The sequence below is a fragment of the Oncorhynchus tshawytscha genome, unplaced genomic scaffold (assembly GCF_018296145.1).
Source record: "Oncorhynchus tshawytscha isolate Ot180627B unplaced genomic scaffold, Otsh_v2.0 Un_contig_13882_pilon_pilon, whole genome shotgun sequence".
NCBI classification, from domain to species: domain Eukaryota; kingdom Metazoa; phylum Chordata; class Actinopteri; order Salmoniformes; family Salmonidae; genus Oncorhynchus; species Oncorhynchus tshawytscha.
In genome coordinates, this window is record NW_024609678.1 from 41394 (window position 1) to 165000 (window position 123607).

General features: G+C 44.6%; 2 protein-coding genes and 1 pseudogene across 3 annotated transcripts; all 3 read right to left on the reverse strand.

Moving 5' to 3' along the window:
- LOC121838817 overlaps positions 1 to 11027 on the reverse strand; it is a 15447-nt pseudogene extending 4420 nt beyond the window's left edge.
- A 2929-nt stretch (positions 11028 to 13956) lies between these two features.
- Positions 13957 to 23399, reverse strand: LOC112249392 (membrane progestin receptor gamma-B). 2 transcript variants are annotated; one of them, XM_042316889.1, is made up of 8 exons: positions 23247 to 23399; positions 22777 to 22904; positions 20612 to 20817; positions 19223 to 19349; positions 18248 to 18292; positions 16528 to 16624; positions 15694 to 15838; positions 13957 to 15355 (listed from the first exon to the last, which is right to left on the reverse strand). In XM_042316889.1, exons 1-8 carry the CDS (start codon positions 23298 to 23300, stop codon positions 15123 to 15125), a joined length of 1035 nt encoding a protein of 344 aa, XP_042172823.1. In that variant the 5' UTR covers positions 23301 to 23399; the 3' UTR covers positions 13957 to 15122. The 2 variants fall into 2 exon arrangements, with proteins under 2 accessions (XP_042172823.1, XP_042172824.1); XM_042316890.1 differs by lacking the exon at positions 18248 to 18292.
- A 15582-nt stretch (positions 23400 to 38981) lies between these two features.
- On the reverse strand, positions 38982 to 121618 carry LOC112264250 (D-glucuronyl C5-epimerase B-like). Its single transcript, XM_042316888.1, is given in 8 exon segments — positions 38982 to 39176; positions 39178 to 39613; positions 39616 to 39883; positions 42829 to 43121; positions 49568 to 49819; positions 62907 to 63427; positions 78590 to 78683; positions 121433 to 121618. Coding segments are annotated over 6 exon segments (1776 nt in total). The 5' UTR covers positions 63415 to 63427; positions 78590 to 78683; positions 121433 to 121618; the 3' UTR covers positions 38982 to 39157.
- Positions 121619 to 123607: the final 1989 nt, after the last annotated feature.

Below are 123607 nucleotides of genomic sequence, written 5' to 3' on the forward strand. Positions count from 1 at the left end.
AGTTATCAAGACTTGTTGCAGAAGAATGTAAGGCTGTCTGCCTGCCAATTGAAGCTCAACAAAAGTTGGGTGATGCAACAGGACAATGACCCAAAACACAGAAGTAAATCAACAACAGAATGACTTCAACAGAAGAAAATACACCTTCTGGAGTGGCCCAGTCAGTCCTGACCTCAACCTGATTGAGACGCTGTGGCATGACCTCGAGAGCAGTTCACACCAGACATCCCAAGAATATTTCTGAACTGAAACAGTTTTGCAAAGAGGAATAGTCCAAAATTACTCCTGCCCGTTGTGCAAGTCAGGTTCGCAAATACAGAAAACATTTGGTTAAGGTTATTTCTGCCAAAGGAGGGTCAACCAGTTATTAAATCCAAGGGTTCACATACTTTTTCCACCCTGCACTGTGAATGTTTACAGTGTGTTCAAATGAAAAGTATAATTGTTTGTGTTAGTTTAAGCAGACTGTTGTATATATATGATCAATTTATGCAGAAATCCAGGTATTTCACATACTTTCTCTTGCCACTGTATATACACATTAGCTGCCAACATTATGATTGAAACCAGGTTAGATATGAGTTTTACAGCAGCAATCTATAGCATTATGAATGGATTGTTTCATAAGAGTATTATTAGTACTTGGTAGTTGATTAGGATCCCCGTTAGCTTAAGCAGCTACTCTTCCTGGGGTACACAAATAGTCTGAGGAGATGTGTGAATATTGTATATGTGAAAGTGTTGAAAAATGTTACCTACTGTAGATAATGCAGCCTGCACTAGGGGACATGGTAACATAACATGGGAGGATAATGGTGATGATAAATGTGATGAGGACACCCTGGTTATCAGTCCTGTGGTGGCCATTACAGACAACCAAACACACACATCAAGCAGCTATTGATGCAATTCTGCAGGGTGATTGTTTAAGGATCTACAAGCATAGCAGAACTAGCTACAGTAAATCTACACACAGATTAAAGCCTATAGGACTACAAGCATAGCAGAACAGGCTACAGTACATCTACACACACACAAACACACAGATTAAAGCCTACAGGACTACAAGCATAGCAGAACTAGCTACATCTACACACACACAAACACACAGATCTACAACACACACACACACACAAACACACAGATTAAAGCCTACAGGACTACAAGCATAGCAGAACTAGCTACAGTACATCTACACACACACAAACACACAGATTAAAGCCTACAGGACTACAAGCATAGCAGAAATAGCTACAGTACATCTACACACACACAAACACACAGATTAAAGCCTACAGGACTACAAGCATAGCAGAACTAGCTACAGTACATCTACACACACACAAACACACAGATTAAAGCCTACAGGACTACATGCATAGCAGATCTAACTACTGTGATGATACCAGCGTCGCAATTTTTTGTTTCCATGGCAAAAATTAAACCAGGAAACAGACCCAACTCTTCGGCCTTTAAAAACCTGCTACAAGGTAAGATTGTGTTTTGTTTTCTTGCCATGACACTAAGGAGTATCCATACTGGTATCAGCCTGGTCCTAATAGCTAGCACATGTACAGTAGGTAAGTATACAAACCAAGCAGCTACAGTTCTACCCGGGTCTAGGGTGTAGTTCTATCCAGGTTTACAAAGCACGGCAGATCCAGCTACTTAAAGTTTACCTCCTGATTTCCAAGACACCGATTAAGCCAAAAGCAGGACTATTGCTTCATCTTTGTCTGGGAAACCAGTCCCTTAGAGTGAAATTCTAACACACACTAACCCTTGAGCTTGACTCTAGGTCTAGCCCATGTGTGTGGCTGGGGCCCGGAGCCTCTGTCTCAGGGGCCCATCGCTGGCCTCTCCTGCGGCCCACACTGCTGCTTCCGTATGGGGTCGCTGTTCTGTACGCGCCGGGTGTCCCGGGGGTCCCTACCATTGGGGAACCTCTGCTCCCACTCAGAGATGACGGAGGCTACTGAGAGACTACCAGCAGAGGAGGAGGGTGGGAGGGGGTGGCACTGAGCTGTGCTGACCTGGGGGTGGTAGCAGGAGGGAGTCTGGGAGTATTATATGAAGGCTGTAGCATCTCCAACAGTGTAGATAACATTGTAACAAATAGAACCAACACGATGCACTATTCTACATGACAGACAAATCATATCTGTTCTACAGCAAACAAGTTTCTATCTGAACACTGTAATGTCACAAATATCAGCAGTGTGAAACAGAGGACAACACATGCAGGTGGCCAGTAACAGTGAGACAGCAGAGTAATAGTACATGTGGTCTGATGACACAGCACCTGCTTAGTAGACAGACTCATACATCTTCAACCCACCATGCAACACAACAGTCCATCAACATTAGAATAGTTCCACAGTCAATATCCACTACAATAACGTCAAATCAATCATTTATAGATGGAGCGATGGAGAGAGAATGACAGAGCGAGGGGGAGACGGAGAGATGCGAGAGGGAGAAAGAGAGGCAGTGACCGGGTGTAACAACTCACGGGCAATGGCGAGCGAGATCTCTTCTCGGGGACGCGAGGCTGGTCCTTCTCCCGGGAGTTCCTCTGGGGCTTGTCTGGGGGTGGTGGGGGACGCTGCTGCTCTGAGGTGGTGCTGTTGTTGCTCTCTGATACGATGGCCTTCAGCTGCTTCAGCTTCTCATCCTTCACCCACAGCTTGTTCTGCATCTCCAGCTGCTTGGCGTTCACACGACGCTCCTGAGGTCGCAAGAGGAAATGTTAACTACACAACTTCAACTAAATGTAAGTAGAACGACAACCACCACACCTACCGTCAACTATGTTTATGACCCACAGTCTGGGGTTAGTTAGCAGCTGAGTGACCCCCCCACAGTCTGGGGTTAGTTAGCAGCTGAGTGACCCCCCCACAGTCTGGGGTTAGTTAGCAGCTGAGTGACCCCCACAGTCTGGGGTTAGTTAGCAGCTGAGTGACCCCCCACAGTCTGGGGTTAGTTAGCAGCTGAGTGACCCCCCACAGTCTGGGGTTAGTTAGCAGCTGAGTGACCCCCACAGTCTGGGGTTAGTTAGCAGCTAAGGGACCCACCACAGTCTGGGGTTAGTTAGCAGCTAAGGGACCCACCACAGTCTGGGGTTAGTTAGCAGCTAAGGGACCCACCACAGTCTGGGGTTAGTTAGCAGCTGAGGGACCCCCCTCACAGTCTGGGGATAGTTAGTCTGGGGTTAGTTAGCAGCTGAGTGACCCCCTTACAGTCTGGGCTTAGTTAGCAGCTGAGTGACCCCCCACAGTCTGGGGTTAGTTAGCAGCTGAGTGACCCCCCCACAGTCTGGGGGTTAGCAGCTGAGTGACCCCCACAGTCTGGGGTTAGTTAGCAGCTGAGTGACCCCCACCCCCACAGTCTACAGGGGTTAGTTAGCAGCTGAGTAACCCCCTTACAGTCTGTGGTTAGTTAGCAGCTGAGTGACCCCCTCACAGTCTGTGGTTTATTTTATCTTTATTTTACTAGGCAAGTCAGTTAAGAACAAATTCTTATTTTCAATGACGGCGCGTACAGTGGGTTAACTGCCTGTTCAGGGGCAGAACGACAGATTTTGTACCTTGTCAGCTCAGGGATTTGAACTTACAACCTTTTGGTTACTAGTCCAATGCTCTAACCACTAGGCTACCCAAATGCATGGGTTTAGTTAGAAGCTGAGTGACCCCCTTACAGTCTGGGCTTAGTTAGCAGCTGAGTGACCCCCTCACAGTCTGTGGTTAGTTGGCAGCTTAGTGACCAGATCTATTGAAAGAGTGGAGGGAGGGCTGAGTGAGTAGAGGGAGGGCTTAGGGGAGGAGGGTAACACTCCACTTACACACTCCTTCTCCCACTGGTGTTTGGTGTCAGACACCATGCCCTGCATGCGTGCCTCCATGCGCTTCCTCTCCGACAGCTCCCGCTGCAGCCTCTGCTCCCGGCTCTCCAGCTCCTGCTGCAGCGACCGCTTGTCCCCCTCATAGATATTGGTGGTCTTCTGAAGAATGTCAATCTGAGAGGAGTGGACATAAGGCATTAAAAAGGTATGTAAAAAGTTCAGGATCATTTTGAAATGAGTTCAATTAGGATGTACGAATGCATGGGTTTCAGTGATATAAAAATGTAGCTGAGGAGAGAACGAGGCGGGAGGGGGAACGAGGCGGGGGGGAGGAGAGGCGAGGTCCGGGGGGGAGAGAGAACGAGGCGGGGGGGAAGAGAGAACGAGGCGGGGGGAAGAGAGAACGAGGCGGGGGAAGAGAGAGAGGCGAGGCGGGGGGAAGAGAGAACGAGGGGGGGGAAGAAGTCAAGGTTGGGGGAAGAGAGAACGAGGTTGGGGGGAAGAGAGAACGAGGCGGGGGGAAGAGAGAACGAGGTTGGGGGAAGAGAGAACGAGGTTGGGGGAAGAGAGAACGAGGTTGGGGGAAGAGAGAAAGGTTGGGGGAAGAGAGAACGAGGTTGGGGGAAGAGAGAACGAGGTTGGGGGGGAAGAGAGCGAGGTTGGGGGAAGAGAGAACGAGGTTGGGGGAAGAAGAGCGAGGTTGGGGGAAGAGAGAACGAGGGGGGGGAGAGAACGAGGCGGGGGGGAGAGAGAACGAGGCGGGGGAAGAGAGAACGAGGCGGGGGGGGAAGAGAGAACGAGGTTGGGGAGAGAGAGAGGCGGGGGGAGGAGAGAACGAGGCGGGGGGAGGAGAGAACGAGGCGGGGGAAGAGAGAACGAGGTTGGGGGAAGAGAGAACGAGGCGGGGGAAGAGAGAACGAGGCGGGGGAAGAGAGAACGAGGCGGGGGGGGAGAGAACGAGGCGGGGGAAGAGAGAACGAGGTTGGGGGAAGAGAGAACGAGGCGGGGGAAGAGAGAGAGGGAGGACTGCGACTTCACCTTGTATTCCAGCATTTTGGATTTCTTCTCCAGCCGATCCATCTCATTCTTCTGGTTGAACATGATCTTGTCCTTCTCCCTAGTTTACCCCGCTGTTCATGGATAAAGTTCTCCTTGGCCATCAGATGGCCATCAAACTCCTGGAGCATGGATTTCAGTGTGTTGGCTGTTGGTAAAGGGGGGAAAGGAATGGAAATGAATCCATTGGTACAAATGTAACTTTACTCTTGTCCACTAAAGGTAGACAATATGTTTACACTAACTAAACATTTACGTATAGCAAAACATGCCCCAAGAAAAGCCAGATAAACATCAAAAGACAATGATGAATTTAAATAGAGGACGTCTATGACATTTCAAACAATAGGAGACTAAAGGTGCAGCTCTAAAGCCCATAGTATTTTATGAGGGTCCCTTAAGACGTTGCTGAAGCAGCAGCTACTCTTCCTGGAGTCAACACAGAACATGACATAATACAGAACATTAAACAGACAACTACAGTACATACATTTACAATAAATAGAGGTCCTGTACTGACAAAGTACCCTTAATTAGGTCTATAGTGGCCTGGTCCGTACCAGTTCTGGTGTACTGCTCAGTGATCATCTGGCGGATGCGGTGCCTCCTCTCCAGCACCTCTATGAGGCGGGGCAGGATCTGCTCATCGGTGGGGTCCACCAACTCACAGGCAGGCAGGGCCGGCAGGCTGTCCAGGAGCTGGTTCAGCACCGAGCCATCCTCTGGAAGATCAGTGAAGAACAGATTGACTTAACATTAGTGTTGGCTGAGGTGGTCACATTGGACGGTTCTAACATGACCCATGTACAATCAGATGCTTTAAAATGAGATGTGAAAGCCCTCCTGCTTTGTAGCTAGCTAGATATATCTCTCTCTCTCTGTGTGATTATGTGTGTGTACATACCGGTGTTGTTGGATCCCCCAGGGCGCTCCTCCTGGCGTCGTGACAACTCGTCTCTGAAGGCCTGGTTCCGGTGTCTCCGCCCCGCCGCCAGGCTGCAAATAGGCCTGTCCACCGGCCGCGCCACCTCAACCTCCTGGGTCAACTCCGCAAAGCGCATGACCAACTGAAGGAACACACACACGGTTACGTCTGGTTGATATTTTCATTTCTTGGGGCTGTTATTGGGATCTAACTCAGATCAGTTACCATGGTTTCTTGGGGCTGTTATTGGGATCTAACTCAGATCAGTTACCATGGTTTCTTGGGGCTGTTATTGGGATCTAACTCAGATCAGTTACCATGGTTTCTTGGGGCTGTTATTGGGATCTAACTCAGATCAGTTACCATGGTTTCTTGGGGCTGTTATTGGGATCTAACTCAGATCAGTTACCATGGTTTCTTCAGGGGCTGTTATTGGGATCTAACTCAGATCAGTTACCATGGTTTCTTGGGGCTGTTATTGGGATCTAACTCAGATCAGTTACCATGGTTTCTTGGGGCTGTTATTGGGATCTAACTCAGATCAGTTACCATGGTTTCTTCATAGTCGTCAGCTTTAGGGTTGACACACACAACCATGCGGACTTTCCCTTCACCGTCAAAATAGTTCTTGAACAGATGAGTGACTTTAGAGTCTCTGTAAGGAACCATCTGAAACAAAAACACACAGTATCATTGTGTTACTTTATGACATAATATCAGTGCTCGACTCATCTGGTCTACAGTTTTATCAAGTACACAGAGATTCATTCAAAATGACTAACCCGGTTTGTTCCACACATCTGGTTCTCTCGGAGGACTTCTATACAGGTGCGTAAGGTCATCAGGGACTGGTTGATGTTGCCTGGGGAAAGAGTGGAGATGCCAGGTAAAGATGGGTGCATGTTGTGAAGTTGTCAGAAGGTTAGTACTAGTCTGGGTACCAGTCTGTTTAGCCATGATTCCACTCCTGTCATGCTAAACATGTGGCATATGACACAGAGCACAAGGAGTGGAATGTTAGCTAAACAGACTGGTCCCCAGGCTAGGTCAGTGGTGCTGTTAGACAAACAGAATGTTAGCTAAACAGACTGGTCCCCAGGCTAGGTCAGTGGTGCTGTTAGACAAACAGAATGTTAGCTAAACAGAGTGGTCCCCAGGCTAGGTCAGTGATGCTGTTAGACAAACAGAATGTTAGCTAAACAGAGTGGTCCCCAGGCTAGGTCAGTGGTGCTGTTAGACAAACTGAATGTTAGCTAAACAGACTGGTCCCCAGGCTAGGTCAGTGGTGCTGTTAGACAAACAGAATGTTAGCTAAACAGACTGGTCCCCAGGCTAGGTCAGTGGTGCTGTTAGACAAACAGAATGTTAGCTAAACAGAGTGGTCCCCAGGCTAGGTCAGTGATGCTGTTAGGCAAACAGAAAAGTAAAGGATTTTTCTATGGGTCCTACGTTGTCAGCTCACCTGCTTGCCCGGAGGCAGGCTGCCCTCTGCTTTAGTCCTGCTGGTGCGTTCACTTCCTGCCAGGTCCACCAGACACAGCTGGCTAACAGTCACCTGGTTCTTGTCCTGTAACACAGCCAGGCTATCAGAGGCTAGGCTATCAGAGCTAGCACTGGTTGAAGTCCATGTGGTCCAGTGATAGCTGTTAGCCTGCCTGCTCTGCATTGGGTCTTCTAGTGAAACATACATAAGCTAACACAGCGTCTACTAGTGACGGAGCAACAGATATATATTGTGCTAGCTCACATAGTAATTATAGGATGTTTGTGTTGGTTTGTTATCTTAAGGTTAGGTCAAGGCAAGGATGGAGAGTACACCAAAGCCACTGAGCCCAGGCTAGTACTGGTCACACATTCTCCCAACTAGCCTCCCGGCTAGAGACATTTTGTATTTTCAGATATCGCATGGCACAGATATTAAACCCAGGCTACTAAAAAATGTGGTGTACTAGCCTGGCTGGCCAGTGCCCAAAATCCTTGTTCCATCCCTGGGTCAAGGTAGTGGATTTTGTCTTCACTTCTACATGAAGAACTGTATCGGCGAGATATAAAGACGCAAGGTTCAAGTCACCTGCAGAATGTGGTCTCCATCTGCGTCCAGCGGAGCTTGTGCCAGTTTGACAATGAACACACTGTGAGAGCGACTGGACTCGCGGTTCAGCTGAGTATCGGCAATCCTCCTTTTCTTTTGGCCTGGAAAGAAGTAAATACTGTAGACTAATACAGAGGGGAAAAAAATTGTTTTCCTTCAAAAGAAATGACTAAAATCCCACTCACCCCGCCAAAACACTTCGAAGGCTTCCACTGTGGACTTCACCTCGACCTCTGTGCATCCCGACACATACATGTTGTGGTTCTGGTCCTCACGTAAAATCTTTGATTGAGGCGGTCTGCAACCGTGGAGAGCAACAATACGGTTAACCACCACACAGCCTACAACAAATAAACTAGACTATAACCACAAGCAAAAAGTCAACATGACAATGTTAAAACAACGGTTATGACTGTTCAAAACAGTCAAGGGGGAAAAGACATGCATTATGTCAAGCTTCCCAGCCGCAGCACAGATCAGTTTCCCCAAAGCCATTCAGGGACGTGTGAACACCAACCTCATGATAATCAGCAGTTTAAAAACACTACCTCTACAAAGGCAACCAGAGACAGAGGGATAAAAGCAATACGACATGTTTAAATGTATATACTATATAATAACACCACATACCATATGCATGACATGCAGGGTTCTAGATTGGGAGGGGATGATGGTACCATACGCATGACATGCAGGGTTCTGGGAGGGGATGATGGTACCATGGGACATGCAGGGATGATGGTACCATACGCATGACATGCAGGGTTCTAGATTGGGAGGGGATGATGGTACCATACGCATGACATGCAGGGTTCTAGATTGGGAGGGGATGATGGTACCATACGCATGACATGCAGGGTTCTAGATTGGGAGGGGATGATGGATGATGGTCCCTACATTGGGAGGGATGTAGTGGAGGGATGATGGTACCATACGCATTATACACAGGGTCCCTACATTGGGAGGGGATGTAGTGGAGGGATGATGGTACCATACGCATTATACACAGGGTCCCTACATTGGGAGGGGATGTAGTGGAGGGATGATGGTACCATACGCATTATACACAGGGTCCCTACATTGGGAGGGGATGTAGTGGAGGGATGATGGTACCATACGCATTATACACAGGGTCCCTACATTGGGAGGGGGATGTAGTGGAGGGATGATGGCTAGATAATTCTGACATGTTTTTCTACTTTTAAACTGTATACACTTAGCCTGGGACCAGATATATGAAACTGCTTCAAAGGTGAAACAAAGCTAGTTGATCAGTGTGGTCCCAGGCTAGTTTCACACAGACCACGTACATCAACTCAGGGTTCTGTAGAGGTGTGCCTCCACCGGGTCGCCTAACAAACACAAAACATTTCACATCTCCAACCTACAATACATCTTACATTGACTGGTGCATTCTGAACACTAAAATTAACTGTAGAAGATACAAATGACAGGAAAGACGTGGGGTTGGACCACTCTGGCAGAATGATTTACTGGTCTCCCTTTATATATCTTTTTAATTAAATTACATAACTACTGGTAACACAAAGCCTGGACTTACTTGGGTCGTATGGGGTCTATTGGCGTGTCTTCCAGCAGATCGTAGATGTAGTTATTGTATATTTCTATGTAGGATACAAACACACTGTAGCAGCTGTCCTCGTCAACTCCCTCACATTTGCAAGCCTCCTCTGGACTGATCATGTCTGCGAACTCTGGGTCAGGTTTTTGCCTGAAAGACAGAACCAACACAAAACCTGTCTCAAACCAGCTTCAACAATCAAGAAAGTGCCATTTCCAGTATAATTTCAACAGGTTGTCTTTATGTCATCCAAATAGTCTCTGAAACACTAAAATCAATGCATGAAAGATGTCAATAGCCGAGCATCTAGTTACATCTGAGGGTGATCACAAATGTGTGCAGGAAACATGTTTGGCTTATAAAACCCATGCATACTTTGAGGACGGTGTTTTGGGCACGGTGGACTGTTGATTTGATTCTCTCTTCTGTCTCTCCAGGAGAGCGTCCACCTGACCTTGGATCTCCATGCCATTCTTGTCGTCCGTCCTAAACACCTGCAAGATTGAACATTTGAAAGCTAGATGTATAGGAATTAGCGCTCAATTTAACATGTGGAGAACCTGAAATTCAAATAGTCAAATAATATTGGCTTTTTTGCACATATTTGCTGTTGAATAAAAAGGCCAACTCAAAGTTAAGTCTCTCACAAGCACTTGATTGGCTAATGCACCAACACATTCAGTTCAATGTATAAATCTCTGATGAAAAGACAAGGACAAAAGCATACAATGATGCTCTGTAGGAACAGAGTTGTACACCCAGAGATATGACAGAAAATAAGTCCTACAAATCTCTTGGCCTGTAATGGACCGATGCTGTTGAATAGCATGTCCAGAGAGCGGGGGAGGAGACCACCTTCTCCAGGAGAGCCTGTCATGGTAAACGTCTTTCCACTGCCTGTGACGCCATAAGTGAAAAGCAATCCTATGGACAGCAAAGAAAAACAAAAATCACCGCTCAACACCATGTCGAAAACGAATACTTTAAAAACGTATGCATTATTACAAATAAATGAGCAGTTTCACTCACTTACCATTCTTGCAGTGAATAAGGTCATCCACAAGTGGTTTGGCAACATCCTCAAACAACTCTATTTGGGAGGTTTGAATTCCAAACACTTTTTAAAAGTACTGAGTACTGAGTCTGTGAAAGAAAGCACGTTCATTATGAGATGACATCATAGAGAGACGGTCTATGAAAGTAAACACCATTATGAGATGACATCATAGAGAGAGACGGTCTATGAAAGAACACGTTCATTATGAGATGACATCATAGAGAGACGGTCTATGAAAGAACACGTTCATTATGAGATGACATCATAGAGAGACGGTCTATGAAAGTAAACACCATTATGAGATGACATCATAGAGAGACGGTCTATGAAAGTAAACACCATTATGAGATGACATCATAGAGAGACGGTCTATGAAAGAACACGTTCATTATGAGATGACACAGGAAGACGCATCAGAGAGAGAGATGTAATGTAGCTAGCTGTGTTACACCGGTACCTCTTTGTATTCCCCATTGCGGTTGGCTTTGATGCCATCAGGAGCATGCAGCTGAATGGTGGTGCTGCTGATCATTTCAATACAACACTCCTCATCTGTAGCTCCTAAAGGGCGGATACGGCAGTACACCTGCACACAGCAAATCACCATACTGTAAGACGTGTCATTCATTAGCTACGTATACATTATTTAGTCATTATCACCTTGCCTTTAGTAACTATTAATTGAAGTGACAGCTGACAGTGACCAACTTACACCAACTGGGTCTTTTTGTGTGTGGGATGTTTTCTTCAGGGGAGGCCTCCGTGGAGTTTTGCCCTTTCTGTGAAACGAATGAGGGGCATTTAGAGGTTGAGTAGCTACAGTACATTTACACAGTGATGGACTTGGAGAAAGTGGCAGAACAAAACAACACTGCAGCAAGACACGGCTAGCATAACTAAGGCCCTAAAAATGGTCAAAAAGACCCCAGCCATAGACTGTTCTCTAGGACAAAAAGGCTTCTCAACAGTTTTTACCCCCAAGCCATAAGACTCCTGAACAGGTAATCAAATGGCTACCCAGACTATTTGCATTGTTTGCCCCCAACCCCTCTTTTTACGCTGCTGCTACTCTGTTTATCATATATGCATAGTCACGTTAACTATACATTCATGTACATACTACCTCAACTGGCCGACCAACCAGTGCTCCCGCACATTGGCTAACCTGGCTATGTGCATTGTGTCCCGCCACCCACCAACCCCTCTTTTACATACTGCTACTCTCTGTTCATCATATATGCATAGTCACTTTAACCATATCTACATACTACCTCAATTAGCCTGACTAACCGGTGTCTGCATGTAGCCTCGCTACTGTATATAGCCTGTCTATTTACTGTTTTATTTCTTTACTTACCTATTGTTCAATACATTTTTTGCACTATTGGTTAGAGCCTCTAAGTAAGCATTTCACTGTAAGGTCTACACCGGTTGTATTCTGCGCACGTGACAAATAAACGTTGATTTGTCCCCAGTCCACCTGGTCATGCTGCTGCTCCAGTTTCAACTGTTCTGCCTGCGGCTATGGAACCCTGACCTGTCCCAGACCTGCTGTTATCAACTCTCTAGAGACAGCAGGAGCGGTAGAGATTATTGTATATATTTTTTAAGCCTTTATTTAGGTAGGCCGGTTGAGAACAAGTTTACAACTGCGACCTGGCCGCAGTTGTAAAGCAGTGTGACAAAAAACAGAGTTACACATGGAATAAACAAACGTACAGCCAACAACACAATAGAAAAGGTCTATATACAGTGTGTGCAAATGAGAAGATTAGGGAGGTAAGGCAATAAATAGGCCGTAGTGACGAAGTAATTACAATTTAGCAATTAAACACTGGAGTGATAGATACTCTGAATGATCGGCTATGAAAAGCCAACTGACATTTACTCCTGAGGTGCTGACCTGTTGCACCCTCTACAACCACTGTGATTATTATTATTTGACCCGGATGGTCATTTATGAACATTTGAACATCTTGGCCATGTTCTGTTATAATCTCCACCAGGTACAGCCGGTTCCCTCTCTAGGTTTCTTCATTAGGTTTTGGCCTTTCTAGGGAGTTTTTCCTAGCCACTGCTTCTACATCTGCATTGCTTGCTGTTTGGGGTTTTAGGCTGGGTTTCTGTACAGCACTTTGTGACATAATCTGATGGAAAAAGGGGCTTTATAAATACATTTGATTGATTAACCATGGAGTCAGCGCCAGATGTTTCTCAGGAAAACTGTCCATTTCGTTTTCATGCTAGGTAGCAGAAGCCACAGCAGTCATTTTGGACTGGCAGTGTCAGCCAATCAACTCCTTTTCTTGTTCAACTTGACATGCCATTCCAATATGGCCGATGTGGCTACTAGTAGCTAGCATTAGGACAGATGGCAGTTTACTTCAAACTAACCGTTGTTCAATCTTATCGGTGTAACTATTGGGATAATGGGACAATTCGGAGTACAAGGTATTTCTTCAGTCCTGCATTGAGGTACCTTTCAGATATATCTTGCACTGTTTCCTAGTGCATTAAGCTACACAGTTAGCCTGTCAGACCCTGGTGCAGCTGTAAGCAAGCGGGTCGGATTTGCTGGCTACAAAATCAGCCCACCCTTCAGAAAAGTATACATGTTCAAGTCAACCTCGCAAACTGGCGTCTCAATTTATTGTGTTGGCTAACGTCCATGCATTATGGAGTAGCTTGCTAAACTGTCGAACATTACATTCGACATGATACTTAGATATCACGCCATTGTGGCTAGTTAGTTATCAATGTAGGTTATCTGCCGGTTTAGTTAGCTAGAAGGCTAAAATGCTAACTGCTGTCTACCTTGTTCGCTATCGTTATTAAACTCCTTACGAATGAAAACGTTACATAATAGTATTGTACTTACGCAGGTCTTTGCATTTTTAATGTTGCCTTTGTTTATCTTTCCCCTTAAGTTCGATGAGCTTCTTCAGTTTTTGAAAATTCCCTCTCGTGTGACGTCACGTAAGTGTTGGTGGTTTTGCGCCAATAGAAACGCAGACAGCTTAATCATTATGCGAAGGAAGCCCCGCCCCTACATTTGTGTCGCCCAAAAGTACCTTCTTATCTTTCCTGACCGAACATATAGGATCAGCTGAGTGTGTGCTGCACACAAATGCATTATATGTTGGGAATAAAACTAACCATATCTTCAATAATCATTCAATAAAAAACAATATTGTGTACAATGTCTTTTTCAAGAATATTGTGCGCCTATGATAAAATCCAAAGTGATCCTCTAGCCGACATGTGATTAATGAAATAAGAAAAACAAAGTGAGCTCTTCTTCAAATGTACTACAATGAGAAAACAGTGTTTGGAGTTTGCTGTAGGCCTAGTTCATGTGTTGCATTCACAGGATGTTTTTACTCCCTAGTTTATTTCAAGGTAATACACAGACACCTTTTATTTATGAGAATTCACAATAAATAACATTTCAAAATATATGAACTTAAATGAGACAAGATTTACAGGAGCCAAAGAAAACGTTTAATGTGTAACGGAGAACTATGATGTCTTGGTGATGCTTTAAATAATACTGTACTTAACAGGTTTACAGGAAAGATCTGACATGTATAATTTTATCTCTAAAAGGCAGCTTCACTTTAGTAGCTGACCATCATACATACTGTACACTTCATTAATAAGTTACTGTATCCTTCAGTGCTGATTTTAGTTTACAATTTACTACCAAAACCCTCTACTTAACAGCCCTTAGGCTACAGACTGTGGTCCTAAAATTGTTGATGTGTTTGTGGTACATATCCATTGTTTGTGTATAAAAATGATCAAGTGATAAATATATTTAGTATAAAAATAGTGTTTAAAAAGAAAAACTAAATTGAAGGAATATTGAAAATTCATCTTCATGTAACATTCAGTGGATTGATTCTTCATATACAGCTTGACTTCCAACTGCTCCAGTCTCTTCCTGCTCCTCAGTGGATTGATTCTTCATATACAGCTTGACTTCCAACTGCTTCAGTCTCTTCCTGCTCCTCAGTAGCGTTGGTAAATCAGCGAACAAAAGCAAGGCCTACGTGTTTAGTACTGTGTACTTGTCCTATAGTCAATGTAATACTACCAAAGATACCACTAACTCTGTCTGTCCCTCATTGCAGTATATATGGAGCTCTTGTTCAGCTACCAGTTTATTCATCCGTGTTGACAATGTGAAGAACAGTTCATTGCTCCTTCCACATTGTATCTTGTCAGGACTTCACCTCTGTCCAACACCAAGAAGCCATAGTGGTTCACTTCAGTTGTTCACCTCTTCTCCCAAGCCCACCCCACCACAGTGTCCAGTTTAATCATAGTAATAGAATACAAATATATGCCATTTAGCAGACGCTCTTATCCAAAGTGACTTACATTCATGTTTGTATACATTTTTCTTGTGGGTGGCCCTGTGAATCAAATCCACAATCCTGGCATTACAGGCACCATGCTCCACCAACTGAACCATCCAGTTCCTACATCCCATATACATTGTCATTAGCATGTGGCTAGTGCTAGTGGTACTGGCAGCCCTTGGCTATTGGATGTGACTGTGTCTTCTCAGTGTGTTCTCCCCCGGGTGGCTGACCAGAGCAGAGGCAGACTAAAGAGGAAGATGATGCCAAGGCTGAGGGTTACACTCAGCAGTGCCGCCCCCAGTGTGTTGGTGAAGGTGATGGGCAGAGAGTACGTGAGGAGCCACGGGCGTCGCGTCACCATGTCCTGCTCAATGGCCTCCATCTGGAAATGAGTGCCGATTATGCCGAACACATGGAACAGTTGGTGGCTGTGACCTGCAGAGGGTGCAAAAGGACTGTGGTTAAATACCTACAGTAGTATTGGTACAGGAGAGGTACGAAGCGGAACTCAATGAGGAGAACTGTAACTGGCCAGCAACAGAGGAACCGGCCTCCACAGCATAAGGGGGAAACAGGAAGGCATAGTGAGACCCAGAGGCAGTGATATAAAGAATACTATGTTGTTTTAATGCTACATATGTCGTACCACTAATGTCAAGCCAGTGTTGATCAGTATCCACTATTACCACAAGTCTTGCACAATACAGTGACAAATCATTCTGAAATTAATCAAACAAGCAGCCTTTCCAGATAGACCATGCACATGCACTGACCTATGTAGTCGAAGCTGCCGGGGGCCAGGCGCTCTGGTAGGTGTGTGGCGAAGAGGAATGCGGTCAAGAAGGCCAGGGCGATGTGGGTGTGGTGGAGAGCGTTGGTATCGTTGTCAGTGCAGCCCTCACCCACACACAAGTAGAGCTGTCAAAACACAGTAGAATGTATTATCCTCACGTCACGTGACAGGCTTCATCACAGTCATACTCCACATGGCTGTTGAACCAAGATAGCATGGTACAGGTGTAGGATATTAATTTGATCACCCGGTTGTTGCAGGACATTTCCTATACAGCAGGAAACACCAACTTGTAGTGTATTTGAGCTTTAAAAAATATTTTTAATTTACAGTTCAAAATTTCAGACTTGATTTGCCCCAACATAAAACGTATAAACCCATACAAAAATGTCCATGAATTATAATCTATAATTATAATCATCATTTCTGTTGCTGCAGGATTATTTTACTGCTGTGAGAAACTGGTCAAATTAAGATCCAATAGCTGTGCATACAGAATTTCAGAACTGTTCATAAATACTTAAACGTACACCTGCATTCCACTGACTTGACCATAATTATACCATTAACCAGACAACAAAGTGTACAGAGCTTGCTAGGTTTCAAAAGATATAGTCGTACAATAATCAGACAATACTAGCTTCAGCTCATTTTCATCCCTAGTCCCATGATCTGACTAAAAACGATAAAAACATCACATGAATCAAACATTGACACAGTACACTTCAATATGACAAACACTGTTCTATACTTTAACTTTTCCTCAGGCACAGAAGAAGTCTGTCACAGAGGGGTGAGAAATGTAATGACTCACCCTGTAGAAGAGAGGAATGTTGTCGAACAGGTAGGGTAATGCGAAAGCTAGAATGCGGAGAAATTTGCCAAACTTTGGGCTCTTACACTCTGAGAATCTGAAGGAAAAAAAAGTTATGGTTGTTTTATCAGTCATCACAATGAGCCAATTCCATGCACATTCGTTATACACTGCAAATAATTATGGATTTTAATTAATCAACGTATGCCATCTCTTTGTTCCCCATCTCTGTGCATTAAGGATAGATGAATAGAAGATGCTCTTAACAGCATCTAGGGATCAAAATATTGCATTACTGTTGCAAGGTTATTAAAATGATTAGAAACCCATTTCCCGTTATTGAATTTGGGAATAAACTGTAGCCTTTATGAACTTGCTCCCAAATAGACACTTTTTCAGTGCATTTTTGTATCTAGAATGAACTCATCTTGTTTAAATATTACACAGGACATTTTCCTGGTTTTATATTCCCGTCACAAATCACTTACAGTGCATTTGGAGAGTATTGAGACCAGTGGACTTCTTCCGTTTAAGAATGATGGAGGCCAGTGTTCTTGGGGACCTTCAATGCTGGAGAAATGTTTTGGTACCCTTCCCCAGATCTGTGCCTCGACACCATCCTGTCTCGGAGCTCTACGGACAATTCCTTCAACCTCATGGCTTGATTTTTGCTCTGACCTGCACTGTCAACTGTGGGACCTTAATAGACATGTGCTTTTCCACATCTTATCCAATCAATTGAATTTGCCACAGGCGGTCTTCAATCAAGTTGTGGAAACATCTCAAGGAGGATCAATGGAAACAGGATGCACACGAGCTCAATTTCTAGTCTAATAGCAAAAACGTTTTTTTTTTAAGGCTGTAAGGTAACAAATGTGGGAAAAGTCAAGGGGTCTGAATGCTTTCCGAATGCACGGCTTTAATTAAATTCACTCACTTGCTCTCCTTACCTTTCACACAATCATATAACTGCTGAGTCATTGTCAGATCAGATTAGCAAAATTGATTCTGTTTTTGTAGCTTTGAAACACATTCCAGTGTAAATGAAGCCAACTCCCTCTTCACATAAAGAACACGCGATCTGTTGCTAACTACTGTACATGTCTTCCCTCTCCTTACCACCTCTTCCAAATAAAACTGCACTTGATAGTCTATCTATGGAGTGACGAGGCCTACATGTTTTTTTGTTAGCTCACACCCACATAATTGAAAAGGGAGGTGCATAGTGCCACTAATATTTCAAGGGCAACTCCACCACTTTTCAACCTCATATTCATTATCTCCAGCACCAAACCAGTGTCTACATATGTGAAAATGGAAATCATGCATTTGATGTATTTGAAACCATTCCACCCATTCTGCTCCAGCCACTACCATGAGCCCATCCTCCCCAATTAAGGTGCCACCAACCTCCTGTGATAGACAGTGAGTTAGGTTAGCAGTAGCACACTGAGTTAGGTTAGCAGTAGCACACTGAGTTAGGTTAGCAGTAGCACACTGAGTTAGGTTAGCAGTAGCACACTGAGTTAGGTTAGCAGTAGGTTAGCAGTAGCACACTGAGTTAGGTTAGCAGTAGCACACTGAGTTAGGTTAGCAGTAGCACACTGAGTTAGGTTAGCAGTAGCACACTGAGTTAGGTTAGCAGTAGCACACTGAGTTAGGTTAGCAGTAGCACAGCAGTTGACAGATAGCAAAAGAAAACGCATGACATGATGTTTACCTTTTTATGATGTGATGGTTATATTGGATATATGGTAAACCAAGCCTTAGCAGAAAAGAGGAGGGAGAAGCATTGTGAGAATGCCATCAAGCAGAGAATACTCAGTAATAATTATGAAGAAAGGTAGCCAAACCAGTCAGTGTGCGTTTTAACAACAATGTGTAGGCTTAGTGTGCGATGACAAGCGAAGTCACAATAGCTGCTACACAGTGAAGCTAAACTGAGGTAAAAGACAGGTCCAATTTGCCACCTATCATGCGTGTTTCTACACCTGCATTGCTTGCTGTTTGGGGTTTTAGGCTGGGTTTCTGTACAGCACTTTGAGATATCAGCTGATGTAAGAAGGGATATATAAATACATTTGATTTGATGATATTTTGACAGAAAGGAACTGAAAGGAGCAGTTTCATTCCCCCAAATTAATTCATAACAGCAGTGTGTGTATCAAATCTACATGAAATGTACATTAAAATGTTTCATGTCAAATATGAGTCCACACAGTAGGATTTAGACTAAATGTGATTGTTTCTGGTTGGAGGAACATTGTTATTTTGTAATCTTATTAATTCACAACTCCCAAAGCTAGGAGTCAAGTTGTACAATCACATTCCTTTAAAACCCAGAGCTAATTATACAATATCCTCATTAGCACTATGAGATGCCTGCGATTGAGTGGTTGCTAAACAACAGGCAGGTTGACATTTATTGTCACCAGTCTTGTCCTGGAGGCAGAACTGAGCATTTTCCCCTTAGATAGGCCATATTGTAAACATTCATGAAAACAAACATTTGCTCTTTGGTTTTCATTTAAGGTTAGGTTTAGCAGTGTGGTTAAGGTTGGGGTTAAGGTTTAAAATCAGATTTGATGACTTTGTGGCTGTGCCAGCTAGTGACCACTCTGCAGAGCTGCCTCCAGAACGAGAAAAAACACTAACCTGCAAACAACAGTGGCCTTCCAGTAGAAAGCTCTCTTACCTGGAGTAGCAGGCTAAGGCGGTACAGATGACAGTGTTTACCACAGCGATGGGGATATAGTACTGGTGGAACAAATTGTTCACCCACTTATCAGGAATCACGTAGGCAGAATATGTTATGGCAGAGCCTGGAGGGGAATCAAATATGCATAACCATACATGCAGGAATAGACACAAATACATAAACATGTGTGTGCATACACAGGTACTGCAAACTATGTGTATATACCATAGACTATATCGATGTGTATAATATACACACATACAGATGGAGGATCTTAATTTGATCACCCTGTTCCAGGGGATCTTTCCTACTGTTGCAAACTGGCTCAAATTAAGATCCTCCATGTGGGAACTCATGTGGGAAAGGCATTCATACGTGTGTATACAAAACACACACTGTCACCCTTCAGCATGCAGATGCTGGAAGAAGTGTAGGTTCCAATCTGAGGACTGGCTGGTCCAGGTCTCAGTATCCATGGTACATGTGCTTAAGCACATTCCTGGATGCATTTCCATAACTAATAACGCCCTTTGTATGGCAGGTTGGTGCTACACATGAGTTAGTTTGAGGGTATAGTTACCCTGACTGTACATGATGTCCTGTTCAAGACCTGCTACACACAAAGGGATTTTTAAAACTGGGTGCAGAGCTATATAAATGCAAACCATTATGCGTTGTTCCAGATCATCCCCTACTGCCACCCCTAGACACCTTTTGTAAGCCACTCCTAAATCCAAAAGGATTGAATGGATGGGCCAAATATGGTCATAGAGCCTGTGGTAGGCCAGGCAGTTGGTGCCATTTATCTTACACACATGCACTTCCATCAGATCTGTAAGGAGGCATTTTAACAAGCGACTAGGGGTTGATTTGGGATTGGGGGAAACCACAGAATTAGATTAAATGAAACAGGCATAGATGTTTAATGTGATCAATCCAACACTCCAAATTGTACATTAAAAGTATGACTGGCCAGTGTACCCACCACAGAACATCCATTTGAATGAGACTACATTCCCTTCCTACCAGTGGAGGCTGCTGAGGGGAGGACAGCTCATAATAATGGCTGGAATGGAGCAAATGGAATGGCATCAAACGATGTTTACCATTCCACAGATTCCTCTCCAGCCATTACCACGAGCCCATCCTCCCCTATAAAGGTGCCACCAACCTCCTGTGCTTCCTACCCATTCTAACTCCATCAGGGTATCATACAAGGACTCTCAGTTAAAAGACCTGCAGGTTCAAAACTTTATACATTGACTAGATAGAATCCATACAATGCCGTTCCCTCTAGGAATACACCTGCATAACATAGTAGTCATGTCGCTAGGGGCAACAATGTTCTTTTGAAGCGAATTCCATTTCTATGACATGTCTACTCACCCAGGCTGTAGAGACTCAGAGCTCCGTAGTCGAAGAAGAAGCAGATGTGTCGTGCGCGTGTTGACATGGTGCTGAAGGTGTGGGCACAGCTAGAGGCCAGCGGGTACACACAGCACGACATCAGGAACACCAGGAGGGGCCATGTGAACGAGTCGCTCCACACGTCTCGCATCAGGACCACCGTCAGCAGCTTCCATAAGAAGTACCTGTCAGGACACACAGAGGGTTAGTTTGGCCCTGGAGGACGCGTTCCATCAGGACCACCGTCAGCAGCTTCCATAAGAAGTACCTGTCAGGACACACAGAGGGTTAGTTTGGCCCTGGAGGACGCGTTCCATCAGGACCACCGTCAGCAGCTTCCATAAGAAGTACCTGTCAGGACACACAGAGGGTTAGTTTGGCCCTGGAGGACGCGTTCCTTCAGGACCACCGTCAGCAGCTTCCATAAGAAGTACCTGTCAGGACACACAGAGGGTTAGTTTGGCCCTGGATGACACATTCCTTCAGGACCACCGTCAGCAGCTTCCATAAGAAGTACCTGTCAGGACACACAGAGGGTTAGTTTGGCCCTGGAGGACGCGTTCCTTCAGGACCACCGTCAGCAGCTTCCATAAGAAGTACCTGTCAGGACACACAGAGGGTTAGTTTGGCCCTGGATGACACGTTCCTTCAGGACCAATTGTTTATCGGGGGAGCAATCCTTTAACAATTTTGTGGTACTTGTTTCAGCATTCAATCAGAATGCAAGTTAATTATGATTCTTCAAAATGAAATCATTATTTTGGATTGTTTGCCTAAACAGCACAGTGATAGCTTTAAAAAAAAAAATACAAAAAAATCCCCTTTAACCAGCTTGGTCTTTTGTAAGATGACTGTATTCTCCAGTTCAGTCAACCACAGTGAGTTACTGTATCTACCACAAGGTTTTCCCTGGCCTGTACACAGTAGTTACAGAGGCAGCAGGCTGTGTTTCCATGTCTCTGCACACCTCATTAACAAATAAACCTTATTTGTGGTTTTCCCCATCGCTACACTGAGCTGTTCACTAATTGTGGCAACTCATTTGAGAGCTGTGAGAGGAGAGTGAGGGAGAGAGAAATAGAAAGGGGAGTCCTTGATCCTTGCAGTGCAGAGGCAAGTGTCTTAATGACTGTCATCAGGTAGGCAGTCACATACACCATGCTACACTGCTAATCAACTACCACTTCCTGTGGAAGGCCTCAAGCCTGTGGAATATGGTTCAGCTGCTATTCAATAAAACCTGTTAATCACGTTTTCTGGTTTAGTCCAAATCCAAAGCAACATTGTTCCAGGGAATTGCGAGTGAGAGAGCATGTTTCAATATGCAGTTGCTTCTTTTCTGTCATTGAAAGACATTATGTTCATTGTTCGTACCCAAATGATAAAGATAACACTAAACATGAGAGAAAAGTTCAATTGTTTACTCTCGTCTCGGTCTGCATTGAATACTACAATGATCCTCAAAGAGATGTTATATAGGTTATTAAATAGTTTGAGAAGTCCCCCCATCTCCTATTAACTCAAATTCACAGGATTACCTGACACACATTTAACTATACGGATCATTGTTTTTTGGGGATGAAGACTTTTTGAATAAAGAATCTAAGGAAAAGAGCTCAATTTGTTTTAATCAATGAAGGATGTTAAAGTTTTGAATTTAGTACAACTCTGTCTTAAGGACACATGCCACTGCTGTGACAGGACATTTTAGTTCTTACCCAGCACGTAAACATCTGATTCCACTAATGAACTAATAACCATTCAACCCTGAATTAGGTGTGTTAGTGCTGGGTAACACTTTATTTAGATAGTCCCAAGTAGATGGTTTGTAGATGTTCAATAACTGTAAACAAATGTCAATGTTTCTGTACAGCACTTTGTGACATCAGCTGATGTAAGAAGGGCTTTATAAATACGTTTGATTGAAATAACTATCCACTAACCCTAACCCTAACCATGATAATAAACCTAACCCTAAGCCAAATTTAGCAAGCAATTGCTAAACAGATAGTTTGTTGATAGTATGACCATCTACAGAGCATCTTGTGTGGGACGATCCAAATAAAAAGTGTGACCAAAACATGTGCCCCTATGTGGCGTTCACAAGGAACCCCGTAAGTGTAACAGGCGTCGCTCGGCTATACCATGTGGGCAGGAAGTGTGTCCAGATATTGAGCGTTTCATTGGTCAGCTGGAAGAGGCTGAGGATGCAGTCAGTGGCTGAGCTGCGAGGGTGTCGGTAGCCTGAGATGATGCTGTCCTCATGGAACACCTAAACAAAACAAAACCCAGGGTTACTGCACAGTTGGCCAACACTCATTCACCACACAGTAGTAGGCTATATCTAGATACATATGGAGAGGAACCTGTTTACTATAAACCCAATGGTTATGATGTTGACATATTTCCCAGTGAAAGTAGGGGATTCTTGAGGGGAGTCACAATGATACATTCTTGACATGCTAAGTGTCAAGAATAAACACAAGACTCAAATTCCATGTCCACATGTTCAACTTCTGAATTAACTGGACTTAAATATAAAATATAACCTCGACTCTGAAAATAATATTGTAGGATTTGTCATTCTAAAACGTAGTGAAGTAAAGTAACTTACTTTTGGGACTTGGTGGATGGTGAAGACTCTGGGCAGTTTAATGAGGCTGAGCATGTTGTCTGAGAGGACTGTGGTGTTGACTTCACTTGCTGTATGAACTGAAGCCAGAGAGAGGGAGCATCTTTTCCTTTATAAGGTTGTTGCTATGTTGTTCTGTCGGTTCCTCCCTCCCACTCCCCACCCATCCAGAACATTCAGTACACCTGTTCCACTCCTCCTCTCTCTCCCTCCCTCTCGTCAGGCTCTGCACACCCCATCTAGTTTCACCCTAAGACAAAAAGGTGTTGAGCAGCTGAGTTCATGTTCACACACAGACATACAAAAATATTCACATTCTTCGAAAAAGCTGCCAAGGAAGAACACTTTTGAAAAGGGCAACAGAAGTCTTACCAAAAGTGTTCATACTTTGAAAGATAATGGTTTATGAGTTACAGAGTTTGTCTTTGAGAGCAGTTGGCCTATTGTTCTCTGAAGTAAAAACAATTAGTTAATGACTGATTACGGTAGCCTAACAATCACAAAGGGGAAAGAGCACAGCAGTACAGCGAGTTTAGCAGCTTTCACAGTGATGTTTAGAGATTTCAACCCCTGCCTCGCCTCGCTTGTGTCTGCTTGGTACTCGTGAACTAGATCCATGGAATAAGTATCAGAAAAATATATATTGATCTGTCTATGTATGCAGCAAAGAAATGCATAACATTATTCTGTAAATCTACAATCCTCCTACTTGAACACAGTGGCTAAATGAAATATCTAGCTACATCATTGAGGACAAGATTTAGGTCCTACTGTAACATCAAAGGCAGACCAAATGATTTCCACAATATCTGGCAGTCCCACATCAGATTCATGTCAATAAGAAATAAGACACAAGACAACTCGTTTTTGTTTGTCTGATTGTATACATGGTTGTACCTGTTCTGATACTGTACAAGAGTGTATGCAAGTCATGGGGAAGAAATACAAAATAAAAACAGGTATTATTTAAGCCATTCATTGTATCTTTTTTTACCTGGACAAGACATTTATAAAAAAGGTTTCGCAGGGAGGAATCTTGGTTCAACGACAAGGTAACAGTGACAAAAACAAGCACTACCTCAGTCTCCAAGGAACCAGCTGTTACTGACATTCATTGTCTTAAGAATCACTTTAGAATGGGTGGCCATTGGGTGGCCATTTTCCATTAAGAGACACCTAAGTGAAGATGTCTGGAGATTAGCAGTGAATTTAGCCTGGTCCCAGATCTGTTTGTGCTGTCTTTCCAACTCCTACAGATGTAGGATCTTAATTTGAGTCAGTTTGCTACAGGAGGAAAATAGTCCTGTAGCAACAGGAAATGTGAATTATTATGTGGATTATAATTAATGGACATTTTTGTCGGGGTTGATACATTTTTCATTAGAGCAAATCAAGTGACATTTTAAAGTGGAAATGATAAACTTTAGAATACTTTTAAAACCTTAAATACACTTCAAGTTTGCATTTCCTGCTCGGCAGGAAAATTCTCAGCAACAAAAAGATCAAATTAAGATCTGTATGGTCATTGGGTAACAGCACAAACAAATCTGGGACCAGGCTATATTGAACTCTGCCAAATATGCAAACTGAGTTTCAGTCACACCAGATAAAGGCTGCCAATGAATGAAGGGTGTAAGTGGCAGAAAGAAACATCTCTTTCACTCATTCCTTCCATGTTAGAAAGAGGCATGTACGCATGTGATCTGCCCACAGAACAGTGTCACACCCAGAGATGACTGAAAGCTTAAATCAACATTCTTCCATGTTAGAAAGAGTCATGTGATCTGCCCACAGAACAGTGTCACACCCAGAGATGACTGAAAGCTTAAATCAACATTCTTCCATGTTAGAAAGAGTCATGTGATCTGCCCACAGAACAGTGTCACACCCAGAGATGACTGAAAGCTTAAATCAACATTCTTCCATGTTAGAAAGAGTCATGTGATCTGCCCACAGAACAGTGTCACACCCAGAGATGACTGAAAGCTTAAATCAACATTCTTCCATGTTAGAAAGAGTCATGTGATCTGCCCACAGAACAGTGTCACACCCAGAGATGACTGAAAGCTTAAATCAACATTCTTCCATGTTAGAAAGAGTCATGTGATCTGCCCACAGAACAGTGTCACACCCAGAGATGACTGAAAGCTTAAATCAACATTCTTCCATGTTAGAAAGAGTCATGTGATCTGCCCACAGAACAGTGTCACACCCAGAGATGACTGAAAGCTTAAATCAACATTCTTCCATGTTAGAAAGAGTCATGTGATCTGCCCACAGAACAGTGTCACACCCAGAGATGACTGAAAGCTTAAATCAACATTCTTCCATGTTAGAAAGAGTCATGTGATCTGCCCACAGAACAGTGTCACACCCAGAGATGACTGAAAGCTTAAATCAACATTCTTCCATTGTTAGAGTTGTTCAAAATCTGTCAACACAAAGAATGAAAACATAATTCATCTGTTACAGACCAGTAAGTGGAAACAGTGTCTGAACATTAAGTGTGGCCTTTTCTTAGTCATTTTCTGTCATGTGTAAATAAATGTTGTCTTTATTTTTCTTTTGTTTGTTGGAATAGAGTTACAAATGATGTTGTATTGCTTTGACTGGACATTGCTAACTACTGTAGATCTAAGGTTTGGTTCACTTGAGGACAGTTAATCTCAAATCTCAGCAACTAGAACGTGTAAAAATTAACCAAGCGTGTAAACTGAGGAACAACTACATGGCTAGGCCTATATCAGCACAGACATGATGGTCCTACAGATCACAGAAGAGCCTGATCTTTTACCTGCAGTACCATTACAAATCAATGTCACATTTTATCTGAAGATACTCAACAATTTGATAGGGTTATGAGTAGGGTCAGGTTAAGTGAGGGTTGGGGTTAAGGGTCAGTGCAGTGGAGGCTGTGGATGGGAGGAAGGCTCATAATAATAGATCACAGCCTCAAGCCTTCTTGGGTATGATGCTCAAGCTTGGCACAGCTGTATTTGGGGAGTTTATCCCATTCTTCTCTGCAGATTCTCTCAAGCTCTATCAGGTTAGATGGGGAGAGTTGCTGCAAAGCTATTTTCAGGTCTATCCAGATATCTCCCCAGACCCGGGAGGTTAACCAACCAGTGACATGTCCCCAGACCCGGCAGGTTCAATATGCTAACCAGTGACATGTCCCCAGACCCGGCAGGTTAACCAACCAGTGACATGTCCCCTAGGCCTGTCAGGTTAACATTCAATATGCTAGTGACATGTCCCCAGACCCGGCAGGTTCACAATACCAGAGTGACATGTCCCCAGACCCGGCAGGTTCATTCAATACCAGTGACATGTCCCCAGACCCGGTGAGGTTCATGCCCAGAGTGACATGTCCCCAGTTGTGCAGGTTGAACCTACCAGTGACATGTCCCCAGACCCGGCAGGTTAACCCCAGAGTGACATGTCCCCAGACCCGATGCAGGTTGATTCAATATGCCAGTGACATGTCCCCAGACCCAGCAGGTTAACCAACCAGTGACATGTCCCCAGACCCGGCAGGTTCACCAACCAGAGTGACATGTCCCCAGACCCGGCAGGTTAACCATACCAGTGACATGTCCCCAGACCCGATGCAGGTTTCACCTGATTGATTCAATAGTGACATGTCCCCAGACCCGGCAGGTTCACCAACCAGAGTGACATGTCCCCAGATTCAATATGCAGGTTGGTGATTGATTCAATATGCCAATAGTGACATGTCCCCAGACCCGGCAGGTTCATACCTAGTTGTGAGTGACATGTCCCCAGACCCGGCAGGTTCAATACCTAGTTGAGTGACATGTCCCCAGACCCGGCAGGTTCAATAACCAGTGACTTGGTGATGTCCCCAGACTAGTTGTGATGACAGTGATTGATTCAACCAGTTGTGATGACATGATTCCCCAGACCCGATTGCAGGTTGATGACTTGGTGATTGATTCCAGTGACTTGGTGATTGATTCAGATTGATTCAATATGCTAGTTGTGATGACTTGGTGATTGATTCAATATGCTAGTTGTGATGAGTGACATGATTGATTCTAGTTGTGATGACTTGGTGATTGATTCAATATGCTAGTTGTGAGACCCGGCAGGTTCAATATGCTAGTTGTGATGACATGATTCCCCAGACCCGTGCAGGTTCATGCTAGTTGTGTGACATGTCCCCAGATTCCTAGTTGTGATGACTTGGTGGTTCAATACCTAGTTGTGACATGTCCCCAGACCCGGCAGGTTCAATACCTAAGTGACATGTCCCCAGACTTGGTGAGATTCATGCTATTTGTGATGACATGTCCCCAGACCCGATGACAGGTTCATTCAATATGCTAGTTGTGATGACTTGGTGATTGATTCAATATGCTAGTTGTGATGACTTGGTGATTGATTCCTATTTGTGATGACAGTGTTCACCTCAAGATGACATGTGATTCCTATTTGTGATGACTTGGTGATTGATTCAATATGCTATTTGTGATGACATGATTCCTTGGTGATTGATTCAATATGAGTTGGAAATTGAACAAAAGTAAAGGACCAATAATGTATTCTTGATTGATTCACACCATGAAACATGATTCAATATGCTATTTGTGACATCTTTCAAATAAATGTCAATTCAAATGCTATTTGTGATGACTTGGTGATTGATTCAATATGCTATTTGTGATGACTTGGTGATTGCATTCAATATGCTATTTGTGATGACTTGGTGATTGATTCAATATGCTATTTGTGATGACTTGGTGATGCATTCAATATGCTATTTGTGATGACAATATGCTATTTGTGATGGTGATTGATTCAATATGCTATCAATTGTGATGACTTGGTGATTGATTCAATATGCTATTTGTGATGACTTGGTGATTGATTCAATATGCTGTGATGACTTGGTGATTCATTCAATATGACTTGGTGATTGATTCAATATGCTCAATATGCTTTGTGATGACTTGGTGATTGATTCAATATGATTCAATAGTTGTGATGACTTGTGATTGATTGATTCAATATGATTCTAGTTGTGATGACTTGGTGATTGATTCAATATGCTAGTTGTGATGACTTGGTGATTGATTCAATATGCTATGACTTGGTGATTGATTCAATATGCTAGTTGTGATGACTTGGTGATTGATTCAATATGCTAGTTGTGATGACTTGGTGATTGATTCAATATGCTAGTTGTGATGACTTGGTGATTGATTCAATATGCATGATATTGATTCAATATGTTGTGATGACTTGGTGATTGATTCAATATGCTAGTTGTGATGACTTGGTGATTGATTCAATATGCTAGTTGTGATGACTTGGTGATTGATTCAATATGCTAGTTGTGATGACTTGGTGATTGATTCAATATGCTAGTTGTGATGACTTGGTGATTGATTCAATATGCTAGTTGTGATGACTTGGTGATTGATTCAATATGCTATTTGTGTGATTGATTCAATATGGTGATGACTTGGTGATTGATTCAATATGCTATTTGTGATGACTTGGTGATTGATTCAATACTTGGTGATTGATTCAATATGCTATGTTGTGATGACTTGGTGATTGATTCAATTGCTATTCAATATTGATTCAATATGTTGTGATGACTTGGTGATTGATTCAATATGCTAGTTGTGATGACTTGGTGATTGATTCAATATGCTAGTTGTGATGACTTGGTGATTGATTCAATATGCTTGTGATGACTTGTGATTGACTTGGATGATTGATTCAATATGCTAGTTGTGATGACTTGGTGATTGATTCAATATGCTAGTTGTGATGACTTGGTGATTGATTCAATTCATGATATTGATTCAATATGTTGTGATGACTTGGTGATTGATTCAATATGCTGACTTGGTGATTGATTCAATATGCTAGTTGTGATGACTTGGTGATTGATTCAATATGCTAGTTGTGATGACTTGGTGATTGATTCAATATGCTAGTTGTGATGACTTGGTGATTGATTCAATATGCTAGTTGTGATGACTTGGTGATTGATTCAATATGCTATGTGTGATGACTTGGTGATTGATTCAATGATTGATTGATTGATATGCTAGTTGTGATGACTTGGTGATTGATTCAATATGCTAGTTGTGATGACTTGGTGATTGATTCAATATGCTAGTTGTGATGACTTGGTGATTGATTCAATATGCTAGTTGTGATGACTTGGTGATTGATTCAATATTGATTCAATATGCTTGTGATGACTTGGTGATTGATTCAATATGCTATTTGTGATGACTTGGTGATTGATTCAATATGCTAGTTGTGATGACTTGGTGATTGATTCAATATGCTAGTTGTGATGACTTGGTGATTGATTCAATATGCTAGTTGTGATGACTTGGTGATTGATTCAATATGCTAGTTGTGATGACTTGGTGATTGATTTGCAATATTGATTCAATATAGTTGTGATGTGATTGATTCAATATGCTAGTTGTGATGACTTGGTGATTGATTCAATATGATTGTGATGATATTGATTCAATATGCTTGTGATGACTTGGTGATTGATTCAATATGCTAGTTGTGATGACTTGGTGATTGATTGTGATTGATTCAATATGCTGATGACTTGGTGATTGATTCAATATGCTAGTTGTGATGACTTGTGATTGATTCAATATGCTAGTTGTGATGACTTGGTGATTGATTCAATATGCTAGTTGTGATGACTTGGTGATTGATTCAATATGCTAGTTGTGATGACTTGGTGATTGATTCAATATGCTAGTTGTGATGACTTGGTGATTGATTCAATATGCTAGTTGTGATGACTTGGTGATTGATTCAATATGCTAGTTGTGATGACTTGGTGATTGATTCAATATGCTAGTTGTGATGACTTGGTGATTGATTCAATATGCTAGTTGTGATGACTTGGTGATTGATTCAATATGCTAGTTGTGATGACTTGGTGATTGATTCAATATGCTATGTGATGACTTGGTGATTGATTCAATATGCTAGTTGTGATGACTTGGTGATTGATTCAATATGCTAGATTGTGATGACTTGGTGATTGATTCAATATGCTAGTTGTGATGACTTGGTGATTGATTCAATATGCTAGTTGTGTGACTTGGTGATTGATTCAATATTGATGTGATTGATTCAATATGCTAGTTGTGATGACTTGGTGATTGATTCAATATGCTAGTTGTGATGACTTGGTGATTGATTCAATATGCTATGTGTGATGACTTGGTGATTGATTCAATATGCTAGTTGTGATGACTTGGTGATTGATTCAATATGCTAGTTGTGATGACTTGGTGATTGATTCAATATGCTAGTTGTGATGACTTGGTGATTGATTCAATATGCTAGTTGTGATGACTTGGTGATTGATTCAATATGCTATTTGTGATGACTTGGTGATTGATTCAATATGCTATTTGTGATGACTTGGTGATTGATTCAATATGCTAGTTGTGATGACTTGGTGATTGATTCAATATGCTATGTGTGATGACTTGGTGATTCATTCCTTTGAATGACTTTTAAAACAAAACTGGAAGCCCATTAGGCCTGAACACAAAGACAAACGAGGTGCAAACAGAAGAATCTCTTGTGAGCTATACAGATTTAGCCCCTGAGGTATTCTTTATCATTGTATTTCCTCCCAAGACACCAGTGTGTTGTTGTTACCTGGTAGTGTGGAGTATCTGTGTTGTTGTTACCTGGTAGTGTGGAGTATCTGCCGTCTGGGATTGTAGAAAACATCTTCACTGGGACTTGTAACCAGGTGATGACTTGGTGATTGATTCAATATGCTAGTTGTGATGACTTGGTGATTGATTCAATATGCTATGTGTGATGACTTGGTGATTGATTCAATAGGCAGTAAAGTTAAAACATGTGGAACCATTAGGCAGTTCAATGTAGCCTAGCCTTCAATGTAGCCTAGTTCAATGTAGCCTAGTTCAATGTAGCCTAGTTCAATGTAGCCTAGTTCAATGTAGCCTAGTTCAATGTAGCCTAGTTCAATGTAGCCTAGTTCAATGTTAGCCTAGTTCAATGTAGCCTAGTTCAATGTAGCCTAGTTCAATGTAGCCTAGTTAATGTAGCCTAGTTTAATGTAGCCTAGTTCAATGTAGCCTAGTTCAATGTAGCCTAGTTCAATGTAGCCTAGTTCAATGTAGCCTAGTTCAATGTAGCCTAGTTCAATGTAGCCTAGTTCAATGTAGCCTAGTTCAATGTAGTCTAGTTCAATGTAGTCTAGTTCAATGTAGTCTAGTTCAATGTAGTGATGTAATGACAGTGATATCAAAATCATGCGTACACCAATAAATTTGATTTGACCAATAGACCAATAAATTTGATTTGATCTGATCTCTGGATGTTTTAGAAACATCACTGTTATGAGATTATTTGACCTCATAATGGAAATGTCATATTCTTGATGCAAATAATTAGTAATCAAACATAAAAAAAAAAAAATGAATGGTAGTTTGTTGAATTCCAGACAGTCTTTCAGGAGAGTTCAACCCTCTTCCCTACTATAATACATGTGACAGGTGACTAAAACGCGAGATCACTGCCACGTCTGCAATATCTCACTTTACCACAAGATGTCAGTCTTTTCATATGGAAACATTACAGGGTAGAGTTCTGAAAGGTCCTCAAGGTGAACAGCTCAGAGGCCTACCTTACCACACAGGTTGGGGAATCCTAATGCCTAATAATCGGTATTAGCATCATGGTTTTGAGTAAGTCTGGATTGTTTTGGTCAAATGTGTTCATTCAACTACAGTGACGGCTTATAATGACCAATAAAAAACATCAACGTTGTTGATCACCTGAACACCCCCAGAAGCCATATAAAAATACATATTGCTGTGGTAACATGGCGTTAGTATTTTTCAACCTACATCGCCAGGCTACTAAGAAATCAGTTGCTACTAGCGTCTTTAACTTGCACCATGATCCAGTCTTTGAGTTCGTTGTGTCCTCTGACAAGCAGTAATCTTTCTGCATATCTTCTGTACCAACGATGCATAGCAACAGTAGCTCCACTGTAGTGAAATAGAGAGGGAATCCTCAGTGATTGATATTTCCTACAGTTTCTGATACGACTTCTAATAGCAACAGATGGGACTTAATAGACCAAATCTACCAGAGGCCCTGACCCACCTATAGCTTTTACAATGAAGAATCCCCCTGTGACCAACCCAAACAAAGACCAATGGTTCTGGCCACAACCCAGTAGGTTGCAACCTGAACCCAGCATTTGGTTTCCACCACATGCAGTGGACAGAAGCCCTTGGTGCGTAACAACCACTATTGACTGTTGAGGGAAATCTACTTGAGGCTAAACACCTTCCTCTTCTGGAGACAAAACAGAGCCCCCAGTGATGGCCTAATTTGGCCCTAATTTCAAAGCGCCAATGGAAACAGGGCTTTAGTGTAACATCAGCATAAACTAGGTGGCATCTTGCAGCACATTCATTACAATACAGTAGGTCCTAGTGTGTGTGCTGCCAGTGTGGCTGGAGGTCGGTAGCAGGTAGGTTGGATTGGGTCGTCTGCTTGGTTGTGGTGTTCTGGAGTCTGTTGGCGAGGTCGGGTCTCTGGCAGACAGACACTCCCTGGCCCAGTCTGCCCGACCGGATTCATAATTAATGGTGGGTAAGCAGCTCAGGTCGCTCCCTCTCTCTGGTTGGGGCACGGTTATGGCAGCCTCGCCACCGAGGTCACCTCCGGCTCTGACACAGCTGCCAGTTAGTGGCATAATGCACTATATTATTCAGTACAATGCCTATAAGAGGAGAGCCGCGAGACAAAGCACCAAGCAAAACACTGTAATTAGCTGGTTTGGTAAATCAACGGCAGCAATCAGGGAATGATCACATGGTCTTAGGTTAATGATTATCTCTGCTGTTCCATCGTCTGAAATAGATATTGCTGAAACTATCTGCAGTCGATAATGTTTATTCTGCTTCTGAATTAGATGAGCATCGGTGTTCAAAATAGGTCAGAGGGGGATTATAAACCAAGCAAAGATTAGAAAAAGAAAATCAAATAATGTAATGAGAGAGTTCCAGCTACCTCTAAGACTTGTAACTTCATAAGCTCTGTCTTACACAATGAAGTGATGCCTCGAGGCTTCCTCTACCTTCCCTTCTCTCCCTCTACCTCCCTCTTTCACTCACTCAACTCTTACCTTCCCTGCTTTAATCTGCTCTACTGAAACGCCCCCCCCCCCTCCTCTCCCTCTCCCATCTACAAAAAGCCTCACACGGACCCAAACCCAATGAGCGTAGGGTCACCCTGGAGCTAATCTGATCAGACAGACAGTGAAATGAACCCAGCTGCAGTGCTCCTCTCCTGGGTCTCTGGACTCTCAAAGCACCATGAACTCCTCTAATGCTATCAGAGCCATCTGAATGGCACTAGAGTAGGTGAAGGATGGTCCTGTGGAGGGAGGGCCAATGGGGCCAATAAAGAGACAAAGCCTGGAGTCTGGGAAAGGCCTAATTAAAGGGCTGGGAGACAAACTGGCTGTCAGGAGGAAAGGTAATATCATTAGGGTTTGTGGAGAGAGAGAGAGAGAGAAGGGCTGAAGTCTATAAATGTCAGGAGAGGGGAGCTCTGCTGAGCTCAGGTCGAGCGTTCCTCAATGAGTTTTCAATTCAATGTGCTTAAACTCACCCGGGCTCCATCCATTAGGTCCCTGCTCAGGTTTGTGTAGAGGACTGATCAGTTAATGAAAGTAGACTATCGGATTGAAACTCAATCGTCTCGTCCGAAACGACGATGCATTTTGATACACCTTGATTGATTAATCTTCTAAGCAATTAAAGAGTATTAAACAGGAACAGGGTTGCATATTTGAAGAAAGATCATTGGACGTCAACATTAAGAAAAATGTATTTATTTTACAACTTTAAAAAGCAACTTTTTAAGCACAAAGATTCACTCTTATATATAAACACTTTTTCTCTGCATAAAAAAATGGTAGCATGTGCACATTGTGCTTGTCTGTACAACCGCTCTCTGGGCGCCCCTCGGCAGCTGGGACCCAGTCTACATTTTATTGCATAAGTCACATGTGATCCGCACATGTCAATTTACAGGATAGTGGAAAGAATCGAGTTGAAAAGGAGAGAAAATAACGACTAGAAAGATTCCTTTACACAGTGAAAAACAATAGCAGCTTTCAAAAGGAAGGCGTTGCACATTGTCCAGAAGAAACTAAATCCAACAGAAAAATAGACCAACTAATGGAACCTGTGATTGTGCTTTACTCAACAACAAAAAACAGAACAGCTGATCCTAAAGCAAATCCTTCCACCATGTAAACCAACGCTAAACAAAACAAGCTGGTAAACTACAACCCTCCAGGAGAATCTGCAGTTAGGAACCCATTTTTCCCTTTGAAATGTGACCGAGCACTAACACTAGATGTACGGATGCACACATCCCATTAGACAGGCCAGTTTTACACATCTTCTGTTAACTACAACTTCCGACACTACTCTATTAGAATCTACATTTCAAAAACTACATTTTCCCAAAAGGCAGTCGATTTCCCCCCCGTTGTCTCTGAGGAGGGAAGGCAGAAACTCTTGTTTAAGCATTATCGTTTGTCATCTTGTGATATCTCAGACTTGATACTGACAAACAAAATGCTTCATGGAAAATCTGCAGAAGCAAAAAAATTAAAACACCTCAAACAACCTGGACTTTTAAAGACTTTGGTATGAACAAAATGAAGCGCTCAATAAACACAGGCCCTATTGGTACGCCTGACTGTCCCAATATCCCTTTAAAGAATGGACTTCATTCTTAGTCCCGTCAAAGTATGAAATATGCATAGTGGTATTCATGTGAAGAAATGAGATTGAATAGACATGATCAACCAATGACTAAGAGAATCAAACAATATCCATTGAATATCCAAATCAGGGGATCTCAAGTTATGACAGGTTCAGAGTGCAATTTCTCAGCAAACGATGACTTGGCCTCCAGAATGAAATCAGAGCAGGGCACAAGAGGGCAAGGGTCACAGAGGGTGAAGAGGTGACCATCTGAACCCTGTGACTGACATGGAACCTGGGAGATCAGATGGAGCAGGTAGACACACACACACACACACACACACACACACACACACACACTACCTGGTCTCAGATGCGTTTGTGCTGTCTTGTGAAACCCTATGGTCATTGTCGTGCTAAAACAGATCTGGGACCAGGCTAGGAAACACAAGATTGGGGCTTTGAGTTTGAGAACTACTGCACCTGGACTGACAGTGAATTTCACTGAGAGTAAATGAAGGTTAACCCCCATTGACTAAACCATTTCCTCTGCATGTTCTAATGAAAACATGGAGCTCACACTCTTCTTACGGTCTCCTCTCTGACAGCAGCACCCGACTCACACCAGCAGTAGCTTTTCCTTTCATTATTTTATACACGTCATTGGCGTCACCTCAAAGAGCGAGGGCTGAAGGCGTCAGATTCTGTCCTTTATCAAGTTCAAAAGTGATTTAGGAAAATGGGAGAAATGGTCCTTTGAACAAAAAAAACATTTCAATCCTCTTACGCACTTTACAATTCCTTTAGCCGGTCGGAGACGGTGAAACCCGATCCGTCTGAACCACAGCCGCAGAACATCCTTCTCATAAACAATCTTTGATCTGACACCATATCAGTCAGAAGTGAAACCGTCTCCTTCGTCTTGGCCAGCCATTGTTTACCAGTCAGTTAAAAGCTGAATCATTCCCTGCTGCCGCGGCTGCACCACCGACAGGCTCTCAAGACTCAAGCCTATTAACCGTCTGAATTAGAGGTGGCTCTGCAGCCCTCTTCACTCACATCCACCTGTCAATAGGCCAGGCAGGGAGATTGAACAGGCCTGAGCCCACGCATGCTAACGGATGGGAGAAAGACCGACTGTCATTAGCTTGCTTTCCGCTCGTCTCCGTGTGCCAAGAATTAGGGCAGCGTTCAAAACAATGTCAGCCGCCGGCGATGTTCTTGTTGAGAAACTACAGATGTTGACAGTGTTCCTCCAACAACATGACACCTCAATCTGCCCACTCTCTCACACACGACACACACACACAGACACACACACGCGCAGACACACAGAGACACACACACGCGCAGACACACACACACACACACGCGCAGACACACACACGCGCAGACACACACACACACGCGCAGACACACACGCGCAGACACACACACGCGCAGACACACACGCGCAGACACACACGACACACACGCGCAGACACACACGCGCGCAGACACACACGCGCGCAGACACACACACACGCGCGCAGACACACACACGCGCAGACACACACGCGCACACACACACACGCGCAGACACACACACGCGCAGACACACACACACACACGCGCAGACACACACGCGCGCAGACACACACGCGCAGACACACACGCGCGACACACACGCGCAGACACACACGCGCAGACACACACGCGCAGACACACACACGCGCAGACACACACGCGCAGACACACACGCGCAGACACACACGCGCAGACACACACGCGCGCAGACACACACGCGCACGCGCAGACACACACGCGCAGACACACACGCGCAGACACACACACGCGCAGACACACACACGCGCAGACACACACACGCGCGACACACACACGCGCAGACACACACGCGCAGACACACACACGCGCAGACACACACGCGCAGACACACACACGCGCAGACACACACGCGCAGACACACACACGCGCAGACACACACACGCAGACACACACACGCAGACACACACACGCAGACACACACACGCAGACACACACACGCAGACACACACACGCAGACACACACACGCAGACACACACACGCAGACACACACACGCAGACACACACACGCAGACACACACACGCAGACACACACACGCAGACACACACACGCGTTTCCAGAATTGTAGTGTATTGATTAGCAAATGATTGATATAATTTCCAGATGATTGATAGAGTAATTCAAATGTAGTGTAGTAGCCAGTATTTCTGACAATGAATGTGAAATAGGATATGATGTTAGTGTTACTGAAACAATAACAATATTCAATGAGAAATTACATTCATCTACATTTCATTTGCTGATCAGACACTCACAACTGGAGAGGGTTCACGAAAATCAACCCATGGTGAAATTAAAATGAGTGAAATCACTAAGGAAGAATTCAAGATGGATTTATAATGGACATGAACAGAGCTCCAGTCTCAGACTGAGGGGAGGGCGGCCATTTCCTGGCAATGGGAAAAGATAGGATGTAATGTAACGACTATAGCGAATGCCTCTGGCTCCAGTATGTGAAGGATGATGGGCCGACCCCAGGGAGCTGTAATGGGAGCTAGTTGTGGCCGGGGATCAGGGATGCTGCCTCCCATTGCTGGGCTGAAATACAACCCGTGTCCCAGAGCAATCAAACTGACCTGAGAGCAGCTACACGGACACCGCCCCTGAACAGATTAGGACTACGGGGCTCCGCAGGGTTCAATCTTCGCCCCCCAAAATGAGATTGCGGTGAGGTGGTTATGAGGCCTATGGGAATGTGATGTTTTCTGGAGGGGGTGAGATGTTGCTGCCCCTAAAAGCTGATCGCAAGTCAGATCTATTTATTGGGCACTGATGTTTTAGGTTGGGATTGGGTTAGAATAAACGGATTCTAAATCTGGGGTTACTCATGATAATCCATGGGAGCTATTGTTAGTGAATGACAATAGTAGCTCCTTATCTTTCTACTCTGAACACCAATCGGTGGACTCTTTACTTTCATAGAACAACAAATAACATTTGGTACGTTCAAAACAACTATTATCAATGTTGTTGGGAAACTGGTCGGTCGGGGGAAAACCTGATCCAACATTCAGAATTTATAAAGACTCTCCTCCAAAAAGAGTCTTTATAAATTAGACTCATATCATACTCCATCGAGTATTTACAGTATGGTTTCAGTCAGCTAGTTCTTCAGCCATCCCAAAACACAGGTGAGCATTAGAGGGAGACTAGTGAAGGAATGAAGTGTTGGAACAAAGCTATTCAATCAACCCACTCAAGACGTTCTTCTTCTGTAGCATCCTGATGAGTGAAGAGACAAATGGGGGGGGCACCCTTTTTCTCCCATACACACAGACACACTCCCTGAAGCTACGTTTGCACATAATTACAACAGCTAGCTCGGAATAGACCACAGCTGCAATTACAGTGGCAAAAATAAGACCCGGGACGAACGGCACCGCAAACATTTAGCGCTTTTAGACTGAACACACCTTTCACCTTCTCTGTAACCAGATCACACACACGTAGCTACGTAGGCTACACACACACACACACGTAGCTACGTAGGCTACACACACACACACGTAGCTACGTAGGCTACACACACACGTAGCTACGTAGGCTACACACACACACACGTAGCTACGTAGGCTACACACGTAGCTACGTAGGCTACACACACACGTAGCTACGTAGGCTACACACACAGCTACGTAGGCTACACACACGTAGCTTCGTAGGCTACACACACGTAGCTTCGTAGGCTACACACACAGAGATGTGTACACACAGAGATGTGTACACACACGTAGCTACGTAGGCTACACACACAGAGTGAGATGTGCACACACACGTAGCTATGTAGGCTACACACACACAGATGTGCACACGTAGCTACGTAGGCTACACACACACAGATGTGCACACGTAGCTACGTAGGCTACACACACACAGAGATGTGCACACACACATTCCACCCGCTTTCCTCCCACACCTCCCCATAGAGTTCCTGGTCCAGGACCGGCTCCTAGTTGTGCTTGGCCCGCCCCCCCTCCAGGACCGGCTCCTAGTTGTGTTTGGCCCGCCCCCTTCAGGTAGCTCTTCCAGCGCTTCACCACATCCCGGAAGATGGGCGCGTTATCGATGGACGCCAGCAGCTGCAGCTGGTTGATGTGCGTGGTGTGGTAGTCCCAGCGTGCCAGGTTGGGGGCTGTGCCCAGCATGTAGTGCCGCAGGTCGTAGATGCTGCCCGAGCCCGTGTCATACAGTGGCAGCATGGCCTTGAGGGACTCCATGCCCCTGGAGAACAACAGGCCAGACTCCCGGCCTAGTTTCTCGCCCGCCGTCTCGGCCAGATCGTGGAGACCGAGCAGCGAGTATATGAAGCCGTTGAGCACGAAGGAGCCTGGTGTAGTGGGGTACTCGTACCAGTCGTACTTGTTCATGAAGACAGCCTTGACGCCGTGCTGTTCAGAGTGCAGCTTGTAGGGGCCGGTGGCACGCAGCGCAGCGTTCAGGACGTCTGGTCCTTGGTGAGCAGGTAGGCGCGGACCAGAGTCGACATGGCCTGGCCCTGCGCCATGGCGGAGTACCAGCCAGGCTCCAGCGGGCGGAAGCCCTCGCCCAGCTTGCGTGTGACCATGATGGGCCATCCGCCACGCTCGTCCTGGTTGCGCAGCAGCCAGTCACTGGCGGCGAAGAAAGCAGCCGTGTGCGCCGTGGTGGAGATGGTGACGTTGTCGATGGCACCGCGCCCACGGACTATCAGTCGCACAACCCGCCGCGGCATCACCTGGAAACAGGGGGAGGGTTGGTTTCACTGAAGCCATGTTTAACATGATAGGAACATTAACTCTTCCTACCAAGATTCACACAACTTCTACATTTCTGGTACTTTAGAATCTTATGGGTTATATGCTGATTTGGTAACTAACATTTAAAAATGTTCCTGGAGATCTACCCTCCTGTAGGTTTTATCTCCAACCCTGTTCCTGGAGATCTACCCTCCTGTAGGTTTTAACTCCAACCCTGTTCCTGGAGATCTACCCTGCTGTAGGTTAACTCCAACCCTGTTCCTGGAGATCTACCCTGCTGTAGGTTTTAACTCCAACCCTGTTCCTGGAGACCTACCCTGCTGTAGGTTTTAACTCCAACCCTGTTCCTGGAGACCTACCCTGCTGTAGGTTAAATCCAACCCTGTTCCTGGAGATCTACCCTGCTGTAGGTTAACTCCAACCCTGTTCCTGGAGATCTACCCTGCTGTAGGTTAACTCCAACCCTGTTCCTGGAGATCTACCCTCCTGTAGGTTTTAACTCCAACCCTGTTCCTGGAGATCTACCCTCCTGTAGGTTAACTCCAACCCTGTTCCTGGAGATCTACCCTGCTGTAGGTTTTAACTCCAACCCTGTTCCTGGAGAGTTACCCTGCTGTAGGTTTTAACTCCAACCCTCTTCCTGGAGATCTACCCTGCTGTAGGTTTTAACTCCAACCCTGTTCCTGGAGACCTACCCTGCTGTAGGTTAAATCCAACCCTGTTCCTGGAGATCTACCCTGCTGTAGGTTAACTCCAACCCTGTTCCCTTAGAGTTACCCTCCTGTAGGTTAACTCCAACCCTGTTCCTGGAGAGTTACCCTCCTGTAGGTTAACTCCAACCCTGTTCCTGGAGATCTACCCTGCTGTAGGTTAACTCCAACCCTGTTCCTGGAGATCCACCCTCCTGTAGGTTAACTCCAACCCTGTTCCTGGAGATCTACACTCCTGTAGGTTAACTCCAACCCTGTTCCTGGAGATCTACCCTCCTGTAGGTTAACTCCAACCCTGTTCCTGGAGATCTACCCTCCTGTAGGTTAACGCCAACCCTGTTCCTGGAGATCTACCCTCCTGTAGGTTTTAACTCCAACCCTGTTCCTGGAGATCTACCCTCCTGTAGGTTTTAACTCCAACCCTGTTCCTGGAGATCTACCCTCCTGTAGGTTTTAACTCCAACCCTGTTCCTGGAGATCTACCCTCCTGTAGGTTTTAACTCCAACCCTGTTCCTGGAGATCTACCCTCCTGTAGGTTTTAACTCCAACCCTGTTCCTGGAGATCTACCCTCCTGTAGGTTTTAACTCCAACCCTGTTCCTGGAGATCTACCCTGCTGTAGGTTAACTCCAACCCTGTTCCTGGAGATCTATCCTGCTGTAGGTTTTAACTCCAACCCTGTTCCTGGAGATCTACCCTGCTGTAGGTTTTAACTCCAACCCTGTTCCCTTAGAGTTACCCTCCTGTAGGTTAACTCCAACCCTGTTCCTGGAGAGTTACCCTCCTGTAGGTTAACTCCAACCCTGTTCCTGGAGAGTTACCCTCCTGTAGGTTAACTCCAACCCTGTTCCTGGAGATCTACCCTCCTGTAGGTTAACGCCAACCCTGTTCCTGGAGATCTACCCTCCTGTAGGTTTTAACTCCAACCCTGTTCCTGGAAATCTACCCTCCTGTAGGTTAACGCCAACCCTGTTCCTGGAGATCTACCCTCCTGTAGGTTTTAACTCCAACCCTGTTCCTGGAGAGTTACCCTCCTGTAGGTTTTAACTCCAACCCTGTTCCTGGAGATCTACCCTCCTGTAGGTTAACTCCAACCCTGTTCCTGGAGATCTACCCTCCTGTAGGTTAACTCCAACCCTGTTCCTGGAGATCTACCCTCCTGTAGGTTTTAACTCCAACCCTGTTCCTGGAGAGTTACCCTGCTGTAGGTTTTAACTCCAACCCTGTTCCTGTTCCCTTAGAGTTACCCTCCTGTAGGTTAACTCCAACCCTGTTCCTGGAGAGTTACCCTCCTGTAGGTTAACTCCAACCCTGTTCCTGGAGATCTACCCTCCTGTAGGTTTTAACGCCAACCCTGTTCCTGGAGATCTACCCTCCTGTAGGTTTTAACTCCAACCCTGTTCCTGTACCCTCCTAGGTTAACGCCAACCCTGTTCCTGGAGATCTACCCTCCTGTAGGTTTTAACTCCAACCCTGTTCCTGGAGAGTTACCCTCCTGTAGGTTAACTCCAACCCTGTTCCTGGAGATCTACCCTCCTGTAGGTTAACGCCAACCCTGTTCCTGGAGATCTACCCTCCTGTAGGTTTTAACTCCAACCCTGTTCCTGGAAATCTACCCTCCTGTAGGTTTTAACGCCAACCCTGTTCCTGGAGATCTACCCTCCTGTAGGTTTTAACTCCAACCCTGTTCCTGGAGAGTTACCCTGCTGTAGGTTTTAACTCCAACCCTGTTCCTGGAGATCTACCCTCCTGTAGGTTAACTCCAACCCTGTTCCTGGAGATCTACCTCCTGTAGGTTTTAACGCCAACCCTGTTCCTGGAGATCTACCCTCCTGTAGGTTTTAACTCCAACCCTGTTCCTGGAGAGTTACCCTGCTGTAGGTTTTAACTCCAACCCTGTTCCTGGAGATCTACCCTCCTGTAGGTTAACTCCAACCCTGTTCCTGGAGATCTACCCTCCTGTAGGTTAACGCCAACCCTGTTCCTGGAGAGTTACCCTGCTGTAGGTTTTAACTCCAACCCTGTTCCTATAGAGCCACCCTCCTGTAGGTTTTTCACGACAACCCTGTTCCTGGAGAACCACCCTCCTGTAGGATTTTTCACTACACCCCTAATCTACTGCAGCCGATTCTAATAATTAGCTGGTTGACAAACTGAATCAACTGGGGATTGGAGAGCCCTGCTCTAACACAATTAAAACTGAAGGTGCTAACCTTGGTGGCCTTGACGGCCTTGGTGTTGGACAGGCCCACGCCCTTCCTCAGGTCTGTCAGCAGGTCCCGGGTGACCGTGGACCAGGCGGCACGGGGCCCGATGCCGTAGGTGATGTCGCGGCCGCTGAAGGCGATGAGCTGAGCGGAGGTGACATAGTGGATGATGAAGGGCGCGCCCTTCTCCGTGGTCTCCAGCACCACAGACACGCTTCCGTTGGAGGTGAACTTGAGGTCGAAGGAGATGATAAAGTCCTTGGAGTTGCCCAGGGGGAGGGAGACACCTTCAGAGTTCTCTGTAGTGACAGGAGGGAGAAACAACATGGTGGGTTTAATGGTTTCACAGTTCTTCACAGTGCTGGTAGTCACTAGGGTCCATCGTTCTCTGAACTAATGAGAATGTGTGTATTTGGGTTTGTTCTCAAGGTTAAGAACAGGGTGAGGGAGATTGTTACGTTGGATTTATTTTGTAACAAAGCGCTGCATTTAGAAAAAGGCCCATCACACCCAAGACAGTTTGTCTTAAACATGCGGCATCATAAAGAGCTAGCGTGTCATTCTAAGGACAGCTTTCTGTAGGCTTGCATTGTAATAGAACGTTGAGAAGCCCCCCCCCCTCCAACAGATGTATGGGTTCTGAGAGAAAGTCGTCCCCCCCCTCCAACAGATGTATGGGTTCTGAGAGAAAGTCCCCCCTATGGGATCCTGGTTAGTATGTATGTGAGAAAGTGACTTGGGGGGAAGAGAGTGAGGGGGAAGAGAAGGAAGAGAACAGGAGAAGAGAGATAGTAGGGAGAGAAAGAGAGACATAGTGGGGAGAGAATGAAAATAGACCAAGGTGCTGCTTGGCCCATATCCTAATTACACCCCTAAAAGAAATATGTAAAAAAAAAAAAAAAAAAATCTAAATTCAGTAATTGGTTCTGTTTTTCACTTAATTGTTTTTCAGGTTTTTCGCTCTCAAAAATCACACTTATTAAAACAATCTAAAAATGGGATATTCTAAGTCAACAACCATACTAAACCACATCAGAAGACCACTTTTGAGGTCTGGGAAAATGTTTTAAATGTGAGTGTGTAGTCACCCTTTAATTCCAGTGTGCACCTAGCAAGAGGCTGTTTAGCTAGGTTTTTGTAGCACACATTTGCATTGTCACACGTGGGTAGTTTACAATACTAATACCCACTGGATTGATGTAAATAAAAATGATTCTGTCAGGTAAACAGAGGCTACTTTGTAGTTAACATTTAATTCAGAATGTTTTTGAGACGGCCTTTCCATCTATCGGGAGATTTTTTATTAGCATCATAGCTAACGGCTACACAGTGATAGCGGCGCACACCGTCCATACAGCATTGAGACGGAGGAATTCTCCTTGCCTCATCAGAAAGTTGCAGGAAATAAGAATCACTCTGTTCATTTCATGATAAACTTGGGCAAATGAATGCATACTTTTATACATTTAGTTGGTTCCCTACTGATAAGTTCAATACATTTTTTGAATATTGTTGAACTCCGTTTTATTGTCTGGATTCAGTCCACATCTCGCACTGCAACACTTCCTTAGGCAGCAGCCCAGCATGGAACACACAGTTTGACAATACTACTAGGAAATGTTGAATCCCTCACACACACACACACGTACAGTACCAGTCAAAAGTTTGGACACACCTACTCATTTAAGGGTTTTGCACACAAGAGTGTGCAAAGCTGTCATCACAGCAAAGGGTGGCTGCTTTGAAGAATCTCAAATATAAAATAGATTTAGATTTGTTTTAACACTTTTTTTGGTTACTACATGACTCCATATGTGTTATTTCATAGTTCTGATGTCTTCACAATTACTCTACAATGTAGAAAATAGTAAAAAATAAAAACCCTGGAATAAGTAGGTGTCCAAACTTTTGACTGGTACTGTATATGTAGAGACACACCCACTTCCTTCCAAACAGAGATCATCTTCTGAACTTATCCCAAACTGTTCAGGCCCCTTGTCAGCGGCTAAGCCTGGCTCCCTCCCTCCTACTAAGTCTGCACCCCACAGCACTCTGAAAACACTCAGAGGAGGAGGCACTGTTAAACTTTCAGAAAGAGAGAGTGTGCACACACAAGAAAGAGATAAAAGGAGAGGCAGAGTGATGGCTCCCTCAGTCAGAGAAAACAAGAGTAAGACAGAGACAGGCACAGACCAACAGAGAGGCACAGACCAAGAGACAGTCAGGCAGGCACAGACCGAGAGACAGTCAGGCTGGCAGGCAGGGCCCCAGGTTTCTACAGCTCTTTAATGCACTCATAAATCCATTACTTAAGGCAACCCAGAGAGTAAGTGGATTTGTACTGTGGCCCTGTGATTACTCTGCCATCAATAAATGATGGGCTGGGAATACAGACGAGATCCCATCTCCTCTCTGATGCTGCTGCTCATCACCGTGGTTGAGAGAGACACTATGCTAGGTTGTCTGATGCTGCTGATCACCGGGGGTGAGAGAGACACTATGCTAGGTTGTCTGATGCTTGTCTGATAGGTTGCTGATCTGATCACGGGGGTGAGAGAGACACTATGCTAGGTTGTCTGATGCTGCTGATCACCGGGGTGAGAGAGACACTATGCTATAGGTTGTCTGATGCTGCTGATCACCGGGGGTGAGAGAGATACTATGCTAGGTTGTCTGCAGCACAGGTGCACTAATCCATACATTGCCTTCATTCACACACCTGGACTTTTTCCACATTATGTTGAGTTAGACTGATTTTAAAATGGATTCAATTGAGAATGTGTGTCACGGATCTACACACAGCACCCCATAATGTCAGTGGAATTATGTTTTTAGAAATATTTACAAATTAATAAAAATCAAAAGTTGTAATTTCGTCAATAAGTATTCTGCACAGAGAGAGAGATCTATATATATATATATATATATATTACATTGGATAAAAGTAGAGACTCAGAGCTACAAAATGGTATTATCATACACTACAGAACAATGGGAAAGTAATTCTGTTTTGAAAATTGATAAACGTGTAACCTCACTTTTGACAAAATGTCTTGAATGTTTTGGTACACCTCCTGGAGAGCTCTTTTTGTCTACACCCATTCAGCATCGTTCACACTTTAAGCTTTAGTCCCACCAGCTCCTTAAGGATTCACATGCGAGGCCATGTACTAAACAAGCAAAGACATCAAGAATAAAGGCTGTTTTATACTATGGGTGTGTTAATAATTTAATTTGAAGAGCAGAAGATCATGTTAGCTCCACATACTCACTGTTAGCCTGCACTGGGAGTCTGGGGTGCATCATGTTAGCTCCACATACTCACTGTTAGCCTGCACTGGGAGTCTGGGCTGCATCATGTTAGCTGCACATACTCACTGTTAGCCTGCACTGGGAGTCTGGCATCATGAGTCTGGGAGTCTGGGGTGCATCATGTTAGCTCCACATACTCACTGTTAGCCTGCACTGGGAGTCTGGGCTGCATCATGTTAGCTCCACATACTCACTGTTAGCCTGCACTGGGAGTCTGGGCTGCATCATGTTAGCTGCACATACTCACTGTTAGCCTGCACTGGGAGTCTGGGCTGCATCATGTTAGCTGCACATACTCACTGTTAGCCTGCACTGGGAGTCTGGGCTGCATCATGTTAGCTCCACATACTCACTGTTAGCCTGCACTGGGAGTCTGGGCTGCATCATGTTAGCTCCACATACTCACTGTTAGCCTGCACTGGGAGTCTGGGCTGCATCATGTTAGCTCCACATACTCACTGTTAGCCTGCACTGGGAGTCCTGCACTGTTAGGGACTGTTAGCCTGCACTGGGAGTGCATCATGTTAGCTCCACATACTCACTGTTAGCCTGCACTGGGAGTCTGGGCTGCATCATGTTAGCTGCACATACTCACTGTTAGCCTGCACTGGGAGTCTGGGCTGCATCATGTTAGCCTGCACTGGGAGTCATCATGTTAGCTCCACATACTCACTGTTAGCCTGCACTGGGAGTCTGGGGTGCATCATGTTAGCTCCACATACTCACTGTTAGCCTGCACTGGGAGTCTGGGGTGCATCATGTTAGCTCCACATACTCACTGTTAGCCTGCACTGGGAGTCTGGGCTGCATCATGTTAGCTCCACATACTCACTGTTAGCCTGCACTGGGAGTCTGGGGTGCATCATGTTAGCTCCACATACTCACTGTTAGCCTTCACTGAGAGTCTGGGGTGCATCATGTTAGCTGCACATACTCACTGTTAGCCTGCACTGGGAGTCTGGGGTGCATCATGTTAGCTCCACATACTCACTGTTAGCCTTCACTGGGAGTCTGTTAGCTCCACATACTCACTGTTAGCCTGCACTGGGTGCATCATGTTAGCTGGGTGCATCCCTGCTCCACATACTCACTGTTAGCCTTCACTGGGAGTCTGGGGTGCATCATGTTAGCTCCACATACTCACTGTTAGCCTTCACTGAGAGTCTGGGGTGCATCATGTTAGCTCCACATACTCACTGTTAGCCTTCACTGGGAGTCTGGGCTGCATTATTTTAGCTCCTCACTCATGCTGCACAGAAGTTAACATTTGAATAATGTGACACGGCATGTAGAAAAGTTGAAACTGTTAATTACTGTTCGCAAAACAATGTCCATACAGGCTAAAATACTTTACAATGCAAGAAGATACCGGTAGCTCCCAGCTTTGTAGGCCAACTTTCCACCAAAAACATAATTAATTCACTTTATCGGTTTCCCTCATGTCTCTCTCTCTGTCAAAGATTTATTGCCTCAGAGAATTGAGGGCTCCGACAGGCCGGACCCCTCTTGGTTCGTGAACGACTTCATTACTAGTTAAAGAGACAGTGGCAATGTTATAAAAGAAGCTACTTCTATGCAAATGTTGTTCATCAGTACAGTAACATACGTGTCACATGGAAGGGAAACAGATTGTCATCTGTACCCCATGAAATCAGCCAAAACAAGCTGAATAACTCAACGCATGCACACACTCCTATTGAATATGCATTCACCTGTATTGTGCATAGGCCTAGGCTATATCTTGATTTACCCAGTTTTTCAATAGAGATTTAGCATTCAAAAAAGGTATTACCATGATGTTGTTATGTAGTTAGATTGTTTAACTGGTTCATACTTGGCTGTATCTGAAGAAGTCTGACGTAAAACATTTCAAATGTATTTAACTCAAAAGATGCCCGGCAATTGAACAGAGCAATACCTGAGTTCATCTGTCTGGATCAAGTGCAATTCTGTGGCTTTGGCTAATATGCCTTCTGTTTTTGCTGTGGTATCGTTTTGGTATCGAGCATTGTGATACTAAATCTGGTATCCAAATTAAAATGCAGGTATTGTGACACACTGACGACCCTCCCACTCGGTCTGCCGATTTATTTCACTTTGCTCTTTTATTCCTTAATAGGATGTCGGTGGGCGGAGCCGGGAGGGTCGTCAGTGAAATAGGATAAATGCACCTCTTCCCCATTCATTGGGGAGACTCTCTCCATGCAGACACAGATTTTGTAATCAGTAGTGTGGCAGTTTTTGATTGTTTGCGTTGGCACCTTTCAACACCCCTCATTATCACATTTATGCACGGAACCACTCACACTACTGATTACTGACTACACACACCATTGTTAATTATATTTAGTTTACTTTAGTTAAATAAATATATTTTGTTATTCCTTATCTCGACGTTGTCTCCTTTTTTGTTACGCACTTTGAGTCGGTTCATGACAACACACACACAAATACAAACCCAAGTTCTCAATTGTGCTCTCACACAGACTTGTTTAGTCTCTCAAAAACACACACACACTTATTTAGGCCTATCGAAACACACAAGCACTCACACATTCATAGACCACAGCTCTAGCCATATGGAGCTTAGCTAGTGACAACAATTACCCCACTGTCTCCTTATAGAATGGCCCTGCTAATGTTAATGGGGTTCGATCTGCTGCAGGGGGAAAACTGCATTACAGGATGATCAACAAAAGAACGGGCATCAGCGCCCAGAATCCAGGCGCCTCTCTGCCATTGACGACTGAGACATACAGTAGTGACCACAATCTGCTCTGTATGGGATATGTAGGCCACAAGCTTCCAATCAAATGAAACTCATTGATCCGCTTGTCAGATACCCAAGGGGGGGGAAGAGAGAGAGCGAGAGAGAGAGGGAGAGAGAGAGCAAGCGAGCGAGAGGGATTGTGGGAGTTCATTCTAGTAGGTTGACGTCACGAGTCTTGTCCTGGAGGCAGAACTGAGCAACTTCCCTTTAGATTGGCCAGCTGAAAAGTCAAAATTGGGTTAGCAGTGGGTTAAGGTTCAAATAATGACTTTGTGGCTGTGCAGAGCTGCCTCAATAGCAAGATTCATGAGGAAAAAAACATTAACCTGCGCAATTCTATGGGGACTAAGAAAGATGAGTAGAGAGAGGAATAGCCTTCAAAAAAGATGGAGCAGAGAAGAAAAATGGCCAGACAAAGGTGAGAGCGAGAAAGAGAAAGACAAAAGAGCGATCAAGGAGAGGTTGATGATGTTATAATGATCAAGGTCTAAGAAAGCTCTACAGAGATTGAGGTGAGGACAGAACTGAATAGAGCAGAACATTCCAGCCTCATTTTCAACCACTGCATTCTGTCCACCACAAAGATAGAATAATATTCTTGTGTGTTTCTATTTCCATCTACCTCCCCGTACGGCAGAAATACATGTGCTGCTGCCCTCCTACCTGGGGCACTGAACTGGCGCACAGCGGTGGCACGGCCCTTGTCGTGGAGCCGTGTGAGGCTGCAGCCCTTGGGGACCGTCCAGGGCCCGCTGGGTGAGGCCGCGCGGTTGTCCTTTTCCTCAGCCGCGTCGTACAGCTCCACATGGGGTGGCCGCTCCGTCAGGTTCTTGCTGTAGTGGCTCAGGCCGTACTGGGCGATCTGGATGGCATAGAAGTAACCCTGGGGACCCCACTGGGTGGAGAGGGGCACGCCTGGGGGACAGGGAGAGAGGTTACATAATGAAACAGTGATTACACATGAAAACATGGTCAGTTGAGGCACTAGCATCACAAAGCAGTGACATCACCTGTTTTTAAAGTTCATGCCTGAGCATGAGTACCCAGGACGCCACTGAATAATTACTGTCTTGTTTTCAGAGACACTTCATTCTTGATACACTGTGTGATATCATTTCGATATCAGTTGCAATTAGTTGCTGTTGTGCTATTTTGTTAGTTTTTTTGCGTTGTTTGTAACTTATTTTGTACATAATGTTGCTGCTACCGTCTCTTATGACCAAAAATTACTTCTGGACATCAGAACTGGGATTACACACCACGAACTGGAATAATCTTTTTCTTTAAAAGAGTAAGACGAGAAAGATATACTGCTCTCCCGGGAACAGGCCCAGATCCCAGTCATTTGGGTGAAGAAAAGACAGAGGGAAAGGACGCAGATCAGGCTGCCTTCTGAGAATCCGTAGGCGAGAGAGTAAACGCCCACTGCCATCAATTCTACTAGCTAACATGCAATCATTGGAAAATAAAACCTACGATTATGATTATCCTACCAATGGTACATGAACTTCTTTCGGATCAGTGGGACGCTAGCGCAAAATTCTAATTACTATAATTATTTAACTTTCATAAAATCACAAGTGTAATACATCAAAATAAAGCTTAACTTGTTGTTAATCCAGCCACCATGTCAGATTTCAAAAAGGCTTTACGGCGAAAGCAAACCATGCGATTATCTGACGACAGCGCCCGCATACAACAAATGAAAAACATATTTCAACCAGGCAGGTGCGACACAAAAGTCAGAAATAGCGATATAGAAAATGCCTTACCTTTGAAGATCTTCTTCTGTTGGCACTCCAAAGGGTCCCAGAAACATCACAAATGGTACTTATTTATATCCCCTCCTTTTTATGTCCATTTATTTGGTGCGTTTGATTCAGAAATACACCGGTTCCAACTCGCCCAACATGACTACAAAGTATCTAATAAGTTACCTGTAAACTTGGTCCAAACAATGTTCCTAATCCAACCTTAGATATCCTAAAACGTAAATAGTCGATAAAATAGACGGAATATACTGTGTTCAATAGCGGATAAAAACGTGGAACGAACTCCTGGTCACGTGCACTAAACAGAAGAGTCCACTTGGCTTGACACTCAAATAACAGCCCTACTTCTTCATTTCTCAAAAGAAAAACATCAACCAATTTCTAAAGACTGTTGACATCTAGTGGAAGCCATAGGAACTGCAACCAGGTTCCTCATAAATATAGTTCCCCATAGAAAACTAATTGAAAACAGTGACCCCAATTTTCTTTTCTGGATGGTTTGTCCTCAGGGTTTCACCTGCCAAATAAGTTCTGTTATACTCACAGACATCATTTTAACGTTTTAGAAACTTTAGAATGTTTATCTAAATCTACCAATTATATACATATCCTAGCTTCTGGGCCTGAGAAACAGGCGGTTTACTTTGGGCCCGCTTTTCATCCGGACGTGAAAATACTTCCCCTTGTCCCAATGAAGTTAAGAACTGTAATATCTTATGTTTCACCGAGTTGTGGCGGCAGACGGGGCGCGGCGGCAGACGGGGCGCGGCGGCAGACGGCGCGGCGGCAGACGGCGGCGGCGGCAGCGCGGCGGCAGACAGAGCTGAGCTACATAGCTGGAAGGACAAAGATAGAAAAGGAGAGAGTCCTATAAAGAGAAGGGAGAGCAATGCAGAGAGGGAGGGGGGACAAAGTGAAGCAAGACGCGGCCTATTTTAGAAACAAAGATGGAGAAATCGGCAAGCACACAGAGAGAAAGAAAAATGGCCACATTAAGTGATCAGAGAGACAGACAAGATTCAAGCTAATCTATTTCCAACGTCAGGTACCCAGGGGCTAGCCTCCTCGTCCCACTAGAAATAGCCTGGGCTGCCTGGCGGGTGGCACCCTGATGAATAGATAGTTTACCTAAAGAGCTCATGACAGAGACAGCATGACAATCACATTTGCGGCTAGCGTTAGGCTAGCCCATAGTGTTTTGGTGGTGGTGGGGGTGATTATTCTGCATTAAGCAATGGGGGGGTGTGAATCAGTTTGCATTGTTTTTTCCTGTGCAACAAACACTGGACCAATGGGTGTCAAAAGTTTAAAGAAGCTTCCTCATATCTCCTTTCCTTCATCTGCACCCAATGTAAAAAAAAAAAGAGGGATCCACCATATTGCCTTCCGCTGTCCTCAGAGCAGATTAAGGACAAGAGATGAGGAGAGAAAGACCGTTAAGTATCAAGTATAAACCGGCAAGACCAGACAAAAGGACGGCAGAGTTCAGGATTATTAATAATGGAATAGTTGAGGTTGTGACGTTTCATGAATTTGGGAGCATAGTGTTCAGTATTCATTAGTCTGCCTTCAGTTCTCCATACAAAACCTAGTCAGTTGCCAGGTCGCCCTCCACCTATCTCACACAAACACTCAGCGTGCACATCCATTATTTCTCAGGGGCTGCTGAGTAAAGAAGAGACATGTCTGATGTTGAAAGGATACCTGGCGCATGAAGACTCTCCAAAGAAAATAGATCATTTTTGGTGTGAAAATGGCTTATAATGGTTTGACTATTGCTTAGATCTTCCTGAGCTATGTTGACTTTAAAGATGACGCAAGCCATTCTCACTTAAAACTTCATTTACACTTGGGCCGCGTGGCAGCAGCAGCTCTAAGCACCATGGCATGGGATTTCTACACACTGCAGGAGTTAAATTAAGTCTTAGGTTTGGCGACAGTGTCTGGCCTAGATTCTATTCAGAGAGTCCTGAGCCCCCTCCACACACACTCACTCCTCTCCTCTGGATGAAGAGATTCATAGACATCATTAGAGAGTGAGTGAGTGAGTGAGTGAGTGAGTGAGTGAGTGAGTGAGTGAGTGAGTGAGTGAGTGAGTGAGTGAGTGAGTGAGTGAGTGAGTGAGTGAGTGAGTGAGTGAGTGAGTGAGTGAGTGAGTGAGTGAGTGAGTGAGTGAGTGAGTGAGTGAGTGAGTGAGACACTGGGGGAAGAGAAAGACCGTGAGAACACAAGAGACTAGAAAGTGAAAGAAAAGCTCTATGGGTTGAGGAGAGAAGCTTCTCTCTCCAGTAATGACATGCACCCTGCTAGAACTTCATTCCTAAAGACTCAACTTCAGCAGCAACTCCGTCACCTGATAAGAGTTTTCCATAAGCTCCGACCATCGGAGAAATAGCCGATAAACTGCTTTGTCAGCCGGCTACTTTTTCCACTTCATTAATTAACTAGGCTTCTTTTCATTTAAAGAGTTTAAATTCGCTAGTCAGAAAAGTCAGTAGAGCCTTCTCTCACTCGAATGAACGACATGAATCTTCTAGTGATCTATTTATAGGACAGGCGCCTGTCAGTCACAAAGCCAGAGATGACAGGGACACTGCTGGAATGTCAGTCTGCTGTCTGTCCCACCACTCGGTACCCGTGTGATCTTTGTGCACTCTGGTTGGCTACAGTCACATTTATTTTCATGGAGGTAGCGAGGTACTCTTCAACGTCTCCTGTGAGTGAATTTACACTTCCAATGTACATTAATGGAAGTGGTAACGATGAGTTCAAATCCACTTAATTATTGTTTTGTGGCATATTCATTTATTTTCTTTTGCGTGTTCCATAGGCCTACTATAGCCAGCCATAGAGTCCCGGCCCATAGACTACTTACTGTGCTTGGATTGACGACCAAACAGCAAGTATTGAACAGTTTATAAAAGGTGTCGAACTGATTGAATAAAGTCAATCTTCTAGATCCCTTTGCCATTTATAAACCATACTTTGATATTTATAATTCCATGGTATCGAATCGGGACAAGTAAACCAGCTCTCTAATTTGAATACTGGTAGGCTACTACTGCAGATAAATGATGAAAACATTCGGTGAAGATGTTGAATCCTCACTGCAGGAACAATAAATATATATGATAAATATGATCTAATAAAACAGATTGAAGGTTATAAAAGCTAATGTCATGGTACTTGGTATGGTGTTATTCAAAATATTGATATAGGCCTACTGATTTGATTAGTGTCCACAATCGAGTCGTCAACTGCGGCTTTCTGTGTATCAAAGCACATGTTAAACACCTGCTTCACATTCTTCAAATCACACTTGTAGGTCTTTTCATAAGCACCTGACTTTGTATAAAAGTGGGGGTGCACAAACTGGCGGGGAGTCTGGGTGTCCTCCCCTTAACATGTTATTTTAAACCCATTTTCCTGCAATTCTATATTGTTTCTCAACAGGGAATCCATGTTCACATGACATCATTTTTTCTCTTGTTTTTTCCACAATAAAACTAAATTAAAAGAGTAGACTACACTCGTTTCTGACAAGATGACTAATCTACCGCTTTCCCTCAAAGTCCTACCCACCGAGATTGATTGACAGGTCTGAAACCCTATGAACTGACTCAAACATCCTGCCCCCTCCCTTGACAATCCCACCCACAGTGATTGATTGACAGGCCAAACTGTTAAAGCAGGGGTGTCAAACTCATTCCATGGAGGGCCTTGTGTCTGCAGGTTGTTGCTTTTTGCTTTCAATTAAGCCCTAGACAACCAGCTGTGAGGAGTTCCTTACTAAATTAGTGACCTTAATTCATCAATCAAGCTCAAGGGAGGAGCAAAAACCGGCAGACACCCGACTCTCCGTGGAACGAGTTTGACATACCTGTTAAAGGGATAGTTCACCCAAAATACAAAATTACATTGGTTTCCTTACCCTAAAAGTGTCCAAAGCAGCAGAGCCAATCAAATACATTACTTGAAGAACAAACATCATTGTGACAATTCATGTTGCAGTAAAACTAAATATGACTAACCTCAAGACCTACTTAATGTTAAAAACATTCCCGCGGGCCACCCCCCTTTTCTAGACCCACGGACCAATTTCACACAAGAAACATTGAAAAATAGGCGCAATATCGAAATGCTGGCCGCTAGACTAACTAGCATGGTCGAATTACTGCCCGGGGTGTGGCCCATTGATCATCAGTTATCATATAAAACTGCAAACATTTGCAGACACCCTATGGCAAAATCCACCCTATGGCAAAATCCACCCTATGGCAAAATCCACCCTATGGCAAAATCCAAAACTACTAGCACGCTGAATTCATCCATTTTAAGAAATGTTCATTGTTAAGTCATGCGTCTCTGCTTAATACAACAACTAATTTGACCAATCTGGGAGGTAAAGTCATTACCGTATTCAATCATTTAGCTGTGTATTTCAGATGGAATATAGACAGAATGTACCAGGGGCCACCAAAATAGAGCTTGTTCTGCAAAACAAAAATACCTGGGGGGTATGCCCCCCCCAGACTGGAACTCTCTGGCTGGCTACTTTTTCCATGTACTGACAGAAAACACTGCTGATATACATTCTAATAAGTAAAAAACTGTATGCCTACGCCTCCCTTCTAATATAGAAACGCAACGCATAAAGAGGACATGACATCACGTCAAAATAAACCACTTATTGTTCCGTGAATTGCATTTATACGTCAAAGAGTTGCCTTTTGAACACGAAATGTAAACAAATGAGTCCACTTGACATCTCCACTCTGACCAAGTCTGTTGTGGAGGAGTCTCTCAGTGGATGGGGAAAGCTTTGAGTTGGTCCCAGAGTGATTAGGCAGGGTTAAAGTAGGGACAGAGATGAAAGGAGACCCATGTTTAATGCATTATGCTCCAAGGGGCCTTCGCTAAATAACTTCTCCATGGATACCAGGGCGCATCGGGTAGAAACGCTCCCAAAACCTTACGGCTGAGCCCTCGGGTCCCTCTAGCTGTGACGACCTAATTAATGGAGTGATATATTCACCCCTTTATAAGATGCAAAGTTGCAGTTGAGGTGTGAGAGAGTGCCCGTCTCTCCTCGTCTACAGGAAATGGGTGAGAGAGAATAAGTTAGCTCCCTCCAGCTTCATACAGTACCACAAATGGATTCTGCTCAGCTCCTGACTGACCCATTTTCCGCCCCAGTGAAATGCAGCCCTCCACACCTGTGGTGCAGAACACTGTTGGGTGAAGGTAGCAGCATTTACTACCCAGCTGGACCCAACAACAGGGTGCAGTTCAGCCACGCAACAAATCTAGAGTGACGCAGCAACGAATAAATCTGCAGGGGATTGACTTTTTTCATTTACAAACTGCTACAGTAAATTCCTATGACTGTTCCTGAGATGATTGTTTCCGGTCAGTGGCTTATTTTTATCATTCAAAAGAAGTTACAAGGTTTCACATTTTAATGTTGGTCATTTGAATAATTACACAATGGTCAGCAGGTAGTGAGAGCACACCACAAATGTTTATCACTTCAGGCACATGTACCCCCCGCTGCTCTGTCTGGCTCCAACAGTCCCCCCCGCTCTGTCTGGCTCCAACAGTCCCCCTCTGTCTGGCTCCAACAGTCGTCGTCCCCCCCCTCTGTCTGGCTCCAACAGCCCCCCCCGCTGCTCTGTCTGGCTCCAACAGTCCCCCCCCTGTCTGGCTCTGTCTGGCTCTAACACAATCAGTCTTGTTACTGTAGTGTTAACTTTTTGTCGACCAAATTGACAGAGAGTTCTAGATCTGTCATTCTCATTGAAAGTTTAACAAGCTTAAGTTCAAGTTTCTCCACCTTTTACTTTGGGTTTTGTACACCAGCTTCAAACAGCTGAAAATACTATATTTTTGGTTATTGAAAATATATTTCAAAGTGGATTAGATGGTACAATGATTCCCTACACATTGCTTGTTTAGTCACAGTGATGTGTGCATCACCTTTAAAGCAGGCCTTGTTGCTGTGTTCCAGGCTCCATCACATCCGGACGTGATTGGGACTCCCATAGGGCGGCGCACAATTGGCCCAGCGTCGTCCGGGTTTGATGGGTAGGCCGTCATTGTAAATAAGAATTTGTTCTTAACTGACTTGCCTGGTTAAATAAGAGGTTCAATTAAATAACTAAGAAAGTACAGAAAGGCTACATCTCGGCTGCATTAGGATGCCAGTAAGACCCTACATGTTGACGATGGGCTGTCAAAAGATAATGAATATCTATTAGACAACTCCCCTCAAGTATACAAGGCCACTTTACCAACTAGCATTGGGAAGGGTCCAGCATGATGATAATGTGGTTTGGAGCCAGAGCTTTCTGAAATGGGCTATTGATTTCTGGGGGCTTTCCTTTTAACAAGAGGTGCCTATCAGTAATGACTTTAGTTAAGGCCGGACTCTCATTATAGCAGGATAGCTGGCCCAGTTCTCATTATAGAAGACTAGCTGGCCCAGTTCTCATTATAGAAGACTAGCTGGCCCAGTTCTCATTATAGAAGACTAGCTGGCCCAGTTCTCATTATAGCAGGTTAGCTGGCCCAGTTCTCATTATAGAAGACTAGCTGGCCCAGTTCTCATTATAGAAGACTAGCTGGCCCAGTTCTCATTATAGAAGACTAGCTGGCCCAGCTCTCATTCTCTTAAAGCTAGCATCATTCGTTGTTGATTGCAATGCTAACAAGGCCTCCAAGCTAGAGTTCCAAAACAAGTATGATAATCAAGTATGATTATGTTTGCAGTAAAAAAAAAAAAATGCATTTAGGTGGAGGAGCAGGTGATGCACGTCTTACATGCCGTTGGTAAATGGGATCTGTCTTGTTAATCAAGCCTGAAATCACATCAGCACAGAACAAGTCAACATTTTTATTTAGCCATCACACACACACACACACACACACACACTTCACTGGATTCTCCTGATTTCCCTAAGAAAAGCCAGTTGTTATCAAGCCTTGTCTGAGTTAAAACAATGTGGAAGGGCAGAAAACTGTCTGTGTTTATACCTGATTCATCTCAATGGCTCTTCATCATGATTTTCTGTTCTAGTCAAATCCACCTTCTGTTTCATTCATGTTACAGGGTACTAAAATGGTACAACATCCATAGAGCACTAAATAGTACTTGTTAGGCAACAACACATGGCAGCTACCATGCAATGACCATAAATACCATGTAGAATAATATGACTCATAGCATGACGCCTGCCTGTAATATGCATTTACGGTCAGAATTTGACTAAGCCAAGAAAGTAGAAGTGGCATATGATGAAATGAACACCTAGAGAGCAAGAGAGCGAGAGAGAGAGAGCGAGAGAGGAGAGTGAGAGGCATCAGAAAGGAGAGTAATAACAAGGAGAGAAATGGAAGGAACATGAGAGATGTTCTCTCCTTCCACACTTAGCAGTATTCGCTGTGACTTCCAGTAAGGAGAGAGTGAGAACAAGAGACAGCACAAGAACGAGAGAGAGAACGAGAGAGTGAGAGATGCAGAGGAGACGTACTGCTAGATGAGGGGGGACTGCTCACGCCATTGTGCTGTAGTCACGGCAGAACAAAAACCCAAGGCCATCCTTGGGGAGAATTTCTTGTTTAAACAGAGAAGATAAATGAAAGTGGACTGGCAGAGCAGTAAGGACAGGGACCAACACACAGAGGTAGAAAGACGCTTGGTTACACTCCGGCTCAGTAAGTGGAGCACTCGAGGACAAAGGCAGACAATGTGTGTGAGCTTCTGAGAGACTGCTCTTTTTAAGTCGTGTGTTATAGCCGACATATTCACACCCACACACCAACACGAAGCATACTTCACAACCCACAAGATAGACAAATAAAACACACAAATCAAAATGTTATTGGTCACATACACATATTTACCAGATGTTATTGCGGGTGTAGTGAAAGGTTTGTGTTCCTAGGTACAGCAGTGCATTAATATCTAACAATTCACAAAAATATACACAGCTCTAAAAGTAAAAGAATGGAATTAAGAAATATATAAACATTAGGACGAGCAATGTCAGAGTGCGTGTGAGAGACACACACACAAACTCAGCAAAAAAAGAAACATCCCATTTTCAGAACCCTGCCTTTCAAAGATAATTCGTAAAAATAACTTCCCAGATCTTCATGTGTCCAGATTCACCTAGGGGTCATGATTTGGGACTTTACAAATGTTTGATGTATTAGAATAATTGATTATGCTCATGTTATATTAATAGAAGAGGGGTTATAAGACCCCTCCCTTCTTACCTTTATAGGGTCCTAGACTACAGATTAACAAAATATATATTCTTTATAGATTTAAAATTGTTCCACAGTTGTGTGCGCTTTCTCTCTCTTATAATGTGTGACTGAGACAGAACTCTACAGGGGAGTGTGGAAGATAAGAGACTACTCAGACATTCCACAATAAATCAGCTTTGGGGAGGGGGGCTTTTAGATAAACACTGAAACTCTGTGTTTGTATAGCTATGGAAGCAGGGTTTTGGTCTCAGGAGTAAAAAGGTAATGACGTAGTCAGTGACATCACTAAGGCGGGGCTTCGGTTTAATAAAATAAATTGTGATCTTGTGTTTGACGCAGAATTTACTCAGCAACATTCGTGCTATGGTGCTGTTTGTCAACTTCTGTCTGCAATTGCATTACTAAAGATTTTTTAATTATTTAAAGATAGTCAAAATGCTAATTTCACCAATGAGCCAATGATGATTGGAAAGCAACAAATCTAACAATTGTAAAGGGTATAAACACTTACCCATGCTTGTTCAAATCAACCATAAACAATTAATGAACATGCACCTGTAGAACGGTCGTTAAGACACTAACAGCTTACTGACGGTAGGCAATTAATGTCACAGTTATGAAAACTTAGGACACTAAAGAGGCCTTTCTACTGACTCTGGAAAAACACAAAGAAAGATGCCCAGGGCCTTAGGCATGCTGCAAGGAGGCATGAGGACTTCATATGTGGCCAGGGAAATAAATTGCAATGTCCGTACTGTGAGACGCCTAAGACAGCGCAACAGAGAGACAGGACTGACAGCTGATCGTCCTCGCAGTGGCAGACCACATGTAACATGGGACAGGTACATGATGGCAACAACTGCCCGAGTTACACCAGGAACGCACAATCCCTCCATCAGTGCTCAGACTGTCCGCAATAGGCTGAGAGAGGCTGGACTGAGGGCCTGTAGGCCTGTTGTAAGGAAGGTCCTCACCAGACATTACCGGCAACAACGTCGCATATGGGTACAAACCCACCGTCGCTGGACCAGACAGGACTGGCAAAAAGTGCTCTTCACTGACAAGTCGCTGTTTTGTCTCACCAGGAGCGATGGTCGGATTTGCGTTTATCAACAAAGGAATGAGTGTTACACCGAGGAGCGGGATCGATTTGGAGGTGGAGGGTCCGTCATGGTCTGCAGCGGTGTGTCACAGCATCATCGGACTGAGCTTGCTGTCATTGCAGGAAATCAACGCTGTGCGTTACAAGGAAGACATCCTTCTTCCTCATGTGGTACCCTTCCTGCAGGCTCATCCTGACATTAACCTCAAGCACGACAATACTGCTCGTTATGTGTGTGATTTCCTGCAAGACAGGAATGTCAGTGTCCAGCCATGGCCAGTTTAGAGCCCGGATCTCAATCCCATTGAGCACGTCTGGGACCTGTTGGATCTGCAGGTGAGGTCTATGGCCATTCCCCCCCAGAAATGTCCGGGAACTTGCAAGTGCCTTGGTGCAAGAGTGGGGTAACATCTCACAACAAGAACTGGCAAATCTGGTTCAGTCCATGAGGAGGAGATGCACTGCAGTACTTAATGCAGCTGGTGGCCACACCAGATACCGAATGTTGATTTTGAACTTAGAAATGTCCTTGTTTTTGAAAGAAAAGTACATTTTTTTGTCCATTAAAATACCATCAAATTGATCAGAAATACAGTGTAGACATTGTGGCATGTTGTGTTAGCTAATCCAACTTGATAATTTAAAAAAAGGCTAATTGATAATTAGAAAACCCTTTTGCAATTATGTTAGCACCACTGAAAACTGTTTTGTTGATTAAAGAAGCAATAAAACTGGCCTTCTTCAGACTAGCTGAGAATCTGGAGAATCAGCATTTGTGGGTTCGATTACAGGCTCAAAATGGCCAGAAAAAGATCATTCTTCTGAAACTCGTCAGTCTATTCTTGTTCTGAGAAATGAAGGCTATTCCATGCGAGAAATTGCCAAGAAACTGAAGATCCCATACAACGCTGTGTACTACTCCCTTCACAGAACAGCGCAAACTCTAACCAGAATAGAAAGAGGAGTGGGAGGCCCCGGTGTACAACTGAGCAAGAGTACATTAGTGTCTAGTTTGAGAAACCGAAGCCTCACAAGTCCTCAACAAAACACCAGTCTCGACGTCAACAGTGAAGAGGCGACTCCAGGATGTTATATATACAGCAACAGTAGAATAGATGGTATTGACTAGAATACAGTATAAACTTATGAAATGGGTAAAACAGTATGTAAACATTATTAAAGTGACCAGTGATTCCATGTCTATGTACATAGGGCAGCAGTCTCTAAGGTGTAGGTTTGAGTAACCGGGTGGTAGCCGGCTAGTGAGTTAGTTCAGGGCAGGGTACTGGGTGGAGGCCGGCTTGTGATGGCTATTTAACAGTCTGATGGCCTTGAGATAGAAGCTGTTTTTCCAGTCTCTCGGTCCAAGCTTTGAGGCACCTGTACTGACATCTCTTTCTGGATGATAGTAGGGTGAATAGGCCGTGGCTCGGGTGGTTGATGTCGATGATCTTTTTGGCCTTCTTGTGACATCGGGTGCTGTAGGTGTCAAACACTCACACAGAAAATAAGCAACATCCTCACCACACAGATATCTGATCAGAGATTAAAACCACGGGTACCCACACATGGAGACCCTCACACTCCAATGTCTACCAATAGTCCATCTCCACGTTGTGAAACAGGAGACCCCGGCGTATCGGTACAAGCACAAAATAGTGCTCCATTAAGTTGCCACAATCAGGTTTCGTGATCTGGCCGATCAAATCCCAGTTTCATTTGCTTAATGCAACTCAATTGATGGTGCATTATTCACAAGGGGCCAGAGGTGGATTACTCAAGCCTGGTTTCCTGGAAATTCTCCTACGGACGGTGCAGCTAAATGGCTCTTAAACTCGTACGGACACTGTCCTTTAAGACGGGTCCGTTCAGACTGCTTTGCACACAACCACTAAGTGCTGGTCCTGACATGCCATGTATAAACTAGTGTGTGATAGAGCTTAGTGGTTCCTTTCCTGGTCCCTGTTTATGGAGTTGAGGACAAAGGCAATGAATGTTGGGCTACTTTGCTTTTTTTTAAACATTTGACTATTAACAGAAATTTTCCAATCCTGGTCTTGTGGGACCATTCACAGGGCCCGATAAAATCCACATTGCGGAGAATGAGTACGGAATCACGGAATCCAGATATTAAAACGGAATTCAACAATATTCAAAAATGTATTGAACTTAGTAGAAAACAAATTAATTTGCCAAAGACAAGACTAGAACAGAATGCATCAGTGATTCGTATTTTCCTGCAACTTTATGAAGCGGTGAGGAATGCCCGTGTCTGCGTGGCGAGGAATGCCCGTGTCTGCACATTGTGTAGCCGTTAGCGATGATGCAAATTATAACCATCTTCTGTTAGATGGAAAGGCTTTCCCAAAAACCTTCCCCTTTAAAATGTCTACCAAAGTAGCCTATGGCTACCTGGCAGAATGAGATCATGACCATTTGCATCAATCCAGTGGCCATTTGCTTTGCAAACTCTCCAACTACAAGAGCGCTACACAAACATCGCTAAGCAAACAGTCTCTTGTTGGTTCATACTACAACCCAAAATAAAAAAAAGATCCAATTTTGTTATTCTTCAATTTTTTAAAAGTTTGGGAATTATAGAAACCTTGAAAAACCAAACAAAGAAAACTACATTTGGGGAAAAACAAATAAGATTTTATAAGGCCATACATTCGTGATGGTATGTATTGATCAATAAGTAGTAATTAATGCGATTAAAGGATTGATAGACTAGCTCTGATTTCTTGTGCGTCAGGTGAATCAAAATAACGGTTGTAATGTGGTTCGTGCAATAAAATGCCTTTTCTCGTGGACAGTGTCACAGATCAATGTTGGCGCCTCAAGGGACTCGACTCACCTTCCACTCCACTGATGCACTTGACGCGGTCGCGCACCTCCACGTTGTATGCCTCGAAGGACATGAAGACGCCGTCCGGGTGGTAGGGCTCGCGCTGCGCGTACACCTTGGAGTAGCTGTGCTGGAACTCAAATCGCTCGTAACCGTCGTACTGCACCACCTTGCCGTACACCTCAAAGTACTTCTCCAGCCAGCTGAAAGGAAAGTACACTTCAGCACCGTCCCGCCGACCCTTTATCGTGACGTCGTCGTTAATCAGGCAGTCCATCTCTTCGTACTTGATGCCGGCAGCTCCGCCTACTATGGGCGGCGGCTCCGGGGGCTGCTGCTGGCTGCTAATGCTGGCGTCGCCCACCTTGGCGCTGGGGGGTGGCGGCGGGGCCCGCGGGAGGAAGCGCAGGGCGGTGTCGCTGGAGCAGCGGTTCCACAGAAGCATGGTGAGGAGGGTGAAGAGTGCGCAGATGACGATCAGGGTCTTGTAGTTGACCCGGGCCGCCAGGCAACGCATGGTCACAGCACACCTGCACAGGGGAAACAGAGACTTATTAATAGTATCCTTGGACAACATTAAGTATATAAGACACATACAGTGCCTTCGGAAATAACTTTTTCCACATTGTTATGTTACTGCCTTATTCTAAAATGAAATAAATCGTCATTGCCTCCTCCCCTCAATCTACACCCCATAATGACAAAGCAAAAACAGGGTTTTATACATTTTTGCAAATGTATTACAAATAAAAAAAACTGCAATATCAGATTTACATAAGTATTGTGGATGGGTCTGAAAACGTTCCGAAGGCACTGTAGATACAGGCAGCCTTCCTACTTCATTTCCCGCAGTGGAAGGAGTTTAATGGCTGTGATAGGAGAATACAGAGGATGGATCAACATAAAAGGAGGAAGTTGGTACAGAATACAAATACTCCAAAATATGCATCCTGTTTGCAACAAGGCACTAAAGTAATACTGCCCCCAAAAAATGTGGCAAAGCCATTAACTTTGTCTGAAATACAAAGTTTTATGTTTGTGGAAAATACAACACATTACTGAGCGCCACTCTCCGTATTTTCATCATGTTATGGGTATGCTGTAATTGTTAAGGACAAGGGAGATTCAGGATAAAAAAAATCTAATGAATGGAGCTAAGCACAGGCAAAATCCTAGAGGAAAACCTTGTTCAGTCTGCTTTCCACCAGACACTGGGAAATGAATGAACATTTCAGCAGGACAATAACCTAAAACAAAGCCACATTTACACTGGAGTTACTCACCAAGAAGACAGTGAATGTTCCTGAGTTATAGTTGAGACTTAAATTTACTTGGAAAATCCATCGCAAGACCTGAAAAATGGTGGACTAGCAATGATCAACAACCAAATTTGACAGAGCTTGAAGATTATATATTTTTTTAATAATGGGCAAATCTTGCACAATCCAGGTGTGGAATGTTCTTAAGAGACTTACCAAGAAAGTCTCATCTCTGCCAAGACGTTGGCCTGTAGGTGAGGTTTATAACCCCACCTTTACCCCTTTCCTCTCTCTCTACTCTAGAGTGACTCCTGGATCAAGAGCCTCGCTGGCTAATATTTGTTTTGTGCAGCAAACTGTGTAGCATTGAGTTACTTAGTTCAGTAAGAAACTGTACAAAAATATTCACAACGCGATCATTAGCATTCTCTATGGGATTTTACATGTACTTGTTAGCATTGCTAATCCTCAGATTGCAGTATAAATGGGGTTTGAAATCCACGGCCCTTGGGATCAGTGCCGATATTACTGAATATCCCCGTATGACGCAAGGTTGGAATGACTATCTGGATACCACACAAGCCAAGAAAGCATTGGCGTCAATATGGTCCAGCATCCCTGTGGAACGCTTTCAACACCTTGTAGAGTCCATGCCCTGACAAATTGAAGATGTTCTGAGGGAAGGGGGGCTCAATATTATGAAGGTGTTCTTAATATTTTGTATACTCCGTGTACTTCTGCTGTACCACTACTACTGTCACCATATGTGTGGCCCTCAACATCTTCAACAAAAACACATGCAACGTGTTATCTGGGAGCTTCATTGATACAAACAAGAGAGGTGTTGGGATGTGGGGAAAAACAGCACAGATAGTCACTCCAACACTAGCCTACTGCTCTACACCGACAGGTCTGGGCTCCACAGCTCCCGGTTCTAGACGGAGCCGACAGGCTTGGGCTCCACAGCTCCCGGTTCTAGACAGAGCCGACAGGCTTGGGTTCCACAGCTCCCGGTTCTAGACAGAGCCGACAGGCTTGGGCTCCACAGCTCCCGGTTCTAGACAGAGCCGACAGGCTTGGGTTCCACAGCTCCCGGTTCTAGACAGAGCCGACAGGCTTGGGCTCCACAGCTCCCGGTTCTAGACAGAGGCGACAGGCTTGGGCTCCACAGCTCCCGGTTCTAGACAGAGCCGACAGGCTTGGGTTCCACAGCTCCCGGTTCTAGACAGAGCCGACAGGCCTGGGCTCCACAGCTCCCGGTTCGAGACAGAGCCGAGCTGACAGGTCTGGGCTCCACAATTAAGGAATACACAAAGTAGACTAAACCGCTTAAGAAGATGCAAGGTGATTGAGGAGCGTCTGCAGATGAGTTGATGAGAATCGAATGCAGATTAACTTGAGGAAAGGAACCAGCATTATGGTAAATGTGATGACGAGCAGCATTTGCAATTAGTTGTTTGTGTACGCCTTTTGCAGCTGCTTCCGCTTGAGGGTTGGGAATGGAAAACATTCAACTACCACTTCAGAGGCTTGCATAGACCAATTCACATAACTTGCCAATGCTGACATGCGTTTTAAATGAGCACAGGGGTGGAGAGTGAACAAGGAGTAAATAGCTAGAATAGTGTTTTCCAAATAGTGGATCACAGACAGTCCCTCTTTGGTTGTGGGTAAACACTTGTGTCTACGAGAACGGTATTAAGAACATGAACCGCTTTGAGGTGAGGGTCAAAACTAGATAAAGGCTGGAGTCGGCGTCTACCAGGCCAACGAGACGCGTCAATTCATTCACCCGATTAACAGTGCCAATCAGCGCGGGTCCGAGACTCACGTCGTCTGCCATGTTGTTTCTGGCATTTTCATCGTCCTGAGAGAAATCAATAGGCAAACCCCCTCACTAATTACAGCTTACGGCGCTAGGAGTTGCAGATGCAGCAACGACAAAGACTCGGCCTTCCCACAATACAGGAGAGAGAGAGAGGGTAGAAAATCATTACTTCCAACAGCATCTCAATGCTTCAGCTTAATCCAGCCACAGCTAAAGGTCAACACAATGAATGCGCATTAATTCCACAATGGGAGCAATCTATCTGCCCTAGCAACGCCGAGTCAAATTACAACGATAATGGTCTCTGGTTTCCAACAAAGTTATACACCAAGGACAAGCATGTAGCCAGACAAGGACAACAGGAGTTAGGAGGTTCCAGTTCTCTCTAATAAGCGTGTAGAGTAAAGGCATGATATGATACAGGATATGAGGCAGGATAGGCTACTCTCTTAAGAACAGCCTTGAGTGCTGGGTGACTTAAAATGTCAGTCAAATGATCAATAATATAATAATGCTCTTAGCAAAAAATGTTTATTTTATTTACAATCTGTAGACACTATGAGAATAGAAAGGCTCACAACTTTTATAAAACATCACAGCTGAAAAATATATACCAAATAGAAACCAAAACTGGATGGTGTTCAGAACTAGATGGGAGGGGTGGAGGGGAGCTGAAAGATGTATAAGCTGGAAGTATAAGCCTAAGTGTTGTTGTCGAGTCGTTTACTCCAATTAGGGGAGGGGTGGTAGGGTTACTCGGAAATAAAGGAAAACATACAGAACCAGTCAAAAGTTTGGACACAGGGTTTTTATTTTTTTGTTCTTTCCCCCCCCTACATTGTAGAATAATAGTGAAGATATCAAAACTATGAAATAACACATGTAGTAGCCCCCCCCCCAAAAAATGTGTTATATTTGAGATTCTTCAAAGTAGCCACCCTTTGCCTTGACAGCTTTGCACACTTGGCATTCTCTCAACCAGCTTCATGAGGTAGTCACCTGGAATGCATTTCAATTAACAGGTGTGCCTTGTTCAAAGTTAATTTGTGGGATTTCTTTCCTTCTTAATGCGTTTGAGCCAATCAGTTGTGTTGTGACAAGGGAGAGGTGGTTTACAGAACAGAGCTCTGTGTCGCGATAAGGTAGGTGTGGTATACAGAAGATAGCCCTATTTGGTAAAAGACCAAGTCTATACTATGCTTATTTGAAATGTTCTTGGCAAAGGGAAACTACAGTCCATCACTTTAAGACATGAAGGTCAGTCAATACGGAACATTAAGAACTTTGAAAGTTTCTTCAAGTGCAGTCGCAAAAACCATCTGGCCACAGGAAAGAAAGACCCAGAGTTACCTCTGCTGCAGAGGATAAATTCATTAGTTACCAGCTTCAGAAATTGCAGCCCAAATAAATGCTTCAGAGTTCAAGTAACAGACATCTCAACATGACTGCGTGAATCAGGCCTTCATGGTAAAAATGCTGCAAAAGAAACCACTACTAAAAGGACACCAATAAGAAGAGACTTTCTTGGGCCAAGAAAACAATATTTTTCCTTCCAAATCGCCATGTCTTCGTGAGATGTAGAGTAGGTAAACGGATGATCTCCGTGGTGGTGGTGTGATGGTTTGGGGTGCTTTGCTGTGACACTGTCAATGATTTATTTACAATTCAAGGCACACTTAACCAGCATGGCTACCACAGCATTCTGCAGCGATACGCCACCCCATTTGGTTTGCGCTTAGTGGGACTATCGTTTGTTTTTCAACAGGACCATGAACCAAAATACACCTCCAGATTGTGTAAGGGCTATTTGACCAAGAAGAAGATTGATGGAGTGCTGCACCAGATAACCTGGCCTGCAGCCAACAAGTGCTCAGCATGTGGGAACTCCTTCAAGACTGTTGGAAAAGCATTCCAGGTGAAGCTGGTTGAGAGAATGCCAAGAGTGTGCAAAACTGTCATCAAGGTAAAGAGTGGCTATCTCAAATATATTTTGATCTGTTGAACACTCTTTTGGTTACTCCATGATTCCGTATGTGTTATTTCATAGTTTTGAGGTCTTCACTATTATTTCTACAACGTAGAAAATAGTAAAAAAATAAAGCAAAACCCTTGAGTAGGTGTGCCCAAACATTTGACTGGTACTGTATACATTCAGCCTGGTGTTAGTAACCCAGCTCACAATATAAACCCTGAAGATCATGTGTTAATGATCGTGTTCTAACAATAGCTGCTGCAAATACATGAGCTGTATGGGGTGGGTTAGAAACACACTTTCCAATAATAGCGAGCACTTCCATTTGGAAATAGGTCTACACATGGTTCTCTCCAAGTATCAACTGCTGGAGGGTGAAAGTGAACTCTGCACTTGCAGTTACCAACTTTAAGTGTCATGTCATGTGAAACATCTGCTTTGGCAGACCTCTGCATATGTAAAATATTGCTGTGTGAATAAAAGTATCATTGATATTTGGAGAAAAGTCAGCATAGTGGAGAGATGAATGATTGGGCTGCTGGGAGCTCTGACAATGATGAGAACTCTGGGAGGAAGCCTGGGGACTGCACAGTGAAAGATAAGCAGACTGTCTCCATCTTGTCAGGGCCTGACTATAAATAATTGGATCTTATTAGGTGGTGTGCTGCCGGCAGAGCTCAGTCAGTGGCATGGCTACTGGCTATACCACTAGGCTTCACTGAGACCAGCCAATCACAGCCTGCCTAAACCAGGACAAGACCATAGTGACTAGACAAGTGGGCAAGGATAAATCTAGAACTTATATCGCATTGCTTGTTATTCATTCACATTCTCTCTCACCACCTTTCATGAATCCACATCTCTTGTGATTCATATGATCAGACTGTTAAAACGGATCTCCTCAAGGTTCTGGAAAAAGAGCCATATCAATAAAAACCTGTAGCATCTTTCAATTCACTTGTGAATGTAACCTATTTATTATGTACGACTTAACTACAGTTCAGACAACACCACTAGGCTCTATCTAGTGGACTGGACAGTAGCAGTGTTTTCATGGATCAATTCGGCCCAAATCCACTTAAGTGCATGAGATATGGATGGGCCTCTGTGTAATCCAAGGGAAATCAGCTTGACTACGGATGTGTTGCACAGATGTAATCCCTCTGGTAATATCCACGATTTGAACTACAGACTTAGAGGGGAAGTACTTCAAAACAACAGACAACAACCCGGATAGGGAGTACAAGGCTGTTGAGGATAAAAACCCTCCATGCCTGACAGATTGTGGGGGGAGTGGAGCTTTTCAGCTTAAATGAGCCAACGTCCTGCTTCGGAGAATTGAAAGATACTTAAAAATTTGACACAGCGGCATGGGACCTGCGTTTAAAATGAGCGCATCAATCTGTGGCCAGCACACATGACCAAATGCCCTCTCAGTATGCTTCGAGTTCATCTATCGCCATGGCGCTCTGGCCAGAGTTCACACCCACTACCCGTCCTCATCCTGGTGATGCATGGCCTTCCCAGGGGGCCAAGGGGGAGGGATGAGACACAGGAGGAAATTAAGGACTCCATTGAAATGCTGCTAAGCATACTGCTGAGCTTAAAACAGCCTAGCCTTTAGCCTTGATAAATGTGCATATGGGGGGGTTATCCACTGAGCTTAAAACAGCCCAGCCTTTAGCCTTGATAAGGGGTGGTGGGGGTTCTCAGTAATGTGAGAACATCGACTGCCCTTGGCCTCCACCCCAGCCTTGGCAACCTGGCCCCTGGGAGCATAGGGGCTACATTGTCTTTAGATGCTGTCCCGATAATGGCCATCAGGGGTGGGAGGAGGAAGGCTGGCCCTGGCACTAGGGACTGTGGAGTCTGAAAGGACTGCTTTCAGGTTTAGTGGCCTCTGCTCTGATTGGATGGTTTGGCTCCGGTCACCTTATGGTTGTCAGAACTCTTCCACTCAGAGTTTTTATAACACTGACTGGGCATCAATGATGAGACTAAATGAAGAGGGCAGCTGCTGCTGCTAGCATGCTGATGATGTAGGACTACATGTGGTGTTGTGTTGGCTTCCAAGGGGTTGGGACGACATGCCATATTGGTCCCAACCTGCCCAGCCAGGTGGGGTTAGACGACTACGGCGAGCTTGACAGAACGGTCATCAGATATACCGTCCAACTCTTCAGGCCATTTAAGTCCCAGGAATAGAGCAGTGGCAGGTGTATGCCAGGCTTGCCAAGACTTGAAAATCATCTCAGTCAAAAAGCTGGTTGAAATACAACGCATTTCTTCTAGGCAACATGAGCTTTGTCAAAACTTACAAACAGTCCTTGAAGACCAACAGAGACATAATAGTATGTCTAACCTTGGACGGTTGGAGCAGAGGTCAATCGAGATGTTGAAGGGGTCCATGTCTAACCTTGAAAAAGGGGCAGCAGCGTAGCCATGTCTAACCGAAAGGTTGCAAGTTCAAATCCCCAAGGTACAAATCTGTCATTCTGCCCCTGAACAAGGAGGCAGTTAACCCGCTGTTCATAGGCCATCATTGAAAATAAGAATTTGTTCTTAACTGACTTGCCTAGTTAAATAAAAGGTAAAATAAATATTGATTGACTTCTGCTCCAACCATCCAAGGTTAGACCCCTTTAACATGTCAATTGACCTCTGCTCCAACCGTCCATGTTGAACCTTGGCTGGTTGGAGCAGAGGTCAATCGATGTGTTGAAGGGGTTTACGTGTTGAGAAGTATCTTTGTGATCAGAGGTCTCGGGACTGTAAACACAGAAGCCATGAGGAGGGAGGTCTCCGAGTTCCAATTGCTCCGCAGCTTCTCCGGTCATCTCTGACATCTCTCATAGGCCAGCTCCGATGACAGGCTGAATGCTGGCAGCAGCTGCGCTGCATTGTTAACGTGTCAGAAATCTCTGGATGCAATAACAGCTGCTTCACAACTACCCAGGATACACCGTGCTCAAGAGTATCTCATTCTGCCTTGGAACGTCAACAGACTGCCAACATACCAGCTGGCAAGTTAGTTTAATGTGCATGTATAATAAGGGGGGGATACTTTAACCCTTCACTCAACAGCAAGAAGACAGAAAAGGGGGTGGTTGGATTGGCTACTTAGTTACAGTACGCCTGCTAAGGCCAATCTACTACAAGTTCTGTTTATAATGACGAGACTGCGGAAAGAGCAAAACAAGTGGGCCTAACATTGATCTTCAAATGTGAGCAGAGGGTTTGTGTTGTTTTACTGATAACATAGGGAGGGATGAGGAAGCACATCCTGCAGTATTTAAGTTCATTTTCCTGTCATTATCTTTTTCCCCGTTTAGGCAAAAGCATTCATGTCCTACGACCTTTGCCTCCATACCAAAACCCCATCTGCAGTACACAAAGGGTGCTAGTGATGATTATTCAGCACCAAGATTATTGGAAGCCCATCTCACAAGCACCTGAAAGTATGTTTTCATTGGTATGCTTAGGCTATATCAAGTGATGTGTGAATACCAAGAGGGTGGAAAAACAATACTCATGCCAGCAGACCTTGTTAATGGCAGTCCTCTGGAAGTTCTGGACTTTCTCTAGCTACCGGCTTATCTCCCGGCTGGTTCCGGAGCAGAATAAACCCTTCATGACAGCCCACTGTTGCAGCAGAGCCCTGGGTTGAGCAGACCACTGTAGCAGCAGAGCAGACCACTGTAGCACCAGAGCCCTGGGTTGGGCAGACCACTGTAGCTGCAGAGCCCTGGGTTGGGCAGACCACTGTAGCAGCAGAGCTGGGCAGAGCAGACCACTGTAGCAGCAGAGCAGACCACTGTAGCAGCAGAGCAGACCACTGTAGCAGCAGAGCAGACCACTGTAGCAGCAGAGCAGACCACTGTAGCAGCAGAGCCCTGGGATGGGCAGACCACTATAGCAGCAGAGCCCTGGGTTGAGCAGACCACTGTAGCAGCAGAGCCCTGGGTTGGGCAGACCACTGTAGCAGCAGAGCAGACCACTGTAGCAGCAGAGCAGACCACTGTAGCAGCAGAGCCCTGGGTTGGGCAGACCACTGTAGCAGCAGAGCAGACCACTGTAGGAGCAGAGCAGACCACTGTAGCAGCAGAGCCCTGGGTTGGGCAGGCTGTTGTTTTTATCCCTCTGCTGTTTTCTGGTGGGGAAAAAAATGTAACAGCCATCATTGCGATAACGCCCCAGCGCTGGTGAGCTGCCCTTGGGGAGGTATCGGAGCAGAAGTCCCCGTGTTTGTGCAACCAGGTGTTCCTGCCCCAACTACACACTCATGACATTTTCAGTGGTCTCTGGGTGAATTCAGGCAGGGGCTCAGACTGCTGTAAATAAGCTCTGGCTGACTGGAGCTCAGGGGCCTGTTAACTCCTACTGTGTCGGAGACGAGAAGGGTGTCCGTGTGTGTGTGTGTGTGTGTGTGGCAGCTCGTTAGAAAAGACAAACACGCCTCCCATAAAATGTGCTCCACTGTAGGTCATCTCACTCCTCTTCATCAGTTAATGCATGGCTCACTCAGTAACATTTAGGCGTTGACAGCATCACTACCAAGGTTGAGGCCAAATTCTCCCTTGGTGGTGCCTCAACACAAGGGAAGCGACCGCAGCTCAGCTTGAATAAGTCACACTGATGACAGAGTATTAATATGCAGCACAGTGCATGTACCATCCACAACATATTCAAATGTCTGTTCTGTAATCGTGGTAACACCCCTACACATTGCCCTTTCAAGTCTTCAGATGCCTGCTGCTGCCTGGGCGTAAGAACACACCGTCACAGCGAGTTGTATCTCAGAGGAGAGGAGTAGAGAAGGAGAGGGGGACAGGGGGAGAGAGCTAGCCCTTCATCACATATTAAAACACTTCTTCTGTTAGCAATGAGTTCACATTCTGCCCAAAACACCTGCTCCGTCACCTGCCAGTCACAGAGGCAGGTGTCTCCCAATCAGACGTTGGCACACGAAAGCAAATCTGGAGCGATCTTCACTAAAGGATGCCAGTCCTCTGGGTGGAAAGGTTGTGTCTCTGACACTGACTGGATATAGATCATCTTGCAACTACACCTTGTGAAATAATGATATTAATGAATCAGAGTGCAAAGGGATTCACCAACAGAGTCAGTGGTGAGCTACGTTCACCATTCTAACATGTTAGTCATCATATTTTAACAAATATTTCAAGAAGTTCAGAAAAGAGATTTCTCAAAGCAGAAGCTCCATTTAAAAAAATAAAATGTTTTTAAGGGTCCAACCTCAAGGCCAACCCGTTTTTCCAGAGTAGTGCGTGTCTCCAGTTACCATCTCACCAGGCCTCTCAGGGGAGTAGCAGGACATCCAGCAGCTCGATACCCTGCTGGACTCCAGCCTTGTTAATCATGCATGGGTGTGGATGCCCTCGCCACTCCAATAGTGCCCAGCAGACCTCACATTGGACTACAGTAAGAGTCTTCTTCAAATCAATCAAAACTCCTATCCAGATGTTTGCAGTGGAAAACAGAATAGCTTATAGGCTAGTCTAGTCTAACCCTGTGAGAATGTGTATTTGGATTACTACAGGGTTTAAAAGGAGTTTACTGTGTGAGAACTCCAAGACGATATTCTTCAGACCTCTAACGGCCCAGAGTGTCATATGGGCGTTTACAAATGTAGAAAATTAAAAAGGTCCTTTTTTAATTATTGAAAAAATGATGCCCGTTTCAAGGCCAGGTAAGGCTGAGAAATATACATGTAGGATTTATCCTCTAAAGCTGGGCCTATATAATTGAGTAAAGACATGTTCTGCTGATTTTAGCTGAGGAAGGTCTGCACCAGCCAGCCGGTGTTCACCGTCTGTGCCCTGATAACACAAGACTTAAGCACCAGGTCTTTCTTACCTGGCATTGGCCCTGCATTCCACTGGGCTTCTTCTCTCTATTACATTCCGTTTGTTGAATCACCATAGCAAACACACTGAGCTAACAAATTGACTTCGATGTGGCCAACAAAGAAGTAATTTCACATTAGTGCTGCACAATGAAACATTGTTTATATCTCTCAGAGCAGGCAGAGAATGGAGGAAATTGCTTTGAAGTGAATGTCTCGGTCCAACTCGTCGCTAGTCCAGGGATTAGGCAGGTTATTACCAGAATATGAAAAAGCATGGTATCCTTCCACAATATTAGAGACCTACACGGAACAGGGGATTAAACACGCTCCTAATCAACTGGAGAAGAGACAGAAAAATAACCACTCTTCAATACCATTACTGTGACCTTTGCACATCATTTATAAGCAGTGCACAACAACAAGTAGCCTCTGCAGCAGCATAACAGAATATGATTCAGGGACGGAGCAGGACATGGTATCCTTCCACAGTAAGGCTTACATGTAGCCTCTGCAGCAGCATAACAGAATATGATTCAGGGACGGAGCAGGACATGGGATCCTTCCACAGTAAGGCGTACATGTAGCCTCTGCAGCAGCATAACAGAATATGATTCAGGGACGGAGCAGGACATGGGATCCTTCCACAGTAAGGCGTACATGTAGCCTCTGCAGCAGCATAACAGAATATGATTCAGGGACGGAGCAGGACATGGGATCCTTCCACAGTAAGGCGTACATGCCTCTGCAGCAGCCTATGCAGCAGCATAACAGAATATGATTCAGGGACGGAGCAGGACATGGGATCCTTCCACAGTAAGGCGTACATGTAGCCTCTGCAGCAGCATAACAGAATATGATTGCAGCAGCATAACAGAATATGATTCAGGGATTCAGGGACGACATGGATCCTTCCACAGTAAGGCTTACATGTAGCCTCTGCAGCAGCATAACAGAATATGATTCAGGGACGGCAGGACATGGTATCCTTCCACCTTACATGTAGCCTCTGCAGCAGCATAACAGAATATGATTCAGGGACGGAACAGGACATGGGATCCTTCCACAGTAAGGCGTACATGTAGCCTCTGCAGCAGCATAACAGAATATGATTCAGGGACGGAGCAGGACATGGGATCCTTCCACAGGGATGGTATCCTTCCACAGTAGCCTCTGCAGCAGCATAACAGAATATGATTCAGGGACGGAGCAGGAACAGGTACATGTATGCAGGATAACAGAATATGATTCCTGTAGCCTCTGCAGCAGCATAACAGAATCCACAGTAAGGCGTACATGTAGCCTGCAGCAGCATAACAGAATATGATTGCAGCAGCATAACAGAATATGATTAACAGGATTCGGACGGAACAGGACATGGGATCCTTCCACAGTAAGGCTTACATGGTTAAAACCTCATGACATAGCAGGGTTACAGGTATTGGGACCTTGAACATGTGACATATCCCCTCCGGGCGAATCTTTTGCAGGAAGAGGTGGCATAAAAAAAGCAGCCCATGGGGCTGTAGGGGACACAGCTTTGATCAGCGTCTGTGAATCTACCCAAGTCCTGTCCTCTCGCTCCATGCAGACTTCCAATTACCAGCCTGATACAGGCTAATGAATCCAGAGCACGTTCAAAGACTTCTCCTTTCCTTTTGCTATCAACTTGATACGGTTTGGGTTTAGGGAAATCCGCCACAGCTCTGCTTACTCAATTAAGATCAGGTCAGATTGGGTCAGCATTAATGCAGTTCTATGGTTCCAAAGTAAGTTACTGTTGGAAAATGACAGGTATAGGGCCTTCAGGAAGTATTTCACACCCCTGGACTTGGTCCACATTGGTGGTAGAGCCTGAATTTAAAATGGATTCAAAATTAGACTGTCGCTGGCCGACATACAATACCCTATAATGTGGAAGTAGGTTTTTAGAAATGTTTACAAATTAATACAAAATGAAAAGCTGAAATGTCTTGAGTCAATAAGTATTCATCCCCTTTGTTATGGCAAGCATGAATCAGTTCAGGAGTAAACACTTGCTTAATAAGTCACATAAGTTGCAATAATAGTGTCTAACATGATTGTTTAATGACTACCTCATCTCCGTACCCCACACATACAGATAATTGTAAGGTCCCTCAGTCGAGAAGTGAATTTCTAACACAAATTCAACCACAAAGACCAGGGAGGTTTTCCAATGCCTGACCAAGAAGGGCATTGAATATATCCCTTTGAGAATGGAGAAGTTGTTAATTACACTTGGATGGTGTATCAATGCACCCAGTCACTACAAAGATACAGACTCCCTTCCAAACTCAGTTGTCGGAGAGGAAGGAAACTATTCAGGGATTTCACCATGAGGGCAATGGTGACTTTAAAACAGCTACAGAGTTTAATGGCTGTGATAGAAGAAAACTGAGGATGGATCAACATTGTAGTTCCTCCACAATACTAACCTAATTGACAGAGTGAAAAGGAAGCCAGTACAGAATAAAAATATTCCAAAACATGCATCCTGTTTCCAACAAGGCATTAAAGTAAAACTGCTAAAAATGTGGAAAAGAAATGAACTTGCTTTCCTGAATAGAAAGCGTTATGTTTGGAGCAAACCCACATTACTGAGTACCACTCTTCCTATTTTCAAGCAGGTGGTGCCTGCATCATAGGTATGCTGGTCATTGGCAAGGACTTGGGAGTTTATTTTTTTTAAATGGAATAAAGCTAAGCACAGGCAGAATCCTAGAGGAAAACCTGGTTCTGCTTTCCACCAGACACTGGGAAATGAATTAACCTTTCAGCAGGACAATAACCTCAAATACCAGGCCAAATCTACACTGGGTGTTGGCTGAGTGACAGTTTTGACTTAAATCTGCATGAAAATATACAGTGAGGGAAAAAAGTATTTGATCCCCTGCTGATTTTGTACGTTTGCCCACTGAAAAAGAAATGATCAGTCTATAATTTTAATGGTAGGTTTATTTGAACAGTGAGAGACAGAATAACAACAAAAAAATCCAGAAAAACGCATGTCAAAAATGTTATCAATTGATTTGCATTTTAATGAGGGAAATAAATATTTGACCGCCTCTCAATCAGAAAGATTTCTGGCTCCCAGGTGTATTTTCTAAGGTAACGAGCTGAGATTAGGAGCACACTCTTAAAGGGAGTGCTCCTAATCTCAGTTTGTTACCTGTATAAAAGACCCCTGTCCACAGAAGCAATCAATCAATCAGATTCCAAACTCTCCACCATGGCCAAGACCAAAGAGCTCTACAAGGATGTCAGGGACAAGATTGTAGACCTACACAAAGGCTGGAATGGGCTGCAAGACCATCGCCAAGCAGCTTGGTGAGAAGGGGACAACAGTTGGTGCGATTATTCGCAAATGGAAGAAAAACAAAAGAACTGTCAATCTCCCTCGGCCTGGGGCTCCACGCAAGATCTCACCTCGTGGAGTTGCAATGATCATGAGAACGGTGAGGAATCAGCCCAGAACTACACAGGAGTATCTTGTCAATGATCTCAAGGCAGCTGGGACCATAGTCACCAAGAAAACAATTGGTAACACACTATCCCGTGAAGGACTGAAATCCTGCAGCGCCCGCAAGGTCCCCCTGCTCAAGAAAGCACATATACATGCCCGTCTGAAGTTTACCAATGAACATCTGAATGATTCAGAGGAAATGCCTGTGACCCCAAGAACACCATCCCCACCGCCAAACATGGAGGTGGAAACATTATGCTTTGGGGTGTTTTTCTGCTAAGGGGACAGGACAACTTCACTGCATCAAAAGGGACGATGGACAGGGCCATGTACGGTCAAATCTTGGGTGAGAACCTCCTTCCCTCAGCCAGGGCATTGAAAATGGGTTGTGGATGGGTATTCCAGCATGACAATAACCCAAAACACACGGCCAAGGCAACAAAGGAGTGGCTCAAGAAGAAGCACATTAAGGTCCTGGAGTGGCCTAGCCAGTCTCCAGACCTTAATTCCATAGAAAATCTGTGGAGGGAGCTGAAGGTTCGAGTTGCCAAACGTCAGCCTCGAAGCCTTAATGACTTGGAGAAGATCTGCCAAGAGGAGTGGGACAAAATCCCTCCTGAGATGTGTGCAAACCTGGTGGCCAACTACAAAAAACATCTGACCTCTGATTGCCAAGGGTTTTGCCACCAAGTACTAAGTCATGTTTTGCAAAGGGGTCAAATACTTATTTCCCTCATTAAAATGCAAATCAATTTCTAACATTTTTGACATGCGTTTTTCTCAATTTTTTTGTTATTCTGTCCATCACTGTTCAAATAAACCATTAAAATTATATAGACTGATCATTTCTTTGTCAGTGGGCAAACATACAAAATCAGCAGGGGATCAAATACTTGTTTCCCTCACTGTATATATCAAGACCTAAAAATGGTTGTCTAGTAATAATGAACAACTTATTTGACAGAACTTAGAGAATTATAAAAAATAAAAATAGGCAAATGTTGCACAATCCACGTGTGGAAAGCTCTTATAGACTTACCCAGAAAGACTCAGAGCTGTAGTCGCTGCCAAAGGGGATTCTGACATGTATTGACTCAGGGGTGTGAATACTTATGTAAATGAGCTATTTCTGTAATTTTCTAAAATCATGTTTGCTCTTTGTCATTATGGGGTAGTGTGTGTAGATGGGTGAGGAGAAAAATACATTTTGAAATCAGGCTGTAACAACATGTGGAATAAGTCAAGGGGTATGAATACTTTAAGAAGGCACTGTAGGTACTCACCCTAATCCATTCACCAGAAAACAGCCAACGGATCAGTCATGTCCCCGGCTACGGGTTCCCCTGGATCTAGTTCATCTGGCCGACTCCTCACCACCTGCAACAAAAACATCACATTCCATTACATTGACGAGCAGTGTGAACACTTATAATGTTCACTTTTAAATGAAATTGGGAACCGTAACATTAGGACAAATCCCAGTACGCAGAAAGTAAACAGCAGTGGGTCAATTTCCACAAGAACTAAGAGTGTTGAAGCGCGAGGCTCAACTTCTTCAAATGCTGACGCTCCAGATTCTCAACTAGTCTACAGAAGTCCCGTTTTATTGCTTCTTTAATCAGAACAACAGTTTTCAGCTGTGCTAACATAATTGCAAAAGGGTTTTCTAATGATCCATTAGCCTTTTAAAATGATACACTTGGATTAGGTAACACAACATGCCATTGGAACACAGGAGTGATGGTTGCTGATAAATGGCCTCCGTACACCTATGTAGATATTCCATAGAAAATCTGCCGTTTCCAGCTCCAATAGTCATTTACAACTTTAACAATGTCCACACTGTATTTCTGATCAATTTAATGTTATTTTAAATGGACAAAAAAATGATTTTGAAAGAAAAGCACAAGGACATTTCTAAGTGACCCCAAACTTGAGAACGGTAGTGTAGTTGAGAAGGAAATGCTAATTATGTGAGGTGGAATTGAAGTACAGTAATGGTAGTATAAGTATTATTTACAATGCTTAACCATCTGAAAAGGACCGCACCCGGAGACACAAACCATTCCTGGTAACAGCGCAGTGCTTAACCATCTGAAAAGGACCGCACCTGGAGACACAAACCATTCCTGGCAACAGCGCAGCTGCATTGTGAATTTTATCACATTTTTATTTAACCTTGATTTAACTAGGCAAGTCAGTAAACAAATTATTATTTACAATGACGGACTACTCCGGCCAAACCCCGACGACGCTGGGCCAATTGTGCGGCGCCCTATGGAACTCCCAATCACAGCCAGATGTGATACAGCCTGGATTCGAACCAGGTACTATATTGACGCTTCATGCACTGAGATGCAGCGCCTTAGACCGCTGCGCCACTCGGTAGCTTATAGTTTTAACAGAAAGCAGATGTTTTTTGTTTTTTCAACATTAAGAAAATGTTTGTTTGTCACATCGCTAACAGTGACTACTTACTAAATATAGGCCTAAAACTCCAGGAAAGAAGTTACATATGATCACATTCTAATAAGGTTAACATTTTGGATGAGTTACCAGGCAGACATCTTTGATTGTTTCAAAAAAATTGTCCCTAAAAACATGAAAGCATAATGACCTAACAACCAAGGGAGACAACAACAAGGCCTGTAAGGGCAGATAATGTTGTGTGTTTGCTGGACGGAGACAAGCTGACTGAGCGGCAGCCATTTTGGATTTAGACCACTGACAGGGAACATCAAGAGTTCCCAGACCAAGACCGGGCTCTATCAGTGTCTGCCATCATCAGGCCTACATCAGGAGATCAGACAACTCCTGGGCAAACATGGTCAGAGAGAAATGTGTCTGTGGGAAGGAAGAGTCTTCTAGTACCCTGCTGATAGGGATGAAAGGCTGTGATGAGTTGTAGAAATGAGCACTTAAAAGAAACATGCAGGGATTATATCTCTGCAATCAAATTAGGCCAATCAAACGGCCAAGTCTCATCCTCTGGCGTCTGATGTTCATTGGACAAAAAGGCTTAGAAATACAGACAGAATCAGATATATTTGGAGAGAACATAAAGGTCACTCCGACATATGTATCCATACCATGAAAGTTCAACATGAAAGGCAGACTCCATGGAGGTGGAATTCACTGGTTAAATATAATCTGGACTACTGAAGCTCCATGTTTTCCTCTATTCAGAGGCCTATTCGTCAAAGGTCAAATGTGCCCAAAACATCAAATACAAATGATTCATTGTAAATCACTAAACACACCCTCTTTGGCTAATCCTGTACCGTTTGGTGGACAAGATTACAGAGCCAAAATTGGCAGGATGTTGGTTCACTGCAGCAACCAGTGGCACTGATACAAATTGTATGCAAATTGTAGGTCATAAACATGCTGCGATTAAGACGTTCAGGCTACACAATCTCTGGAATAATAGGCTATGGGTAATCTTAGCGAGATCAGCTTTCACCAGAGCATGAGAATTTAGCTGGATATTTATAACATGATCCTCATGCTGAGGCTATCCTCCTAATCCAATACGTATTGACGTCCATCTTCCTTCTTACTGAAATCAGTACTATTAACCGTGCCCGGGCATTTAGCCTATATTAATTGTAATTTGTCAAATCAGACGATAATATCTAATTGTTCACAACAGGGTTTGTTACAAGGTTCAACACCACACTTCAAGATTTGCAGGGTGAATGACGTTAACGTTGGCCTTTTTTACAGGAGAATTGATCATGGCAGTAATCAGATCACGCTGCACTTTCCCTTTGTTGGAGGTTTCAAGGCACATTCCTTTAAACAGGCGTAATGTAATGTTTCTTGAAGTAAATTACGATTGATCGCTCTTCCACAGCCTTTTCAGTCACACGGTTTGAGGCAAAGCAAAAATGATTGACGTAATGCTTTTTGACCAGGGGTAAATGGTCTTACATCAATAGCCAATGACTTAAGGCTCTGAATGACCCATAAATGATGCTGAGGAAACACATATTTGTAATTGCAACCATGATGAATTTACAGGCGTCTCAACCACTAGGTCATTAATGTACTGCCAATCCATCATGAGCAATGTGTAGAAAGTGACAGGGATACTTCACCCTGCAATTAACCGCGCCCCTATAACGTTGCTACAGCGGAGGGGGTTAAGGGCTGTTAAATAGAAGACGGTGGTAAATCACCACACAAAGAGAGACGATCAATCTTTTATCAAAACGGGCTTATCGACAAAGCACTCAAATCAGGTATTAGAACGTTTATAACAGCTGGTAACATACAAGCCCTGTTGTGGGCACGGTGTTACATAGTGGAGCGGATGCTTGAACAACAAAGAGACTATCTTCAGTCAAGGCTAAGATGGGGTGGAGCAGGAAGCTGGATGTTTGATTGGGGCCGAGCTGTGTGGGAGGATTTTTCGTAGAATTCCCCAAATTATAATATTTAATTGCATTTGATCTATTGCTATTGATCTAGCCATCGGACCAGAGTACTGACACGCCAAGGAGGCTATAGGAAGACAAAATCACACACAACAAATCTGGGCCAAGAGGCTGTTGAAGTCTTGACTGTGGCAAATATACCTTGTGATTCTAAATCCTATGACTCAGAATTACATCTCCATGCATTTAGTGTTGGTTTAATACAGAAGCTAAATCTGTCTTGGTAATTAAACAGCACAATGCTGTACTATCATGCACAGTCATGTGGTGAAGGCCTGGTTTGACAGGTCTGGGTGGTGAAGACGCCTGGTTTGACAGGTCATGGGTGGTGAAGGCCTAGTTTGACAGGTCATGGGTGGTGAAGGCCTGGTTTGACAGGTTATGGGTGGTGAAGGCCTGGTTTGACAGGCCATGGGTGGTGAAGGCCTGGTTTGACAGGTCATGGGTGGTGAAGGCCTGGTTTGACAGGTCATGGTTTGAAGGCCTGGTTTCAGGTCATGTGATGAAGGCCTGGTTTGACAGGTATGGGTGGTGAAGGCCTGGTTTGACAGGTCATGGGGAAGGTGGTGAAGACCTGGTTTGACAGGTCATGGGTGGTGAAGGCCTGGTTTGACAGGTTATGGGTGGTGAAGGCCTGGTTTGACAGGCCATGGGTGGTGAAGGCCTGGTTTGACAGGTCTGGGTGGTGAAGGCCTGGTTTGACAGGTCATGGGTGGTGAAAGTTTGACAGGTCATGGGTGGTGAAGGCCTGGTTTGACAGGTCATGGGTGGTGAAGGCCTGGTTTGACAGGCCATGGGTGGTGAAGGCCTGGTTTGACAGGTCATGGGTGGTGAAGGCCTGGTTTGACAGGTCATGGGTGGTGAAGGCCTGGTTTGACAGGTCATGGGTGGTGAAGGCCTGGTTTGACAGGTCATGTGATGAAGGCCTGGTTTGACAGGTCATGTGATGAAGGCCATTTAGAGACGCTACTAATATCAAATACAACCCCCCATGGCCACCTTGAAGGTGACAGGCATGATAAAGCACTATGCATCTTTTATGACCCACATTGCAACAGGGAACCTCAAAACCCTGTTAGACTGAAGAGGAGGCACTAGAGGCAGGGTATGAGTGGCCAGCTGAACACTGCCTCAAGATACTAGTCACCTGAAATGAAGTAGGATAACAGAGCAGTGGTCTTCCAAGTGGCTACGATAAGAAAAAATGCACTTACAATAACCTTTAGGGGGGGGGAAACTATTCTGCACTCAACGAGGGCAATTTAACATTGCTATTCCCTTAAAACCATGTGTAGTCCATTTTATAAATAGGGATAATAGATTAAAATTGTTTTTTAAAATCCCTTTGAATTCAGAAAACATGTTGGCAAGCAAGATGGTCAAATCAATATTCCACAGCAATATGGAAATCTCTACTCCTACAGGGCTAGACAGCTGCAATCGTAGCCAAGAAGCAAGGAGATAAATGAGTAAAGTAAACTACACAGCTAGCTCCCTGAGCAGAGAGCAGCTCAGCCTTCCGACTCCCTGAGCAGAGAGCAGCTCAGCCTTCCGACTCCCTGAGCAGAGAGCAGCTCAGCCTTCCCTCCCTGAGCAGAGAGCAGACTCCCTGAGCAGAGAGCAGCTCAGCCTTCCGACTCCCTGAGCAGAGAGCAGCTCAGCCTTCCGACTCCCTGAGCAGAGAGCAGCTCAGCCTTCCGACTCCCTGAGCAGAGAGCAGCTCAGCCTTCCGACTCCCTGAGCAGAGAGCAGCTCAGCCTTCCGACTCCCTGAGCAGAGAGCAGCTCAGCCTTCCGACTCCCTGAGCAGAGAGCAGCTCAGCCTTCCGACTCCCTGAGCAGAGAGCGGGTGTTTGTTGTGCGTCACTCCCCCTCTCTCCAGGCACCAACGTGGCACTCTCCCTCTAGATGTGTCCCTCGTCTTTCCCACAGGAATGAACATCTGGACACAGCCAGGCCCAGCCAGGCCACATACGGCCACTTCCTCACACACATACAAAGGTGAGAAAAAAAGGCATGCAAGGCTTCGTAACAAACCATTCCTAAGCCTTGGGATGTGTAATGTTTAAGAAGCAGAATGGTTGTTCAACATGATCCAGGGATCTCAGTTCCTGCAGAGAGGTAGCTTAGCACATCTCTGGACTGTAATCTTTACCGTGACACTTATCATAGCCTTCATCAAGTGTCCTTTCATCTGGCACTGCAAAGCAGGGGGTTGACACCTTGCACACATGCAATGACTCAACCAGGCTCTAACCTACCCTTCACTTTGTACATGGTGTAAAGAGGGGGGGGTCTATTACATTAAGGATCCTCACATTAAGTGTTGTTCACATTGACAGTTTGAAATGACTCAAATCCCCCCAAAATTGCATCTCCGATTCAAATCGGTTATTTTTCCTGCAGTCTGAACTAGATGTCGACCGATTATGATTTTTCAATGCCGATAACGATACCGATTATTGGAGGACCAAAAAAGCCGATCCGATTAAATCGGCTGATTTAAAAAATATATATTTGTAATAATGACAATTACAACCATACTGAATGAACACTTATTTTAACTTAATATAATACATCAATAAAATCAATTTAGCCTTAAGTAGATAATGAAACATGTTCAATTTGGTTTAAATAATGCAAAAACAAAGTATTGGAGAAGAAAGTAAGTGTAATATGTGCCATGTAAGAAAGCTAACGTTTCAGTTCCTTGCTCAGAACATGAGAACATATGAAAGCTGGTGGTTCCTTTTAACATGAGTCTTCAATATTCCCAGGTAAGATGATTTAGGTTGTAGTTATTATAGGAATTATAGGACTATTTCCCTCTATACCATTTGTATTTCATTAACCTTTGACTATTGGATGTTCTTATAGGCACTTTAGTATTGCCAGTGTAACAGTATAGCTTCAGTCTATCTCCTTGCTCCTCCCTGGGCTCGAACCAGCAACAACAGCCACCAATCGAAGCAGCATTACCCATGCAGAACAAGGGAAACAACCACCCGAAGGCTCATAGCAAGTGAAGTTTGAAACGCTATTAGCACGCGCTAACTAGCTAGCCATTTCACTTCGGTTACAAAGCCTCATCTCGGGAGTTGATAGGTTTGAAGTCATAAACAGTGAAATGCTTGACGCACAACAAAGAGCTGCTGGCAAAACCCACGAAAGTGCTGTTTGAATGAATGTTTACGCGCCTGCTTCTGCCTACCACCGCTCAGTCAGATACTTAGATACTTGGATGCTCAGTCAGATTATATGCAACGCAGGACACGCTAGATAATATCTAGTAATATCATCAACCATGTGTAGTTAACTAGTGATTATGATTGATTGTTATTTATGAGATAAGTTTAATGCTAGCTAGCAACTTACCGTGGCTTACTGCATTCGCGTAACAGGCAGTCTCCTTGTGGAGTGCAACAAAGAGAGGCAGGTCGTTATTGCGTTGGACTAGTTAACTGTAAGGTTGCAAGATTGGTTCCCTCGTGCTGACAAGGTGAAAATCTGTCCTTCTGCCCCTGAACGAGGCAGTTAACCCACCGTTCCTAGGCCGTCATTGAAAATAAGAATGTGTTCTTTAACTGACTTGCCTAGTTAAATAAAAAAGGTATAAAAAACAATACATTTAAATAAAAACAAATTTAAATAAATTAAATCGGCGTCCAAAAATACCGATTTCCGATTGTTATGGAAACTTGAAAATCGGCCCTAATTTAAAATCGTCCATTCTGATTAAATCGGTCGACCTCAAGTCTGAACCTACAGCCAAAAAAGCACATGGAATCTGATATTTCAAGCCACATTTCAAGCCATCTTCATAGCCTGCACCACTGCACACACACCCGGCGTTACTGTGACAACTAACTTGGCCATGTCAGCTAATGACTGCTGTCTGAACACATACAAATCCTATTTGGTAACTTCTAACTTCCGCTTTGGACAATCAGTATTCCATAACTAATTTGAGCATTCAAGCCTTGTTCACACTGCAGGTCTAAGTATGATGTTACTGCATTGTAAATTCCGGACACTCGTCCTTCCCTGGCGCTCTGAGTGAGCATCCATCAGACTTCTACTCAGGGTGTGTGTGGGCTTGTGATGGTCCATCTGCTCTGCAGTCATAACACTCATGGTCTTGATAGCTGGCTAATCATTAACTAATCAAGCCATGGACATTAATAGTGGCAGGCATCATTGGCCATCTGATACCCAGAGCAGTGTCCAGGAAAACTGAGTCAGTGAAACAAAGAACCAAAATGACAGAGATATCTGCTTCCTGAGACATTACGCGCACACGCATGCACACAGCCAGCTCAGTTCTGATTCAGAACATAGATCCCTGAGTGGGTTGTGCTGAAGATCTAAACAGAAGTTTTAGAGCGTCAGTAGACTCTTCAGTGACAGGAGTCCATCACATACTCTGAAGGAATGGACACTCCCATCATTGCAAACCTTCCCATTTCAAGTGACTGTCATATTCATAGAAAAGTGATTTGACTGTCATATTCATAGAAAAGTGATTTGACTGTCATATTCATAGAAAAGTGATTTGACTGTCATATTCATAGAAAAGTGATTTGACTGTCATATTCATAGAAAAGAACACAAAAAGGAAAACAGCTGAGAAATTACACATCCAGCAAGAAGACAGATCTATGACATTTACTGTGGAACATTGAAAGAACGAATCAAAGCAAAGTATTCCAGGGTCTGCTTCCTGTATCATGGAAGAAAAGACAGAGCAAAAACCTTGAAGCAATTAAGGTGTCAGCATGTTTAAGTTCGGCTGGCGGCTCACCGAACGTGTGCTCGCATGCTCCCTTAAAAAGACCTCCTGAAAAAGAAGAAAAATATCTGAAATGGTACCGTTTGGCCATTCTGAGATGCTGTAGCGAGTACACTTCCTCAAAATAGTCAGAATTCATCTAAGACAACAAGAACTCTGTAATTGATGTTTTTGACGAGGAAATCTTAGTCACGCAACTGTACATTAAGATGTTTGGTGCGGTATTTCAATTTTAAAAAGTTGCAAGAAAACGAGTCATCTCTCATTGAATGACAAAGACTTTAGTGAAGAATCCCTACTGCTGACCAATCACCAACGAAGGGGCGTAGACTTCAGTGAAGAATCCCTACTGCTGACCAATCACCAACGAAGGGGCGTAGACTTCAGTGAAGAATCCCTACTGCTGACCAATCACCAACGAAGGGGCGTAGACTTCAGCTACCAACGTCGTCGTCTCCAGAAAAACAAGGTGAACAACCAAACGCGAACCTTACCGAAGTTGAAAACAAACACGTCCCAAAATGTCCTCATCATCTATTGAAACTCACCCCAACTGTTTTGGCTGGGGGACGCGTGCGGACGCCTTTAGATTTCCTTGATTCATTAGAATAATACAGTGTGGCTGCCTGTATGTTTGTGTAAACAAATACTAGGAAGGCATGAGTCTGTACACCATGTCAGACTCAACACTAATGTATATGAAGATCACAAGCTGCTTCCCTGACAACACTTCAAAAGGCTGAGGCAACAAAGCTGAATTCTAAATGAGCACAGAGAGAGAGAGCTGGAACACTGAACTACACAATATTTAATCTGGCATCCGATGAAGATGGAAAAGAAAGTGCCTCTTACCAGGCTAATTTCCATTCTGCATAAAATATTGCAGGTTAAATAATGGATGCACACTTGAAAGGGAAATGGAATCTCTCTCATTTCTGATTTATAACAGTGTCAGAAATGCTGCTCGTAAAATCAGGATGGACCAAGAACATCGTCATGCGGGCCGGCAAATACAACATCACAAAGCAATATTTAGATTAGAATATGCAAGACAACTACACATGGGTGGGAAACGGAGACATTATTAAGACTCAGGTCTCCAATTTGGTTTGTATAGAGCAACGCAGCTTCTATTTATATCACAGCCGACAGGATTCTCTTCAGCAGTCTCTGGAAGCACACTGGGAGTATCACGCGAACACAATAACCCTGGCTGATGGGGATAATTAGGCCCTAAATCCTGAGATGGCTACTGCAGAACTACACACCCCTAATATCCTGCTCCCCCCCCCCATTCTCAAATCTCCAAACATGAGCGGAATCTTCACAGTGGATTTAGTGAACAAAGAGGGTTTCAGGGGCCCTGCGTCACACGCTGAGAGATGCGTTGGGGCTGTCACAAGCTCTCAGGGATATAGTCAGTATATTTCAGAGTTTTTACCCAGGCTTTGCATATCATTTGGTGGTCCTCTCTCCCCACGAATGTGGCTCTGCCATGGTCCTCCGTCTCCTCCGTGGATTCCACCCCGATCGAAGCAGTCGTTTTCTACCGCTTCTCTGTCCTTCTCTACTCCTCCATCCCTTTCTCAGCTGGTGTCTTACTGTGAGTAGTACATCCTGTCCCTGTCACAATATCCCGCTGGCAGCATCACAAGTCATTGATCTATTTTAGACAAACCAACAACCCCCCCCCGCCACCATACTGTGAAGACGATGACAGAAGAGTAGGAATCCTTCACTGTTTCCTCATTTACTCACAAAATGTCAACCCCGCTAATGTGGGGTTAAAAGACCGATCAGTGAGAAGTGGCAGGCAGAGGCGATAAAACCAAAACAGGCTCTAGGGAGGCAGTGGGAGGCAGGGAGTGAGCGCTGAGCGACAGGGGAGCCCAGACTGCAGCTTCTCTGTAAGTACCTCTCAGGCGCCAAACAAACAAGCAGGAGAGGAAGGCAGGGAGGGCAGGCTGCAGCACAGGCAGGCTGAGATGAGAGTAAATAAAAACTGGACACAGTTTGACAGAGCTGCATAAACAGCCCTAGAGGGCAGAGCATCCCAGAGTGTCGTCTCTGAAGACTGAGTGTTCATATCCTGGATGAACTCAGAAAACATATCTTGAAATAGAAGATAAACAAGTAGGATACAGGTCCTAAACTGTCCACACACACACACACACACCTGTTTGCAAACACTCACAGCTCTGAATCCAGACGAAGTGTCAATGGCCGACGGAGTCTCAGCTAAATGTGTCCCTCCTGTCAGACTAGGGGGAACTTGTTGCACTGACACCCCTCCTCCTGCACTAAGAGGGGGGCACTTCTAGGGACACTTATCAAGACAAGAGACTGGAGGACAATGACGTGAGCGTCTGTAGGGTGTGAGGCCACGGTGCTGTCTGAGGAGAGCGACAGAGCTTTCTAGAAGCATTGCGACCCCGGTGTCTGAGAGGCTGAGACCAGCTGCCTCCGCATAAAGACAAGGCTCACATCCTCAGCACCTTGTTGGTTTTCTGAAAAGGCCACCAACTAGTTTGGAATATTAAACAGGTAAAGCCTGTGGAAATCAAAAGGACTTGAAAAGAGAGTGAGGGCTTGAAAAAGCTTTTGGGTGAAATCGCTCCATCTCTTCCAAGGCTTGTTGATATGACAGAGCCAACCAATTAAAAAGGCAGGGAAGAAAGGGCTCCCAAAACAGGAGGAGGATCATTCTTTGCCCATCTTATCCTGGCACATGATATTATTCCTCAATCAAAGGCTTGGCTTTTCAATACCAACAGTTCTGATTCAGAGAGAGCGAGAGAGCGAGAGAGCGAGAGAGCGAGAGAGCGAGAGAGCGCGGTGGGAGAAGTGAAACAGAGACTGCCAGAAGAAGAGAGAGAGAGAGGGAAGTGGTGGGAGAAAGAGTGAAACAGAGACTGCCAGAGGAAGAGGAAGAGAGAGGGAAGTGGTGGGAGAAAGAGTGAAACACAGACTGCCAGAGGAAGAGGAAGAGAAGAGGAAGGAAGTGGTGGGAGAAAGAGTGAAACACAGACTGCCAGAGGAAGAGGAAGAGAGAGGGAAGTGGTGGGAGAAAGAGTGAAACACAGACTGCCAGAGGAAGAGAGTGAAACAGCCAGAGGAAGAGGAAGAGAGAGGGAAGTGGTGGGAGAAAGAGTGAAACAGACTGCCAGAGGAAGAAGAGGAAGAAAGAGTGAAACAGACTGCCAGAGGAAAGAGAGAGAGAAGTGGTGGGAGAAAGAGTGAAACAGAGACTGCCAGAGGAAAGGAAGAGAGAGGGAAGTGGTGGGAGAAAGAGTGAAACACAGACTGCCAGAGGAAGAGAGAGAGAAGTGGCCAGAGAAAGAGTGAAACAGAGACTGCCAGAGGGAAGAGGAAGAGAAACAGACTGAAACAGAGACTGAGAGGAAGAGTGGAAGTGGTGGGAGAAAGAGTGAAACAGACTGCCAGAGGAAGAGGAAGAGAGAGGGAAGTGGTGGGAGAAAGAGTGAAACACAGACTGCCAGAGGAAGAGGAAGAGAGAGGGAAGTGGTGGGAGAAAGAGTGAAACACAGACTGCCAGAGGAAGAGGAAGAGAGAGGGAAGTGGTGGGAGAAAGAGTGAAACACAGACTGCCAGAGGAAGAGGAAGAGAGAGGGAAGTGGTGAAACACAGACTGCCAGAGGAAGAGAGTGAAAAAGACTGCCAGAGGAAGAGGAAGAGAAACAGACTGCCAGAGGAAGAGAGTGAAACAGACTGCCAGAGGAAGAGGAAGAGAGAGGGAAGTGGTGAGAGAAAGAGTGAAACAGACTGCCAGAGGAAGAGAGTGAAACAGACTGGAAGAGGAAGAGAGTGAAACAGACTGCCAGAGGAAGAGGGAGGAAGTGGAAGGAGAACAGACTGCCAGAAACAGACTGGAAGAGGAAGAGAGTGAAACAGACTGAGGAAAGAGGAAGAGGAAGAGAGAGGGAAGTGGTGAGAGAAAGAGTGAAACAGACTGCCAGAGGAAGAGAGTGAAACAGACTGGAAGAGGAAGAGAGTGAAACAGACTGCCAGAGGAAGAGGGAGGGAAGTGGTGGGAGAAAGAGTGAAACAGACTGCCAGAGGAAGAGAGTGAAACAGACTGGAAGAGGAAGAGGAAGAGAGAGGGAAGTGGTGGGAGAAAGAGTGAAACAGACTGCCAGAGGAAGAGGAAGAGAGAGGGAAGTGGTGGGAGAAAGAGTGAAACAGACTGCCAGAGGAAGAGAGTGAAACAGACTGCCAGAGGAAGAGAGAAACAGACTGGAAGAGGAAGAGGAAAGTGAAACAGACTGCCAGAGGAAAGGAGAGAGACAGACTGGTGGGAGAAAGAGTGAAACAGACTGCCAGAGGAAGAGGAAGAGAGAGGGAAGTGGTGGGAGAAAGAGTGAAACAGACTGCCAGAGGAAGAGGAAGGGAAGAGAGTGAAACAGACTGCCAGAGGGAAGAGAGTGAAACAGACTGCCAGAGGAAGAGGAAGAGAGAGGGAAGTGGTGGGAGAAAGAGTGAAACAGACTGGCAGAGGAAGAGAGTGAAACAGACTGCCAGAGGAAGAGAGTGAAACAGACTGGCAGAGGAAGAGAGTGAAACAGACTGGAAGAGGAAGAGGAAGAGAGTGAAACAGACTGCCAGAGGAAGAGAGTGAAACAGACTGCCAGAGGAAGAGGAAGAGTGAAACAGACTGCCAGAGGAAGAGAGTGAAACAGACTGCCAGAGGAAGAGAGTGAAACAGACTGCCAGAGGGAAGAGGAAGAGAGTGAAACAGACTGCCAGAGGAAGAGAGTGAAACAGACTGGAAGAGTGGGAGGAAGAGAGTGAAACAGACTGGAAGAGGAAGAGGAAGAGAGGAAACAGACTGTGGAGGGAGAAAGAGTGAAACAGACTGCCAGAGGAAGAGGAAGAGAAGAGTGAGAACAGACTGGAAGAGGAAGGAGAAAAGAGAGAGGGAAGTGGCCAGAGGAAAGAGTGAAACAGACTGCCAGAGGAAGAGGAAGAGAGAGGGAAGTGGTGGGAGAAAGAGTGAAACAGACTGGAAGAGGAAAGAGTGAAACAGACTGCCAGAGGAAGAGGAAGAGAGAGGGAAGTGGTGGGAGAAAGAGTGAAACAGACTGCCAGAGGAAGAGGAAGAGAGAGGGAAGTGGTGGGAGAAAGAGTGAAACACAGACTGCCAGAGGAAGAGGAAGAGAGGGAAGTGGTGAGAGAAAGAGTGAAACAGACTGCCAGAGGAAGAGAGTGAAACAGACTGGAAGAGGAAGAGAGTGAAACAGACTGGAAGAGGAAGAGAGTGAAACAGACTGCCAGAGGAAGAAGTGGTGGGAGAAAGAGAAACAGACTGCCAGAGGAAGAGAGGAAACAGACTGCCAGAGGAAGAGAGTGAAACAGACTGCCAGAGGAAGAGAGTGAAACAGACTGCCAGAGGAAGAGAGAGAAACAGACTGCCAGAGGAAGAGAGTGAAACAGACTGCCAGAGGAAGAGAGAGGGAAGTGGTGGGAGAAAGAGTGAAACAGACTGCCAGAGGAAGAGGAAGAGAAGAGAGTGCCAGGGAGAAAGAGTGAAACAGACTGCCAGAGGAAGAGGAAGAGAGAGGGAAGTGGTGGGAGAAAGAGTGAAACAGACTGCCAGAGGAAGAGGAAGAGAGAGGGAAGTGGTGGGAGAAAGAGTGAAAACAGACTGCCAGAGGAAGAGGAAGAGGGAAGTGGTGGGAGAAAGAGTGAAACAGACTGCCAGAGGAAAGAGGAAGAGAGAGGGAAGTGGTGGGAGAAAGAGAGAAACACAGACTGCCAGAGGAAGAGGAAGAGAGAGGGAAGTGGTGGGAGAAAGAGTCAAACAGACTGCCAGAGGAAGAGGAAGAGAGAGGGAAGTGGTGGGAGAAAGAGCGAAACACAGACTGCCAGAGGAAGAGGAAGACAGAAGTGGTGGGAGAAAGAGCGAAACACAGACTGCCAGAGGAAGAGGAAGAGAAAGTGGGGGAGAAAGAGTGAAACAGACTGCCAGAGGAAGAGGAAGAGAGAGGGAAGGGTGGAAGAAAGAGAGAAAACAGACTGCCAGAGGAAGAGGAAGAGAGAGGGAAGCGTGGTGGAGAAAGAGCCAGAGGAAAACAGACTGCCAGAGGAAGAGAGTGAAACAGACTGCCAGAGGAAGAGGAAAAGAGGGAAGTGGTGGGGAAAGAGAGAAACAGACTGCCAGAGGAAGAGAGTGAAACAGACTGCCAGAGGAAGAGTGAAACAGACTGCCAGAGGAAGAGTGAAACAGACTGCCAGAGGAAGAGAGAGGGAAGGGGAGGGAGAAAGAGTTAAACAGACTGCCAGAGGAAGAGAGAGAAACAGACTGCCAGAGGAAGAGAGAGAAACAGACTGCCAGAGGAAGAGAGAGAAACAGACTGCCAGAGGAAGAGAGAGAGAAACAGACTGCCAGAGGAAGAGAGAGAAACAGACTGCCAGAGGAAGAGAGAGAGAAACAGACTGCCAGAGGAAAGAGAGAGAAACAGACTGCCAGAGGAAGAGAGTGAAACAGACTGCCAGAGGAAGAGGAAGGTGAAACAGACTGCCAGAGGAAGAGAGTGAAACAGACTGCCAGAGGAAGAGTAGAGTTGGGGCCAGAAAGTCAACTGCCAGAGGAAAGAGTGAAACAGACTGCCAGAGGAAGAGAGTGAAACAGACTGGAAGAGGGAGAGCATATGGAAGTCAGACTGCCAGAGGAAGAGAGTGAAACAGAGAAGAGGAAGAGAGTGAAACAGACTGGAAGAGAAGAGAGTGAAACAGACTGGAAGAGAGAAGAGAGTGAAACAGACTGGAAGAGGAGAAAGAGTGAAACAGACTGGAAGAGGAAGAGAGTGAAACAGACTGCCAGAGGAAGAGGGCGAGAGAGAAAAGGGAAGTGGTGGGAGAAAGAGTGAAACAGAGGCCAGAGGAAGAGAGTGAAACAGACTGGAAGAGGAAGAGAGTGAAACAGACTGCCAGAGGAAGAGGAAAGAGAGAAGTGGTGGGAGAAAGAGTGAAACAGAGGCCAGAGGAAGAGGAAGAGAGAGGGAAGTGGTGGGAGAAAGAGGAGCGAGAAACAGACTGCCAGAGGAAGAAAGAGAGAGGAAGTGGTGGGAGAAAGAGAGAGAAACAGACTGCCAGAAAGAGGAAGAGGAAGAGAGAGGGAAGTGGTGGGAGAAAGAGAGAAACAGAAACTGCCAGAGGAAGAGAAGAGAGAGGAAGTGAGTGGGAGAGGCGTCGAGAAAGAAAGACTAGAGAGAAGAGGAAAGAGAGAGAGAGGCGTGAGAAAAAGAGTCGAGAAACAGACTGCCAGAGGAAGAGAGAAACAGACTGGAAGAGGAAAGAGAGAGAGGAAGTCGAGAAACAGAGAGAGAGGGATTCGAGGAGAGGGTCATTATTCTCTTTCGAGAAAGAGACAGTAACCCCTAATACAAGTCTTCAACTACAGAAAGTGGTGAAGTTGGGGAGATAGAGAGGCGTCGAGAAAGAGTCAACTACAGCGTGGTGTAGGCGAGAGGGGCCCATATCAGAGTCAACTACAGAGTGGTGAGTTGGGGCCCATATCAGAGTCAACTACAGAGTGGTGAGTTGGGGCCCAGATCAGAGTCAACTACAGCGCAGAAAGAAGCGTGGAGGGGCCCATATCAGAGTCAAACAGCGTGGTGTCAGGGCCCAATCAGAGTCAACTACAGCGTGGTGCGTTGGGGCCCATATCAGAGTCAACTACAGCGTGGTGCGTTGGGGCCCATATCAGAGTCAACTACAGCGTGGCCAGTTGGGGCCCATATCAGACTCAACTACTGTAGGCTACACACTAGACCAAGGCATGCCGAATATCACAAATAGCTGTCCTTTTATTGCATTCCTAAGAAGCACTCCACCCTATATTCTAACCTTGAGAGAGAGAGGCTCAGAGAGAGAGGCGTCTGAGCCAGAGAGAAAGAGGAGAGAGAGAGCGCGGCCAGAGAGAGGAGGAGAGGAGAGGCGTCGAGAGAGAAAGAGGAGAGAGAGGCGTCGAGACCAGAGAGAAGAGGAGAGAGAGGCGTCGAGAGAGAGAGGAGAGGGAGAGGCGTCGGGCCAGAGAGAGGAGGAGGGAGAGGCGTCGGGCCAGAGAGAGGAGGAGGGAGAGGCGTCAGGCCAGAGAGAGGAGGAGGGAGAGGCGTCGGGCCAGAGAGAGGAGGAGGGAGAGGCGTCGGGCCAGAGAGAGGAGGAGGGAGAGGCGTCGGGCCAGAGAGAGGAGGAGGGAGAGGCGTCGGGCCAGAGAGAGGAGGAGGGAGAGGCGTCAGGGCCAGAGAGAGGAGGAGGGAGAGGCGTCGGGCCAGAGAGAGGAGGAGGGAGAGGCGTCGGGCCAGAGAGAGGAGGAGGGAGAGGCGTCGGGCCAGAGAGAGGAGGAGGGAGAGGCGTCGGGCCAGAGAGAGGAGGAGGGAGAGGCGTCGGGCCAGAGAGAGGAGGAGGGAGAGGCGTCGGGCCAGAGAGAGGAGGAGGGAGAGGCGTCGGGCCAGAGAGAGGAGGAGGGAGAGGCGTCGGGCCAGAGAGAGGAGGAGGGAGAGGCGTCGGGCCAGAGAGAGGAGGAGGGAGAGGCGTCGGGCCAGAGAGAGGAGGAGGGAGAGGCGTCGGCCAGAGAGAGGAGGGAGGAGATGGAGAGATATTGGCCTGTGAAAGGGAGGACGGAGAGGCATCGGCCAGAGAGAGGAGGACAGACATGTCTCTTCACTCTGGGGGAACTGGAAGGTCAGGGGCCTGATGAAATGATTAGATCAACAATGTTCAAGGCAGCAGAGATGACAGCAGCAGAGCACGGCCCTTTAAACAGAGTTTACAACTGGGACGGGTACCAAGGGTTTCCGTTGGGTGATGGCCTTCGCAAACATGTTGATTCAATAAGACTAACCCACTTGGATAATTAGTAGCACCTTAGATAAATGACTGTATTCGGCGCATGTGACTAATAAAAATGTGATATATAGCCCGTCTGACTTAGTACTTCTCATGTATCCGGTATTAACCTGGAACTTCAGAGAGGTTATCCACAGTTCAAAATAAACTAAGTAGACCCAAGCTCATAAGAAAAGCTCATTCAAAGTTCAATATGAAAGGCCCGTAATCTCACCATGCTTAGGAATTCTACAAACATGTCAGTATTCACATGGAGGCTTGCTAGTAAAACGGTTCAATGTATCTGTAGATTGAGTGAGCGAGAACAGAAAGGCCTTGGGGGGGAATTTAAAACCTGAGAGATGTACCCCTTCAAACTTCACCTTGTGTACATAGCCTCAGTCTTAGCTCCCTCACTTCTCAGAACATTGGCATTAAAAGCTAACACCTGCCTTGACACACACCGAACCCTTAAGCAACAGTCTGAATTTTTCAGATTTCTAAGCTCTCAGCTGAAAATCATATTTTCTTATCTCAAAAGGAGTGCGGTGGCAGGTAATGGTGTGAAACGAACAAATGATTAAAAAGTAAACCCTATCGTTTGAAAAATGACAAAAGCGGTGTGGTTTCACTTGGTGACAAATGTTTTTAAAAAGATTACAAACAGGCGCCTACGGGGTTGGACATGATGCTGTGCCAGGTCATTTCCACACCTCCTCCAGATGGGGAGGGGAGAGAGCTGAGGATATTAGAGTCAAATCTGTCATCACTGACAGGGCTTTGTTTGAACTGGCTGGTTGGCAAGGGAGCAGTACAATGTTACCAGGGCTAGCTAGTCAGAGGGCAATAAGACAGAATGGAGAAGAGGAGAGGCAAAGAGGAGGAGAGGCAGAGATGAGGAAAATGACCTTGGTGAGGTGAGATGATATTTACTCAGCTGCTCCTCACATTAGGAGCGCTACAGAAAGTAGGGATTCACTGACTCTTTACTGCAGATGCACAGACCTACTGCAGATGCACAGACCTACTGCAGATGCACAGACATCAGCAACGTTTATAAAGGAGGAAGATAGACTATAGACGTCACCAAAAAGGTGAGATGCACACATTTACTGTAGCACGTGACCATGACTCAAAATGACTGGCACAGGTTTTCTGAGTGCCACAGACGGGGATTATATAAAGCAGGAGGTACGTTGTTATTAGAGATGACATATGGCAAGTTCTCACATGCCACATACATTGCAGAAATGGTGTGAGTAGAACACTCCCAAATACCTCCACTGGAAAGCAGGCCAGAAATTGCATGGGTCTGGATTTTCTGGCATATCGCCTCTAAAGCTCAGTAAACTCCAGCAGAATGCTTTTAGGGCGGAGGATTACATGAAATGAATAACTAAATATGGACTTCTAAAACCTCTTTATAAATATTAATGGGGAAGAAGATCAAAAGTAGAAAATCTGGGAGTCAATAATCACCCCAAAGCTTGTTGTTGTTGCAGAAAGCTGCTACGACGCCTCAGAACTTACCACCACAACCTGCAGAAACATTCTCAGAACTTTACCACCACACCACCACTAGCAGACACCTAGCAGAAACATTCTCAGAACTTTACCAACACACCACTACGACACCTAGCAGAACACTCAGAACTCAGAACTTTACCAACACACCACTACGACACCTAGCAGAAACACTCAGAACTTTACCAACACACCACTACGACGCCTAGCCTGCAGAAACACTCAGAACTTTACCAACACACCACTACGACACCTAGCCTGCAGAAACACTCAGAACTTTACCAACACACCACTAGCAGAAACACTCAGAACTTTACCACACACCTAGCCTAGCAGAAACACTCAGAACTTTACCAACACACCACTACGACACCTAGCCTGCAGAAACACTCAGAACTTTACCAACACACCACAGACACCTACAGAAACACTCAGAACTTTACCAACACACCACTACGCCTGCAGAAACACTCAGAACTTTACCAACACACCACTACGACACCTAGCAGAAACACTCAGAACTTTACCAAACACACTACGACGCCTAGCAGAAACACTCAGAACTTTACCAACACACCAGAGCCTGCACTTTACCAGCCTGCAGAAACACCAGAACTTTACCAACACACCACTACGACGCCTAGCAGAAACACTCAGAACTTTACCAACACACCACTACGACGCCTAGCAGAAACACTCAGAACTTTACCAACACACCACTACGACACCTAGCAGAAACACTCAGAACTTTACCAACACACCACTACGACGCCTAGCCTGCAGAAACACTCAGAACTTTACCAACACACCACTACGACGCCTAGCCTGCAGAAACACTCAGAACTTTACCAACACACCACTACGACGCCTAGCCTGCAGAAACACTCAGAACTTTACCAACACACCACTTACCTGCAGAAAACAGAACTTTACCAACACCACTACGACGCCTAGCCTGCAGAAACACTCAGAACTTTACCAACACACCACTACGACACTAGCCTAGCAGAAACACTCAGAACTTTACCAACACACCACTACGACAGAACTTTACCAACACACCCTAGCCTGCAGAAACACTCAGAACTTTACCAACACACCACTACGACGCCTAGCAGAAACACTCAGAACTTTAACACACCACTACGACACCTAGCAGAAACACTCAGAACTTTACCACCACACCACTACGACGCCTAGCCTGCAGAAACACTCAGAACTTTACCAACACACCACTACGACGCCTAGCCTGCAGAAACACTCAGAACTTTACCAACACACCACTACGACACCTAGCAGAAACACTCAGAACTTTACCAACACACCACTACGACGCCTAGCAGAAACACTCAGAACTTTACCAACACACCACTACGACGCCTAGCCTGCAGAAACACTCAGAACTTTACCAACACACCACACCACTACAGAAACACAGAACTTTACCAACACACCACCTAGCCTGCAGAAACACTCAGAACTTTACCAACACACCACTACGACACCTAGCAGAAACACTCAGAACTTTACCAACACACCACTACGAAACACTCAGAACTTTACCAACACACCCTAGCAGAAACACTCAGAACTTTACCAGAACTTTAGCAGAAACACCAACACACCACTACGACGCCTAGCCTGCAGAAACACTCAGAACTTTACCAACACACCACTACGACGCCTAGCAGAAACCTAGCAGAAACACTCAGAACTTTACCAACACACCACTACGACGCCCTAGCCTCAGCAGAAACACTCTCAGAACTTTACCAACACACCACTACGACACCTAGCCTGCAGAAACACTCAGAACTTTACCAACACAACACACCACTAGCAGAAACACTCAGAACTTTACCAACACACCACTACGACGCCTAGCAGAAACACTCAGAACTTTACCAACACACCACTCAGAACTTTACGACGCCTAGCAGAAACACTCAGAACTTTACCAACACACCACTACGACGCCTAGCCTAGCAGAAACACTCAGAACTTTACCAACACACCACTACGACAGAAACCTAGCAGAAACACTCAGAACTTACCAACACACCACTACGACGCCTAGCCTGCAGAAACACTCAGAACTTTACCAACACACCACTACGACACCTAGCCTGCAGAAACACTCAGAACTTTACCAACACACCACTACGACGCCTAGCCTGCAGAAACACTCAGAACTTTACCACCACACACCACTAGCAGAAACACAGAGCCTGCAGCAGAAACACCTAGCAGAAACACTCAGAACTTTACCACCACACCACTACGACACCTAGCCTGCAGAAACACTCTCAGAACTTTACCAACACACCACTACGACACCTAGCCTGCAGAAACAGTCTCAGAACTTTACCAACACACCACTACGACACCTAGCCTGCAGAAACACTCAGAACTTTACCAACACACCACTACGACACCTAGCAGAAACACTCAGAACTTTACCACACACACCACTAGCAGAAACACGACACCTAGCAGAAACACTCAGAACTTTACCAACACACCACTGCAGAAACACTCAGACACCTAGCCTGCAGAAACACTCAGAACTTTACCAACACACCAACACACCTAGCCTGCAGAAACACTCAGAACTTTACCAACACACCACTACGACACCTAGCCTGCAGAAACACTCAGAACTTTACCAACACACCACTACGACACCTAGCCTGCAGAAACACTCAGAACTTTACCAACACACCACTACGACACCTAGCAGAAACACTCAGAACTTTACCAACACACCACTACGACACCTAGCAGAAACACTCAGAACTTTACCAACACACCACTACGACACCTAGCAGAAACACTCAGAACTTTACCAACACACCACTACGACACCTAGCCTGCAGAAACACTCAGAACTTTACCAACACACCACTACGACACCTAGCCTGCAGAAACACTCAGAACTTTACCAACACACCACTACGACGCCTAGCCTGCAGAAACACTCAGAACTTTACCAACACACCACTACGACACCTAGCAGAAACACTCAGAACTTTACCAACACACCACTACGACGCCTAGCCTGCAGAAACACTCAGAACTTTACCAACACACCACTACCAACACACCCTAGCCTAGCAGCAGAAACACTCAGAACTTTACCAACACACCACACGACACCAGCCTGCAGAAACACTCAGAACTTTCAGAACCAACACACCACTACCTAGCAGAAACACTCAGAACTTTAGACACACCACTACGACACCTAGCAGAAACACTTTACCAACACACCACCACGACACCTAGCAGAAACACTCAGAACTTTACCAACACACCACTACGACACCTAGCCTGCAGAAAGCAGAACTTTACCAACACACCAAACACCTAGCAGAAACACTCAGAACTTTACCAACACACCACTACGACACCTAGCAGAAACACTCAGAACTTTACCAACACACCACTACGACACCTAGCAGAAACACTCAGAACTTTACCAACACACCACTACGACGCCTAGCCTGCAGCAGAAACACTGCAGAAACACTCAGAACTTTACCAACACACCACTACGACGCCTAGCCTGCAGAAACACTCTCAGAACTTTACCAACACACCACAGAACCTTCAGAACTTTACCAACACACCACACACCTAGCAGAAACACTCAGAACTTTACCAACTAGCACCTAGCAGAAACACTCAGAACTTTACCAACACACCACTACGACGCCTAGCAGAAACACTCAGAACTTACCAACACACCACACACTAGCAGAAACACTCAGAACTTTCAAGCTCTTCAATTACAGAGGCTCTCTTTTCAAGCTCAACCTGGCCTGACCTCTACTTGGCACCGACCGCCTCCAACTGAAAACCTCTTAGTGAGGCTTCTGAGCGCCTCTGTGGCCATGTGGTGGTGGTGGGTCCCTATGTTGGAATATTCCACTGAGGCAGAATGAAAAGGTGCTGCAGTCTCACTTTGGTGTGGAGAAGATGAAAGGGAGGTAGAGGATAAAGAGCCCAGCTTTCAGGGGTGACGTCACGTGGGTGGATCAGTCCTCATTCATGGCGGTGAGGAGCGTTAAGATATGGCTGTGCTACAACCTGCCACTGAAAAGCTGGGTGTCATTTGCTACAATAAAAATGGTTGCTTCACCTTTGAAGGCTATTATCATAACAACCTTGAAGGCTTTCGATCTAAAAGATAAAATGCATGAAATGAACATCTTGGTTCCAGCGAGACGTGTTCAAAGATCTCTCGATGTTCTTTGATGTGCAGCCTTGTAATTGAAAGCACATCCAAATATTTTCTCCTCAGTGGCAACAAGGTAACAATCATTAACAAGGTAACACACGATCAGCTAGCCCTGGTGTTTCTCTTCCTCAAAGGAAGGAAGGGGCTGGCCGCTACCGTTAGCCCACCCTGGCCGCTACCGTTAGCCCACCCCACCGTTAGCCCACCCTGGCCGCTACCGTTAGCCCACCCTGGCCGCTACCGTTAGCCCACCCTGGCCGCTGGATTCACAACAAGTTACAGCCTATAACTAGCAATACAACATGCAATACAAGCAAGCACTTTTCAGGGTGTGTACACTCTGAACAGGCACTCAAAGAAAACCTGCAATGGAGGAGAGATCACTTCCCTTCATGCTTTTATCTCTGGACTGTCAAGTTTACAAAGACCTACTTGGGGAAAAAGCCAACCAACTACCTTCTGTTTCTTACAGAATAACACCAATAATGTTTGCCCTTCAAAACATGCTTCCCCACTCCATTCTATTCCTTGCAATAAACACCAACCATCCTTCCTTTGGAAGTCATTTCTTATCAGAATAGTACAATCTCAGGAGAGAGTTACATCATTTCAAATCAAATTGTGTTGGTCACATACACATGGTTAGCAGATACTATTGCGAGTGTAGCAAAATTAATGTGCTTCTAGTTCCGACAATGCAGCATAAAAGATGAAAAATAAAATGAAATAGGAAACGTAGCACTGAGGACTAGAAGCGAGGCAGCCCTCTGTCAGCGCCATCTTTAGGTTGGATACATATTCTGAAGAAAACAAATCTGTTATAGATCATTGGCCCGACTCCTCAGCACATGAGATCTGATAGTGGTGACAGGTCTTACATGGGGCCAATGGAGCTGAAGACATCACAGCATTTTGAGCAGTGTGAAGTGTGTGAAAACATCAAACGTGTGAGGTATATGTGTGTGTACTGAATGTGCATGGTTTTATAGACAGGTTGGTTGTTTAGCAACAAAACCAGATGGGGTACGGGGCCAACACAGACGGGGTAAGGGGGCCAAACCAGACGGGGGACAACAGACGGGGTCCGGAGACAACACAGACGGGGTAAGGGGGCCAAACTAGACGGGGGCCAAACCAGACGGGGGCCAAACCAGACGGGGGTCAGGGACAAAACACAGACGGAGTACTGTCATAAACATAAAGCTCCTGGCTACTATCCAATCAATGACAATATCCCACCACTGGTTAGCCACCATTGGCTTCAAAAGCCAAACATAATACCTGGCAATTAATTTCCAGCAATAACATCTGGTGCGCGTGTTTGTCCATCACTCCGTATTTAGCCTGTTAGCGGTGCTAATGATAACAGTCTGGTGGGTAGAGTAGACAAAGACTTTCCCCAAAAACCTTCTCAATGAAAATGTTAACTGCAGAGTAGGTTTACCTGACAGAACTAGAAATCATTATTTGATTAAATTGGGAGTCCATTGTTTTGCAAACTATGACATGTGCTGCAGCAGTATGCCTAAGAGCAGAAACAAAATCACTAGACTGACATTTCTCATTCTAGATGGACAACTAAAGGGGAATTAGACAAATTAAAAATGTGTTAAGCATTGAAATGTACTCAGAACATATGGCTGGGAGATATGATTTTTTTGTCTATCAAAATGTCTGACGGTATTGTATGTTTTCCAATAATAAAAGTTCTAAATATGCTTTTTCAGTAGTTCATAACCTTAGCGTGATAAGACAAATTATGTGATTTCAAAATGGGTCTTTCTCCATTTATACTGTTCAACACAACAAAAATGATTCAGCATTTTCCACACTTATCAATGCCACACTGTGCCATGCAGCATGATATGGGCATAAAATATAGGCCTAGTGAATTGGTGAACTGTTGGAATCATGAAAACATAATGATTATTCTAAATCTATAGTTGGAATATAGTGGGCAGCACCTTGAATACATTGCTGTTTGACAATAAATTAATAAACCAGGGAGGAATTATTGACATGGTAGGAACCAAACGTGTTGGTGGGTCAAATGCAGTATACTAACCCGGCCCTATCAGAACATCAATTAGCTGTTTCTCTGGGAATGATTGTAGTAGAGTCAAATAAATAAATACAGAAAACAGCATATGGGAAAATACAAGTCACGCCAAATACTGTTTATCAACCATTATTTGACCGGGAATATTGACAGAAAACACACATCGTGTACACCAAGGACCTGAAGACAAGTTGCAGTGTAGAGGAGAAGCTATAACACAAATAAGTAATACTAACTCACGACAAAAAAAAGGAAGTAGCTCTCATGCTAGAAAAAGGTTTACAGGCCCCTGGCTTAGATTGTTGACATGTCAAATATATTTAGAAAACAAATACATTTGCACAATGAGCACTTCTCAAATATATTGTTACAACTGTTGGTTAGCTAGTGAATTTGCATTAGCAGACATTGAGGTGTTTTTACTGATGTCACAAGACCTTGCATCAAGCACAAGATAAAACTAGCTGAAACAAGCCACCTACGATTCCTCACATGCCAGGATGTATTTCTCTCCCTCTTCATTGCTGCTAGCCATCTGCACATCCAGAATCACAACACACTGACTTCTGCCACATTGAAGCACATCGTTTTCCTGACGTTGTCAACTAACCCGTCTATAGCCAATTGTGGATCACCACCATTCAGTTAAGTCCCCCCAAAAAGACTACGTTTCAGGAGGTGCGATCTCCACACCATGTAAAAAGACAAGGAAAGGCGGCCAGCTGATTGGTTCGGTTCCATTCCTCTGTGTGCTCTGCATCAAATCAGATGATAAATCTGCTCTCAAGACTGCTTCATCAGTCTGGGGGACACCCCTCACCTCAAAGGCTGTTGAGGGAGGGGCCGTTGTGGAGGACGCGATGGAAGAGCTAAAGAAAGTGCTGATGATGGAGGAGACTTACCGGGTCTCCAAGGCCAAGGTTGCTCTTATCTGTCCAAAGGGGAAAACATTCATTTGCAAGCCCAATCATGTGTGAGTGTGGCTTGAGGCATCCAGGGAGGGAAATCATTTTATCCTGGGAGAGGAAGAAGTCAGACCGCCAGTTTGTATCCAGGCACTGGCTTGTAAAGGCAGCTATTAGAACTATTTAACGAGGCATCATTTCAGACTCTACGGTAGGAGGAGTGGGTGGTGCTCGTGGCGGTGGAGGGAAAATGGCTGCCCAGGGACATTTTATTATACTGGCTCCATGTGTTATCAAATGGATGAAAAATAATTGCGTCGTTATTCATACTTATGAAGCCCTACCGCTGTCCTTCCCATGACACTGGTCATATTTGCATAAGCGCTTTCCTCGCTTAAAACATCAAGGAGTCGCTGCAAATAATGCCAACACAACCTTCTGATGACTAATGACTATCCTAACACTATTGATATTGAGCAATGGTCTGCATATGTAAAGTATTAGTAGTTTAGTGATGAGCTAATATGTCAATAAAACTTACACGTCAAATAAAGTTCAACCAATGATATTAAAACACAAGACACTAAGCAATGTTTACAATCAGTGATGGCTTCTCAGGATGTTTAGCATTCCGTTATGGATTTAACATGGGCACGTACAGGCTAATAGACCGTGTGTGGAGGATCACAAGGCTATATCTGCTGAGGAGAGGATGGCCTTCATGTGGTTTAGGCAAAAGCACTCTTCCACGTTGTTTCTGGATGACTGGAGATCTTTAATATATTGCCCCTGACAACCTGCTGCTTGGAGGGTGCTAAAGGTCGAGGCAGGAGTTCCCGGTGGCAGGAAGTGAGCTAAAGGACTGGGGAGGATCTGTCGCTATCACTACCATGCACTAGGGATGTGACAAATGGAAAAACACGAGTCTGTAGTGATGCCTCTAGCAGTGTCTTAGACCGCAGTGCCACTCAGGAGACACAAAATGTGATTTTAAACTTAATCCTAACCTGAATCATCGGCATTGTTAACAGTTGGAAAAATGGCAGAGAGAGGCAGGCGACGACAGGCAGTCCTGTATGGTAACACCTTGAGAAGTTAAATGGAAAGGAAATGCAGCAAACTTTGCAAGGTGGAATTGAGGTACAGTAAGTAATGCTTAACAATCTGAAAGGAAGACACCCTAAAAACAGAAAAATAAATCCCCCTCCGCCACATCCCTACTGCATTGTAGCGATAGAGGCAGATCCTCCCCAGTCGTACATGGTAGCGATAGAGAGAGATCCTCCCCAGTCGTACATGGTAGCGATAGAGGCAGATCCTCCCCAGTCGTACATGGTAGCGATAGAGGCAGATCCTCCCCAGTCGTACATGGTAGCGATAGAGAGAGATCCTCCCCAGTACATGGTAGCGATAGAGAGAGATCCTCCCCAGTCGTACATGGTAGCGATAGAGAGAGATCCTCCCCAGTCGTACATGGTAGCGATAGAGAGAGATCCTCCCCAGTCGTACATGGTAGCGATAGAGATCCTCCCCAGTCGTACATGGTAGCGATAGAGAGATCCTCCCCAGTCGTACATGGTAGCGATAGAGAGATCCTCCCCAGTCGTACATGGTAGCGATAGAGATCCTCCCCAGTCGTACATGGTAGCGATAGAGAGAGATCCTCCCCAGTCGTACATGGTAGCGATAGAGAGAGATCCTCCCCAGTCGTACATGGTAGCGATAGAGAGAGATCCTCCCCAGTCGTACATGGTAGCGATAGAGAGAGATCCTCCCCAGTCGTACATGGTAGCGATAGAGAGATCCTCCCCAGTCGTACATGGTAGCGATAGAGGCAGATCCTCCCCAGTCGTACATGGTAGCGATAGAGGCAGATCCTCCCCAGTCGTACATGGTAGCGATAGCGGCAGATCCTCCCCAGTCGTACATGGTAGCGATAGAGAGAGATCCTCCCCAGTCGTACATGGTAGCGATAGAGAGAGATCCTCCCCAGTCGTACATGGTAGCGATAGAGAGAGATCCTCCCCAGTCGTACATGGTAGCGATAGAGAGAGATCCTCCCCAGTCGTACATGGTAGCGATAGAGAGAGATCCTCCCCAGTCGTACATGGTAGCGATAGAGAGAGATCCTCCCCAGTCGTACATGGTAGCGATAGAGATCAATGAGATCCTCCCCAGTCGTACATGGTAGCGATAGAGAGAGATCCTCCCCAGTCGTACATGGTAGCGATAGAGAGAGATCCTCCCCAGTCGTACATGGGTGAGAGAGAGATCCTCCCCAGTCGTACATGGTAGCGAGAGAGATCCTCCCCAGTCGTACATGGTAGCGATAGAGAGAGATCCTCCCCAGTCGTACATGGTAGCGATAGAGAGAGATCCTCCCCAGTCGTACATGGTAGCGATAGAGAGAGATCCTCCCCAGTCGTACATGGTAGCGATAGAGAGAGATCCTCCCCAGTCGTACATGGTAGCGATAGAGAGCAGATCCTCCCCAGTCGTACATGGTAGCGATAGAGAGAGATCCTCCCCAGTCGTACATGGTAGCGATAGAGAGATCCTCCCCAGTCGTACATGGTAGCGATAGAGAGAGATCCTCCCCAGTCGTACATGGTAGCGATAGAGAGAGATCCTCCCCAGTCGTACATGGTAGCGATAGAGAGAGATCCTCCCCAGTCGTACATGGTAGCGATAGAGAGAGATCCTCCCCAGTCGTACATGGTAGCGATAGAGAGAGATCCTCCCCAGTCGTACATGGTAGCGATAGAGGCAGATCCTCCCCAGTCGTACATGGTAGCGATAGAGAGAGATCCTCCCCAGTCGTACATGGTAGCGATAGAGAGAGATCCTCCCCAGTCGTACATGGTAGCGATAGAGAGAGATCCTCCCCAGTCGTACATGGTAGCAATAGTTCACAGACTATGCTACGGTAAAAACGTTATGGGTTAGGTATTTTTGACGTTTTAACACTCACGTCCCTACCATGCACGACCTCTCCAGACACCCGCCTCAACCCTGAACAGGCTAACAGCAGTAGCCATTAGATGGCCTACTTTATCCACTTGTTGACATGGTTGTCATTTTACAAGATAACAGGCAACATTGACATGGAGAAGATTTCAAACGACAATGAAAGATTTTCCTTTTCTGCGCTGGCTTGTCCAGGTATGATTTCAATCTGAGCATGAATAGAGAGTGATGGAACATGTGTAGGTCTAGACCTACTCCTCTCATTGGCTGTTGTCTAGACCTACTCCTCTCATTGGCTGCTGTCTAGACCTACTCCTCTCATTGGCTGTTGTCTAGATTGGCCTAGACCTCCTCTCATTGGCTGTTGTCTAGACCTACTCCTCTCATTGGCTGTTGTCTAGACCTACTCCTCTCCCACACAGCCTTATTCTAAAATGGATTAAAAAAACATTCCTCAATATACACACACACACACACACACACACACACACACACACACACACACACTACCCCATAATTACAAAGCAAAATATGGTTAGACATTTTTTCAAATGTATTAAAAACACTATGCAGACCCTTTACTCAGTACTTTGTTAAAGCACATTTGGCAGTGATTACAGCCTCGTTTCTTCTTGGGTATGATGCTACAAGCTTGACACACCTGTATCAGGGGAGTGTCTCCCATTCTACTCTGCAGATCCTCTCAAGCTCTGTCAGGTTGGATGGGGCGCGTCTCTGCACAGCTATTTTCAGGTCTCTCCAGACATGTTTGAGCGGGTTCAAGTTCGGGCTATGGCTGAGGCACTGAAGAACATTGAGACTCGTCTGTGTGCTTGAGGTCGGTGTCCTGTTGGAAGGTGAACCTTTGCCCCGGTCTGAGGTCCTGAGCACTCCGGAACAGATTTTCATCAAGGATCTCTATACTTTGCCAAGTTAATCTTTCCCTTGATCCTGATTTATCTCCCAGTCCTTGCCGCGGAAAAACATCCCTACAGCATGAGGCTGCCACCACCATGCTTCACCGGATGAATGGTGCCAGGTTTCCTCCAGATGTGATGCTTGCAATTCAGGCCAAAGAGTTCCATCTTGGTTTCATCAGACCAGAGAATCTTGTTTCTCCTGGTATGCGAGTCTTTTAGGTCCCTTTTGGCAAACCCAAAACGGGCTGTCATGTGCCTTTTAGTGATGAGTGGCTTCCGTCTAGCCACTCTACCATAAAGGCGTGATTGGTGGAGTGCTGCAGAGATGGTCATCCTTCTGGAAGGTTGTCCCATCTCCACAGAGGAACTCTGGAGCTCTGTCAGAGTGACCATCAGGTTCTTGGTCACCTCCCTGACCAAGGCCCTTGTCCCCTGATTGCTCAGTTTGTCCAGACACTAGGAATTGTCTTGGTGGTTCCAAACTTCCTGTCCCTCAACACAATCCTGTCTCAGAGTTCTATGGACAATTCCTTCGACCACATGGCTTGGTTTTTGCTCTGACATGCACTGTCAACTGTTGGACCTTATATAGACAGGTGTGTGCCTTTCCAAATCATGTCCAATCAATTGAATTTACCACAGGTGGACTCAAATCAAGTTGCAGATACATCAAGGATTATCAATGTAAACAGGATGTACCAGAGCTCAATTTTGAGTTTCATATCAAAGGGTCTGAATACTTAAAAAGGTATTTGTGTGTCCTATTTCTATTTTTAATACACCAGCAAACCTGGTTTTCACTTTATCATTATGGGGTATTGTACATAGATTGTTTAAATTATATATTTCTCACCAATTCCAGAACAGGGCTGGAAACGTAACAAAATGTGGAAAACGTCAAGGGGTCTGAATACTTTCCCAATGCACTGTACTCCTCCCATTGGCTGTTGTCAAAACAGCAACAATACCAAGAACAGGCAAGACAAACATGGTTTTCCACTTTTAATGTCAACAACCGTTCTACGCTCCAATCCATTCTCCTATCATTGTTTGAACAACTGAAAGACAGAAAATGGAGATCAAAACAGAGTGAAAACAAAGTAAAAGGCCCTCGGCCATTTAGTATGACATGAGGGTCATATGGACCTCTTGACACTGCGGAACACCCCTCTATACATTCAGCTGAATGGGCTCCATGGACTCCTAAACAGACGGTGCCAGTGCCTGAGAGGACCAAGGCAGCAGTGTGACTCCACCGGCCAACACCACAGTGTGTGTCTGTGTGGGCATGTGTCCATAGCCACTACTCCTCATGCCAGTGACTGTCATAGCAGACCACAGGACAACAGGGAGAGCGGCAAGCTTTCCATTGGCTCAGCAGCAGCCAACCAGATATTACCAATCCTCAGAGAGAGCACCCCCACCTTAGTCCCTGTGAGCCTGTCTGGACATTCAGGCTATTGCACTGGCATCGACCAGGAAGTCTGGCCCCCGAAGGCAGCACAAACACATTTTTCTAAAAGCCCCCTCCATTCACTACTGGCCATAATGAGAGTACAGTGAATAATAGGATGGGAATACAGCTCCAGCTCTGTTGGTCTTGGTGCCGGGGTGCTGAAGCCAGCTCTTTGTTGATGTGGCTGCTGGGGCTGCCGGGGAAGGGGGGCATCTGAGGATTAGAGCACCCCGGGTTGGAGAGCATTAGTGCTGTCTGGTTTAGGAATGAACTGGGCCATGGTCAACGGTGCCCTGAGGGGCCCCAGCGAGGGGGTCAATGAGCCTACCCCTACAGACAGCAGTGGTAACAGTGACACCACATTTCCAAGAGCCAGTACTCAGTCAGAAAAAAATGGCATTAGGGAAAACAAGTGATGTTCGAAAGAGGAAATAGTCTGTCTTACAAAGTTGTGTAATACTTTGTATTTCACCAAGACCCATGATGATAGCAAAATGAGCAATGTCCACATTTAGGCTACTCCATGGTAATATTTAGGAAGACAACATACAGCACAGTAATAAAAAGGAACCATTCAGTACAAAATATATAGAAATTATTGGACAGCTGTTTGAATTAATGAGGCACTCAATGATGCATGGTCACTATCACACTGAATCAGCTGACTATGCGATGTTGCACCATGTCATGATCAGCCCCAGTTAAAAAAGCACTGTTCAAAAATGTTAAACAGCATGATTCACCCATTAAATCAACATTAAAATGTGATATGAATGCCCATTGATTACTCAGAAACCACTCAGAAAACAGAAGTCTGTGGGTGAAAGTGTCTAGTTTTTCAAGCCCGTATTTTCTCTCAGATGAGACAATAGCGGCCTAGCCCTTCCTGACATCTCTTGGCTTCCAGAAGCTCTGCTGTCATTCCGGGGTGACAAAGTGGCCCTAAAGCAAAAGGGCCTCCACAGAAAGACCATTGTACAATGAAGTGGCGAGATGGGGAGTCATCCATGCACACTTGAAATCATGGCATGGGAGTCATCCATGCACACTTGAAATCATGGCATGGGAGTCATCCATGCACACTTGAAATCATGGCATGGGAGTCATTTCCACAGTTGGAATGCTTCAGTTAAAAACAGAGCACACTGAAGACATCATGAGCACTTTAAAAACACTTCCCCTCGTCTTTTCTGCATCAGTCATGCATTTATTAACTACTCTTCTACAAGCTATTGGAAACTGGAGCCATGTGTCATGGAGCGGCATCAAATTAACTATCAATAGGGATTGTCACACCCCCACTGTGACTCGACAAATGAACTGACCGGGGAACTCTTACGGAAACCATCCACAGCAAACAGATCTCGCCTCTCGCTAAATTCCAACCCCTCAAATGTATCCACTCCTCAAGAACAGGGTAAACTTGGCAGCGTTAACCCTGTGTTTGTCTGTGTTGCCCTTTTCAAACCAGCAACACAAGCAGCATATTGATTGCGAGGGCACCGTAAAACCTTTGCTGGCTTTCAGGTCTTATCGATCTCTCAAAATGTCTCCAATCCATTAGAGCGCTTTATATTCATGGCTCCTTTTGGTTCTTGGAAAGTACTGAAAACTTGCACGTTTGTTTTACCACAACTGCGTTGAACTTTAATGGCATGGCTGAATGAAGCACAGTTGGATGATCCATTTTATCAGTCTTGCTGACAGCAATGTTAGTTAGCCAGTAACCCAGCCATCCAAATGACCGGAGTGACTTACCAGAGGGCTGCAGGCTCCAGGAAGTGTCCAGCTAGGAGCCAAAGTAGGGCAGGGCCTTCCAGCACTACACTATTATTAGTCTCAATGGGGCGCCTGGCTTAACGCTCCACTCACGGTACAGAGACTAAACCCCTCGATGAGCAGACTCAAGTGACTGAAGCATTGGGGCAGATGATCAATCTACCTATTAGTGTCTACTTGACAGTGAGCCTATTAAAAAAAAGGCAGCCGTAGAACAGGCCAGTGACCCAACATTTTAGAGTACAGAGGTCCTGAGGCAACCAAATGAGACCCAGCTAGTTGGCCAGGCCTGCACAGGCCCACAATAGTCTTACCAGGAGTCGTATTCCTATTTTTTTCAAAATCTCCTTTCAAGATGGCTACAGGTCATGTTGAAATTGTTCCTGTAGTTAGAAATAAGATTAGCATTCCTGAAACATTATTTGGTCTGAGAAACTAAGCTAATTGATTACACCCAAATTGGTCCTTTTAATTTATAGGACTCAATAAATATAGTACCTAACATCCAATTTGGACCATAATTATTGTAAGTCATGAGAAATCCAACATGATCAAAAGCCCTCCCCCAAACAACCATTATCAGTTCCCCATGTCTAACAAGTAATATGGAGCAACGGCTTGGAGTATTGTTTCGTCATACTATGTAATGTATTCCCTGTTAACCTGGTGGTTTTTCCCTGTTCTGAGAAATTGGCCATTGAAGTCGCTTGCATTACTTAAAAGTGTGAAAATACCCGGTTTTGTCCACTAGACGCCACTGTTTCTGCCACACCCTTTTATAAAATGTCACTGGTCTCATGTTTATTGAACGGATCACAACATTTTTTTTGTAACTTTGGGTAGAGAGCCATTTGCTTGTGCTCATGATGAAAATAAATTGTATGGTCTGAGATGGTGGGTGTCATGGCTTGCTGAAATGACATGGAACGGCTCCTACGGACGCTCATTAAGAGGTGCTGCAGTAAAACAAAAAGACAGCGGAAAAGGCCTCATCTGAAAATCGGTGAAGGCCAAATTACTTCTTCCCATTTCACTTCGGCTTCCTTTGTGCTCGAGACCTGTTCTCAGCCAAACTCCCTATTAAAAATTCCCCTCGCACCTTCCAGTATAATTAGTCCACTGAAATATCATATGCCTCTTAATCAAAGCACTTGGTGGGCCTTGGCAGACTCCCCAAAGCTTTAGGAAAAGTTAATAAAGGAGAACGGGAGGGAAAGTTCTGCATCTTATCAAGGCACTGCAGGTGAGACTCGCGATTATCAAGACATACTGCTAAGTGCTAATTATGCGTGGACGGGGTTGGTTTCAATGGTTGTAAACTGTCGCTCTTGAAAGCAGGGTTGCTGATGTGTGTGCGGGCTGCATCATGCTGCATCATTATGAGGCTACACTGCTGCTAGTACCAGGCCCATCATTATGAGGCTACACTGCTGCTAGTACCAGGCCCATCATTATGAGGCTACACTGCTGCTAGTACCAGGCCCATCATTATGAGGCTACACTGCTGCTAGTACCAGGCCACTGCTGCTAGTACAAAACAATTTGTTAAGAGCAAGAGTTAACATGGTCGTGGGTCCTTGAAACGCAATTTAGCCAGAAAACAGGAAGGGAGATGTTCAAGCACTGCCACTTCACAGTCACGTCCCAAAAGGACATGACAATTAGAGGATTTCCTAGTGTGCTCCAGTAGGGTATGAGCAGCACAGAGTGGCCATCTGCCTGTATGCCTGGCCCCAGACACCCCACCTCTGATAACCTCCCAGCAAACCACCACAGGGCAGGACAAAGCCAAACAAGTGTCATAAAGCCACTCAGTCTGCTTTAGGACTCTGCTTTGATGGGCGGCAGGCAAAACCCCCAGAGACAATGGCATCTCCTCAGGGCACAGAAATGTTAACATTCCTTGAATAAAAATTTCTTCAGCTGGAATATTTCAAAGCTCATAAAAGCAGCTCATTGTTGAGGGTTGCTTTCCAAAGCAACGGAACAGGAAGTAGGACTACCAAGACTCCTTCAAACAATAAAAGGTGAAAAACAGAAGAAATGTGTATATCTGTGGCAGGAAGCTAGACGGTCCCGTCTCTCTTTAGGCTAATGCAAAGCAACTGATACAAAAGCCTCACACACAATAATTAGCTTACTTTTTGACAGTCTGATAATCAGCCCAACTTATCATTCATTAATTTAGCCAAGATGATAACTGCTCCCAATAGAATGGGGTGGTAAGCTGAGATAACACAAGCTTGTTCAAACCCAGAACTAATTTAGTTCATCATGCAAATGAGAGACGCCAACATTTCCCTGAACACTGCATTGCCCCACACCATTTAGCCTACAGAACCTAGGTTCCTCACGCATGTAGCCTAGTGCTCTGGCTAATGTTGCTTTTCACATCTGTTCAGACACTGGGGGCATTAACCACCTACGTGGTCTATTCGAGTTCTCAAGTAGTCTGAATAACATGACTGAAATAACAACATAAATAATAATAATAATAATAATAATAATAATAATAATAATTCGACTACAGGTCAGGCCTTTAACATTGGGAGAAAATGTAAAGTATGCTGAGCACAAACTTGAAAAATAGTACAAATTCAGTGCAACTTCCAGCCCGTTGACTTAACACTGAGGGTGCACCCACTTTAAGTTAGTTTTAACAGAGGCCAAGGTGACTGAAAATGTTGTTTGATGCAAGAAACCACTTTACAAAATAAAATGCATTATTATTCCCATACCATTATTAGAGAAAATCAAACAGTTACCCTCTGCCTGTTGGCTCAGCTTACTTCATGCCTGTCTCAAAATACAGCACTGCCCCTAAGACAAAACAAAAAGCTCTTTAGCTGACTCTCTTTTCAAAGATGTCTAGAAATGCATGCGTTTTGTGCTCTTGGAGGAAGCAATCACTCCCCATTGCTGACTACAAATTATTTGTAACTTGGCTAACTCACTAACTAGCAAAAGATATGAACAAAATGTGTACAAAACAAAAGCATTTACTCATGACCGATCATGCTGTAAACATAGTCCAGCTCAAAGTAAATGGCACACATCCATATATGGCAACAGTCTATTTGCATATAGGCCTACTGCAGCACAGGTATGTGTAGAGTACAGGTTGAGTAGTGCATGTCAATGCAATAGAATCCTACTCCGATGCGTTCTGCCGACAGCAAAAGTATTTTGTTTTGGGAAGTGTTGCATTGAAAGTGGCTAACATTGTGTTGAGTCGATCACAATTGCCATAGTAAAGGGAAACGTTGATAGCGTTAACAGGGAAAACTCTAGAACAATGGTCACCAACTTTTCTGAGTCAAGATCACAGAGTCAAAGTGCAAGCTGAGATCTACCGCTTAGATTTATTAACATGACTTAGACGTAAGCATAAGCAACATTAATAACCAATTAAAAACAGCACTGTAGCAATGAGGTTTGTGCAGTAAAGTATAGGCCCATTATCAATGCATACTGTCTTTGCTGCCAATGCATTGTTGTTGGAGACTATTATATTCAAGCAATAAGGCACAAGGTGGTGTGGCACAGTCGACAGTTTACATTCATTTAGGTTGGAGTCATTAAAACTCGTTTTTTCAACCACTCCACAAATTTCTTGTTAACAAACTGTAGTTTTGGCAAGTAGGGTAGGATATCTACTTTGTGCATGACAAGCCATTTTTCAAACAATTGTTTACAGACAGTTTATTTCACTTATAATTCACTGTATCACAATTCCAGTGGGTCAGAAGATCAGATACACTAAGTTGACTGTTCCTTTAAACAGCTAGGAAAATTCCAGGAAATGATGTCATGGCTTTAGAAGCTTCTGATTGACTCAAATGATATCAAATAGCCTATTGGAGGTGTACCTGTGGAAGTATTTCAAGGCCTACCTTCAAATTCAGTGCCTCTTTGCTTGACATCATGGGAAAATCTAAAGAAATCAGCTGAGACTTCAGAAAAATAATTGTAGAACTCCACGAGTCTGGTTCATCCTTGGGAGTAATTTCCAAACGGCTGAAGGTACCAACAATAGTACGCTTGTATAAACACCATGGGACCACGCAGCTTTCATACCACTCAGGAAGGAGACGCGTTCTGTCTCCTAGGTATGAACGTACTTTGCTGCGAAAAGTGCAAATCAATCCAAGAACAGCAGCAAAGGACCTTGTGAAGATGCTGGAGGAAACAGGTACAAAATATTCTATATCCACAGTAAAACGAGTCCTATATCCACATAACCTGAAAGGCCGCTCAGCAAGGAAGAAGCCACTGCTCCAAAACCTCCACAAAAAAAAACAGACTACGGTTTGCAACTGCACATGGGGACAAAGGTCGTACTTTTGGAGAAATTTCCTCTGGTCTGCTCAAACAAAAACAGAACTGTTTGGCCATAGTGACCATCCCAACTGTGAAGCACGGGGTGGCAGCATCATGTTGTGGGGGGTGCTTTGCTGGAGGAGGGACTGGTGCACTTCACAAAATAGATGGCATCATGGGGTGGAAGATGAGGTGGATATATTAAAGCAACATCAGTCAGGAAGTGAAAGCTTGGTCGCAAATGGGTCTTCCAAATGGACAACGACCCAAAGCAGACTTCCAAAGTTGGGGAAAAATGGCTTAAGGACAACCAAGTCAAGGTATTGGAGCGGCCATCACAAAGCGCTGACCTCAATCCCATAGAAAATGTGTGGGGAGAACTGAAAAGGTGTGTCCGAACAAGGAGGCCTACAAATCTGACTCAGTTACACCAGCTCTGTCAGGAGGATTGGGTCAAAATACACCCAACTTATTGTGGGACGCTTGTGGAAGGCCACCCGATACATTTGACCCAAGTTAAACAATGCTACCAAATACTAATTGAGTATATGTAAACTTCTGACCCACTGAGAATGTGATGAAATACATTTTAAATAAATCACTCTACTATTATTCTGACATTTCGCATTCTTAGTGGTGATCCTAACTGACCTAAAAACAGGGAGTCTTTACTAGGATTAAAATGTCAGGAATTGTGAAAAACTGAATTTAAATGTATTTGGCCAAGGTTGTATGTAAACTTCTGATTTCAAATGTATATGGCCAATATACCACGGCTAAGGGCTGTTCTTACGCATGACGCAACGCAGAGTGCCTGCAGACAGCCCTTAGCCGTGGTATATTGGACATATACCACAAAAACCTCAGATGCCGTATTGCTAGTATAAACTGGTTACCAATGGAATTAGAGCAGTAAAAAAAAAAAAAGTCATACCCATGGTATATGGTCTGATATACCACGGCTGTCAGCCAATCAGCATTCAGGATTCGAACCCCGAATTCAGAGTTCGATCACACATTACTTGTGAAGCACAGCTGAGTGAGCAAACATTTAAATAGTTTGCTGATGGTGCCTGCATCTGATGGTCATTCACAGCGGAGGGCGAGAGCAGCAGACTGAGGGTCCGCCTCTCAACACCCCTCCACTTCCCCTTTCCTACACTGACCAAAAGGAAACACCGTCTTCCAGCTGATGGCTAAACTCCAGTCACACTGCATTATTTCTACTTCATGCAAAGTTCATGTTGTTACTCCTATGAAGAGAAAATCACATTATCCTTGATATTAAAAGACCCAAATAACACAAGCCTATCGATACACTTTCCTGCTCGTTCATTACTGCTGCACTGCTTGTTGTAGCGCTGAGTGGAAATAGGAAGAACACACATTTTATGGCTTATAAAAGTGTTGAATACAAAATGTTGACATTGCTGAGTAAGAACTGAAACATGAACTCAGTCATAAAAACAGCATCTCTTTGCTGTACTCCTTGAGTCTCTCTCATGGTTTTAAACATTTTGAAATCTCACAGTACCAACTTTGCTTCAGCTTTCTATAATGCCTGCAACGTTACTGCAGACACGATCATCTGAGCCAACTGATTGGACAGCGGTAGGTCTGAGCCAACTGATTGGACAGCGGTAGGCCTTTAGTGCACTTGATTTGCTCTCTGGGCCCGCCGGGAAGGGAGAGTTTGTACCTTCAGACACATGAAATGGTTCAAAATGGCAACATTTCTCCTACCCGGGTGCACCTACCGCCAAAAGCAGGAAACAAATAAAAAATAGGAACAAGGATTTATCATTGGGGTTTTTACAGAAATGTTTGAAGGTCGACTTGGAATGCCTTGGAGATTGACCAATCGATCGACCGGTTGGTGACCACTGCTCTAGAAAGTTGAGTAAAGTTTAATCTCAAGCTACTCTCTGCAGGCTGATATTTCTGCACTGCAGTCCCAGGGAGCTGCGCGTCTCGGGGCTACTGTGTGTGCTCGCACAGCTTAAAGGGAACATTGGCTGCAGCAGAAATCTCAAATTAAACTCTAAACCCAATGAGCCCATTATGCATCACATTTCTAGAAAAGATGTAGTCCCCAGGTCTTTTCAAAGGTGCTTATGAATAAAAAGGCATTTCCACTGATGAGTCTCTTTCGGAAGTCTGAATAGCAACTGATCCACCATTCCTTTGAGCATCAGCTAACTCTGCACTTCAATCACAGAAAGAATAATTCAAGAAAGTATGACAAAATGTGCTGATGAAGGACACTCATTGAAGAGAGGACTTTGAAATGGGTTTGGAAGGACACGTAAACTACAAATCACAGTCGCTGACTCTGACAAAAGTGCACACTGCCAAGGCCAAACCATGGAGGCTTTTTTGGCATATACAGTGCCTAAAGAACGTATTCACAAACATATATAACACAAGTGTTCAACAACCGGAGTTAGAATCACCTTTGGCAGCGATTACAGCTGTGAGTCTTTCTGGGTAATTTTAAGAGCTTTCCAAACCTGGATTGAACAATATTGCCATAGTATTATTTATTTTTAATGATTTAAGCTCTATCAAGTTGATTGTTGATTATTTCTAGACAGCCATTTTTAAGTCTGCCATACATTTTCATGCAGATGTTAAGTCAAAACTGTAACTAGGCCACTCAGGAACATTTAATGTCATCTTGGAAAGCAACTCCAGTGTATATTTGGCCTTGCGTTTCAGGTTATTGTCCTTCTGAAAGGTGAATTTGTCTCCAAGTGTCGGAAAGCAGACTGAACAAGGGTTTACTCTAGGATTTTGCCTCTGCTTAGCTCTATTCTGTTTCTATTTATCCTAAAACAACTCCCTAGTTCTTGTCGATTAATATCATACCCATAACATGATGCAGCCACTACCATGCTTGAAAATATGAAGTGGTACTCAGTGATGTGATGGATTTGTTACAAACATAATGCCTTGTAGAGGGAAAAAGTTCATTTCTTTGCCACATTTGAGAGTTTTACTTTAGGGCATTATTGGAACCCGGATGCATGTTTTGGAATATTTATATTCTATACAGACTTCCTTCTTTTCCCTCTGTCATTTAGGTTAGTATTGTGGAGTAACTAGAATGTTGTTGATCCATCCTCAGTTCTCCTGTCACAGCCATTAAACTCTGTAACCCCTTTAAAAAGTCACAATGGGCCTCATTGTGCTATCCCGAGTGGTTTCCTTCCTTTCCAGCAACTGAGTTTGGACGGGCGTCTGGATCTTCGTAGTGACTGACTGTATTGATACACCCTCCAAAGCGTAATTATTAACTTCACCAGGCTCAAAGGGATATTCAATGTCTGCTTGCTTTTTTGTATTACCCATCTACCAATAGGTGCCCTTCTTTGTGAGGCATTGAAAACCTCCCTGGTCTTTGTGGTTGAATCTGTGTTTGAAATTCACTGCCGACCTGAGGGACCTTACAGATAATTGTATGTGTGGGGTACAGAGATGAGGTAGTCATTATAAAATAAATGTTAAACGCTATTATTACACACAGAGTGAGTCCATGCAAACGTATGTGACTTGTTAATCAAATTCTTACTCCTGAAGTTATTTAAGCTTGCCATAAGAAACAGGTTGAATACTTGACTAAAGACATTCCAGCTTTTTATTTTGTGTGTGATATATATATATATATATATATATATATCATATGTATCTATATATATATATATATATATATATATATATATATATATATATATATATATATATGTATCTACATCTATCTATATAAATGGTGGAAAAATAGTGACAATCTCAATTTAATACATTTAAAATTCAGGTTGTAACAACAACAACAAAAAAGGTTGGAAAAAGTCAAATTATGTTTTTCTGAAGGCATTAGGTTTGCTAGAGCGCACAGAGCAAAGACTGCTTCTCAGACCAGAGAGATGCAGACACACAACAGCCAAGTGGGCTGAGCCAGTGCACACAAAAGCCCCAAAAAGTAACTGTATTTAAGACTGCAGAAACAGTTTGACAGAACAAAATGAAGCTGGATGAACCTCTGTTAATTGGTGAAGAGGCTGGATAGAATAGAACTGACTGGGGTGTGAGACACTTTTTTATTTCTGAAAAGTAGTGTATTTTTTAAAGATCAGGGGAGCCAAACATACAGCCCTCGGGGCAAAATAAGTTTGACACCCCTGTTTTAGGCTGTTTTCACACTTGGTCCCTTTCAGACGACTTTGGAGAACTCAATGCAGTTTGCAAAAAAAAAATTGTACAGTGTGAACATTCCAAAGGAACTCAGACCCCTCAAAAGAGCCCTCGACGCGAAGTGAAACCATCTTGAGAGGTGGTCTGAACTCTGTTCCTTCACTTTTGGGGAGTAATGTGAACAAAAATATCCCCAGGTTTACATGTCGTTATTCCAGCGCCACCGTTTTCCCAGACATAACCCCTCACATTAAGTGCCAAAAAAGAGAGATGTGCAGGTTTGTGGGAAAAATGTGCCGTTTTGGATATTGATTAGAGATTGTCAAGAATGCACAGAAATGCCCCAAAAAATTGTGGAGTTTAGTTCAGATAATTTTTTGCAATATGTGATCTATAGGCTAAGAGAGCTTCATAGACTTGTTTATTCGATTGTGGGGTTTGAATAGTGTGAGGAGATAATATACTGTATTTGGTGAGAATCACAAACTAGGGTACAACATTTTTTCTAGCTCTCAAAAGGGGCAGTACCCAACATTAGGTTTACAATTTACCACGACAGCATTATTTAATCTGCAGTTATTCTTCTGCCATTTATTCTGTTAGGATTAACATGTAAATATTATGGTATCTTCTGATTAAAATGCTTATCTCATCTTTTAACTAAATGCAATCTATTAGCTTCCAACAACGTAAGTAGGTATATCTAGCTGTCCAATAACACATTCTGATTGAATGGCTTTCCTGACATTTGTAAAAACTCAGAGTGCATTGAATGAATATTTGAAACATATCTTGGGTCCATTCTAAACATAGCACTGTGACTCAAACCACAAAATAGGTGAAGTGAACTGGCAAAATAGTTGAGTCCTCATTCAAATGCAAGGGCAGTGTGAACACAAAGAGAACTGAGTTATTTTGATTTTTTTTTTAATCCCCAGGGTTCGCTTTAAAGATGACTGAAAACACCCATAGATGAATCAGACTAGTTTTATACTATGGTAGCATAGCCAAACTCTAAAACTGGACTGAGGAGGGTGGAATCTACTTTGATTGTGGTTGGGTTGTACAGACAGGTTAACTCAAGTGTTAATGTTGTACCATCTGGTAGTTAGAAATAGTTTACTCGCCTAAACTCAGAAGTTCAGAGTTGAACGCATGAGAGACTGGCCACGTAGCAGGAGCTTGCTAGAATGTCAAGAGGGCATGAACACTGCTAAGGTACCCAAATGTGGCTTTCCTTATTTTCTTTATCCCTTTACACTGACCAACATACCTAGTTAGTGTTTTTGTGCAACTTGCAAAACATATAGCTAGTTAGCTAGCTAACGTTACCCGCTGTGGCTGTACGAGTGTGTCTACAAGAAGCTAACGTAGCTGCCAGCTGATGTCTTAAAACATTGCTGGCTGGTCCACTACTGTAACGTTAGCTAGCTGGCAGGCTAACGTGTAAATGTAACTTCCATGCATCCTATCAAATACAATGATAGCTAGCTACTTAGCTAGCAAACAAGCTAGTACGGCAAAACGAGCAATTTCCGTCGCTATACTGTCTGAACAAGGCACTACATATGACGGTTGTCCTAACTAGCAGCTGGCTGTGTATGTGGAGAATGGAAAATTATTGCAAACAGACGTTAGCATTACATGGGCAATAATAAACATTAGAGAATGCTGAAAGACGTGTGACTTACCTGCGACAAAAGCTCAATAAATGTCCTGTTCAGTTATAGTGCTGAATATCCAGGGATTCTGAAATCAATTACTTAGATAGCTGGCTTCTCTCTGAATGTTCCTTTTCACAAGAGGCTGTATGCCTTACCTTCGCGCAACATTTAATGTGGACACACAATCGCGCATCTGCCTCTCACTGCTAGCACTCTGACACCGCGAGACAGTACGAGAGGGTGGAGATCTGACGAACCAATGAGAGGCCCCGGTGAGAAAGGCAATGGCCAATGAAATCGAAGATTGTCGGTTGTTTTTTTTGTCATTGGCAGATTCAGATATCTGACGTTAGGGGTCGCGGTTGTGCACATACACAGTCATTTTAAATGATCTGTCTGTTATTAACTAAATGGGATAAAAGTATGCTTCATTCAGTAGCAAAAACAGTTGTAAAAACATAAATTGTGATCATATATGGCTCTTAAAAATATCTGGTAAGGAGGTTTTGATTCATTATGACTACAGCAATAGGCTACAAGGTTTATTGTGGAATGTGGACAGATGCTACAACTCTGTATGAAAATGAGCAGAGGTGGGATGGCTACCTGCTATCCTGAGACCAAGATCTAGTCTGTTGTATTCATATAACTAACATTGAATTTCTGCAGAATTAGACTAAACTTATGTTGAACCCTCTCAAGTGGCATTGTAATATGAGTTCAGATGTTGTGATATGAGTTCTCATGTTGTGTGATATGAGTTCTCGTGTTGTGATATGAGTTCTGATGTTGTGTGATATGAGTTCTGATGTTGTGATATGAGTTCTCATGTTGTGTGATATGAGTTCTGATGTTGTGATATGAGTTCTCATGTTGTGTGATATGAGTTCTGATGTTGTGATATGAGTTCTGATGTTGTGTGATATGAGTTCTCATGTTGTGTTGAGTTCTCATGTTGTGTGATATGAGTTCTCATGTTGTGTGATATGAGTTCTGATGTTGTTTGAGTTCTCATGTTGTGTTTGAGTTCTCATGTTGTGTGAAAGTTCTGATGTTGTGATATGAAAAAGTCTCATGTTGTGTGATATGAGTTCATCCCTATGAGTTCTCATGTTGTGTGATATGAGTTCTGATGTTGTGATATGAGTTCTGATGTTGTGTGATATGAGTTCTCATGTTGCTCTTTTTTGTCCTGTTTTAATTTGAAAAGAAAAAAAGTCTCAAGTCATCCCTGTTCAACATAGGCTGTGACCTGGCTGAAAACGTACATCACATTTGATTTCATGACAGCAGTACCAGAATCCCATTTTTTTTAAAGGAGCACGAGACCAATGTTTCAGTGTGTCCTTCTACTCTGCTTGTGTACAACCGGGCTGGGAGCTGTACTCATTAACCTGAGAAACAGCGAGGTAATTGTGGAATTTTCAGACATATTTACTCCAGATGAAACATTCACAATGTAAAAGGCATTAAGCAAATCAATAACAAATGTATTTTTGATTACTGCAGATTAGGGGACTTTGTGTGTGTGTGTGTCTCTGTGTGTGTAGACTGCAGGCTACAATTAAGCTAATGAAGCAGGTTCTCATAAGGGCATGTCTTCTTGCATTATAAAACAACAATATTTCTGGATCTGTGGTGGTGCTCAGTCATGACAAATGCAGGTTACAAATGCTCTGTTAGCGTATCATTACGTGCTCTGCCTAATAGATCGATCAATAGAATTGTAATCATGTGTGGAAAATGTTTATAAACAGTAAACCTCATAGACAGGGTTAGGCTGTATCATACACCCACCACCCTTAAAAACACACAGCCATTTGTAATTCCAATATGATTCATTTTATTCACAAAACAACAACCCTTTGAGGCCGTTGTCAAGCTCTTTCTCATGTTCATCAGCTCATACAGTGTCCTTTCATCAGGCTCCCTACTCACCTCCATGCATTATTCACTATGTCCCCCCCCAGTGAAAGGGTTCCTGACCTGCGATGAAGAGCTTCACTCCACACTCAGCCTTGCATGCTGGGTAATGAGCTTTGGCCATGTGTATGGCTAGTCATGCTTTTGGATGTGTCACTGGGGTCGGTGTCCTGGTCCACTCTGCTAAGTGAAGAAAGGAAACAGGCTGCAGGCTACAGGGTGCTGTGGGTGTTATAGGAATAACATGCCAATAGGATGCACCATTTACAAGAGTGGCTT

Coding starts and splice junctions, on each gene's coding strand:
- LOC112249392 (XM_042316889.1), bottom strand. CDS start 23,300: ATGCTCAGCCTCATTAAACTGCCCAGAGTCTTCACCATCCACCAAGTC. Junction 19,350..20,611: donor TCTGAGTCTCTACAGCCTGG/GTGAGTAGACAT, acceptor ATTCCCCTCCAG/GCTCTGCCATAACATATTCT. Junction 15,356..15,693: donor CGGCAGCTTCGACTACATAG/GTCAGTGCATGT, acceptor CACCCTCTGCAG/GTCACAGCCACCAACTGTTC.